Below are 144,179 nucleotides of genomic sequence, written 5' to 3' on the forward strand. Positions count from 1 at the left end.
AGAGACTTGTATATGTTATTTGACCGATGTGATTATCTTCGGAAAGACTTTCCACGAGAAGAACCAGTGGGGCAGTGGTTTTCTGCATTGCATCAAACAAGCTGAGCTGATATTTAGTGCAAAAGAGTATCACTTTTGTGAGCATAAAGTTTTTGTTCTCAGATACATCGTCGATAAAAAAGATATATACGATCAGATCTCCAGAAGATAGGTGCAGTCCACATCTTTAGGCCACCGACAGTAAAGGATCTTTCTAGCTTCGTGGCCCGTGTTCTTATTTTCTCGGGTTTATCGATAGCTTCGCCCAGCCATGCTCATCCATTTGCAGACTTGGTGTGCAAATACACCCCATACTGGTGGACTAATCAGTAAGAGGCTGCTTAGGCGCATCTAAGATTTTGCTCACCTCAGGGCCTCTTTGGCGCTCTTTTGACCTAGAGGAACCCACGGAACTACATACAAATGCTCAGTGTTGATGTTGGTGCCATCCTCGTTCCCTTTCACGATGAACAGCAACACGTCATTGTGTATGCAAGTCGTACTTCGACGAAGCATGAGAGCAATTACACATCATAGAACTGAAAAGTCCTGTGGACGTTAGTGCATCCGAAACTTCAGATCTTATTTGTACGGCCGACATTTCAAGATCGTCACAGATCACCATTCTTTGTGCTGGCTGGCTGAACTATGTGATCCCGCAGAACTTTTCTGTTGCGTAAAATAGTGGTCACCGCTACGCAGACGTCAACTGATAACCTCGTCTTCAGTCTCAGAATGCGGACGCTGAGCATGACGACTACGAGAACTACCTGGCTGCCATTTGTCCCCACTTCCCTAGTTCTGATGACTTCGGTCACGTGCAGTATTGCACCCCTTCATTGGGACCTATTATCGTTGCTTCCCGTAGCTCTCATTGCGCAGGCCCTGTTTCGCGCTTCATCCCGGTCTCTTTTATTGAACGAATTACTCTTGCAATAGTGCCCTACTGCTTCTCGTGGTCTCCAAATGCCAGCGCCTTGCAGTATTCCGCATATCATTATGATATGATGTCAGAGCACCATGAATTTGCTCGTACACTTCGCCGTATTGCAGACCGTTTCTGCTGCTCTCGACTCCGGAAAGCAACCGAGCACTTCGTTGCAACTTGTGATGCCTGCCAGTGCCACAAACAACCTACTACTACTGCGGCGGGCACACTGCAATCTGTCAAGCGACCTCCTTCACTTTTCGAAAAAGTTGGGCTGGAACTATTTCGCCCCTTCTCCAAGTCTGCCATCGGCAGCCGTGGGATTGTCGTGTGCGTAGATTACCTCACGCGATATACTGAAAGATGGCAATTGTGTCAGCCACCTCATGTGATGTGTTGTCGTTTCTACTGCACTCTATTATTTTTTGTCGAAGAGCCCCTCATGTGGTGACCAGTTACCGCGGTTGACATTTCACTACTGATGTTTAAAAGTTCCTATGGCTCTGTGGGTGTAATTATTGGTATTCCTCACCTTATCACTTCAAACCAGTGGCCTAACAGAGCGCACTAATTGTACCATCATCAACATGCTTTCAATGTATGTCTCAGTGGACCACAATAACTGGGACGCCATGGCTTTTTTTACATACGCATTCAAAACAGCAAAACATGATGCCACAGTATATGCACCCTCCTTTCCTCTGTATGCTCGTCATCCTCGAAATTTTCTCGACATCGTACTTAGGTTCTCTTCAATTGAAAACAGTAATGCAGCCCAGAATTCGTGCCATGCGCATTGACTTGCTCTGCTTAGAACTTTCTACTCCCATACTCGTGCAGAAGACTGTTACGACGAAAAACTCCTGCCAGTCACCTTCACCAAAGGGACCTCGACTAGTTGAGGATGCTTCTCCGAAGGAAATAACTTTGCGAAAGGCTCCTTTCCAAGTAGTCTTGTCGCAACACCCAACACTTGAGTGACGTCGCTTACGTAATTGCAAAAGTGACAACTGAGAACCACTGTTCGTGTAACACGCAAGTTGTGTATATCGCACGATTGATGATGATGTATGGCGTTTAACGTCCCAAAACCACCATATGATTAATAGAGACTTGTGAAGGGCTCTAGAAATTTCGAACACCTGTGGTTCTTCAATGTGCAGCAAAATCTGAGCACAGCCCCACCACGGTGGTCTAGTGGCTAAGGTACTCGGCTGCTGACCCGCAGGTCGCAGGTTCCAATCCCGGCTGCGGTGGCTGCATTTCCGATGGAGGCAGAAATGGTGTAGGCTCGTGTGCTCATATTTGGGTGCACGTTAAAGAACCCCAGGTGGTCGAAATTTCCGGAGCCCTCCACTACGTCGTCTCTCATAATCATATGGTGGTTTTGGGACATTAAACCCCACATATCAATCAATCAAAATCTGAGCACATGGTGCTACAGGATTTCCGCTCCACCTGAAATGCAGCCACTGCAGCCGGGATTTGTTTCCGCGACCTGAGGGTCAGCAGCCGAGTACCTTAACCCCTATACCACCGCGGCGGGGAGATAATTTATGATTAAAGCCCTCCAGCAACCGATCACTCTGACTCGCTCGGCGAGCTTCGTCGTATTTTAGGGAAATACAACGCGCATTTAAAGAGTGCGCAAAAAAAGAGGAAGAGAGATCGCTGCTCGGCGGTGTTGACCATTCTTTTTTTAATTTTTTGAATGCTTACCGATCATTGTATATAGGTCTATGCCACCTGTAAAAATAATTCTCAGTATTTACTGTGTCCCTAGTTTCGGTACAACCAATCCAGAGCAGATTCTCAAGTCTCTCAGCTCGAAAGATGTGCATAGATGACAAAACGGCATTTTTATGGCCCACTAATTGCCATCAATCTCCGTTAGGACCAACAAAAATAATAAAGAAAACAAAGGCAGCAGCGATGTGTCAAGATTACCCGGATAAGCTTAGTAGCGGGGCCATAGATCTTTTCTTTCAGCGGGTGCTCAACTGTATTTAAGTGTGCTCGTGCATACTTTTATGTTTGTGCATGTCTACTGCAAACGCAATATTTAGAAAGAATTTGGGGAGGGGAATAGTTGTGACTCCCCTCCTCCACCACCACCATCACTAGTGGCGCGGAGAGAAAGCGAACGTAACTGTGTCAACAGAGGCTGTGTTTTTGCCTGATAGCTGCGATTCAACGTTTTCGCCTATCATCCTCATACTATTTCTCGCAAGCGATGATAAAATTGCACATTCAGCATTTTGTTCCGGCCATGTTGGGGCCGCTACTATGAAATCTGAATACGCCATAACAGCAGATTTAAGAGTACGTTTTTTCACAAGATACAGTCGCTTTCATTACGAGGGGTGACTGCCAATCTGCTGCGGCCAGGCGCGGCTGTGCGGAGAGAACAGGGACAATTCGCCAGCAACTGCCGCAGTAGCACTGCGCGTCCACAATGAAACATCAGTGCTCAAGCCCTATACTGAAGCGCATGAATAATCAATGCACTCTACAAACAAGCATGAAACGAGCGCGGAATCACTGAAGTACTTTCACATGAGTACCTGAAAGTACATATGTTATGTCCACAATAAACGTGAGTAAGCTCAACGCCAACTTACGGGGCCCTCATGAGTACAGTTAGGTTAAAATTGACAGCTGTCGCTTGAACCCCCTAGATAAACAGAGCTTGCTGGTGAAATTTTTTTTGGCATCCTTGAAGCAAACTCAAGTGTACGGATACCCAAGATTTCTGCATACAAGTGGGTTATTTTTGTATCTGTGCGCCTTTCTAAAGGCAGGTATCTTCGAACAATACACAAGTGTGGAAGAGTCTGTTGCCGTCAGACGGATATCTTTTAATGCAGGTTTATTCGACTCGTGTCTGCTCGAAGGAGGTGTGGAAAAATATCGAATTACGTTTATGAATCATGCAAGGTCTGTTTACACAAATGGAGACATCGGCTGGACGCTGAGCTGTGCGGACAAGCCTCTGCGTCACTGTGGTCTATTGCATCTGTGTGATCTTTGATGTGCCAACTTTCATTCCGATTCTGTTTCATCGAGTGCGTTTTGTACCCCTGATATTGAGGAAGTGCGGATTGTCGTCTCTGAGAGAGTTTTCGACGTTTTTCGGCTCTTTCAACTTTGCGCCACTGAAGCCTAGTCTGACCTTGGAACGCCGGCCGCTCTGAGCGGTGTTGGCATGGCTACGTTTGCAATGGCAGGGGGTGCTTCGACGCCACTTCAATCAAAGCTGAGCGTCTGGAACCCAGTCGAAGGGGGCGAAGAAGATGGAATGGAAGCAATGGAAGGAGCTGAATGGCAAGTGGTTTAATCTAAATTGGCCAAGAAGAGGAGAGCAGCGGAGAGCAGCTTGTCTCAACCCAATGCTTCAGGACGCTTTCAAGTCAGCAGCAAGGTTAGCGACCAAAGGAGCCACCGGGTGGCTGCCTTAAAGAAGAGAGTGATCGCGGCCACGTGTATGCGAGAGCAACCTTCTACGCATTGGAAGATTATCGTCAGACTCCGAGATAATTTGTATTTACGCAAAACCAGTTGCTACGGCATCTCCACTGCGAACTTCATGGCGGCCGGGATCACCGCCATTCAAGCCTGCACCGATTCGGTCTGCCCCACCGTCATGCACAACATCGTTGTGGTGCTCACCGAAAATGAAGACAACACTCGCAAAGTTTTGGCTTTCAAGAACATTGGCGCCAACGGGAAAGAACACGAAGTAGCAGTGTACGCTGCTACCGAAGGCAACTATGTCAAGGGAGGGATCCGCAACGTCGAGCGCGACATCGGCTACACCGAGGTCGCAAAAATCCTCATACACCAGGGGAATCCCATGGTTCGCGGAGCCAACCTCATCAAAAATACCAGCTCCGTCGTCATTCTTTTTGATGGAGGAGACGTGCCAAGCTACATCGAAGTTGGCCAGGCAATAGTCCGGCGCTACCTCTACAAGAAGACCGAGGTGTGCAGCAAAGGCTCCTGCGTTAGTAATCATGTAGACATCTGACCCACTTCATTGATCAGCGTTTGCCACAACTGTTTGGCGATGGACCCGAAGCAAAGGCACTCGTGCCAAGTGAGGTGCAAAGTCTGCGGCAATCTACCGGAAGCAAAGCCTGCAAACGAAAGTACCAGACATCTTTTTTTCATTCGACAGAGGCGAAAGGAAAACAAATGGCGGCATATCCACGGAGTGAATGATGGAGAGTGGGGCGAAGCATTCGTCCTTCCATTCGTTTTTGCTTCTGTCCATCCATGCAACTGTCTGGCTGACCGTTAACGCGTTCATCCGCCCGTCCGTGCTTGCATCTGTTCGTGCGTGCGTCTCTGCTTTCGTCCATGCATCCCTCCCCTGCGTCCGTTCATGCGTCCATCCATGCATCTGTCTGCGTGTCCGCTCGCCCATCTATTCAACACTCCAAGTACCACCATCTCGCATCTTTTCATCATATATTCCCCATATAGAAGCACCGCCATTCAGCGGACATTCCAAGGACTAAACGAGAGGTGGCACACGCACACTTTTTTACGGCTTGTGCTTCGGGCCTACTTCCAACTTTAACCACTTCGAGTTTATGGTATATGCCAGTTCACTGTATTCATGGCACTGTGGCCCAACGCTCGATAAACCTTCCTAAAACCAAGGAGGTTACGCCCAGCGAGTATAACGTAGCAACCTTTTCCTGTCAGATAGTGCTCAATGTACATGCCAATGACTGCTGAAGGGAAATGAGAGACTGGAGAATTCGGCTTTTACTTTCTTATGGCTTGCGCTTCGTATCTACTTCCCACCTTTAACCACCTCGAGTTCATGGTATATACTAGTTTATTGTATTCATGGCACTGCGGCTCAGCACTCGCTAAACCTTTCTAAGGAGGTTACACCCAGCAGAGGAGGTTAACTAAGGAGGTAACACCCAGCGAGTATAACGTACGTAGCAACCCTTTTTTTTTCATATAGTGCTCAATGTACATGCCAATGGCTGCTAATGGGGATCGTGCCGTGTACGTAAACTCAAAGCCGAATGCTCTTGTCTCTCATTCCCCATTAGCAGCCATTTTCATGTACATTGAGCACTATTTTTTTATTGTTCAACAACGCACAGAAGAAATCACTCACCGGCACCACCTTGGAGGTCAAAATGTTATACTTGTTAAATACTGCAACGACTACGAGGGACGAACAAGTGCCGCTATAATGAGCTTCGCCCCTAAAAGAAATAGAACGCGCCTTCCAAGTGGACCTTCAGGATTTCTCCACTCTCGAGACCATCCTGCATGGGCCGTCTTCAAGTTGCTGGCTGCAGCTCTTCACCATACGACGTGGATTCGCGCTTCCCGTCCCCGCGACATGGGCCTCCAAAGAGAAGAGCAAAGAACCTTACAGAGCATTAGATAGATTCTCTACCCAAGTAAGCGGGGGCACCACCACCTCTAAGGAGTCGGAGGAGCTTATGAAAGCCAGAAACACGAACACGATACTCAGCTCAGAGTTAGCGGTCACAAAGAAATTAGGAATGATTAAAACTGCTATTTAAGCAGCGAGACCAGATGGGGACCAAAATGGTGCTAATAGTTAAAAGCGCTGCGCTGTAGGTGATGTTCCCGAGCTCGACGTGACTGAAAGTCTTAACCAAATCAAAGAGTCTTTGAAGAAGATTTCTTCGACGCATCAAGAAATCGCCAATGACATAGTGATTGTCAAGGAAGAGAATCGTTTTATTGATTCTCGCCTAAGTTATCTTGAACGTAGGACGGGTCTTCGAGAGTCTCTGGCACTTCCGACAGAATTATGGCAGTTATAATCCAACCCCACCATTGTGGCGGAGCTTGTACAAAAGCAGATACCCTCCCCTTTGAATGATCCAATGGCTCAGCATTCTGCTAAATCTGATTGAGAATCATGGCTGCGGTATGCAACACCAACTTTTGTGTCTAGCAGTGGAAGTGCTAGGGATTCAAAAAGAAGAAATCAGTGTTAGCTCAATACATTTTACCGTGTGCATTAAAACCACAAGTAATTTTGTTACAAGAGACGCTCACGCCTGGCACCATGTTTAGTGGTTACGTGTCCTTTGAACGCGTAAAGAACGCTGGCAGAGGCGTCGTTACACTGGTTTAAAAGGGCATCGCAGTCATTGATCACGAAAACATAGGTAAGCGCTCTAACGCCGAATCTGTCTGCACAGAAGTTTTACCGGGAAAGCACATGCGCAGAGAATTGCTTATCCTCAACGTATAGAGTTCACCAAAACGACGAGACGAGTGCTTCTGTGGCCTCATAGGTAAAACGGTAAAGATGGCTACCGACGCCAGCATACCCATCATGGTAGCCGGCCACTTTAATGCGCCTCACTCCAAGTGGGGCAACGTTAAAGACTCACCCAAAGGAGTTCAATATGGAAGGTTATACAGGACTTATATCTCACGCTACTACGGCTTCCCCACTCATTTGGGTGATTCGGTAACAAGATCCTCGACCCAAATTCTCCCTCTGGTCACTTATGGCGGCAAGTCATCATGGCAAAGCATGGGAGAAGATTTGGATTCCGACCATCTCATCATCAAAATGACACTTCATGCTGAATGCAACAGCCTCAGAATACAGTGTATAGTTGATTGCAACCTTTTCTGTTCCACCAGAATTGACAAAGCCCCTGTTATTGACTATGTTGAGTAAGAAACCCTCTTTTTTGATGTATCTGCTTCCACTAAGGAGAAAGAAATAGAAGAAAACTTCCTACATATGGACAGCCACTTAGCGCACCTTTTTGAAGCTAAAATGTCTCTCAAAAAACGCTGGCTAAAGAACAAAAGGAACAGACCACTAAGAAAACGCATTGCCAAGGTCAATGCCGAAATTGCGTCATACTCTAAATTGCTAAAACAAAAACTGGATCAAAACGTGTGACAAGTTCGATGGTCAGATGAGGGTCGGTAGCAAGTGAAACTTGCTTTAACACCGTTTGAAACCTACCAATACTCGAGTCGCTCAGAGATCGGCCGTCGAGAGACTTGCTAACCAGGCACTCACTTATTGTAGGAAAGATTTGAATGAAATATCTCGCCGAAACTCACCTCCCACTTGATACCACCTCATCCACGACACCGCCCAGTTACACTGGAAGCAATTGCGCTGAGCTAGACAGCGACATATCGGAATGGGAAGTGATGTCTGCACTTCACAAACTCAACAGCACCTCGGTGCCAGGCGCTTAACGCGTCACGAACCACATGCTCAGCAATATTGACGATAGATTGGTCACCTTCCTGACCGATTTATTCAACAAACACTGAAAAATGACTCATATGCTCACGAGTGGAAGCACGCCACGGTCATACTGATACCCAAATTCGGTAAAAATGCACAAAAGAAAATCTTAGACTGATCTCGCTTACATCATGTGTCGGCAAAGTTTTCGAAAATGTGATAAACGATAGGGTCTCTAAGTACATAGAGTGCAGTGACCTCTTCCCATCTAACATTGTTGGCTTTGGCACACATCTTTCAACCCCAGACGCCATGCTTCTCAATAAATCGCAGGTCATCGATGCCTCTACCAGAGACCCCAGAGTCATTTGGGCTCTGGATCTCAAAAAGGCGTTCGATGCCATACTACTCGAGGCATTGGGTACCATAAAACTCGAGGCATTGGGTGTTCATAACAAGCTTGACGAATTAATCGAAGCGCAGGGCACTTCCCAGATTTAAAGACTTTTGTGCACTGAAGCCGGCAAGGCGATTCTATCCAGAGCAAGTATCACCTCTCCTCTGAATAAAGAGAGAGCAGTTCTTTTTCCAGACACTGTTAGGTCGACAAAATGGTTCACCCACTACCACGAAACATGCATACGGTACATAATCACGGTAGAAGAAGGGCGAAGGCTAAAGCCCTCCTCTCCCATTTAAATACCTGAAGCCAAAACGCGCTCTTCATAGACGCACGTCGGTCAGCATCATATCATCACGCACGTCGGTCAGCAATAGCTTTTTGGCCGCGGTAGTACACATGAGCGGACGCACCGTTAGTGCAGCCTCGGTGAAGACCAAGTTCATCGTAGTAGCTGAACAGGTCGTTATCTCTCTAGTGCTGACGACTAGAGATACATCCGCTATTTTTTGTGATTCCATGACGGCCATCAGGTCCTTTGACACCAACCAAATCTCTTTGGCTGCTTACAGAAGTCTCATGAATGGCACAGTATTTCCTCACGAGTTGGCGTAGTTTCCCGCCCACATGAGTGCCTCCATCTCCGGCGTCACCAACCCGAACGTAATGGCTCACGCTCAGTCACCACTCATTTTCCGTTCCTGGCTAACGAGCTCCCCTCATACTGAGGGCGAGGATTGTAGTGTTGGCGCCAACGGGGACTCGTTGATCACCTTTCATGAGTTATGTTCGCACTACCGATTAGGTAGGAAATCCTTTGCAGATCCACACAGAGGGCTAACAAGGAGACAGCAGATAGCCCTCCGACTCCTCCAAACTAGCTTCTTTCCGCCACCGGCCTCTGTGGCGCTGTTTACGGACATTTCTCCTAACTGCTCATCATGCGATCACCTCCCCACCTTCCCTCATTTGATGTAGCGGTGCCTCCACTTGCGCATTTCAACAAAGAGGCATCAGCTAAACGAGACAAACTTTTTTGAATGTATCGTAAGTCCACAACTTGCGAAACATCTCTGGGCGGTCCAGGGAGCCTGTGAAGCGGTCGGAAACCTTTGGTTCCCGACCCCGTCGTGGAGGCAGCCCTCGGTGGGTTTTTAGGAACCTTCCCAGGACGCAATCAAAGTTCATCTGTCTGTCTGTTTATTTTCACGAAAATGACTCACCCAAATGTGTGGGCTATTTTAAACTTAAGACCTTCCTGGTGCACATATTTGCAACACCGACGAAGCGATGGCGCGCAAAAATTGGAAGTCTTGTGATTCCGTGGCGAAGCATAAAAGCTGGCGTCCAATTTATGCATGGGCGCTGATGAATACTTAGTCCCTAATGTTTTGGGGGTCAGCTGATTCTGCCATTGAACATGCCAATTGATTATGCGTCGAGATTCATTCAACGCATTGAACTATCACGTCGAAAGTTCGCTATGAGCATTCACTGGTCATTCGCACTAAGTTTACTATATTTACTGCGAAGAACATCATGAGCAAGCATATAAAACACAAGGAGCATTTTTGAGGGAAATTTAGTAGAGTTGCTTCTTTATATGCCACTATAAGGCGCGTGACCTTACTGATGTATTAATTTATTAAAATACTGCCTCTCACTTCGCACTCCTTAAAGTTTAGCTTTAATAAAGAGTTTGAGAATTGGTATCCCAAGGAACTTGAAGACCCAAGAAGCTTGCGGACCCAAGAAGCTTGCGACGCGCCAAGACGCATACGCAGAACTCAAGCCAATCTTGGGCTCGTGCTTTCATGTTCATCCAAGGTCCAAGACCTTTTGGTTCAGCCCTACCAAAGCTATGTGTTGTAAGAAAGCCATACAGTTGCGCAGAAAAACATAGTCCCAGATATATTCGGTGCCTTAAAATTGACCGGGAAGACAAAAACTGGCATTTTTTTAGTGTATGTCACGCGACATGGTTATTTGATACATTTATCGTTCGCATTTAGTTTGTACGCATGAAAGAAGTTTTGTCTCTCACTCTCGGTAAGTGCGTTTGCAAATCAACAAGGCAGCATCCATGCAGAAGCAACCGCCCGCTTCGATCCGAAATAGCCCTTGCTACACGCCCACTGCGTTGACAGCAACAAATGAATGGTGAAAACTGCCATCGATTGGTTTAATCATACTCTGAGGATAAAACATCAGGTACGTGCTGTCTTTATTAGCGAGATATGCTGCTTGCTAAGCCACGCGTGCTAAGACTAACGTGCCGGGGCAGGGCTTGGGCTGCGTCGCCATACCAAGAGCGCTGCATCTTCAAACATGGTACATGCAACATGGCACAGCGTGTCGTGCGTTTCGGGTCCTCCTTCGATTGAAACAAAAAAAGAGAGAAATGAAGCATTATAGCGGGAGAAAGAACGCGTCGATGGAGAAGCAGTTACACGAGAGCCACGATAAGCGTCGGAGAGAAAGAGGCACAAAGTGAAGTTATCTGCTGGCATGCGTGCCTACCGATCTTCAGCATACTGAGCAGCTAATCCACACTTCAGTGTCTCTGGCATGACTGTTTGTTTCACAGTTTTGCTTTATTTTTTAAAGTTAATTACCCACCTTATCTAAAATTAGTTTGTATAGACGATTTGGCAAGCAGATGTGGTGAAGACGGTGAGCAAATGACATGGCACGAACGGATACATGTGAAGAGGCTAATCCTCTTTCTATTGGCTTAGAGGCCCTGTAGCCTCCACAGTATTGATGAGTGATGTGAAGAGGCTAACCCTCTTTCTATTGGTTTAGGGGCCCTGTAGCCTCTACAGTACTGATGAGTGAGGCGCCAAGGTGCCTTGGATCGCCGGCGAGACGAAACTCTAAAGTTGTCTTAACAATTGATTGTTCAGCATTTTTGTTCCTTACAATACGGTTCTTTACAATACGGTGGTACGGAAAAGTATGCACCTACATCTCCACTTGTTTACAATTACCTACTGTGAACAATAAAGGTTTCATACACGGTAGTTTATATACCACGACTAATAATAACGTAATATCGAGCTTTTGGAGCTAGAATATTTTGTGTGTGCCGATAAAATTGCATCTTCGGCAATTGAAGTCTGTTTTTGTATAAACTCATGAAGGTGTTAGTAAGAGCTGTTGCACACCTGCAGATTTAAAACTTGCACACATTACAAACATGTATTCGATGCACCGATACATTCATAAACCTTGTCATTTCATCGTTCGTTGTTGTATTGCATAAAATAGTAGCTTTACGTCAAGCTTCTGGGGGAAGATAATTAGGCTGAATTTCCGCAGAGATTGACGTAGTGATATCCGTGTCTTTCGGTAACATATGCTTTCCACGATGTCTTTCGGTAACGTATGCTTTCCGTTCACTTTTCTTTCAATATATCGAGACGAAATCTTTAAGGATCCCGATGATGTCGTATATGGTTCGGAATGGGAACATATCGCTTTGTTAGACTTACTATAAGGACTTGTCATGCTATGTAAGACTGAATTTCTCTCAATAATCGGACCGTTGGTGACATATATCGGCTTATTGACATTCCCGTATTTTACAGTGGAGCTGCATATGCATACACGCACACCAATGCGACCACATATAGTGTATATAACTGCACGTATGAGTTTGTGTAGAGGATGGATGGATGAATGGATGAATGAAAAACTTTTATTGGGGTCCTGAAGGATTCCACTCCTGTTTTATAGGGGTAGGATTGCGGGCCGCTCCCACGTTGAGATGGGGAGGCCCAGCCTCACCGCTGCATCGTGGGCCTTCTGGACAGCCTATAGTTGTTGTATGAGAACCAGACTCGTGAGCGGTAAACGAAAGAAGTTTTCAGAAAATTCTTCATTTAGTCTTTGTAAAAAGGGGCACCTCCAGAGCATGTGGTTAAAATAACTGCGATTCGGGCAGTCCGGACAAAGATCTGAAATATCGGAGTAGTTACTATAGGTTACGAGGCTACGGTACAGGTGCTTAACAATATTTCGTGCAACTTTTATTTTCGCGTTCTGTGATTTCATCCGCAAATGACCACATTCTTGTGTGAGGAGTGCGTACGTAGCAATTCATAGTTATTTAAGAATATTCATTTTTGCCTGCCTACTACAGAACCTTACCCGGATGCGCCTCTTGACCTACTGTTCCCAACGTGGATAAATGCTCTCTCTTTATCTTCTCACTACATCTGGACCGACCAGACTACCCCGCTGTACGACGAGGCCTATCGCAACTCTTATTTTTCTTATATCCACAACAATTTCGAGATACCGACAGTTGACCTGCTTCCTCCACTTGTATATGAATTTGCGCCAGCTGCTCTCAACTATGGTGGGATCGGAACGGTACGTACACTTTCTCCTATTACGTACAAAACGCACACGCATGCTGTGCTTCAATCCGTCAGCTTGTTCATGCCGTAGTATTGAATGCCAGTTCGGCAAATAACACACATATGAATTTTATAAATTAAGAAAGAACGAACCTATCTTCAGAAGTATGCTATAGACAGAAGCATCAACATGTGATTTTGCTTCCCAAAACTACATTACTAGCACATGACATTCCACGTTTCACGTAACATACCTAACATATCTGAGTGCTCCATTTTGACAGTGCTCTTGCGATGAGCGGCAGAGATTCTTAACTGCTGCTGCAAAAGCAAACAGTGATGAAAGCACTGAAAGACATTGACAGCCATGTCAATAAGCGAATATTGCAGGTATACGCAATATTCATAGAGTATGTCAACAGTTCAGTACAATCGACTTTCATCCTAAACACTGCAGCGAATAACACCTTTCAATGATTTCTCCAAGATAAGAGCTAATTTTCTTGTAAGTATTAGACGCAATGCGCCTTTTTTCATAATCGCGGAATAATAATGAACCGTGAAGTCACCCGTATCCGTCTAGCACAACTGTTATTGAGAATGTCATCTTGCGTGATTGTGATGTCTTATTTTGAGGAACGGGAATCTAACAAGGAAGTCCTTAATGACCAATAATTGTCAACAAACTGTAATGCCTGGCGAAAGAGAGGATTGCATATTACTGTAACACTTTTCGCTGTGTAGAGCCGCTGGACATTTTTTGTCTGTTCTGAGACAAAGTATTTTCATTGCAGGTCATCACCCACGAGTTTATGCATGCATTCGATGCACAAAGTGTGCAATGTTTTAAAGATTCTCTACCACAAGGCATGAACGCGTTCTTAAAAGAATATACAAAAAGAGCGCTGTGCTTGCGGAAGTCTCATAGATCTGTCGTGAGTATAACTCGCCACTCACACACACACGCGTATATATATATATATATATATATATATATATATATATATATATATATATATATATATATATATATATATGTATATATATATATATATATGAATGACGGACGCTGCGCTGTCGTGGAAGACGACGACGATGATCGGTGGCTGTAGTTGTAGCTCGAGCACACACTCGCCGGTAGCGAGACCTGCCTAAGAGCCTTTCGCCAAGCATCGTCTGAGCAGTTCTTGACGTAGGACGTAAAATGCCCCTATTTTGTTTATATATATTGTTATGACTGACAGGAGCAGCATCGGCGCTCCAGCGCGGGCAGTTCGAGAGATGCAGAAGAAGACAGATAATAAAACAAACTTCCCACGATGAGGCGTTGTGTCTATTCGACTCATTGCAATACACACACACACATATATATATATATATATATATATATATATATATATATATATATATATATATATATATATATATATATGTGTGTGTGTGTGTGTGTGTGTTGTTGTTGTTGTTGTTGTTGTGGTTGGCGTGTATATGTGGGTCTTTTCGTACAACCCAAACACTGTGCTTGATTGCGGTGACCCCATTCTATGGTCTTCCAGCTCCGCAATGATTCGTTAGAATTCGACCTTGTACAGTATGTCAAAGTTCCTCCCCGTCGAACATATCAACCTGCCAGTGTAGTACACAGGCCACTGTGTCCATATCAATTAAAAGAACACAAAATGCAAGTGTGCTGTTTCTATTGCCATAAAGTGAAAGTTTGACATTTTAGCACGTACTGTACGATTAGACAACGGAGTCTTAGGTTCGATATGAGAGTGAACGCTTGCCCTGAACTTTCTGCTGTTCTGTTGTAATTTCGGAGTTTTTTTGTTGCTACCAGAAACGCACACGTACATGATCTGATGCAGACTGTGGTGCATTTTCAGCTGTCCCTAACTGGTGAAGAGGAGAAGTTGAACAACGAACTGGACAATGAGAACCTGGCTGATCTCGCGGGCACTAAGATTGCATATCAGGCTTTTGCTTCCCTGGTCTCAGCAGAAAAGACCCGAAGTTTAGCTGGCCTAAACATGTCAGCGGAGCAGTTGTTTTTTGTCAACCACTGTGTTAAATGGTGCGCTCAATCCAGCCGACTTGCCGCTCGCTATGCGCCGTTTCGATCTCGGTGCATAGTGCCTCTAATGAACATGCCTGAGTTCTCCAGTGCCTTTGGCTGCGCTGTAGAGACACCTATGAATCCACCTAAGAAGTGCAATTTGTGGTAGTATGTAGTATACATCTGTGTCTTATTTCCGCCGGATAAATAGCTTTGTTGACCTATTCAGCTATGGACTTTTCTAACTGTTACTCGACATAATAGATTACAAGTAGACGAAAATGCGTTTCGTGATATGAATTTTCGACTATCATAATTTAATCTGAACATGCAGGGTCCTACTTGCACATACGCAAAAGCCGAGTATAAATTTCACTTTGCATCCCTTTCGGTGTTCAAGAGCATTGTCTGTCAAAGAAGACGTTTCTCTCATCTGCATGCGCTGACGACCGGAACGCACTGCCAATCATGCCACCTTGCCAGCGATGGCAGACTGCGTCACTCTGAAAAGGAGATTCATCAAAACTTTGAAAAAACTTAGTTATAAATATGAAATACTGCGCCCAAGGCAGGCACTGATAGGGTATGTCGAGGCACGTGACGCCTAGCATTGCTTTACGATATGTCACGGCGCAGGAATGAAACTGTATTCTCGAGCGCACAAACTTGTCCTGCTTTCTTAAATTGATAAGAGTTAAGCTTAGTATACAGTAAAAAATTATTATTTTGATCTAGCCCATTTACAGAGAATAAACGTGAGGAACCGAGCTAAGAGTTGTTGCAGCCTGGGTAGTCTTTTTATTCTTCATAACAAAACAGACAAGCAATTTTTTCTTACTCACTTTTTATAGTACAATAAAAAAATAGTCTCCTACAATAGTGGTTAAAGCAGCAGTGGTGAATTTTTAAAGCGCGTGGATATTTTGCAGAAATACGTTCATCTCAGAAGCCACTAAATTGTAGAGTTTCACCCCACCGCGGAGGTCTAGTGGCTATGGTACTCGGCTGCTGACCCGCAGGGCGCGGGTTCGAATCCCGGCTGCTGCGGCTGCATTTCTGATGGAGGCGGAAATGTTGTAGGCCCGTGTGCTCAGATTTGGGTGCACGTTAAAAAACCCCAGGTGGTCTAAATTTCCGGAGCCCTCTACTACGGCGTCTCTCATAATCATATAGTGGTTTTGGGACGTTAAACCACACATATTAATCAATCAAAACGTAGAGTTTTCAGTTTCTTCAACGCTGACCATTATGCCAACAATTTTACCATCACGGCAATGACCCTGTTTAATGGTTCTAGGAAACTTTTCCGCCCCCGAAACCAGCATATGATCAGGGAGACCAGTGCTTATTTGACGAGAAGCCTGCTCAACAAAGCTGCTGTTGAACGAGTGGCCGCCAGACTAGCTGAAAGTTTTTTCGAAACAATGATTACCAATATCTTGTCGTACCTGTCTTTGACGCAACAGATTGTGAGTTGGCGCTGAGGTGTGGTGTTGTACCTTCTTAATGAGATATTGATTTTCTCTCTGTGAAGCAATAGGTTGCGTGGTTGGGCTGTGATGTGCTACTTTCTGTCACAAGTATACATTGAATGCGAAGCATTTCATTGAGAACATCGGTGACTTCCAGCGTATCTATCTATCTATCTATCTATCTATCTATCTATCTATCTATCTATCTATCTATCTATCTATCTATCTATCTATCTATCTATCTATCTATCTATCTATCTATCTATCTATCTATCTATCTATCTATCTATCTATCTATCTATCTATCTATCTATCTATCTATCTATCTATCTATCTATCTATCTATCTAACAAGCCGCTTACGACATTTAGGTCTTCTGGCCGTTTAAATATTGGTATTGATACCAAACTTGTAATTGCATAACATGACTGTGTGAAGAACACATTTGACTAGTCATAACATGAAAATCATGTGTATGTCATGAATGACATACATGACACGTTGCAAAACTGGTATGGCATAAGATGATTGCATGGCGAACACAAGCGACAGACCCTAACATGAAAATCAAGACATGCGTGTGATGTAACAACATGACTACGTTCTACGCTCATCATGCGCTCGCGGCCGTTTCACTATAGTGCCACATTTACCAAATCTGGCATTACGGTACGTGAATGGATGACCAAGGTATGATGCTGGTGCGAATATGATTAACATGAGATGTGTGTCATGTAACAACATGACTCTATGCTACGCTCATGATACGTTCATGGCCGTTTCGCCAGCTTCACATGTACCACACTCAGTATTACGCGACGCGAACGAACGACATGGGTAAATGAAACATGCAAACATGATAATCACGACATGAGTGTCTTGTATGACTACATGCCATACTCACCATGCACTCGCGGCCGTTTCACTAGCTTCGCATGTAACCAACTCGGTATTGCATGACGCGAACGGACGACATAAGTAAATGACACATACAAACAAGATAATCACGACATGCATGTCAGTAACAACATGACTACATGCCACACTGATGATGCGCACGCGGCCGTTTCGCTAGCTTCATAGAAGCCAAATTTGGTATAATGTGACGTCAACGAATGACGAAGGTGTGTGACTGGTCCAAATATGATAATCATGAGATCTTTGTAATTTAATAACATGATTACATGCACAGTCAAGGCGCCAATACTTTTCGACGTGACGCGGTGTGCGTGCTCGCCGGCGTTCATTTCGACGCGTTTCATTTCACACCGGCGTTGAGACGCCAGGCACCGGTACTGCCATATACTCGCAGGCGCGCGCCGCGCTGCGTTGCTGTGACGCATGCGCGTTTCAGCGCATCCGGCGTCCCTCCGTCATGAAAGGAAGAAGACGCAGTGTTGTCTGGGTAACGCATCGGCATGTCGCGATCCGCACCGGCTGCCATCGGTCCGTGCCGACGGACGCTGGTCTCGCCGGTCACGCCTGACGTCAGACTATAGAGTGCTCACGTTTTGCTAACGTAGTGTCACTGTGTTCAGCGCGCGCGCGTCAACGCTACTTTGGAGTATATTGGGCTCTTCATGATGCGCTCATGGCCGTTTTGGTAGCTCCACATATACCACATTCGGTGTTAAGTGACGTCAATGGGTGACAAAAGTATATGACTTGGACAAACTTGATAATCCTGGCCCGCGTGTCATGTAAGAACATGACAACATACCATGCTCATAGTGTGCTCGCGGTCGTTTTGCTAGCTCCACATACACTAAACTTTGGTATCATTTGACGTTAATAGGTGACGAAGGTAAATGACACATCCAAACATGATAATATAAACACGGAAGTAATGTACGGCATCATTTACCTCCACCTAGTAACGTTGTGCTGATTTTAAAATGACATATCAACCTTTCTCATTTATGCTTCGCATATCATCGATTCCCACTGTACGTGGGATGTGGCATTTTTTTCCAGCGTTCTCGCTAATAAAATTTATGTTGAAGTCGGCGCTATTTTCTGTCCTTGTCTCTTTTTCCGTAGTTACGCCGCAACTACTCGTAGTCTTGTGCTGTGAAAATATGTTGAGATGTGCAGTTTGTTTTGCGCGGCTTGACGCTGCGAACATCCAACGTATTTTAGTTTGCTACACTCATAGAAACATGCAAATGAGAATGACCTCTATGTATTTCATAGTCCATATAATGGCGCTTTTCGTGTTATACTGCTGGAAAGTGTTGTTTAAACGATTATTATTAAAATATTGCGAAATTCGAAGTACCATTTTTTTGCAGTTGCTTGGCACAACGGGGAGTATTATTGTAAATCCTTAAAAAGAATACTTCACTATCTTCAGCAGTACTCGAGCAAAGTAGAGCATAGGTCAATTGAGGTTTATTAAAAAGCCGCAGAGTCGCATGACCCACGTAGGAGAGTCAATGGCATGCGTCGTTTGCCCCGTCGCGGTGGTCTAGTGGCTAAGGTACTCGGCTGCTGACTCGCAGGTCACGGGATCAAATCTCGGCTGCGGCGGCTGCATTTCCGATGGAGGCGGGAACGTAGGTCTGTGTGCATAGATTCGGGTGCACGTAAAGAACCCCAGGCGGTCAAATTTACCGGAGCCCTCCACGTCGGTGTCTCTCATAATCATATTGTCACGGGGTGAGAGTAGGCAGAGGGTAGAGATATATTTACAGGTTGTGCACGGAGTACACAGAGTCCTTGAGCCAAGATGGCGGAGTGGCAACAACAACACGAGCTTTTGTTCAATCGTCGTCATCTTCGTCGCCTTTATGGTGCATTCGTTGATGGTAATGATGACTTGTATCATAAAAGGGTTTTGGGACGTTAAACCCCACATATCAATCAGTGGCATGAGTCGTCTGACTCCCCAAGAAGTGGTAGTGTAAACCTTTGCACTAGAGTCCTTTCACTATTTCTAAGAAGGTCGGAGTACTCTCCTAGAGCGTGCCGACTCTGATCCCCCAAGAGAGTCACCTTGTCTTTTTAAAAAAAAGGCGTATACGTTGCAAGTGAAAACGATACGAAAAGAGTAAGGTATACTCTCTTTTTAGAGTATATTTGACCGTTGACGGGGCATATACTTCAATCATTCCGCCCTGAACACCGATTTGTTTTCAATTTCTTGCAGTTCCTGGCTTTGCGTAATAGACAGGTAACACTTAAAGCAACCACGATTGTCTGCTGTTACCCGGAAAAGCTGCTGGCCTCTGCGATGCAGCCGATGACGATCCGATCCACCATGGCGGAACCTCTGCGCCCTCCATGAACACTTCGGGTGTCATAAGCGCCACTACTGCTGACACACCTAGGTCTATGAGTTTGTCGGCTTCAAATGAAGGAATAATCTTGGAATCAGCTTCAAAGATTGGGGGTGCAACAACTGGGAAAACAAGCACTCGTGGGCGTCTTGAACAAACTTGACCGTGGCTCACTAACGGCAACAGTGGACGAGCGCTTATGAAGAGTTGGCAATCAAGCTACAGGTGGCTTTCCTACAATGCCCAAACCAGAGAGGTGTATTGTGACATCTGCGTACGTGCTACCGGCAGAAATCTTCCACTCCCACGTACACACCGAGACAAAGACTTGCTGATTGTCTTGTTTGAAACTGGCTTCCAGAACTGCAGCTTTGCGTAGGTTTGAAAGCCACGAAAGCACGGCGTTGCATCACACAGCTTCCACAGATCTGACAGCTTTAATCTTGGGGTTAAATGTAGCATCTGCTCTCTAGAAGTATAAGCAAAACCAAATTGAGGAAAACCATAAAGCTATAATAGGTATATTGTCACCCATTTGCTTTTTGGCTTTTGAAGGTCTGGCGCTGTGAGGACACGATGATGACGACGGGAACTTGAAGCGACTGTTACTGCTGCGCGCAGCTGATGTGCCGGGACTAGCAAAATTGCTGAATAGAACAGGCTATAAATGGATCTCGGGTGACATCCAAAATTAGATGCTCGAGTCAATAACACAAAGCATGCTTTACTCCTTAATGAAAGAAGTTTACGAGGCAGGGTTTTGTGGGGTTATTGCTGATGAATCTTGTGACATAACTACGCAAGAGCAAGTATCCTTCTGCTTTCAGTGTGCTAAGAAAGGCCTGGAAGTGGAGGAGGTATTCGTTGGTTTTAGGCAGCTGTGGAAACCACAGCCTGTACTCCCTTTCGCATTTCAAAAAATGTGCTTTGTCGATTCAACCTTCAGATGGAGAACTGCTGTGGGCAGTGTTATGATGGGGCTGCAAACTTTCCTGGCAAGACAAGTGGGCTTCAGACCCTTGTTCAAGAGCTTTGTATGCGCAGTGCCTTAGCATACAATGAACCTGTCTTAGCAAGATTTGCGCACGAAAATTGACGTCTGTTGGGATTTTGTTAGCTTGTTTACGGACTTCGTCAATTTTGTTAGAGCTTCCCCAAAGTGTCTCAGCTGGTTCCAGCAGCTTCAGAAAGAGCAAATAGCTGCGCTCAAACAGTTTTCCGAAACTAGGTGGATGTCAAAAGCATGCTCTCTCTCCGATCGGTCTCCGCTAACTACTCTGAACTAACCAGATTCTTTTTTATTATTTTTTCGGCAGATAAAAATGACGCGGGTGCTAAAACGAGCGGCTTTTTTCACATTTTGGGCGAATGTGCCTGATAAAGCGCGGGAAATGATCATCGGGGCGCTAAGAGATTCGAGGGGACCGGTGGAGACACCACATCGGTATGATAAAGAATCGCGCGCAAGTGACCCTAATGCCGCTTAATATTTGTGCCGGCAAAAGTTCTATCTAGTCATAGACACGGTGCATGCATCGCTGTGCACGCGGTTTCAGCAACAAATGTGGTATCACATGAAACAAGTCGAGCAGTTGTAACAGGTGATACTGGTGGCATGTATCTATGCACGTTCTACAAAAGCGATCTGAATTCTGTGCGTCTTCAGCTTCACTGCAATATGTTACTTGGCAAAGCGAGCAGTGTGGAAGGAGTCTTGCCGTATTTCATCATGTGGTCGACTTTCTTTCGCGAGAAGCAGGTGAACGCTTTCGGGTGCTCTTTCCAGAAGTTTTAAAACTTCTACAAATCGCAATGAGAATTCCCGTGACTTCCTGTTTGTCAGAAAGATTTTGCTCGTCTATCTGGAGAGTGAAAACTATACCTGCGATCAATAATAGGTATTATTAATAAAAACGGTGTAATAATGACCGATTGAGGGAACACGCTCAAAAATTAACACAAAGAGATGACAAGTATGCGCACCTGGTTGCGCATGTCATCTTGTGTGGTTGTGACGCACGATTTTCTGAGACGAAGATTCTGGGCAGAAGCGCAAGTAAAATTGCACGTGAAGTGTTAGAAGCCTTTTTCATTGAAAAAAATAAAGATCACTGTGTAAGCGCCCCTTCAATTTCGTTGTTACCAAGCGAACTTCAGTTTATCGCTCTGAGGCTATGACATTGATTAACTGTACGTTTGATAATGTATGCTGTTGGCCTTCTATGATGTGTGTGCGCACAATGTGTCCTGTATATCTCCAAGCCTTCGAGCTATGAATAAATCAGTTGGAAGTGGGCGCTGTGTGTGTTTGATGCATGGGTGTGTGCGTGTGTGAGTGATCGTGTCAAGTTTTCGCGCTCGAATGAACTTTTCGAAATAATGGGACAGGCGTGACTTAATCACACCGGCTTGCTCCAGTGCCACCAACAGCAAGCTAGGCAAGTAGACTTGAATCTTATGTCCAATGAGTTCATTCATCGAACGGTAGATAGAGGAAATACGTTTAATGTTGAAATTTAAGACTACCGTTCTGAGGATTACGCTCTTAAATATTGTGCGTTGCAGAAGTTAGCTATTTTTTCAACAACGTGTATCTGTTTTCTTCATTTGTGTAGGATGACTGGTATTTGGATAAGCTTGACTGGTATTTGGATAAACAGTTTTCTTATGTATACAAAAAACAGGTACATCAAAGCGTACTAATTTTCTTTTCTCCGTGTTCTCAGTGTATAAAACCACTGTGAAGTCTGAAGTGTAAAATGGTCTTGGGTAGCCAGCCCTAGTTATTTTTTGTAAGCACGAATTCAACCATTTATACGTATACAAAATATAATTCACGCCTCTTTTCCGCAGCATTATTTCACATATAATACTTAGAAATTCTTTGTTGAATATCTTCGCGAAATCCTGAAATTCTCTACTGATCTTATGCACGCGTTATCATTGTTAAGCCAAGTTCATTTTTTCCTTCTAATTTTATGTGATTGATTATGTGAGTGGTCACGTTAAGAAAATATAAGAAAAACAGCAGTGTATGATAAAATAAGGGAGACGATACGACATAAGTGCTTGTATGTTCGCTCTTAGCTTTTATAAGCGTAAGCGTTTCTTAACAGTTGCATTGATAATTGCTGAACGTGTTCTTTACGTATACCCGTTCGTTATAAATGTGATATGCAAAAACAAAAATAGTTAAAATATTTTGATTAAAGTTCAGCCTTTGTCCTTACAATACTTTTAAAATGTACACTTCTTTTGCACTTGCATATACAGTCCAGATGTTTTGTAGTATATTGGTTATTTCAAAATACATTTTACTAGACAAATTGGCCCGCAAAACGTGGCTCGTTCGCGCAACAAGTAGGAATATTTCTTGGACACTACTTGCTGCTGAATGTTCTACTGGTCACATTTAGGCACCAAATTTTCACCTCTGAAATGCTCAATAAAAGAAAAACAAATCGACTCTTTTTTTTGTTTTTGTGCTTATGGTACAGTCATGCAATATTTTTAGAGAAATGCGATTAGTAAAACACGTATTCACAGAAATTTCTACTGGATGAGTCAAACATAGTGTCACGGGACATCATATTTGTGGACACCCCAGAGTTAGCCAACACAATGTGAAGCCGCCCTTCGAGTGTGAACCCCCCCCCCCCCCCCACCTCCGGAAAAATGAAAGGTCTTCGCCACTGAGCTACGATCTGGACGCACTTGGATGCCAAGTGAGTCCGCATCGCAGTTCCGATTCGATAGAACAGAACACATTTTCGTAATTGCTTGCCTAGTTGCACATAATGCCGCCAGATGACACTACTTTTCAAAGCCGATATGTTTTTGCCTGCGGTGATCGGCTAAAATGCTTACACTGTTAATGTACGTTCACAATAAGAATTGCGCCCATCGAAAGTGTGCCGAATTCGAGTCAGCGGCGGCCAGATCCTCCAAAAGGGTCTTCAATGCGCCGATCGCTCTCGGACCAATTTCTGCGGCGTCTGCCACCGAATCAGTGGCCGAGGACCAATAGAAGCGCTAGTCAAGGAATGTCAAAAAATGGCAGCCAAGCCCTACTCACTTGTCGTGTCACAGTTCGCGTAACTGAACGTTGTAATTAACGGTATTTTAAACCACTCTGCGCCAACGTCATGTCCTTATATTGTGGAAGAGGTAACCGAGCTTGTCGTTGGCGTGACTGAGGTTGTTGCGGTCTTGCTCAAGACGTACTCACCAACGCCGCTGGTGTCGGCGGTTTTTTCTGCTCTTCATGCTTTAAAAAACACATACTTGCCAGCAAAATACGCAGTACTGCTTTTTCTTTTTTACTGCGTACGATAATCATCGAAGACTGGACCACCGAAAAGCCTAGTGGCGTTTCCAAGCCACAACAAGTTCTGGGTGACAGCGCATCAATTTCGTTCGCTGTAGAAAGCGGATGCTTCAGTGTGAGCTAGGTGTTACGGTGAATATATGGTAAATTGTCTGCGACCTAAAACAGAACACCACTTGCCACCCATCATATGCCAAAATACACGGAAAAAAAAATCGCTAACACAACTAAGCCAGCGCCGGCCAAACGCACATGTTTCATATCAGACTAGCAGACGTTGTATTGGCACACCAGTTCCGACACTCCCGTCGCTCGCAAATATGAACATCGCACACAAAATGTTACTGTTTATTCTGGCAAGCGAAGTCGGTGTAGGACGTAAGCTATAAAATTCATCTGAAAAGGATCTGCAAATTTTCCAAGCCTACAAAATCACATGAATTCATGAATTCATGAATCACATGAAGCCTACAAAATCACAAGCCTACAAAGTCACATGGATGGGTGGGCTCGGTGGTTGCACCACAAAACAGTCCTGTAACCCGCTCCTGTTCGCCATGCAGGTGTATGCTACGCTCGTCATCCATCTACTCTCCTCGGCTTCACTCGGTGCCACGACTGACGGACCAGCAGCCCGCGAGCCTCTGTGGCTCGACACCAGCGCGGGTACGAGTACCCAATGCGCCTCCAACCCCAACATTCTGGCCTGTCAAGCGGCGCCCCAACCTGAGGAAATCTGGATCCTGCAGACATCACAAATTTCATCTTCATCGACATCAGCAACAGCTACAAAGCGGCAGCATGCCGGCGCGCCGCTCTGTGGGCTCGGTGGCTGCGCCACGAAACAGTCCTATAACCCGCTTCTGTTCGCCATGCAGGTTAGTAGACAAAGCTCGCTATTCTCGAAAAAATCAAGCAATTACTGTCTGGTACAGCTGCCGAGCCCACAGTGTTGTGTATGCATGGCCTTTGAATGCATTGATGTCATACATTGTTTATTGCTGTTACTGTCTGGGGACATTGAGAGCAATCCAGGGCCCCCTAACGATAGTGCTGTCATTCTCGCTGAACTAAAAAATATATCTTCTGGGCAGGCTAAGCTTCTTTCCGAGGTGCAAGACCTAAAAACACAATTGAATACTACAGAAAGAACTATCAGTGACCTAAGTAATAGAATAACGCAGCTGGAAAAACACTACCAAAGCCTCTCAACCCCTTCAAACACAAATAACAGCGCTAGAGACCAGTGCAGGCACTACAGCTCGTCACATTCAAACCTTGGAGGCCAGGTTTGACGATGCGGAAAACCGCTCGCGACGGAACAACCTAATACTCTAGGGTCTCCCAGATACTAACCACTCTGAAACTTTCTCTGAGTCCGAAGAACTAATTGTGAGCCTCTGCAGCGAACAACTAACCGTTAAAATTGACACGAAAGAAGTTGAAAGGGCACAACGGCTCGGTCGTCACAAGCCTGGCCAGCTTCGCCCGGTCAATGTAAAATTCACATCGTTTAAACTAAAGAAACGATTCTTTCTAACAGCAAAAAACTGAAAGGCACAACCTACGCAATAGGTCAGTATTTCTCTCGTTCCGTCCAAAATGCAACGAAACACCTCATTGCCTTCGCTAGGAGCAAATCCATCGCTTTTTCATGCCCCTACAAAACGTTGTTTCTTGGCTCCAAGCGGTACGTCTTCGATGAAATGTCACAATCCATCAAAGAAATGGCGTAGCAATTTCAAAAGCAACGCCAACCGTCACACCGCCCATGCAATCGATTACGACCAAATATTTCCACCTGATTGATTTGATTGAATGATATGTGGGGTTTAACGTCCCAAAACCACTATATGATTATGAGAGACGCCGTAGTAGAGGGCTCCAGAAATTTGGACCACCTGGGGTTCTTTAACGTGCACCCAAATCTGAGCACAAGGGCCTGCAACATTTCCGCTTCCATCGGAAATGCAGCCGCCGCAGCCGGGATTCGAACCCGCACCCTGCGGGTCAGCAGCCAAGTACCTTAGTCACTAGACCACCGCGGCCGGGCAAAAATATTTCCACCTCCGTAATTTACACTAACGCCCGTAGTTTCTTTCTAAGCGCAAGCAATTATCTAATCTTGTTTTGTCATCCGACAGCAATATACTCGTCCTCACCGAAACGTGACTGTCAAGTGACGTTACGGACATTGAAATCCTGGCTGATCTCCCGAATTTTGACGTTTTTTGGAACAGGCCGCAAAGGGGCTCGAGGGGGAGATCTTTTAATCGCCACTAGCAAGTCGCTATTGTGCTCAGTTGTCAAAATTACATCTGACATTGAAATATTACGGCTTCGTATTCGTTCTACCCCGGTAACGCTGCTGCTTGGAGTGTGCTATCGTCCCCCACAATGCAGTCCAGACTTTCCTGAGAAATTCAACAACATACTGAAATACCTCACTGTTAAACAACCCAACGCGCATGTCCTACTTTTTGGCGATTTTAACTATCCCGATATTCACTGGAAAGACCAAGTCGCTTTGGCAGGGAGCAGTGTTGAAACAAAAGAATTTGTAAACATCTGCTTAAACTTTAATCTCACCCAGCAGGTATCGGAGCCAACCCACGTGACAAACAACTCAGCCAATATACTAGACTTGATTCTAACAACGCACCCCGAAAGTTTATCGTCACTTACATACCTTCGTGAAATCAGCGATCACAAGGTAATACAATCAGTCTTGAATTTTGACCACTTGTCCCGCAAGCCTCATCCTAAAACTATCAGTCTGTATGATCAAGGAAACTACGAGGCAATAAATAACGAACTTCAAAATTTTTTTCCGGACTTCGAAGCAGACTTTTGGAACAGATCAGTAAAGGACAACTGGACGATTTTCTAAAACAAAATATGGGAACTGGCAACAAAGTACATACCGAAAACCACATTTTGCGCATCTTGTTGGAAACCATGGTTCACAAAAACCCCGAAAAAACTATGTAATACGAAGAAACGATTATTTCGGGCTGCCAAGATAAAACCTATAGCTCAGAACTGGGATAAATACTACGCGACCGAAAAAGCGTATTTCCTCGCCATACGCAGCGCAAAACACTCGTTTTTTCACACAGATTTACCCAAGATTCTAACCAATAATCCCAGGAAATTTTGGAAAACCAATAATCTCCAGGAATCCCGCACGGTCACATTGAAAAATGAAGCTGGCGATGATATGAGTATTACTGACGTCGTTGAACTTTTCAATGCTGCCTTTTCATCTGTTTTTACCAACGAAACCCACATACCGTTTCCTGCGTTACCGAATTGTATCTAGTCTTTTATGTCGCCTATCACATTTATTCCATCGGGTGTATTGTCTGTTATCGAAAAATTGAAACTGTCTTCCTCAGCAGGTGTGGACGAAATCAATGCTAAAATTCTTAAAAACACGAAATCTATTTCTTCAGTGATTTTGCCATTATTATTCTCACAGTCACTTCACACAGCATCTTACCAGACGACTGGAAGGTGGGGAAGGTCACTCCAGTCTTTAAATCAGGTAACAAAGACAGCCCCCTAAATTAACGCCCAATCTCTCTAACAAGCGTACCCTGTAAATCCACAGCCCAAATCATTCACTTTTTTGATGCCAATAACTTCTTCCATCCTGCCCAGCACGGGTTCCGTAAGCGTTACTCTTGCGAAACTCAATTAGCCCTTTTTGTCCAAGATCTGCACACAAGTCTAGATACTAACCTGCCGACTGACGTAATATTCCTGGATTTCTCGAAAGCGTTTGACAAGGTACCTCATAAGCGACTGCTAATGAAACTTAGATCTTTAAATATACATCCCGATGTTTTAGCTTGGATTGAGAAATTTCTAACTAACGGCTCCCAGTTTGTTTCAATTGATGACGTGCCCTCTAACCCCCTTCCAGTAACATCAGGTGTTCCCAAAGGTCCGTTCTTGGTCCCCTTCTCTTCTTAATTTATATTAATGATTTAGCTTCGCATGTCTCCTCCAGTATCTGTTTGTTTGCTGACGACTGTGTAATCTATCACTCAATCACTAACCCGAAAGATCAAACAACTATTCAAGATGACCTTAACCACGTGCAGGACTGGTGTGAAAGCTGGCTTATGAAACTTAACCCTAACAAATTTAAAACAGTCTCTTTCCACCACCGTAGCAACCCCTCTTTGTTCCCTTACTCAGTCGCTAACGTCGCCCTCGAACACTTGCAATTATATAAGTTTCTCGGTGTCACCCTGTGCAATGACTTTCACTGGCGCCTGCATGTTACCAACATTATATCATCTACAAACAAATCCCTAGGTTTTCTGAAACGTCACCTTCGGCACGCCCCGCAGGACGTCAAAATACAGGCCTACAAATTCCTTACTCGCTCTAAATTGGAATATGCCTCTGCAATCTGGAACCCACACCAAGCATATCTCATCGACTCACTTGAGGCAGTTCAATACCGTGCTACTAGTTTCATTCATTCTTCATATTCGTATAATATTAGTGTATGATACCTCAAAAAAGAATCCGCTCTTTCAAACCTTGACGTTCGCCGTCGCATTTCCAGCCTCTGCCTGTTTCAGAAAATTTTTCACAGCCCATTCCGTCATCCCTACATTGTTCCACCAGCCCGCATATCTCACCGCACTAGACATTCACTTCAAGTTGCCCGTCCACCCATTAGAACGACCACTTTTTCTATGTCCTTTTCGTACAGACTGCAAGCGGCTGGAATGATCTTCCCCACGACGTCATGGCCATTCCCTGTCCATCAACATTTTTCGACCAACTGTCTGCATGTCTTTCGCAATGAAAAGCAGTGTCAATAAAATATATATATATATATATATATATATATATATATATATATATATATATATATATATATATATATATATATATATATATATATATATAACAGAGCTTTATTTGTTAACCCACCCCTTATGTAATACCCCCTAGGAATCTTTAAGGGAATAAAGTGAAGTGAATTGAATGATGTAAATATGCAAATGAATGTACCCAATCTATTGAAAAAAATGAATGGCGGGCAAAGTGTAAATAACCACACACCATTGTAGAATAATGTAGTGGGTGAATGCTGGAAAACGATCACCATGGTGTATGGTGGAATATCGTGAATGCTGCAGTGCCGAGAATTCTTAAGCGGGAAATGGCGTCAGAATTACCGTGACGGGCATTCACAAATAAAAGTAATTGTTTAAAAACTGATGTAGAAAAGCATCCGTAAAAAACAGACCACCATGGAGATTCGAATGTGCAACCTGCACTTGCTCATTCGAAGCAACTAACTTCTGTGCCATGCCAACATAACAAAACTTGTCTAGTAAATAGTTGCTTCAGATGCGAACTGACGGTTCAATTTCAGTTTTCTTTGTCGCGTATTCTACATAAACGAGATCTGCACCTGCTGCTAAAATTTCCACATTTATTGAACACAAGCAACTGCTGCCTGCAAGGATTGCTACTGCGATAATGATACCAACGCCATGTTTTTGTTACAATTCACAACCGCAAGAAAAAAAAAAAACAAGCAGACTGGGGAGCAGGTACAATTTACCGGACGGGTCTCCCGAGTTTACTGTCTTTTCCTGGCTAGTTCGAAAGTGCAACATCTGCTCAGTTTATATCACGCCTCTAGGCTCATTTCATAGATATGCCCACATAATTTATTGAGTATTTGGGATGCTCTTCGCACAACGTAGGATGCAGTCGTGCCAGTGAACTGCAGTAACTCTATCCTTAGCAACTACTAGATAACAGCTTGGCCTAAACGAATGCAGTGCGTCGGAAACATTATGTTATCACATTGATTCAGGAAGCATGTGAATTGTCAAGGCTGTGTTCTTGCATGAGAACCACAGAAGTGCCGCCGAGTACGACCAGCGGCTGTCGGTGTGGGGAGACGTACGTTCTTTGGAAGTGCTGGAATCGCGTCCCATTGATGTTTGTTGCTTCTTGCGCGGACACCGTACACAATAAAAATGTTTCATTTAGGTTAATTGGTGCCATGGCTGTCCTGTATTGTCATTCTTACTCGTCTAAATCGTGTATCCTGAAACCCAGAAGCGCGGATAACACAAATGTACGTGCTCGTTCGGTAGGCCTAACCTTTGGTAAAAATCATGATGGTTGAACATGTAGTGTACAGATTCCAGCTTATTACACCGTATATAATGCCTGCCATTATAAGCCCACCCATCATCTGCTTAGTGCTTCCCAGCATTATCGCAAAGGTGGGCAGAGCCTCCCATGACTGCCGACTATCAAGCCACTATTTCCCACCATCGTTTCCACTTTACCCACCTTCTGTACTCCACGCCACCCATTATGTCCCGGCATATCCGTAAATTTTCACTACGTTCCGCCATCAAAGCTTTCTAACGCGGAGTCATCTCCGACCAGGCGTTACGTATCCTGCGCAATGCGGACCTAAGTGCCCTGAAGCACCACACTGTCATCTGGTTCCCCGCCCATCTCGGCCGGGTGCCGGGTGCCCTATCCAACCTCAACGAGATCGCCCATGATGCAGCGCGCGCACTTACCGACCGCACTGCCACAGGGCAACCTCATCTTGCTGGGTTAGATACAAATCGGGATGCACCAATTACGTACAATGAAATTACAAAGCACTTTTACCTGGAACGCCGCATTTTTCCACCCCCACATCCGAAACTTAACCGACCGCAGGCATTAACCCTGCGCCTATTACAGACACACACGTAACCAAACCTTGCCACGCTTCACGTTTATTATCCCGATGCCTACCCCAGCGACCCATGTCCATCATGTGGACACACAGCGACACTCGCACACATGCTCTGGGATTGTAGAACAACTCCTCCCGACTCTACCTCAAGCAAGTGGGAGAAGTCCCTCAGCAGCTCACTTCTCGCCGACCAGCAATGGGCCATCCAGCAGGCTCACGAAGCGGCCGCCAAGTACTCCCTGTCGGTCCTTACGTGGGAGACGTCCGCTACACGCTAAGCGCGTCCTACAGGACTGAAACAAAAAATTTTCATTCCATTCCGCCACATCCACCATAATTTCCACTAAACCCACTATTATTTCCACTGAACCCACTACTATTTCCACTAAACCCACTCTAATTTCCACTACACCCACAGCGTTTTTTTAAAATTCACCATGGTTGTTTTTCTGATAGGGCAGTGAATGTTATAAAGATGCACTCACCAACAAAAATTGTCGCTGAACTTTAATAAATGCAAGGAGCATTAGCCTAATCCATGGCGAAAATTGTTTCTTTTTTAAGGGCGAAGCTCATGATAACGGCACCCGTTTGTCCCTTGTAACCGTCGTAGTGTGTAAAAAGTATCACATTTTGATTTCCAAGGTGGTGCTGGCGAGAGATTCCATCTGTGCGTTGTTGAACAATAAAAAAAAATAGTGCTCAATGTTCATGCCAATGGCTACTAATGGGGAATGAGAGACAGGAGCATTTGGCTTTTAGTGAACGCGTATGCTGCGATCCCCATTAGCAGCCATTGGTATGTACATTAGGCACTATCTGACAAGAAAGGGTTGCTAAGTTATACTCGCTGGGTTTAACCTCCTTAGTTTTTGAAAGGTTTAGCGAGCGTTGAGCCGCAGTGCCATGAATACAATTAACTAGTATATACCATGAACTCGAGGTGGTTAAAGGTGGGAAGTAGATAAGAAGCGCAAGCCGTAAGAAAGTAAAAGCCGAATTCTCCTGTCTCTCATTTCCCTTAGCAGCCATTGGCATGTACATTGAGCAGTATCTGACAGGAAAAGGTTGCTACGTTATACTCGCTGGGCGTAGCCTCCTTGGTTTTAAAAAGGTTTAGCGAGGGTTGGGCTGCAGTGCCATGAATACAGTGAACTAGTATATATCATGAACTCAGGGTGGTTAAAGGTGGGAAGTAGAAGCGAAGCGGAAGCCGTAAGAAAGTGTGCGTGTGCCACCTCTCGTTTAGTTCTTGGAATGTCCGCTGGATGGCGGCGCTTCTATATGGTGTATATATGTGAAAAGATGCGAGATGGTGTACTTGGAGTGTTGTGTAGATGAACGAACGGACACACAGACAGATGCATGGAAGGACGCATGGACGGACGCAGGGACGGACGCAGGGACGAACGCACGAACAGACGCACGCACGGACGGGCGGATGGACATATGGACGGTCACACAGATGGACGCGTGGACAGACGAATGCTTTGCCCCACTCTCCATCATTCACTCCGTGGATATGCTGCCAATTTTTTTCGTAAGAGAAGTGGTGTCTGGCTAAAAACAGTGACAATTTCCGCCACCTGGATCCATGCTCAAATGTAGATGGGCGTTTTAGTTCCCAAGCGTAGGGCTAGAAAGCTTCCAGGCCAATCTCTTGTGCATTACAACAATGGCCTATACGAAAACTTTGAGCTAATAAATTATATGGTGGTAATGATGATGATGATGATGATGATGCTTGAGTGAATGGCACCTACTCACTCGTGGGGATGAGGAAAAAATCAGGCGGATCTCACAGCCTGAATCTTGGTGGTCCTGCACAGAACCACCAGAAAATACTTCATAGGGTGACCCACTAGAGCATCCGCACCACCTAATACAGCTTTTCTTTCAGATGTTTTTGGCACGGGGTGCCACTGCTGATGTGAAGAAAAAGAAAGCGCTCGTGACACGTGAACAGTGCCGTTCGAAACCTCGTACCTAGAAAAGCTGCTTCGTTTCGGACTCGGGAAGCACCTAAAGTTTCTACGCACATTTTCACTGGCTCTGTTTTTGGAAGGCACTAGCCCCCTTTGCCGGAATATGGTAATGTGATCGGTTTTCTCTCTCACCAGCCTAACCTAGCGTTTACGGATAGCAAACATGCTACGCGAAACGCCAGACTAAAACGCTTCAATGTATTGCTGAGGTTCTTCCAAGCTTGTTGTAAATGTAAGGTCTGGGACATGAATTGTAGTTTTATAGGGGCAAAGCCCCTTAAAGCAGCACCCGTTCGTCCCTCGTCGTATACGTAACATGTCTTACGCTTTGACCTGCAAGGTGGTGTCGGTGGGAGATTTCTCCTGTGCGTTGTTAAACAATGAAAAATTCGCAGTGTGCGCGATAACTAAAAGCCTGATTCTCCTGTCTCTCAATACCCATTAGCAGCCATTAGCATATATATTGAGCACTATCTGAGAAGAAAGGGTTGCTACGTTATACTCGCTGGGCGTAACCTCCTTGGTTTTAGAAAGGTTTAGCGAGCGTTGGGCCGCAGTGCCATGAATATTGTGAACTAGTATATACCATGAACTCGAGGTGGGTAAAGGTAGAAAGTAGAAACCGTGCTGTTGTGGCGCCGTCCTTGAGAAGGATGCGCATTGTTTGTCGTGTTGTTGTGTGTTCGATATTCAGATGTCATTGCAGACCGGCACCCGTGATTGTCAGTAGCCAATTACGTGTGTACGCGTCGCTTCGTGGTGTGGATTTAATAAACGCCTGCTAATCAGCCTAGTCGTTGTTGGGCTTCCGCGGAGTACTTTTGACTCGCTCGTGTCGGTGGGCCGATTGTCGGCGCGGGCCGAGTTCCGCGTCCATTCGTTGGTCCTCTTGCCGTCGTTCGGACGCAGCCCGCCGCCACAACATGGTGACGAGGATGTGGGATTTGTTCTCCGCAACCATTAGGAACCATGAGTTAGTTTTCGTACTGCCCGTTTGCGTTCTGCTTGTACTGACGCCTCTAGCGTCTGTGAACAGTATTAAGCCTCGTGCACTCTGTGTGCAAACCTTTCGGTTTAGGCCTTTGTCCTCGTCCGTTCTGCGACTCCCTTGCCTCTATTTTCAGCATAAATCTTTTCAAACGCCGTCCCGCATTTCTTGAACTGCCGGGAACAACCATGATTCCATAGACTGATCGGGAAAAAATGTTTGAGGTCCAGCTCGAGGCGGCCAGTGGCAGTGCCTGGCACGACGCGCGACGCGCGTCGGCACTAGTTAGCCTACTAGGAAGGGAGGGACAGCGAAAATTTTTTGCGGAAACAGAACAAGATGAAACCCAAAACACTTAAGGAAATGCGGCGTCGATAACGGCAACTGACGAGACGCCCGCGTTGGCGTCTGAAAGTGATTCATCGTTTACGGCTGGCTTGATATTCAAAACGCTCGTGGAACAACTCGAACGACATTTTCCCGCGTCTCTCAATCCATTGGTAGAACGTCACGAATTCACAAGACGATGGCAACTTCTCGGGGAAAATTTCTTCGAATATTAGACAGTTCCAAAAGAAACGGTCTTGAGACGTAAATTTGGCATAAGGTATGCGGAACGCGTCCGCAACCAAATCATTCACGGTACCTTCGACCTACTGCTTAGAGAGAAATTACTTGCGTAAGAGAAAGAGTTGTCATTAGAGAAAGCCGAAGAAATTGGGCACCCCTTAGAAGCATTGTCCGTGGCTAATCGAGCGTTTGTTTCGGGTCAACCTGAAGCATTCGTGTGATCGGACATGGCACGCAAGATGGCGGCGCGAAAAACAAAAATGGCAACAATGGCCGAAGAAATGGGAGAAGACGCGACGTTACCGCAACTTATCCCGAAGGACGTGACATCACAGAATTTCTGGAAAGAACAAATTACTTTCCACCACAGTCATCGTCGGAGTCCCGGACTGCAGTTCAAAACGAAAAGTCTCGTGGTGACTTACCGCATCAAGCGTGTGGCCGCGGAGGAAGCAGATATCATGGTTCGTTTTTCCGAAATATTCCAGCAAAGAATCGGCGTTGTCGCAAGTGTAACACTCTGGGACATTTCGAGAAGATGTGTCGCAAGGCAGACCAGGTCCAGAACGTGTCTTCCGGGGAAGTGTTCGGCGACGCACCAGAACGCCAGGCTCATAAAGAAGCGTCAAGTTCGGCAGTGGTATCTTCGTATCATCCTGCGACGTACGTGCTTACAGTTGGCGTTGCATCTAGAAGAGACTAAGTCGTCCACGCGGTGGTCGGTGGTGTCAATCTGCAACTGTTAGAGGATACTGGAGCGTCTGTATATTTCATGAATGTCGAAGACTTCCAGCGCCACTTCAGCAAACTTGTCCTGTCCAAGGCAGTCGTAGACCTGCAGGATTTCTCGAAACAGAGCATCAGAGTCATCGGCTCTTTTTAAGTTCCAGTGACGGTGTTACAGCCGTCCTGAATCAATTTCTTCATCAACGACAAAGACACAACGCTCTTGGGGCTTGATGCCATCCAGCGACTGAGTATCTAGATCAACGGCATGACCTTAACGCGTCGTCTAGCATCATGTTCAGTGCATGCAGTGTCCCTCCAACGTGCCTTCCGGCTTCGAGCATCTCTTCAGCAACGAGTTGGGTCTCGTCGAAGGCTTCATTCATCGAATTTAATAACGGCCAGATGTGGCTCCGGTTACATCCAAGTTGCGACGATTGCCTCTAACTCTTCGAGACCAGGTGTCTACCGAGCTACGACGATTCGAGGACTGTGATGACATCGAACGTGTTGACTCCTCAGAGTGGGTGTTGCCACTCGTCGTCGTCCGCAAGAGGAATGCGAGCATCCGGCTGTGTGTGGAAATCCGAGAACCCAATAAGGCAACTGTCATCGATGGATATCCTTTACCGCACGTTGAAGAGTTATTACAAATGTTTCATGGAGCTACTTACATTTCCAAGTTAGACTTGGCGTCTGCGTATCATCAGTTGTTGTTGGAAGATAGCAGAAGAGATTTAACGACGTTCGTAACACATGATGGTTTGTTCTGGTTTAAGCGTGTGTGCTTTGGTCTGGCGTCTACCCCTGCAGTTTTTCGAAAATTGATGTCATAGGCCCTAAAGAATTGCAAACTACATTTTGCTATTTTGATGATATTCTTGTGTGGGGGAAGACTGAGTCTTCCCCCACACAGAGCATGACGCGAGCCTCATTGAAGTTTGGACTTGTATAGCAAACAGTGGCATAGTGTGAAACGATAATTGTCTTTTTTCCGTCAAGGAGCTCAGTTTCTTGGCACACAAGATATCAGCCGAGGGCCTTTCGCCTTTAGACAGTAAAGTGAATGCTATCGTGAATGCTCCAACTCCTACAGGCATTAAGTCATTGCGCTCACTTTCGGCGCTGACAGGCTATCAAGCCAAGTTCATAGATCACTATGCATATCTAGTCGAAGAACTTCGTCTCATGCTCAGACAGGGCCAAAAATTTTGTTGGTTGGAGAGTGGTCAAGGCAGTTTCATGCTGTTGAAAACACGTCTAACTTGCTCGCCTGTGATTAAGGTGTTCAATTTGGATCTACCTGTGGTAGTTACAACCAATGCATCTGACGTTGGTATCGGAGGAGTGTTACCGCGGCGGTATTGTTGTAAGCCTGAAACCGTACCATTCGCGTCGATAACATTGTCACCAACTGAAAGGAAATACTCTGTGGTCGAACGCCAAGTGCATGCGGGCCTGTTTGCATGTGAAAAGTGGCACATTTACCTTTAGGGTAGGCGTTTCACTCTTAGAACTGACCATCAAGCTGTAGTTGCTTTGTTAGCAGCATGAGATGCCGGTCGTTGACCGTCAAGAATTTCAAGGTGGTAAGCTAGACTATTACACTACAATTTTGATGTAGAGTGTCATAAGGGCTCAGAAAACGTGGTGGTCGATTCTTTGTCTAGAATACCATTACAGAACAGTCCAGAACTTAGTCAGGAGGAAAAAATAGTATCTTTAGTGACATCAGTAGTCGATAAAGAAACTGTGCAGCTTGCAACGAGCACGGATCAGACATTACAGAAAGTGTGTGAGCATGTATTCATGAGTTGACCATTACAGAAACCAAATAATGACTTAATAGCACGTTTTCATGTTAGAAATGATCTCTCCTTTGTAGACGAGTTGCGTGGTGACCGTTTAGTCATTCCGAATGTCCTTATACCTACTTTTATGTCGCTAGCACATGTAAATCATCAAGGAATAGTACGCACTAAACAACTCCTCCGTGAAAGACATTGGTGGCTTCAAATGGATCATTCTGTAAAGGAATATGTAGAGCATTGTCATGCCTGTCAGCTGGCGTATAAGTCTGCCAAGCCTCGCGTGGCACCTTTGCAACCAGTCTAATGGCCAGACGTGTCATGGAAAAAATTGGGTATGAATAATGTCGGCCCATTGCATGTCTTTTCCATGGTATCTCATAACATTGGTGGATTACTATTCTAAGTGGCTCGAGATTTTTGGAACGAATACAATATCAGCAAAGGATATCATTAAGCTGTTGGACTGCTCATTTAGCCGCGAAGGGCTGCCAGTGGTATTAAATACCAACAATGGTCCACAGTTGGTGTCACAGCAGTTTGAGAATTACCTTAAGGAAAAAGGCGTTTGGCACGTGTTCTTGTCAAATTATTATCCCCAGTCCAACGGTCAAATAAAACGCCTGAATTGGGTTCTCAAGGAACATTTACAGGTAGCAAGACTGGAAGGGAAAGACCCAGCAGAAGCATCGCAGTTTCTGAGTCCATACAGAGTCGATCCACATGAAGTGACAGGTCTTTCACCAGCTTTTTTGCTGCATGGCCGTCAACCTAGCTATGAAATAGACAATAGCAACTTTAGGATCCGTCGTCATGTATCAGGGGGTCAAGCTGATTTGCCTCAGGTCTGTGATAGAGTCACGGCAAAACATCGAAAGAGTAAAGAATATTTTGATAGAAGGAAAGGTGCGCGAAGACACCGCATAAAGGTAGGAGTATTGGTAAAATGAGGTTCCATAGGAAATGAAATTATAAGTATAGCAAGCCACATAGGGTGCAGGCTCCGGTCGCTTCTTTCACTTTTCTGATAAGTGATTGCAAGAAGTGGAACGCTTCCAAACTGACAGTAATTTCTGAGGGTTCCTTTGAGAAGGCGGCGCGTTCTACGCCACCTAAACGATCAATTTACTCTTATTCTAACATAGACAGTTGTGATAGTCAGCCCCCTAGTTCACTTGCTCTACTTAGCTCCCCCCAAATCTTCAGACAGACTCTCGTCAGAGCTCTCGGTTAGTGAAAGGTTTGAATCAGTGGCTCCTGGAGGAACGTCGGATTGTCAAAAGGATGTTTGGCAACCCTCGATAACTGTTCAATATCATATCAATCCCGGGGAGGGGGAAAATGAAAGAGCGAAGGGGTTTTCGAAGCCGACCAAAAATGGTAGCAAACCACCAAGTTCTTCTGCAGCCTTAGCGCGTTCGCGCTGTGAGACAAAGTGCCCAGACGGGTTTAAAGACTTGGAGATTTAAGTGAAGACATCACGAAGACAGACTGGTGTTGTAGTGTGTGTTGTTTTGCATAATCGAGGAATGATCTTGTGTTTTGTGGTGCCACTTATGGATGTGCGGACAGGTCATCTCGCCGTTGGTGTGAATTTAGTTGGATATGTGGACACTCACGAGACTGTGATGACTGTTTTCATCGACATGGGAGGATGATGTGGTGTTGTGGTGCCATCCTTCAGTAGAATGCGCACTGTTTTTTCGTGTTGTTTTGTGTTTTATATATAGATTTCATTCCAGACTGGCACACGTGGTTGTCAGTAGCCAATTGCGTGTGTGCGCGTCGCTTCGTTGTGTGGTTTTAATAAACGGCTGCTGGTCAGCCGAGAGGTTGTTGGGCTTCCGTGGAGTTCGTTGACTCACTCGTGTCTGTGAGCCGATTGCCGGCGCGCGCCGAGTTTTGAGTCCAGTCATCGGGCCTCTTGCCATCGTTTGGACGCCGGCCGCCGAAACAACAGACACGAAGCTCAAGCCGTAAGAAAGTGTGCTTGTGCCACCTCTCCTTTAGTCCTTGGAATGGCCGCTGGATGGCGGTTCTTCTATATGCGGAATATGTGATGAAAAAAGCAAGATGGTGGTACTTGGAGTGTTGACTAGATGGACGAACGAACACACAGACAGATGCATGAATGGACGCACGGATGGCTGCACGAACGGATGGACGCATAGACGGACGCAGAGGTGGATGAATGGATAAACGCAGGGAAAGACGCACATATGGACGTGCAGACGCACAAACCGACGCACGCATGGACAGTTGGATGGACGCATGGACAGTCACACAGACGGACACGTGGACGGACGAAAGTTAGAACGAGTGAACAGACGGATGCTTCGCCCTACTCTCCATTATACAACCCGTGAATATCTTGCCTTTTTTGCACACCAGAGGGCAAAAGAAAGCGTACAAATTTTATGGCATCGCATCGCAGGCTTAGAGAACATAAGTTATATGCCTCGGCATAAATAACGTACGCAACACCAGCACTATTGCTATTATAGTTTTTGGAATATAGCGTTTCAGAACCAACATTTGATTATGGGAGACGCCGTAGTGAACTTCTCCAGCAGTTTCTACGACCTCGGGTGTTGCAACGTGCCGCTAGATCTAAGCACGTGGACCTCAAGAGCGAGATAGAGAAGCAACTTTAGTTGAATGAAAAAAAAAATCACAGAGGATTGGCAATCCGGCCGTGCCTGGCCGCCACCTCCTCAGCTTGCCGTATGGCTCGGAGTGGTATTTCTAGGCTCGTATCTCGGAGTAGTCTTTCCCATGTCTCAGACGAGGGAGTGGTCAGGAGATCAGGCGGGGGTCAGTCCTCGTTGCAGTCCCATATATATGAGCATTTTCACCTTTTTCGTAAATGCAGCCGCTCTGTCAGGGATTCGATCCCGTGATCTGTAGATCAGCAGCCGAGTTTCTGAGTCACTAGACTACCATGGCAATACAACCAGCACTGGTGTCGGTAACTTTTCCTTCGTTGTTGTTTATGCGTTGTCATTTGCATCAAATTCTTCAACACAATTAAGCTCAACATCAAACTCTTTTTGATTATGCCTGTCTTGGACGTGTTTTGGCGTGTTTCGTCCGGTAGGTATAAACTGGGAGCAGCCCGAAGAAGCTGGTTGCCGGTTATTCATTGACTGTTCAATAGGAGCTGTTCTTTCTTGAAAGCTAGGGCCTCAAATGTACTTGGAGATTTCACGCGATACTTCAAGTGTTTGCGTAATAAACTAACTAGAGTCAAGCAGTAAAATAAATATAGACTCTGTGGGTCTAAAATTGGCTCAAAACTATTCTGTGTCGTCTTGAGTGCGACATATAACTCCGCGATGCTCACAAATTAACAAATTTTTTATTTATTGAGCGCAATGATTAATACATGTAGCTAAGCTTCTGGTACAATATTTCTTGTACTCCATCAGACACCACGGATTACCGAAATTCTCTGATAACTAAAAACTATCAGTATCGCTAAAATACTTCTCACAGCTTCGGAACCAGTCGATGATATTTACGCTGACGACTCATGTGCCGAGAATTCTCTCTTCATGATTTGCCGACTTCACAGGTTGACAGTAAGAGGGGCCAGAAGTGTCGTTGGACCATTATTTCCTTAACTGGTCTGATCGTTCTGCTGTTAGGACTGCTGAGCTGCACACGTTTATTCGCATACCTCATCACCGAGCAGTCGGCAGTCACGGATGAAATCACGGTAAGAACAATGACGACATAAAGTTCAGTTCATATTGTAACAGAGATAATGTTACTTAATAGTGGCAACATTAGCTATGCTCGACAACCACATTTACATTAGGATTCGCGTACAGTTTTTTTTCTTTTATTCTGTGGCATTCCTTCTCGTCGTTACCCTCGACTTCGCACAAACTAAGGCACAAGCTTGACACACATGTAATGATCGACATCAGATTTGTCGTGGCTCGCACGAAGATAGATGCGCAAATGAGGGTTTTTAATAAAATCGTCAATAACGGCTAAAACAAGTGTAACGGGACGAACGTCCTGACAGGTGGACGATTTTTTAATCAAGACATATACACTTGTCTGAACACTGACTACACTGGCACCCCTCCTTCAAATATTCTGCGTCTTTTAAGCGAGCACTGTTTTAATTTCCTCTCTCACCAGAAAATCAAAGGCAATTGGGGGTGAGTGGAGAAAGGTTGGAAAAAAAAAGCCACAGCAAGAGCTGCTTTTTCCGCAAGGACTTGCCAACGCCGTCCAAGAAACTTAAATGAAGACGGCGACTTCAACAAAGGTAGTTCAGTTAATATAATTGTAGAAATGTAACGTCCCGAAACCAACATATTTGAGATTTGAGATTTATTTTTCTGTACGTGCAACAGAAAAAACGAAGCAAAAGCAAAAGGCTACATAGCCTGACGGAGGCTTTTGCTCCGAAATACAGTCTGGCAAAATAGAATAAAATTAAAACTAAAAATAACATGTCATACACAACTTAGCCGCAATTAGAAAACATCATTATATACAGATACAATTTGCAAATTCTGATCACACATGTAACCATCACAAATATAAAGAAAGAACAGGACAGTAAATAGTAATGAAATACCTAAAAAACATCGCAATATATACAATAGGTGAGGTAAGGAAAGCATCTGGAGACACATACATTCCTAAGCACCTTGAGCAAACAATAAGCAAAAAAAAACAACAACAAAAGGACACAAATAGTATGCTCTAAGCAATTGGGACACAGAAAGTAATAAATAATCCAAACTTCTGTATTAAGTGTATTCAATACAATTATAAAGGAGAAATTCCTTGAACGTATTTTTGGAAGTTTTCTTATTTAGGTCAAGTACGCCACCCAGTTTGTTGAGGAGAGTCGGTATTTGATAATCAATATGTTGTTGACCATAGGTTGTTCTAGTTTTCGGTGTTCTTATACTATGTGTACGGAGATAGTACTCAGCACATCGAGAAGAATCGTACATGGGGTATAGTTTATTATTTTGGATATACAAAAATAACTTATAATAATATATTTGGTTTGCTTGTAATATGAGATATTTAGGGAATAACGGACGTGCGCTAAGACCTTGTGGTATACCGTAATATCCCTCGAATAGTCTTAGTACCTTCCTTTGTAGTGTAAGTAATGTTTTATAGTTTGGAGCCGTTGTTGTTCCCCAACATAAGACACAATAACTTAGCCTGGAATATATCAGTGTATAATATAACGCTTTCTTTAGCCAAAGTGGTAATAATGGACATAGTTTGTACATACATCCAACGCTTCTACTTAGATCTGCTGCCAATTTATTTATATGTTCATTCCAGGAAAGGTCTTCCTAGAACCACACACCCAAGAATTTCTGTACCTTGACTTGTTCTAAAGTCTGACCCTCAAAGGAGACACTTAGACTTATATTCCGTGGCTTATTAATGGGTGCAAACAATATATATTTAGTTTTACTTGCGTTTAGCCGCAACTTGTTTAGTTTAATCTAGGAAGACAACTTATTTAGATATGTGTTTACAGACTTTTCAAGTTGAGAGATCGATGAACCAGCAAAAAATATATTGGTGTCGTCAGCATACATGATTAACTTAGGAGAATCCGGAATGCTACACAAGTTATTTACATAAACTATAAACAACAGAGGACCAAGTATTGATCTTTGTGGGACACCTTTGTTGACCCTGGCACGGGGAGATGTTTCTTGATTAATAGCGACATACTGATAGCGGTCTGTTAAGTAATTTTGAATTAACCTATTGGCAACGCCACGGACACCGTAGTTATTAAGTTTTTCTAAAAGAACACTGTGGTGCACGGTGTCGAATGCTTTGCGGAAGTCAACAAAAAGACCAAGAGTATATAGCTTTTTCTCAAAATTGGTTAGTATCTCGTTTTTAATTTTGAGTAATGCAAGCTCGGTGGATTTACATTTTTGAAAGCCAAATTGGGCATCACTTATTACATTGTACTTCGCGAAAAATTTTTGTAACCTAATATTAATAGCGCTTTCAAAAACTTTTGACAGAATCGGAAGTACCGATATCGGTCGGTAGTTTCCAATCTCTTGGTCATTACCACCCTTGAAAACCGGACATACGCGAGCTATTTTTAATTCATCGGGAAATACGCCGGTAAGAAGAGTTAAATTAATAATATGTGACAACGCAGGTGATATAACATCAGCGACGTATTTTATTGGTATAGCTTTAATATCATCGTAAAATGCTGCACAATTGTTTTTTATCTTTGTTATTAATTCTTCGGTTTCATGACATGAGATAGTGTGCAGAACTATAGAGTTAGATAAGCGACGGTCATTTACAGGCAGTTGTGTATCCTCGTCATACCCCGCATCATCGAAATCACAACTTTTTATGAAGTAGTTATTCAATGCCGTTGCCACCTCTCGGTTACCAAGGCCACTAGAGCTTTTCGAAACCCTAGGAATGTGGCTTTGTTTTATTTGACCAGAAAGATTTCTAACCTCGCTCCAAATTTTGCTCGGATTATCACTTATTCTACTAAATAAATTCTCATAATACCTGAATTTGGCGCGCCTTATTTCCCCATTTAGATGGTTTCTGTATTTTTTGAACTCACTGAGTAATTTGATATCTCGTGTCTTTATAAACGCATGGTACATGTTGTTCTTCTTTGTAATTTTTTTAAATAGCGCATTACTTATCCAAGGTTTTCTAATTTTCTGGCGTTTTGCGTTCTTCACAGACACCGGGAAAGCTTCATCATAACATTTTATGAGTTTATTAATGAATAGCTTGTATGCCAAGTTAGCATCCCTTTCTTGTAACACGTGGTTCCAGTCTGTTGCAATAACACGATACCGGAAGATTCCAAGCGTGTCAGCGTTGATCTGACGAGACCGTACTTTTTTATTGCTTTTGCAAGTACCATTGGAAGAAGGAATGGTGCAAAATATGATAGACGCCGTAGTGAAAGGTTCCGGAAATTTCGACCACCGGAGGTACTTTAACTTGCACCAAAATCTGAGTGCACGGGACGCTGCAGCGGAGCCGGGATTTAATCCCGCGACCTTCGGTTTAAGCAGTCAAATGTCATAACCACTACACCGACACGGCAGCTAAGGTTGTTTAGTTCTAGCAACGTACTGTTACATAGGCTTTAAGCTGTCCTAAATGGTAGCAAGCATCAACGTTTCTTGCTTACGAATTACGTAGGCTCTATTTAAGAGCAGAGCCAGTACATGCGTCGCACAATTAGGCCCATGTGGCGTGTTACTTTTCTGAGCATCGTTGCGCTGACACCCCAAAAAAGGAACGTAGCTCCCTTTGTAGGTTACGTCATCTGTCCCTGTAATTCCTAATCTTCAAAGCGTGTTTATGTCGGAGAATATTACTTGAGTAGAGGAAAATAGCTAAAACATGAACGTTTTCACCGATTGCCAATTGAGCATATCATTCGTTGCTTTAGAAACATTGATAAAAAAGAAGATTGAGGGTTGCGTCATAGAAATTCATGTACCTCGAAAATAACTTGTGCCATCGCACTTGTATAGTTGCAGGTTTAGTCAGTAAGGATACACGGGACCTGGGCAATGTATATTGGTGTTAGGTTGGTACAACGTAGAACACCATTTGGCAGTTAACGGCGGAAGAATGTTTTTGCCGCTTATCATGCCTCTGCGGCTGTCTGGTGGAGGCTGACATTGTGGATGCAAGTATCCTCTGTTATGATGAAACTGTACGTTAAAGAACACCAGATAATAAAAAACTCTGGAGCCTTCCACGACTGAGATACTTAAAATCATGTCATGCTTCTGGGATGTAATAGTCTACAGATTAGTGTTTACAGCGAAAGCTGTTATGAGATTACAACTTGGGTTACGCGCACTTGTCTGCTGCCGCCACCGCCGGGGTCCGTAACCACATCGCGCGAAATTAGAAAAAAAAAACCAGCACCAAGAGCACAATGGAGCTCGAACCTCGGCCCGCTGGGTGTCAGCCCAGTATTCTACCATTGAGCTACGCTGTTGCTTGTGACTTGTTGGCAAAATTGCCTTAGGCAGGCTTGATGTCGGGCAAGCAATCGCGTTAATACGACTTATAAAGCGTTTTGAAACAGCGAAACAAAACCATTTGTGAAATTATGTGAATAGCGTAACGGGCGGGACGTCCGATGCTCTGACCCATTCCAAAAAGTTTTTATTGTTGCCCTGATAACTGTGGCGCATATCCACTTCAGCCATATTTCCTCATCGTCGTGAGCCACTGCATGAACAATAGGCACGAAATTCCTTGCAAGTGTTAAGCGGATACCATGTTTCCCAGAATAATGACGAAACTTGTAGTAGCGAATGCCGGCCTACTACCCAAAATTTCATTAATAATGCCCTATTGCAGTAGTTACCCAATGAGTGTTTTGAGCATGCCCTGAAAGCCACTTTTCTAGCTTTCGCCGTGACTGTGCTGCGCCTTCTTCGCACGTCTGGCGTTTTTTATTGACCACACTAAGCAATTAAAAGCTGCAAGTTGCTTTTTATGCTAAAATGGGACCTTATAAAGAGGTGTAAAGCTGTAGTTGGCCGGCAAGTTGCCATAAGTGTAGTTTTGAGTATCCTCCGTTGTATGAATGAACGTATATTCCAAAAGTGCTCTACTGGGCTAAATATTTTTATTGCCATTTAGAGCAATGCTACACCAATCGATTCAATTGCTGTGAATAACGGCGTGCACGGCGATTTTGATGTTTTTAAGTTATTTCTCAAATTTCTTTATGCTTCGTGATCTGATGTTCTTGCCTGTTTCACCGATGTAACCTTGTAACAGTGTAAGAATGGTATGTCATAAAGAAAGCTAGAGTATATGTTGCCCTTAATAATCTTTTGCGTTAACTACGTGTTTACTCAGCTTGTTCGAGGCCATCTGCGCAACGCTAAGGTCACGCCTTGAAGTGATGACAGCTCCGTCACCCAAAAAACATGTAGGCCACCAGTGCGCATTCGAAATGACTTGAGCTGGGATGGCCAGGAATTCAGAGAACAATCTTCCACACGCCAACATGCTTGATGAAGTTCTTGGCTACTCGTTCGGCAATTGTCAGTGACATTTTGTCTGAAATTTTTTTTCCTCGCCTTGTCGTCAATCGAGCAAATCTGTGTTACCCACGTCACAACAAAATGAACCCGCAGATCGTTTTGGGGCAACCTAGGCGGTACAATTCAAAATTGAGGCAATATGTTGTGTATGCGTCACTTTTCTTATGCACAGCAAACAAACGACAAGCAAACGACCACCAACGGTTTGTCTCAATTCGGCGTGTAGAGAAATTGGTACACAAAAACTCTGCGGTAACTTTGAACTCTTCCTATTCAGTTGAGAGGGCACACTAGCCGTGAGCAAATATTCTTATTTATGTTGCAGAAGCAGTCATGCATGTAGCAAACGAATATGTTGGGTGCTGGAGAAGCATACAAGGGGCACTTCTGTTAAATCACTTCCATGACCGAATTGGCTTTAGTAACGAAGATCCAACATTACATGGCAGTTCTGTGAATTTGCTTATAAGGCTGCTCACGATAGGTGAACGACATGTTGCTTGAGGAAACTTCCAACAATTTAGATATGTCCTGTGAATGTAAAATCGGGCGCGAAACAAGTATTTTGTCCGCCAGCATGTAACCCTTGTAGGAAGCTGTGGTCAAGTCGACAGGAACAGAAGTAAACAGCTGTTGCGACGAAGGCCACATTTGCTTCATCTCTAGCTAGGCAAACGTCAAGCACAATATAGGCGTAAACAGTTGAACTGGCAACGTCTGTGGCAGTTTTCCTGGTGATCGGGTCCGACAATTTGCTTAGTTTACCCAAACGTCGGTGCACTGACGTTCTTGTAAAGTCGACCATAGACCCTAGTAGAACACCGGGCCGGTGTACTTTTGGTGAATCATAAATGGCAGGCTCAGAACAATTCGTTAATAGCAGGAGACAATAAAAGTGCTTTAGCTTCAGGCTGCCAAACCTAAATGCCTTCGAGAGCAACTCACCCAGCTTCACTTGAAGGCACTTCTTGGCATTATTCTGTAAATTGTTATATAGGTTTCCCGTGGGAAAGTAAATCGACAATCTTATCACACTTTTTAACGGCGCTTTGCTTGTCTGCAGATAGTATGGCAACGAAGGCGTTGTTCCAGAGGGTCTCAAAAGCCAATTTCTCGGCCTGGTGAATACCTAGTGGGGGGGCTATGTTTTCGCCACTTCGAAAAAACGCCGATATCGAAGAGACGACTTGAGAGCAATCTGTCCAAAGGATTCGTTTTCTGTCTAGACGACTTTCCTTTGTTTATTTTACACGGTATAGAATTGAAGCCTAACCATGCATGAAAGCATAACTTCAGATACAGTAGGTAGGTGCGAAGACAAGTTAAGAACGATGGCTTGAGTGTGCGTGGGGTCATGTGATCCAAGTGCACACAGTTTGCTTTTCTGCAACTTTCTGAGGCTGTTCTCCCACAGAGTCACCATGACATTTATGCACGTAGGAAAAGCCTTCAACAATCAGGTGTTCCAGCTTCCGAATTCTTGATGATGATGTTTGATGTTTTATGGCGCAAGGGCCATTTCACGGCCAAAGAGCGCCAGTTCATCTTACTAAAAAAAATGGACAATGATTGTGATAAGCGGCTGTATAAGGGCCATAAAATTCCTCGCGGTAAGGCGGGTAAAAACATACAAGTAATAAAATCATGACCATGCCGTGAAAGGTATGTGTGGTGTGAATAGATGACAAAAGTTGGTGATAATAAATGACGATGGTGGATATGTATGGCATTAGCACAAGTGCCTCACTCGTTCATACCCTTGCGTCCAAGGGCCGTGAGGCAAGTGCTTTCTTGTGTAACCACCGCAGCAAAAACCTCTCCGGAGAGGTCATGCTACGGGATGCCTGGGTATATGATATGAAAACTATGAATTTCTTTTAAAAACGCTAACAATGATTTGTGACTAAAAAGCGGTTCCCTACCGACGAACATTGCAGGGTGTAAAGGTATATGTTGTCGGTAGGGTAATGGAAAGTGTTGTTTTCTTACAGTGTCCAATTCTTTGCACTCAATTAAAATGTGAAGGACTGTCAATGCTTCACCACATCTGTCACACAATGGTGGGTTGCCACCGGACAAAAGGTGTGTGTGTGTCGTGTATGTGTGTCCTATCCTGAGTCTCGTTAGTATTACCTCTGTATGACGCGATTTCGATACGGGCAGCCAATGACCAAGGTGTGGCTTAATAACGTGTAGTTTGTTTTGTGTGTGTGTATCCCACTTGCTCTGCCAGTAGTCCCGGAGGTTTCGTTTGAGAGACGGCTTAAGATCAAGGGCCGGGATTGATATGGATGTAATGGCGGTGCTCTCATGGACGGATGCAGCGAGCTGATCCGCCCTCACGTTGCCTTGAATCTCACGGTGCCCTGGCACCCAGCACACTACAACATGTTGTTTGAGTGTGTAGAGTGTGCATAAAATGGAGTAAAGTGAGACAAGGACTGGGTTTTTGTGTTTTTTAAGAGTGTGCAGAGACGTTACTACACTGAGGGAGTCTGTATAAATTACTGCTTTTTGTATTTGTAATTGTTTAATGTGTTTAGCTGCCACAAGTATTGCGTAAGCTTCCGCTGTGAAGATACTTGTGCGTGGATGTAGAGGGCCAGCATCCGAAAAGGATGGGCCGACAGCAGCGTAGGACACAGAGGAGTTAGTCTTGGAGGCATCTGTGAAGAACTCAGGACGTGTGTATTTGTGTTGAAGTTCCAAAAAGTATGTTCGGATATGGGCAATAGGTGCATGTTTTGTAACTTCTAGGAAAGACACATCGCAGTCTATAGTCTGCCACTGCCACGGTGGCGGGTATGCTACAGGAGCCATTAAACTGTGCTCAAGTGACACTGCAGTTTCTTGAGCTAGACACTTCAGGCGAACTGAGAAGGGCTGCCTCATCGAAGGCCTGTTTTGAAACAGAGTTGAGCTCGACAAATCAATAATTGTAGAGTATGAGGGGTGCTCCTTGTCTGCTTTCACCTTAAGGAAGTAAACAAAGGACATGTAGGTTCTTTGCAGATGAAGCGACCACTCATTTGACTCAACGTAAAGGCTTTCTACGGGGCTGGTGCGAAAAGCACCCGTAGAAAGTCGGATGCCCAAATGGTGCACGGGGTCCAGCATCTTCAAGGCACTTTGAGTAGCAGACTGATAGACAACGGCCCCATAATCTAAGCGGGTGCGAATGAGGCTTCTATAGAGGTTCATGAGGCATTGCCTATCACTACCCCAAGTAGTACGTGACAACACTTTTAAAACATTCATGGCTTTTAAACATTTTGTTTTTAGATACTTGATGTACGGCACAAAGGTCAACTTGTTGTCCAAGATTAGGCCTAAGAATTTATGCTCGGCTTTGACGGACAGACGTTGCCCGTTCAGTCGAATGTCAGGTTCCGAGTGCATGCCTCTCTTTCGAGAGAACAAAACACACGTGCTTTTTTGTGGGTTCAGTCGGAATCCGTTTTCCTCTGCCCATTTGGAGACCTTGTTTAAACCTAACTGAACCTGTCGCTCACACATTACCAGGTTGCAAGATCTAAAGCCAAGCTGGACGTCGTCGACATATGTACAATAAAACATATTGCGGGGGATGGACAAGTGCAAGGAATTCATCTTGATGAGAAAAAGTGTGCAGCTAAGTACACCACCTTGTGGCACGCCTGTTTCCTGGACGAATGTTTGGGAAAGAGCCGTGCCCACTCGGACACGGAATGTCCGGTTTGACAGGTAACTTTCGATTATGTGGAACATTCTTCCGCGCACGCCAAGGTGGGACAGGTCTCTTAGAATTCCGAAAACGCCATGTAGTATCATAAGCTTTTTCGATATCGAGGAATACAGAGAGAAAATATTGTTTATGGACGAAGGCGTCCCTGATCTGTGCCTCGATACGAACAAGGTGGTCTGTGGTGGATCTACTTTCTCGAAACCCGCACTGAAATGAGTCGAGCAAGTTGTTTGTTTCAAGGAAATGTACAAGTCTGCAGTTTATCATTTTTTCGAAGATTTTGCACAAGCAGCTTGTGAGTGCAATAGGCCTATAACTCGAAGGTAAAGAAGGGTCCTTGCCCTCTTTCCAAATGGGAATTATAATAGCCTCTTTCCAGGAGTTAGGGATAGTGCCAGAAAACCAGATAGCATTGTACAAACAAAGTAAGGTTTTTCGTGTTTCGATCGGTAGGTTTTTTAACATTTCATAAACGACACGGTCAGAACCTGGGGCAGAAGTACTGCAGGAGTTTAGAGACATTCGCAGCTCGGCTAGACTGAACGCTTGATTATATGCCTCGTATCTAGTGCATTTGTGTTCGAGTTTCTGCTTTTCTATTCTTGTTCTGTATTTTTGGAAAGTGTCAGTATAGTGGGATGATCTGGACACCTGTTCGAAGTGTGCACCGAGGAAGTTTGCCTGATCTTCCAAGGTGTCACCCTGAGTGTTTACGAGTGGAAGTGTGTGTACTTGTTTTCCTGCTATCCTACCGACCATGTTCCAGACTTTAGCTTCCTGTGTGTATGAATTGATCCCTGACAAAAACTTCTGCCAGCTTTCTCTTCTGGCCTGCCGACGCGTTCTCCTGCCTTGAGACTTTATTTTCTTGAAGGTGTCAAGATTTTCGGCTGTCGGTGAGTTCCGAAGCAGCCTCCAAGCTCTGTTTTGCTGTTTGCGCGCGTTTCGGCATTCAGAGTTCCACCATGGCACACGCCGTTTTCCAGGGTGTCCATTTGTTTGTGGGATGCATTTTGTTGCAGCATCAATCAAAAATGCTGTGAAGTAGTCGACAGCAACATCAATGCTTAAAGTACATATGTCACTCCAATCTATACGAGCGATGGTATGGAACCGTTCCCAGTCGGCTCTGTTTATGAGCCATTTGGGAACACGGGGTGTGCACTCAGTTGCTGTAGTTGTGCTCAAAACTACGGGAAAGTGGTCACTTCCGTACAGATTACTGACGACTTTCCACTGGAGTAGAGGCACAAGAGATGGAGACACTATGCTTAGGTCTATGGAGGAGTAGGTGTTATGTGCGAGATTATAATAGGTTGGTTCTTTTCTATTTAGGAGACATGCGTTCGACGAGAGAAGGAATTGTTCAATCAGTCGACCTCGCGCGTCGCAACGAGAGTCTCCCCATAGCCTGCTATGCGCATTGAAGTCTCCAAGGAGAACATAAGGCTCCGGAAGTTCATAAATTAAAGAGTGTAAATCACGTTTTTGCAGCTGATAGCTAGGAGGGATGTAAATAGTGCAGATTGTGATTAGTTTATCAAAAAGAACCGCTCGAACAGCCACTGCCTCAAGGGATGTTTGGAGTTGTAAGTGTGTGCATGCAATTCCTTGATTCACTATAATGGCAACACCTCCGGATGATGTCATGGCATCATCACGGTCCTTTCGAAAAATAACGTATTTGCGAAGAAAATTTGTGTGTTTTGAATTAAGGTGTGTTTCTTGTACACACAGCACTTTTGGTGAGTGTTCTTGTAGGAGTTCTTGGATGTCGTAAAGGTTTCTGAGGAGGCCCCTGACGTTCCATTGTATAATTTGAGTGTTCATGGTGAATGTAAAATAATGCTGTGTGTACGAAAAGCGAGTGGCTGTTTAGATGGGGAGTTTGAGTTCACTTAACAGGGCCGTCACCAGGCCCTGTTATCGGCTTCTTTGTTTTCTTGGCGCGCTCCAAGGAGCCACGCCGCTCTTTCGGCACCAAGGGTACCGACGTATCCATTGCCTCCTCGGAGGCACTGGATGCCCGCACGTGCGGGCTGCTAGTTCGAATTTCGGGCCTCGCCTGGTGAGGTGAGGCCTTGAGACCCGAGGACTCTGGAGTCTCCGGTCTCTGTTTGGGAGTAGGCGGTGTAGCCTGGGCTACAACCGCCTTGGGGGCAGGTGCCACAACCTCCGGCTCGGTATGCGCGGGCCGAAGGAGTGGCGAGGGCTGGTGCGACACTGCCCCCTGGCGCGCCGCATCAGCATATGTGGGGCCATAAAATGGCGAGACTCTTTTTCTTGCTTCTTTAAATGTAATGTTTTCTTTTATCTTTAGAGTGATGATCTCTTTTTATTTTTTCCAAAAAGAACAGGAACGCGAGTACGCGGCATGATTACCACCACAGTTCACGCAGTGTGCAGGTGCTTCGCAGTTGTCGGAGGCATGGCCCACGACTCCACATAGAGCACAAGTTTTCCGGCCACGACAGCTTTGCGAGCCGTGGCCATATCTCTGACATTGGAAGCAACGGCGGGGGTTGGGAATATATGGCCTCACGGATGTCTTTGTATACCCAGTCTGAATGGTTTCCGGCAAATCGCTCGAAGCAAAGGTCAGTACTAAGTGTTTGGTTGGTATTTCTTTTTGATCTCTTCTTATCTTAATCCGCTGTACGTTTGTCACGTTCTGGCTCTTCCATCCTTCCAGAAGTTCAGCTTCGGTCAGGTCAAGCAAATCTGCGTCCGATACGACCCCGCGAGATGAGTTCATGGACCTGTGTGGCGTAATACTGATGGGTGTGTCTCCAAACGTTGTGAGGGTGTTCAGTTTATCGAATTGGTCTTTGTCACGTATCTCAAGAAGTAGATCTCCGCTGGCCATTTTGGTAACCTTGTACCCAGCACCGAGAGTTTCGGTTAAGCATCTAGCCACTATGAAGGGGGATACAGTTCTGGCTTGCTTGTTAGTTTTTTCACAGTGTATAACGTGGAAACGAGGAAACAATTGTCTTGGCCGGTTGAAAAAATTGATGTCTTCGGTGCGTACCCGCTTTGAGGAGGCACGATCACTAAGTGAAGGAAATGCTTTCTGCATGCTAATTGTATGTTGTTCAGCAGCGTTGGCGGCCACCCACCACGGAGCCCAACGAGGGGACGCTGCAAGTTTGCGGATGCTAAAAGCTTGCAGACGTCAGCCGTACAACCCTGCTATAACCCAATGCGCATAGGCCAAGGTAGGCTATTTGCACAGGGTTAACCCTTGCCGCCGAGAAAATTGGAAGTAAGCAGAAGAGAGAAGTAGACAGGAAAGCTAAAAAAGTAAGAAAGACGAAGATGTAGGGAGAGAGAGATAGGAAAAGGCGACTGCCGATTTCCCCTGGGTGGGTCAGCCCAGGGGTGCCGTCTACGTGAAGCCGGGGCCAAAGGGGTGTGTTGCCTCTGCCGGGGGGCCTTAAAGGTCCAATCACCCAGCGTCGGCTCAACCCCCAGGATCCCCTTTTCCCCGGACACGGCAAAGCCACGCACGGCTAGGCGTGGGAAGGAGTCAAAACTCCCCCGTTAGCTCGGGTCCGTGGTGTCGCTTCCGAATTCTTGATTGTCTGTTTGTTTTGCTCGACCTGTGTTGATGCTAATTTCTTCTAAGTTTCTTGAAATAACCGCCGGCTTCACGCTGACGCTAGATGTCTCTTAGAGCTTTTCAACTTTTGGCACAATACCTTCTACTTCACATACCTTGTTGTAGGACAAGTGCCACTCTAGGGCAAGTATTTTTGATGTAAGCAACATGAACTTTCGAGTCGTCATTACAATGTCTTGCCTGTAGTTGTGTGCAATAAGAAGTCAAGCAGTTCCAAACAAATTTGTGTGGTTCGGGAACATGGTGAACATGGAAATCATTAGCTCCGTTGACCATGTCTTTTTACGCCACATTGAATCCTACAGAAGTTAGCGCCTAGCGCAGAAGTTAGCGCTTTGCCTGTTTTGAACAATCTAATTCACTAATACCACAAGAGTTTGTTCGCGTTTGTGGCTGAACTATTTTCCCACCTTTTTACTGAAGAAGAAACGAATAGTTCACACAAACTGGTCCACCTTGAGCATGACTACAATAAATGGTTTTATTGAGCACTTAGGTCAATAGTGTGTTAATTAACATTTTCTTCAGCCACTTTCAAGTTTGCTAAGTGTCTTCAAGCTTTGCATCTCAGTACCAAGTTTCTGTAATTACATTTTCGTCTCTCAAAAGTTTTTGTTCGACGTATTAGAAATACGTAACTCTGTCCCCAGGGTAACTATACCTTTTATGCGGTATACTGTTTCACTTATAAAACAATTTCAATGGGTTTTTCTCAGTGTTTCTGAGCGATTTCAGAAAATCTGAATATTAACTCCGTTCCTACTCAATTTCGCAGTATCCGAAACCAGATGCGTTTAATACAGGTAAAAAAATGCTGATAGTGCCCAAAGATTGACGTCGCTGTAATGAGACTGAGACGCTACATGCAGTGAAATGGCAGCGTGGTCTTCTTATATTTTGTTTGGATTTTTGGAAGGTAGAGCTAATATTTTTTGCCACGTAATTTACCCTTACAGCAGAAGTTCACTTGTTGTGTTAACCAACATACTGGTAGTACTGAATACGGCTAAATTTAAAAAACGGTGAGCCGACTGAAAATATTCTCTTGTAAGAGAACATGTATAGAAACTTATCATAGATCTAGAAATGAGTTTACAATCTTACGACAGCAAAAGCGAATAACAAACGGCCAACTTCGCAAAGTTTGAGTGCTTCTTCGACCACACAAATCTGGTGCATCGTTTGATTTTCGCGGAGATGCAGGAGGATAGGTGCGTTTGCTTTCGCATGGCAGTGTTTAGTTCACATGCTTTTTAATCGTGTTGTGCACTGCAGAATCTCTCAATACAGTGATCACGTTTACATTAACTACCTTTTTCTTTCTCCAACCACAGGCAGACACATTATCTGCCCTATATGTTCCCAAAACTTCGGCGCCCAGGGTGACGCAGCCAACGGCAGCGTCTTCACCGCTTCCTAAAAATATCTCAACGACTATGCCACCTGAAGAGAGACATCTCGTTCCACCATCACACCTGCAAGGAAATGAATGTGTTGGGCCCCTTTGCCGCAACTTGGCTAATAACCTACGGAGCCAGCTCGACTCTTCCGCTGACCCGTGCTATGACTTCTACAAATATGTCTGCGGGAAATACCGAGGATATAGCACCCTCAGAGATGTACGTTGGGAAAGCAGTTCTTTGCCTATTTTATATTATTAGAGAGTGCACTGAAAAACACCAGTAAAGGATACAGCGAATAAGCAAGTCCAACGTTATGAGACGTGGATACTGTGGGACAAAGCCCCGGGGGCAAACAGCTCAGCAAATTTTTTGTAGAGGGCGTTTTGTTTTGCGGTACTACTAAGCAATAAATCATTATTCATACAATAGCACTCAAGCCACCTAATCCCGGCAGAGTTCTCATACTGTTACCCGCAATCATTTCATTGCATATGCTGAATTTTTTTCTCATAATATTTCGAGACCATTCATTTGTACGGGATAATTTTATTCAATTACAGAACAGCAATCAGTTATTTGCTATCTGCACTATATAAACATTTACAGCTACACTTCCTGTCTAGGGGTTTCCTCTTTGTTTGATTACACTGAAATAATAGTTTTCGCAAAGGGCTTTAGTAGGCGGATACTGCGGTGAAACCATCCTCGAAAAGTAATAAACACGGCTGTCACCAAATCAACGAGAACGTGCATGTCAATCGAGCTAGAAACTCGGGGAAGGTGCGAGTGAATTTTGTTGGCGAAAAATGTTTATGTGGAATCACGGAGTTGGTACTGATGAATTTTTTGTCTATATGTTTATAATACGATTAGGAAGGAACGTAACATATGAGTTAACTATAATGTTTATTGTTAGCATATTTAGTAAGCAAATTTGTTCACTTTGAGCTGATTACGTGGCAGGTAGTCATTATTGATTTATTAAGAAAAAAATACACCTCAGACAAAAAGATAGATTATATTTACATTGGTGCTCATTATTACTTAGCTATCTTTACCATCACAAAATTATTTGGTGTAAACAGACAGAACATGTCTTCTGCCTGGAATCTTTGTTCCTCCAGTAGCTGATTTGATTTCGTAACAGCAAACTTCCTCGTATTAGGCTTTCTTTTTCACCTCTCCCTTTCTCGGTGGCGTTGGTGTATCCTTTGGGGGTCATTGCCATCCCCAAATAATGGTTAGGCGGGTAAAATACTGATGGACCTATTTCGAAGATCACTTTATACTACAAGAAGCAAAATCTTAGAGCAGCATTATGAGGGTTGTGAAGCTCTTCAAGTGATAAATCTCAATAAAAAATGGATCACTTATAACAAGTATGTGAGAATTTGAGGAGTTGTCCTTACTGTATAGGGGTTTTAAATCTAGCGATCTCAAAATCAGTTGAGAGGCCCACATAACGACTAAGAATTAATTGAACCGATGTGTTAATTTGACCAAGTTGAAAGTGTGCAAAGAGACATACAACATATGCAGTTATCCATTGGAAACATGGCTGCACTATAGATAGACACCCATGTATATTATAAAGTCCTCTATATCACTAAGCTATCATAAATTCCAATGAATGTTTTGTTGAACCAGAAGAAACCTCTTTATCAGGTAGTTGGGGCGCATGAAAAGAAAGTGGCAAGCACGATGAGGAACCAAGTTTTCTTGCCCACCGCGGGTTTCCGATAATCCGGCTTTAATAGGTTGCAAAGAGTTACCTTTGATAATGTGAACATCCCGGTGAGTCACAAATAACGTGAGCAGGTGCCTTCAGTAAGCGTGAATAAGCCGTGCTACGTTTTGACAATACGTCCTTAAAAACGCGCCAGATATGAGGTGATTCTTAAGGTGCGCCAATAGCAGTTTCCCGCGATCGTGATCTACTACACCAAGTGCGTACTCTACCACTAGGTGTATACATTTTATAGTATGATGTTACGAGTTTGAATTGAGTGTTCCTAATATGAATTCAATAAAGTTGCAAGTGGATTGCGTGAGCAAACCTTTTGCATACGGCTGCGTTCTGTATAATGGGTAGCATGCTTTAAACCAACCATTATCAGCACGAAATGTTTTCGAACTTCATAGGCCCGTGCTACGTGGTTCTATGGAAACACGCGCAGTAGCAAATGTCTCTTTTGAAATCGGTTTTTACTTAATCCATGAAGTCGTTGTGATAATCGCATGTTCTGACGCCTGATGGCAACGCCCGCTTCTACCACGGAGTAACAGCAACAGATGCGCGGCTCTGCGCGCCAGTGCACCCAGCGTAGTGGCGGATGGAGGAGTGGTGCGCCACAGAACAGTGAAGAGAGACCACTCAGTGATCCCCGCTTGCTTCAGCGGAGACAGCGTATTGCCTAGCTGCGCCACCTGTTGAACAAAGTTGAAGTAGCTGCAAAAATTGCAGAGCTCGGACTTGTTCGACCGTGTCCTCCATCTTTTTCTATACTTTCTTTCTCTCCCTCCTTTTTGGCGAGTGTTCACCGGTCGTTATCTTTCTACTGTTCTTGGAATTAGCCGTGTCGCCAGATTAGGCACCAGAAATTAGCTACTTGCATGAATTACGAGTGCATTCAACTCGCGATTCGTTCAGGAGAATAAATCAGCGAGCGACTGTCTCACTTAGTAAAAACGCTGGATGTGACACCGTCCCGCGCATGCGCAAATGGCGTCACCCCTCATTAGCTGGTGTCCGCTGTGAAGCTCACCTAAATCTCTCAACAAATGGAATATTACGTGTTATATTATGAAGCTTACATACAGTACGCATGTGTTTTCTGCTACATGAAAGTTATTTTCACTGCATTTCTAAGCAGAAGACGCTATTTTGTCCGTTTTCCCACATACATGAGGGGCGGTATGGTAGAATACCTGCTTGCCACAAAAACAGTTAAGAGACACGTCCAACGCCTGTAAGTAGTATTTAGGGTAATTAGAACAGCGGGCCTTTCTCCAAACCGGAGAAGGCACCATTTAAAATGCGGAGCACTGAAACTTTTTGGCCACGTTGTAAGCCATTCCAGGATCCGCCCAGTCCTGGAGAAAACCAGCGCCATTGCGGAATTCCCCATGCCCACAAATAAGCACCATCCACACAGATTTTATAGGCTGTGGGCGTACTACAGGTGCTTTGTCAAAAACTTATCGAAGATCTCTGAACCACTTAAGTAGACTACAATAGACAATGTCCCATTTGTTTGGGGTCAAGAATAGCACATGCTTTCGACACCCTAAAAAATTATCTACATGCTCCGTCTGTACTGAGTCATCCACAATCATGCCCGCAATGTCGGGCTAGACCCTGTATTGTTTAAATGGCACAATGACGCACAGTGCGTGAATACGCATGGGACCAGAACGTTATCCATATCTGATAAAAACTATTCTGCAACAAAAAATGCGTAGTTATTGCCTAAACCATAGCAAAGTTGCCCCATCGCGGTGGTCTAGTGGCTAAGGTACTCGGCTGCTGACCCGCAGGTCGCGGGATCGAATCGCGGCTGCAGTGGTTGCATTTCTTCCGGAGACAGAAATGCTGTAGGCTGTGTGCTCAGATTTGGGTGCACGTTCTAGAACCCCAGGTGGTCGAAATTACTGGAGCCCTCCCCTACGCCGTCTCTCATAATCATATGGTGGTTTTGGGACGGTAAACCCCACATATCAATCAATCCATTGCAAAGTTTCAGTCATACTTAATAAATTGATTAGCAATCATCATTATGTTTGATAGCTCATGAATCTAATAAATCCCTCAGGTGGTCTAGCACTATAAAGCCATCGGGTAGAAATATTTGAAGTCACATTGGTACATGTGATTGGGTGAAAACATACAGGCTGACTGTCTCTGAAATGTACTAGTTGAAAACGCGAACACCTCCCTTAAAGACAGGGACACTTTCAGCCGTGAGAGCAACCAGCTTGTATGAGCAACAGAGTAGTGAATCGGAGCTCATCTCACTCATAAACTACCTGGAAAGGCGCAATATTTACCCCCCTCCCGCGATGTTTCGCATGCCACCTAGCCTCTGTGTGTTTCCATGCAATGTAAAGTGCCGTATAAGAACTTCGATGATACAGAAGCTACGCATCTACTTGCCTCGCGAAACACGCTTCGTGTTGACCTTTTACGTGCTTGTCACTACGAGTCATGGTACGGACATTTTAGCTACCCGAACCCATTGCTACGAATTCGCTACTCCTACTACTGACCACGTATTGCACAGGCTGACACACTACGTTCGCACATGTCGCCAGAAACGTCGACATCTACGTTTAAGACCAGCGGGACTGCTACAACCAACAGGCTCACCGAACGCGCCTTTTCATTAGATTGGCGTAAAACTTCTGGGATGGCTGCTCGTGTCTTCTTTAGGAAATAAGTGAATTATAGTCGCCACCAAATACTGAACACGCGGGAAGAAAAAGAAAATGGTTTTGTTGCTGTAACGAGGGGCCGACGTTAACTCCTGGCTGTCGGTTTTGCTTTGCATGCACTATTACATACAACGCTATGACACGCAGTGTTGAAGTGCATAGATAGACGAGTACTTAAAACGATTGCCTTCAAATCAAGTGCACGCGAATCGGCTCATACAGCTTCAGGATGGTGATGTTTTTTTTTATCTACGACACACGCCCAATCTCAGCCACAACATCTGTGCTATTAAAATAAAAGCTCAACGTGTACTATTCATTGAAATGCAAAACCACACTCGTGGCTTCACAGAAGTGAGCCTGCAGCGCAACAAGTTTTTCTTGTCGTCAAACGTGCTTACCAGCAGCGCGTTTTTCCCAGAAACACATGAGAGCCCTTATCGATGCTTGACAAACCGAACATGGTTTCGCGTCGGCGTCCATTTTGTTCAATACATTCGAAGCATTCTGCTTGGCAGCCAACAAAAAAAGCGGTGGTCGAGATTAATGCGACAGCGCTGTTATCCAATTGTGTTGTGTGCTGTTTTACGTTAGGGAAGCGCCCGTCGTGCTTGTGTGTCTTCAGACGGATCGTACGCGAAATACCTAATGCGTCCGCGACGAATTGTTGGCTGTTCAAATGCGCGATTAAAGGCCAGCTTCAGTCATCAGGAAAGATGATACGGAAGCTATATATACAGAGAAAATGAAGACCCACTTCCTAATTAGAACAGGCTAACGAGTAGGACACCTAGCATGCAGCGAATGGTCGAAGCAAAGAGCGGGTCTGATACTGACAGCCCTCTTGAAGACAGTCTTAAAGCCCTCTGTATAAAGAGAGGTGGTTGTCAAAGTGGCGATTTCGTACTCCGTAAGCCTGGTACCTTTCACTCAGCTCTTCATAGAGGCATGTGCTTTTCGCTGTAAGTGTTGTTGTTTTTTCAGTGCAAAGAGATTGTTTAGTTCTCATTTTTAAGACACCCGAGTAGAAGCGATTGGGTGGTGTTACAGTATATGGGTAAGCAAAGGCGTGCAAACTAACGCGGTCGGTTATAGCAGTTATCCTACCGGTGCCTCGTTCATGACTGCATCTGCGATACGCATTTGGGCGAACTCTAACTCCCTAACAATTTGCGTTGGGCATTTCGACAGAATGCCTAAGTGATTCAGTGAAATAACGGCTCATCACCATTTTATTGTATCATCGTTCTAGCATGACTTCCCTTATACGCACGTACTTTCTTTCTAGATAAATCACCATGATGGGCGGCTTGTGCACTTCGACCACCCTAGGCGAAATGCTCGCATCAAACTTATTATGGATGTATTTCAGTCGCGAGAAAGCTGCATCTTCAGCAGCTCTTTTGCGAGTCCAAACTACAAGAATATTTATTTTCATACAACCGCAAGATTGTTTAGCCCACCAAACAGAAAGACACACTACGCACTTCTGAAAAGCAGTGGTTATGGTTCAAAATAGAATATTTTGCGCAGACGCGATGCCATGCCCTTCCGTGTTTTTTACAGGTTCAAGAGGCCGTAAGTGTTGGGATACCTGCAAGCTTCAAATCACTGGTAGTGGTACCATCGAATCAAACTGCCATCCAAAAAGCAGCAGCAATGTACCAAGCCTGCATGAATTTTGCCTCATCTTACCTACCAGAGGTAAGACCGAATCTCAGCTTATCCTTGAAAAAGAGCACCTCTTTAGAAGCGCACTGTGCAGAAATTGCTAGACACTACTGAGTTCTCAATAATGTTGTGTCCAATACTGTGTAATTGAAGCGGACTTGTGAAGTAAAAATTACAACCAAAGTTTACTGACACATTCTATGCCGGTGCAAAGCGATGCATGCTTGTAACTTTTAACATAAAATAAACCTAAGCAATCTGATTGCAAAATGAGGTGTCATCGAAATTGGCCCTGTATCTGCCTGTTAGACTGCAAATGTCGTCGAGGGAGAGTGAACTGCGTCCGGAGATAGCGAACAAAACGTTTATTTGATGCTCTGCGCAAGAAAATCGGTGTACGATATTCTGGAGGCGCTGCGTCAGAGTGCCTCAAGCGTGAAGCGGAGGCGAACGACCGCATCGAGTCACGTGAAGCATGAGACAAGCGCAATCTGGCAATTATCTTGGAAAACTAAGCGCGCGGCGTGTGCGCCGGTCTTGGAGGCCTCAAGGTGCAGAACACAAGGCGACGGGTAATTGACGCCACAGTGTCGTCTCAGCATAGCGTTGGAAACACTTGCCTTTTCGTGGAAATGTTCAATTATCAGCGCATCGCTATAAACGCTACAGTCCTTAAAATTTCTTATATACGAATTTTCTAGTATAAAGGCACACATACAAAATATTGACGTGCTGCTATGACGCCTCAGTTATGCGCAATAATCCCTTTTCAAATGACAATCGCACAAGTATGAACGCTAAAACTCGAGCAATATTGGTGGGTGCTGCGGACGGGGTCCGCTGTTCGGGGTATTGTTTGGTGTCGTTTGGGGTACCGTTATGGGTGAACAAATAGACAATGGTGCAGACAGACACACCAAAATTTTTGTGTCGAAGGTCTCCATGAAAGAATATTGTCCTTAACAAATAGGCTGATGTTGTATTTCACAATAGCCTTCTGAAGTGGCTTCTCGTGGTTCTTGCGCTTAACGTGAGTAAAAAAAAAACATTTCACAGTTTTGTTAGGATGATGAAGGCATAACAATATATTGGAATTTCATACGAAGAGTGGCAAGCAGCTTGAAACTTGCAGCGCACGGCCTAAGCACAAAGATTACACAAGAATCGCACACCTTCACACTTACAGTGGCTTGCTCAAACACTACAATAGAAGTACGAAAAGAATGCACAGAAATTCGCAAGAAGAGCACGATTTAAGAACTATCGGAGAGGCTGTGCGTTTGAACACGGCGCTGGAAGTTAGGATTATGCAAAACGACTGCCCGATACTTCAGCGGTGTGTCTATATAATATATTTTATGGTTTTATAATCTATTCAGAGGTGAAAGCCTCGTTTTATTTTCCTTTTTCATTCGGACCCTACCATGCGCCGCATTGTAGCGATATATATTACAATTTTATTACCATCTTATATTTCATATTATCTTGAATAATCTTATTCACAGACAATAGAGCTGGTGAGATGGATGATCGACATGAACCTGGACTTCCAGAACACGACAAGACTTGAGACTGTAGATCCGGTTGAGATGATGGTGCGAGGTTCTCTTGAGTTGGGCGTGGAAGCCATCATCTCTATTCGATTCGACGAGCGAAATTTCGCCGGCTTTAGGAGATTAGTGACGGTGAGGCAACGAATTCTCGCTGGAAAAATGCTAACATAAGGACGATGCATACGTGTGGGCGTTATATGGCATGCAAGCATGCTGTGAAGTGATGAAGTCTCATTACGGTTCCTAACTCTTAGTATCTACAACTTTGAATGTGAAGCGCGCGCCCAATTCATCACAACGCTGTGGTAGGAACGCATCGAATGAGAATAGTTGTCCTAAATCTCTTTAAAGAGCCAGTCAACAGGTTCCGAAACGCACAGGGAAGCTGGCGCATTTTTGCCGCGTGCCACAAACCTCTTTCCACGCTCAGTGACGTCAACTCGGCAATCGGTGACGGGACGCCGCACACAACTTGTCAATCAATCTAAACCAGGCCTCAAAAAAAGTAATGAAGTCAACGTCGCCGGTTGCTGAGTTGAATTCACTGCGTGTGGAAGGAGGTTAGTCAGGCGCACAAAAGATACGCGAGCTTGTTTGGAGAGTGTAAAAAAAATGTCGTAGTCTGTTGACTGGCCCTTTAATGCTGTCATGAAACAGTTCATGCGCGCTTCTGCGATGCTTCATTGCAAATGGTGGAGTGGCCTAAGCGGAGTTTCTTAGTCACTTACAGTTTTATCAATGAAATGTTTTGTCTATCTTCACTGCTTTTACAAACCGTTAATTGAAGTTGAGCTGCCAAACAAATAAACAGAAAGCAAACATTAGTGTGTCAATGTAGACGCAGTAATCAGAACCACGCATTTTGTCGCAGCATTAGAAAACGCTTTGGCATAACTTCAAACTTTTGTTCGAGATAGCTGTACCGGCATATATAACTCACAAAACCTAGGTACGTGTAGCCTCCATTGCTAGGCTTGACTTTTCCCGTTAAACGCCAATGTGACTGTGTAAGGGCCACGATGTCACGGACATCGCCATAAAAAAGGGCGAGGGCTAGGTGCCTCCGACTGCTGCATCGTTCTGGGGCAATCTTGGCCGAAGTGAAATTTCCTGCGATTAATTTGCTTGATATGTGGAATTTAACATCCCAAAACCACCATATGATTATGAGGGACGCCGTAGTGCAGGGCTCCAGAAATTTTCACAACCTGGGTTTCTTTAACGTGCACCCAATTATGAGCACACGGGCATTTAGCATTTCGACCTCCTTCGAAAATGCAGCCGCTGCAGCCGGCATTCCATCCCACGAGCTGTGGGTGAGCAGCTGAGTACATTAGCCACTTAACCAACACTGTGCGGCGTCGCGCTAGCTGTTTGTTTACTTGATATCAGGCTGAAACAGGTATATATCTACCTATATCAGGGTTAAACAGGTATATCTACCTATTGGTAAACCTAGGTGAGATAACTGTTTTAATTGTCGCGTACCTGCTTTGCTGAGGGTTTGCATGCCCGTTCTAAATTATCTCGCGTGACTATCACGAAAAATAAATTGATTTCACTCTGTTTTCGGCGTTTGCGACTGCTCAAGCGTAGGTTGCAGCGAACAGCTCATAAGCGCGAAGTAATCACTGGCTCAACAATGGCCGCGTTGTCAAGTGTGTGTTGACAATAAACGTGCTTTGCAATCATAAAGGTGGTGGCGACTAGATAGCGTTTGCAGACAGCGTAGTATAAACGAGAAGGAAACTACTTTCTCCCCTTTGAACTTGGTGTCCTTTAGAGCTCGTTTAAGACGAACGCTGAAGACCACTGGAAGCATCAAGGGTGACGGAGTTTCTCAACTCCCCACCGAAGGATGGCAAAACGATCTAGTTGATTACACACCTTACAATTTCATTCTAATATTAGGTCCATTTCATATTTTTGGCACAGTGAAAACTGACCTTGTCGCATTCTCATCATGACATATATCTTCAGACGTACCACAAATATTTGTTCAAAATGAAAGTGTTGTATGCCGGGGTCCAGAAAAATATAAAAAGCGTATTTCTATGAGAGATATGATGTTGACAAAATCTATCATGAATTTACGCTGTTACTTCATGAAACCTCGAAAACTAACAGTGGTGACTTTCTTTCTTTTCACCATCGCAATAAATTATCAATGCATGACAAATAATTGTTTTAATCACAGATAAACTACAGCAAAGAACAAGAAACCTGGCTACTACATAGGAGTTACAAAAGCACATATGCAAACGAGGAGCACTATGGAATGCTGTTTCTCATGGCTGGAGTGCGTCGAGGCGAAGATCTCGTATTCGCTAGGAAAACATTACGCTACGAAAGACAATGTGAGTATGTTTTTTTTTCTTTACCTACGTGACTGCACAGATGCGAAACTGCGCCTGCTAGTGGAAGAAAGATTTTACATCATTAACAGATTTGCTCAAAGAAGGCGCTTTGGCACAGAGAGTGCTTTGGCAACGGGCCAGTTGACGATAATATTACTGAGACTATTATTGCGATAGCTTGAAAGAGCTCGTTTTGTGGAAAATGCGGTGGCAGTGTCGGTGCCGGCGTCGTTGGTTGAGCAAAAAAACGAGCATCTTTGCGTAACTGAAACATCGAGAATGATCGAAATAAACAAAATTAAAAAAATTTCGAGTCTGAGTGGGGATCGAAGCCTGGTCGATTCCCGTGGCAAGTGGGTGTTCTCCCACACAGCAACGCACAGCATTTAGTAGAAATAGTGCCCTCTGCTTGGAAGTGCTGTGAAAGTAACTCATGCATTAAAAGACACGCATACAATATACATGCTCCACAGTACGACAGGTAATGTCACCATAGGAACGCATGGTAAAACCATACATTGCCATCTGATCATACATTGCCAACGGCTACGAGGGACGAACGGGTGCCGCTAAAGAGAGCTTCGCCCCTAAAACGCTGGAAGAAATGCTGCATATGTTTTGACCTTTACCTCATTTTTAAGCTTTGCGCCGTGGCACCTTATGGCAGAAAGCAATCGGGTGTTTTTCTTCCTCTCGAAAAATCACTTCCTTCCCGTATCTCGCCTCACAGCGTGGACGCAAGCAACGTTTTCTAGCGAGTTTCTTACTGAAGAAACAGACTTTCTCGATCTGCACAGCCATTCACTGGTTTTCAGAATGAGGTGTTGGGACATGCCACAACATCCGTGACTGTGGCAACCTTGGGTAGCGTGGTCCTAGCTGCAGCCATCCGATTCACAGGAGAAGATGAGTTTAGAAGCCGGAGTAGAAAAAAGGAAGTGCTTAGGTACAGTACTTACAAGTGTTGAGTAACGTGGAGCGACATGAAACCGATGAAGCACAACCGAGCGTCTCTGCGCTCGCGTTTTATACCCTCCGTCTTCGCAATGTTCCCTGCGAATAAAGACAATTGAGTTCAGGTCCCTCCGACAGAATCGTCCTCCTCCACTTCGTCCCCAAACATGCAGTCAGACCTTCTTCTAGGAAAGTACAAGGGCACGCACACCTTGTTGCGCAGTGAGGAGCAATACGGTGCAACCGGCTCAATTCAATGACTTCGAACTCCTCGCGTGCCTTGCCGTGGTGGTCTAGTGGCTATGGTACTCGGCTGCTGATCCGCAGGTCACAGGATCAAATCCCGGCTGTGGCGGCTGCATTTCCGATGGAGGCGGAAATGTTGTAGGCCCGCGTATTCACATTTGGGAGCACGTTAAAGAACCTCAGGTGGTCGAAATTCCCGGAGTCTCTCGTAATCATATGGTGGTTTTGGAACGTTAAACCCCACAAATCGATCATAAATCGATCAATCAGGCCATTTATGTCACGCTACAAAGTACGTGCCTAGCGTGCTATCCAGGTTCAATTCGACGATACATGATACTACGTGGCATTCGCATTTTTTCTGGATGTGTAGCCATTTGCCCCGCCGCCGTGGTCTAGTGGCTAAGGTACTCGGCTGCTGACCCGCAGGGCGCGGGTTCGAATCCCGGCTGCGGCGGCTGCATTTCCGATGGAGGCGGAAATGTTGTAGGCCCGCGTATTCACATTTGGGAGCACGTTAAAGAACCTCAGGTGGTCGAAATTCCCGGAGTCTCTCGTAATCATATGGTGGTTTTGGAACGTTAAACCCCACAAATCGATCATAAATCGATCAATCAGGCCATTTATGTCACGCTACAAAGTACGTGCCTAGCGTGCTATCCAGGTTCAATTCGACGATACATGATACTACGTGGCATTCGCATTTTTTCTGGATGTGTAGCCATTTGCCCCGCCGCCGTGGTCTAGTGGCTAAGGTACTCGGCTGCTGACCCGCAGGGCGCGGGTTCGAATCCCGGCTGCGGCGGCTGCATTTCCGATGGAGGCGGAAGTGTTGTAGGCCCGTGTGCTCAGATTTAGGTGCACGTTAAAGAACCCCAGGTGGTCTAAATTTCCGGAGCCCTCCACTACGGCGTCTCTCATAATCATTTAGTGGTTTTGGGACGTTAAACCCCACATATCAATCAATCAATCAATCATGGATGTGTTGCCATTTATGCACACTCACACTGCCCGAAATTTTGCCTATCATTCGGGCTTCTATGTGAGCATATGAGGCGCCTGTCTTAGATTAGTCACATTAATTACGTTCTGTTATGCACTAGTGGTCATGTGTTTTGCGTAAATGGCGTTGATTCAGCTGAACAAATGTTTGGCGGATGACAGAAGCCGTTGTCCTACACTAGGCATAGTCAAGATGATGATTATAATGATCACAATGAAATATTTTGCAGTGGATAGCGTGTTGCTGTTGTGAATTGGTTGCAGCGCTTGACTGGGGACACAGAAGCCACGCGTTTTATTCTGGTCGGAGAAGTTTCATATCGACAGAGGGTACTTAGAAGTCCGTGTGCTTTCATTTATGAGCCCGATAAATAACTCTTATTGTCTTGGTTATTGCTCGTAAAAACCGCAGATAGCTATTGCTGTGAAGATCACTAATTTTTTTCTTCTTACTGTAGTGCGATGGATAGAGAGAAACACAGTCGACTGGAACAAGGGGTCTGGAATGTCAATTTGGAAATTGGGACAACACACAACACCGTACGTCACAGCAGGTATGTGGAACATTTATACTAAATTCACTGTTTTCCAAATCAGAGAAAGTTTTTTTTCGGCTACCCATTCCAACGACTTGTGAGATTGCCTTCTTTTTACACGATGGTTCACTTTATATCTTGTATGCGTCACTCATCTATAACTATAGACGACGTTGAGCATCACAGTATTTTGATGTTTATCTCTAGCACAATGTTTCTGGCGTCATTTTAGCAGTTAAACACTCCCTCGTCCTGAATAAAAAAAACTTACAGGGGGCACGCGTGCGCGCAACTGCTCGGGAAGGCTGAAGTGTAATCACTATTTTGTAGACAGGGCCTTCTTCAGTCTACATATAAGTTGACATCTCTACTGAACATACCAGCCAAATACATGTAATGGCTGTTATTCAAGGACGTTTATTGAAGTGCAGAAAGTATCACGTGGCTGCGCGAGCTGCTAATGCCTTCCTTAAAATGAGCCATTCACGTGCCGAAAACAGTTTGAAAGTGGTTACCCCGTTCTATAAAGCGCCTTGTAAAAGAGGTGCACCGTGACACATTAATTTTGAGGCGCCTTGTCAATTTAAATTGAAATACTCGTACGCCTCATGCGCAGAGGCCCCAATAAAATATTCACAAAGGACTCTAGTGTTATTTAGGTGTCTCACGGTGGCACTCTCTATAGCATATATGTTCCAAGTGTCAAACAAAAACTAACATCAGCGGCATCGCGTTTACGACGCCTGTTAACATTACGCTACAGCTTAGCGCACTGCGGCACGGTCAGCAGAGTAAATGGTGGCATACGCAGGCTATTGCAATTTTTACGGACTCTTCCCGTTTGTATTAAAGAAGAGGTGTGAAATGGCTCTGGTAAAGCGAATATTACGTGTTGAATAAAACAAACATCACTCGAAAACTAAGGAATGAAAACTCATGCAAGTAACCGCAATGAATACAAAATGCTCCTGCTTGACAATAATTGATTAAAATAATATTGATATCATGTGAAAATATATAATAATAATAATATTATTATTGTAATAGTTATAATATAGTAATGTAGATTTAGGGCCGCAGAGTTCCTCAATCGCTACATGATTGTGAGGAATGCCTTATTTGAAGGCTTTAGCAATTTAAAATATTTCTGTTCTTTCAGCCTACGCTAACATCGTGCAGTACACGAGCGTTTACGACTTAGTATCATAAACTTGAGGGAAATCATGATGCATGATGAGTCACTGCACTACACCGAAACGAGGATGATCGGAAGAAAGACCCACAAAACGGTTTTCAAGGCCTCATTCATATAATTGTCGTCTTGGTGTCGCACTTTGTTTCACCGTCTAGCATCTCGTCTGCATGAAAAACCCCTAACCTGGCCACACACACACGAGGACGATGTGCACTCTTATGTCACTGCAACGAATCTCTTGATAAATATTGCGAAGTAGTTCTTAGCGTATTGCAAAAACTTTGGACGTCCGTCCGTCCGTCCGTCCATCCATTCGTCCATCCATCCATCCATCCATTCATCCATTCGTCCGTCCGTCCGTTCGTCCATCCATCCATCCATCCATCCATCCATCCATCCATCCATCCATCCATCCATCCATCCATCCATCCATCCATCCATCCATCCATCCATCCATCCATCCATCCATCCATCCATCCATCCATCCATCCAATCTAGCCGCCTCTGCCTGGGTGCTCTCTTGATCCCCCGCTTAACTTGGTGTAAACCAAAATTGGTATGGGCGGGTAAGATGGTCCGACCAATACGACACGCTGATCATGACATGAATTTTGTCAGAATCTCTTCGCGTACATCGTCAATAGTAGTTCGCGCTGGGCCTGCCATGGTTGAGGTCTAGATAGACAGGAGGGTACGGAACCCTGCGCGGTGCTCGCACTCTCCCCACGCAGGATCGCAAAATGAAGTTCGTTTCTCTCTCTCTCTCTTCCTAAAAACAGTAGCACATACCAGGGGGCGGGTATGTGCCACTGGTATGTCGGTATATTCCAAAGGTGATAGGCATTTCATGTCTACCCAGGAACTGGGACAACACACATGGGCAATTGTAACTCTTGAAAGTTGAGAAAAAGCTGACTTAGGGAGCCTTGACCAGATGAATGCAAAGAATAAGTGTCATTGTATTGGCAGGAATAGAACCCTAGCATTCCGTGTGGCAATCGAGTATTCTATCACAGAGCCACGCCAGGTCTCGGAAATAATGTGCAAATAGACTCTAACATTTGTGAAACGTTCATTGGGGTTGCAATACTGGCTATCAAATTTTATAAACATTACATGTGCACTCCTATAAAACAGCCAATGCGTCGGGTAACGTAAAGTGTAGTTAGGTACCATGCACTGAAGTTGAGTTATGTAGCAGTGTCCAGGACTGCTATCTTCACGAGCATAAGCCCTTCAAATCAGCTTATCCCTTTTGTTGTTGCTAGTACTCATGTTCCTGCTGGCACCGTTTCGCAGTTGCAAACATCTCTTAATATACAAGTAAAACATATGAAACAGTTTAACGTATGAGTGCGCGTGTATTTGCCCATATATATTGCCACTTTATAACATCTCCTTAAATATAAAAATAAAACACATTCCCCTTGCATGTGCTTCCTTCGCAAAAAATGGATCCCCAAGGTAAGTTGAATCTTGCTAAGTATCTCAATATTCAATTATAATACCACCATCATAGGTTAAGTCAAGTACCCTCTTTTCGTAGCAGGCTAGCCCCCTGCATTGACGCATTTTTTATAGAGGCAGCAGTAAGAGATCACAAGAATAATTGCATGCGTCATAATTGTCCACTGCCGGCACCACCGGTGTCTGCAACCAATACCGCGTGAAATACAAAAAACACTATGTATATGAAAACATTATGGACACTATGGGAATCGAATACGGGTTTACTTCGTGCTAGCCCTGTATTCTAACACAGAACCACGCCGGTTCATGAAACTGGCCTTAGGCAGGCTTGATGTCGTAAAAAGTACCGTGTTCTTGTTCACCAACGTGGCACACACTCACTTCAAGCATAATTTTTCATCTTCTTTAGCCCAGCACCAAAAATAGCACTGAAATTGCTTGCAAGTATTTAGCGAGTACCACGCATCTCCAAAGAAGGACGAAAGATGGCAGAGTGAATGCCTCCTAACTACACAAACTATATGGTGACATAGGATGTAGAGGGTTCCCGGTGACTGTTCTCCGTGTTCCGTGCGGGTCTGGCGTTGTTTCCTCATAGTCTAGCCCAATACATCAAAATAACTGTCTGCACTCTAGCCCGATTTATTGCCATAACTTTCGTGACAGTCTAGCCTCATTTATTGACAATATTCGTTTCAGTCTTGCCCTATACACTTAATACTTTTTGTTAGTCTGGGCACGTTCGTTGGAAAACGCAGTCTTAGAGATTCGTGTTGTTCGGGCTGTTCTATCGTGGCCGAGGAAAGACACGGACGCCGGAACTAGACAGGAACGAATGCCGCTTTATCGAAAAAAATTATCTGCTTTTAAAGCGCTTCATCGTGACGACGGTCTTACGTCATGGCTCGTTTGATAACCGATGTCACACTCTTCCCTTCTTAGTGAAACAACAGTCATTTTTTAAACTTGCTCTTTTCGTGAAGTCTTTTGCAGCGTACCGGTCAGGAGGCTATCGCGCGTGGGTGCCTCGTCGTGGTAATGCTGACGATGACTCGTTGCCTGTAGGAATAGGCTGCTCAACTGCTGGGGAGCTAGATCCGGTCTTGTTAAGCCCTGCATTCCCTCTTTCTGTACCTGATGACGCGTCTAGAGGTGGTTCTGTTGGTAGGACCTGTGGAGTCTTGTCGTCGCTGGAATCTCCTAACTCTGATGAGGTTGCCCGAGTTGGATCTCGTCTTCTTGGCCAAGGTTCGCTTGACACGTTGCCTCTCGAAAAGACTTCTCGAAAAGACGAATCCTGCAAAAGGCTTCTTGGCACTTTTGATCCTCCTCGGCGGATTCCTCTATCATTCTGCGAACCAGTTGCGGATGCCGCATTACTAGGGACTTCGGTCCATACGCTAGTTTTCTTCTGTCGCAAGTGACCCACGTGAGTGAACTGTATTCACCCTTGAACCCTAATCATGTACGTGACTGGGCTGAGAATTTGCTTAACAGTACCTTCTTGCCATGATACCGGCTCACCACAAGTGGTATTTACGTACACTGTATCCCATGGAGAAAAAGCCAGCGGGTCCTTTGTGGCGATTACGTCACTCCGTGTCTTGTTTCAGGTGTTCCGCCATGTCTCCTGCAAAGCTTGGTTTAAGAAGAGACAATGTAATTCGGGGCAGGCGCTTAAGGAAAACTTCAGCAGGCGTCCAGGAAGTCATCGAGGGGGGGGGTGTGTCTATACGAAGAAAGAAATTTGTTAAGACGTTCTTGTACTGTGTTCTTCACTCCAGCATGTTGATCGCTCAGAACCTGCTTCAAGAGAGCTTCCTTGGTCGTTCTTACCAGTTGTTCTGCGGCTCCATCAGAAGCGGCATGACAAAGAAGGGTCCTAGTATGCTTGATACCCCTGTGCCTCAAGAACTCTCAAAAGTCATCCGAAGTAAACTGTGGACCGTTGTCGGTTACAGTTTCTTCAGGGTAGCCGTATGCGGCGAATAACGTGTCCAGTTTTTCCAAGGTTCTGGTGGTTGTATTCGATGGCATAACAAACACTTCATTCAACCCACTTAGAGTACACGTCTACAAGAACGAGTAGATTTACACCGTCTTTGACAGCGTAGTCGGCGTCAGTCATCTCACAGCCTTTTGTTGGATACCGCCAGGGTTGTAGAGGACCTGTCGACTTTGCTGGACGAGTACTTTGGTAGACTTGACAATTCCGGACGGTGTCTTCTACGTCTTTCTTCGAGTGAAGGCAACCACACGTACGACCGTGCAAGCATCGTCATACGACTCATCCCTGGATGTCCCTCATGCAGCATTGAGAGAACATGAGCTTGCGGAGTTTCTGGCACGATAACTCGATTGCTCCTAGTCAAGCACCCCTGCTGTGCAGACAGGTGATCTCTGTGTATGAAAAACGGTCGCAGTTCGTCAAGGTAATGCTGTCGCCATCCTGAAGGACGTAGCTTAAAACACGTGTTAAAACAGTGTCTCGTTCAGTTTCTTGAGCAACGTCTTTCGCTGTCAGCGGGGTTGCGTCGAAAACAGCTAAACACTCCAGTTCGTCGTTCCCAAAACTTGTAGACAGTGGTAGCCGTGATAGCGCGTGAGCGACTTGCATTTTCTTGCCGTTCTTGAACATGAGATCGTACTGATACGCTGTCAACGTCAGGGCCCATATCTGCATTCGTGCAGCTGCTAATGATGGCAGAGGCTTATCGCGCCAAGAAGCCCAAGAAGCGGCAGATGGTCGGTGTACAGGCTGAATTTGCGGCCATACAAGTAGCGATGGAATCGTCGCCACCCAAATATGAGTGCGAGAGCTTCTTTTTCCCCTTGAGCATAGTTGCGTTCACTGCTGGGTAATGTGCACGAAGCGAATGCGATCGGTCGTTTGGTTCCGTCAGGCATTTCGTGGAAAATCACAGCTCCCAAGCAGTAAGCGGAAGAATCGCAACTAAGTCCGACTGGTTTTGTGACGTCGAAGAAGGCTAATACCCCGCTGTTCAGAATTATTTCCCAAGTTTCTTCGAATGCCTTCCTGCACTGTCACGTCCATTCCCACTTGTGGTCTTTTTGAAGAAGCTCATAAAGTGGTGCTACCACACTCACAGAAGCTCATAAAGTGGTGTTGCCAAATTCCGCAAGAATTTGCCCTAAAAGTTTAGAAGACCCAAGTAGGCCCTCAGATCCGTGATGTTACTGGGCTCTGGCGCATCTCGCACTGCATTTATCTTTTCAGCGGTGGGGTAGATGCCCTCCTCCGAGACCTTGTGCCCGAAGTAAACCACAGAATCACGAAAAAAATTTGCATTTTTCTTCCTTTAGCGTTATGTTGTGGTCGCTGAGTGCTTTCAGGACATTTGTGGCGGTTGTGTAGCAGTCTTTTGCACTGTGGCCAGTGATGATGACGTCGTCTATATAGCATCTTACGTTAGGAATTCCTTCTAGGACTTTGTCTATCATAGCCTGAAATAAGGCCGGTGCGCTCGCAATTCCAAATGGAAGTCTTTGGAATTCGTATAAGCCTTGATGCGTGTTTATCGTGAGCAGTCGCTTAGACTCTTCACTGAGAGGCATTTGCTGGTACGCCGAAGATAAGTCCAGCACGCAAAAGAATTTGCCCCAGCTAGCATGGATTATAAATCCTCATGAAGCGGTAGTAGATATCAATCAGCGTTGAGTATTCAATTGATTGTTATTTTGTAGCCTCCGCAAATTCAGATTCCGCCTCCACGCTTCGGAACTGGTACGATGGGAGTCGCCCACTGGCTCGTAGTTACTTTCTTTAAGATGTCTTCACTCTGTAGTTTCCGAAGTTCTTCGCTGACTGCCTCTTTAGTAGCAAAAGGCATAGACCAGGCTTTGCAGGACACAGACGTAGCATTTGGGTCATCGGCTATTTTGGCTTCGAAGTTGCCAACTATTCCCGGGGTCGTACGGAAGACTTCTGGAAATTTTTCCCACAGAGAACGGACATCCGTGCTTTGTGTGACAGCACTGACGGTATTCCATTCAAGTTGCAACTTTTCAAGCCAATCTCGCCCTAGAAGCATAGGCATAGCCTTGCCCTGGTCCTTTATCATATGTAGCGGAAGCTCTGTTTTGCAGCCGTTATGCTCGACAATTACGGTCGCCTGTCCTCTCAGCTTTACAGGCCTTCCTGTATACGTTTTCAACACTGCCTTTTTTGGTTTGCATGCAGTTTGCGAAAATCATTGCTTGAACGTACTTGCAGGCATCAATGTGACAGCTGCACCCGTATCCAAAAGCATAGAAATAGGCTTCCCTTCAATCAGCAAAGACACTTTGTAGCCTCGTTTCCCATCTCTAGCAAACATCACGACGTGATGTCGTGATGTGTGCAGTCGACAGACGAATCGTCTGTCGCTTCAGCGTAGTTCACCGGACAGTTTTTCTTTTCTCGACACATCGTTTGCAGATGCCCTGTTTTAGCACACGCGCGGCACTTCGCGTTGCGATACCAGCACCTGTCTGCATCGTGCCCTTTCCCAGAGCGATAACAAGTGGTCTTCGTTTGACCCTGTTCGTTCTTATGTGTCGACGGCCTGGTTTTTGCTTGTGTTTTCCTACTGACCGCATTAGTATCGGTCGAGCATTCTACTTTAGAATGTAGCTCCATGGTTTGCTTGGCAGCAAGTTCTTTTTTGAGTGCAATTTTGCACGCTTTTTCAACGGTTAAGTTTTCAGTTTCGAACAATATTCTTCAAGTCTCTTGGTCCCGCAGTCCTGCCACGAGTCGATCCCTTAACGCATCGTTTAGAAATGCCTTGAACTCGCAACTGCGCGCCAAATGTTTCAATTCTGTCATGAATACTTTGACGCATTCTCCTTCCTTCTGCATGCGTTTGTTGAACTTGCAACGCTCGGCGATTACAGAATACTCAGGACTGTAGTGTTGTGCTAGAACTTCCTGTATTTCTGTGAAGGTTTTGTCAGTAGGTCTGTCAGGGACTAAAATTTTCTGGAGCTTCCCGTACACTCTTCTTCCTACTACGTTCAAGAACAGTCTCAGCTTCTTTAGCTCCGGAACCTCATTAAGTGCCACAAAGTTCTCAAACCTCTAGAAATACGACTTGATGTCGTCGCTGCTTGGGTTAAACTCTGGCATGCTTCCGAAACGTTGCGAAGCTAGCGGAATCGCCATTTTGAAACGCTTGCCTTCTGTGCTGGGGCCAGTCGTCCGTTCCGCTTCAACCGCTGTGCCGGTGCCTGCTTCAGAATCGTACTATAATCCCATCTTCGTCGCCAGTTGTTCTATCGTGGCCGAGGAAAGACACGGACGCCGGGACCAGACAGGATCTAATGCCGTTTTATTGAAGGAATGGTCTGCTTTTAAAGTGCTTTATCGTGACGACGGTCTTACGCGATGGCTCGTTTGATAACCGATATCACACGGGCTTTTCACTGGCGTTCTCAGTGCACAGTGCAACACATTCTTATTAGGCGTCTAGAAGGAAGTTGAAGAAGTTAACGTTCCGGATGAAACTGTAGTGTGGCTTGGGACTTAATTAATAGTATTGCCACGTAACATCTTGGGTAGATGTTTTGGGTACTTTTCTGATGACAGAGCTCAGAAGTGGACCTCTCCTCCTGTTTACTACTAATGCCCCACGTTAAGGCACACCTTCGCGAACCACGTCGGCAACATCACCGACAACGAGCGGCTACGTCACTATAACGCAACCCTTCGATCCCGGTGCCTTTACTGGCGAGAGCAACATCAATATGTATATGATGCTCAACATGAACGCGAGTGCGCAAGCAACCAATATGGCTGGGACTTAACTGTTATTTCGGCAAGTTTTCTGTTCTATTTGACGAAGCCCTCGTGTCTATTTGAGACCCACGAGCAAGAGGTTACGATGGGGGATATCTGCTATTGCAAAAACCAGCGCTACTGGCTACTAGCGTTCAGCGCCATACCTGATTGTGGCTCAGAATTGCGCTAATACTGGGACGCTGGAGTGGCAGCGTCCCAGTACCGGCGCCAGGTACTCGGCGCAAAATGGCTTCACATGGTTAAAACGGGGGGTGCCCATTTGTCATAAATAAATAAATAAATACAGAAGTGAAAGAAGAAATATTTCCACATTAACAACAAAAATAAAGAAATCATAAAGAAATATAATACCCCACGACCGGATTTGAACTGGTGACCTTTGAATTACAACCCTACAACTCTATTCACTAAGCCATGACAGAACATGTTGGTTGGGTTGTACATTACTTTTTACCCTAAAACACGCCTTTCGTCTTTATGTTGACAAGCCGCACAGTCAAGATTAACGCCATATTCTTTTGCAAATGACAATTGCGTCTTCATTCGACAGTGGCGAACGGGTTCGGGGAACCAAAACGACGTGCGGATATTGGGAAGGGCGCAAAGTTTTTCGAAGAATCCAATCTTAACTCTCAAAAATCTCAAATGAACTGGAAGAGGAGGCGCGGATTGTTGTTGCCGATATTTTTTTCTTCTTTGACAGTCACTTCTCGCACTTGCTACTGGTCAACATGTTTAGATTATTCCAGACGACTTGTTCGGTACATATGCGCAGACACGATTGAATACTGAGTATTTTTCTCGCGCAAGGGACAATGTAGCAGAATACACCGGGCGTGCCAGTGTACAGATTTGCAGTTATATCAATACCTGCTACTAAGAAACTGCTGAAGAAAATACTAATGCAATCCACTTGGAAAGCATGCCATTGGGTTAGTTCACTAAGGCGTGCCAAAGTACCAACTCGAAATTGCTTGTTGTTAAATACGAGTCAGAAAAGTACCGGCTACGACGTTTGGCATGAAGCTTTCGGCGACAGCCTGCTTTGCTCAAAGCACGACACATTGATCGTCGTCACTCCTCGTGCGGGCACCGCACAAGCGTAGAAATAGTTGATTTAGGCTCATGGATGTATAAACTGTATTTTACAGTTGTTCTTACACTTTCTAATTGTGCCCACCTAAAGCAAAAAGCGCCAGCAGCATGTACACCGACGCGGCCGCCACAATAAGCCTAATGCTCGCTGGGACGGTGCAAAAGGCCGCTCTCGAGGCAGCTGAGTTGCGATGCTTGAAGTTTCTGCACTTGAGCTTCACAACATTTCTAACTGTTATCTTATCTGTACCTGAAGTAAGTAGAAGGTCAGTCATTTCCATACATGCTTTTCCACAGCGGCGATCCCGAGCGATAGCTGTATTTCTGGCCACCGCTGGCAGTATACAACGGGTGTGCCAGTTTGCACATTCGTAGTTATATCAATCCCAATAACTAAATAAACGCCCAAAAATACTAATTCAATCCGCTGAAAACGTATGCCGGGCAGTCAGTTCACGAAGGCGTACCAAATTACCAACAGGAAATGTCGTGTTCTTACATATCAGTCAGAGAAGTACCACTTAAGTGCGGCCGGACGCTTTCGATGACAGCCCGCGCAGCTGAAAGCACGGCACATCGATTGTCAGCGCTCCTTGTGCAGACAGCAAGACAAGGCAAACTAGTTTATTTAGGTTCATGGATTTCTAAACTATACTTTACAGTTATTCTCACACTTTAAAATTGTGTGTACACGAAGCAATAAGTGCCGGTAACACCGACGCAGCCCGCACGACAGTCCCAATGCTCGCTGGGCCGGACACTGGGTAAGACCGCTCTCGATGCGGTGAGTTGGAATGGTTGACTTTTCTGAATTTGAGCTTCGGAACTTTTCTAACTGTTACCTGGAGTAAGTTGAAGGATACGCATGGTCAGACATCTATTTACGCGGTGTGGCGGAATCGAACGACAGATGTTTCTCTCGCCTCCACTGGGAAACCTTGCGAAGCGATCGAGAGAGCTCATTTGCGTACGTCAAACGTGTGGCATGAACAATTTTCTGTTTCTTTTGGGAGTGGCGTCCAGCTCCAGGCCTACAAACACTGCAACACGGAATGGTTCCAGCAATACACAAAACGATGCGAAGATGGCCGGTATACGCCGAGGTCATGCGGAAAAGGTGCATTAATTGCTGTGATACCTACGTGCACCGCAAATATTACGTATGCTCGGGATCTGTTGGGGTAGCATTTATACATGCCGTCGAATAAAGCGTTTTATATTCAACGACACTGAATCATACCATGGCACAAGCTACATTATTCTGCATGCTGCGCTGGTAGAAACAGTGCATGCTCCAGTAAGCACCAGCGCTTGCCAGTCAAAATTCCAGCACTTCCAGTGCTTTCCAGTGTGCACTAGCATCACAGCGATTAATCCAGCGTCCCTACCAGTGCAACACAGCTATTTCCCAGTGCACCCAGCTTAGTACCAGGTAATGCCAGTGTGTACCAGTCTCTTTAGCGTGTACCATGCAGTGCCAATAAACGTACTCGAATTACGCTTGGGATGCCGTTTTTTGCAATAAGGGCAAACTGCTATGCGACCTTTTAGGCAACCACTTTGGAGAACAGATTGCTGCCTAGAAACAATTTACTGTGCGTAATCAGACGCCAACCAAGCCCTACTAGGTATACATTCAAGAAATATCAGCCTTGTGGCAGAAGACCAACCACAGCATGCCCGAGGCTTGAGTGAGGTTTGCGACGCTGTATGTCTAGGACAGGCTACCCGGATTTTACACAACGGCGATCTGTGTTGAGCCTCTCTACTCCATTGCCTAGAGTTGATGTGGTCGATTATATAGCACACTGAGTGGGTGCCGCTCATGAACTGATTACAACTGGCGATCATCCAAGGAAGAGTTCCACAATTATCATGCAGGCTTAGGTAGCTTACCAATTGGGAAAGGAATTGTGCTGGCTTGGCTGAATGATTTGGTAAGCACCTGCAATGCAACTTCTCGGAGGACTCGGTATGGAATGGCTGTGTTTGTGAGAGGTTTCAAGCTACGTTCCGCTAAGGACCCGAAACTTCGAAGACGCTGTATTCCAGCGAATTAAGAGGCCGTGATGTGAGGTTTTGATCTCGCTGCTGCTTCGCGACTGATCCAAATCTATTGGTGATTCAGAAGTGTCGGCAAGGTTTGGGTTGTTGCGTCCCCCTGTAATCTAGTCAAGTTAGAGCCGTGGCTTTTCGATTCAGAGAACACCCTATACCACCTAAAGGTGCAGGCTGTTCTTGCGCGGGTTGGCAGTGCCTTCTACTTGTGGTGCGGAGATGTGCCCCGCAGGCCTATTGGCCAGAGTCGGCTATGCAGTGCGTTGGCTTGTTTGCTGCATTTCTGCCAGTGGTGACACTGGACGGTCCTGAGCAGTCTTGCTGCATTGCTCTTCGGAGCGAGTAAAAGGGAGAGCCCACCTGTCGGCATGAGCTCCTCTGAGCCCGAACAATCGGATCGGTCGGTTTCACCCATGTCAAACTGAACCGGCCAAGTCTTACTCGAGGTGCTTACCCTTCATCTATGCCTCCTCCCCCCCCCCCCCCCCATTATGCTATCCCATCAGGCGGGCGCATAGCGTCACACAGGTGCAAAGTGAACTCGAGAAGGGGTTGATATGTGGGGTTTAACGTCCCAAAACCACCATATGATTATGAGAGACGCCGTAGTGGAGGGCTCCGGAAATTTAGACCACCTGGGGTTCTTAAACGTGCACCCAAATCTGAGCACACGGGCCTACAACATTTCCGCCTCCATCGGAAATGCAGCCGCCGCAGCCAGGATTCGAACCCGCGTCCTGCGGGTCAGCAGCCGAGTACCTTAGCCACTAGACCACCGCGGCGGGGCTCGAGAAGGGGTGAATCAAGCATCATGATGACACTGGCTCATGATAATATGACAAAGAACACAATACCCTTTTCTTTCACCATTGTATTAGGGCAAAATTGACTCACTATCCCAGCCCTTGTGCCTTGGAAAAAATATCGCCAGAAGCGACAATTTTTTCCCATAAGGCAGCAATATTCAAAAGTATCACCCAATGACGAAGTATTGTAATATCGTTTTTGCTATCTGTTTTATATGTTTTACAACGTCATATCCGTGATTTAAGTCAGCGGAGCAGTGATGAACCCCGGCGCCAAACACTTTCGTGTATAAAAAAATGGCAGCATATCCACGGAGTGTATAATGGAGAGTGGAGCGAAGCATCCGTCTATTCATTCGTTCTAACTTTCGTCCGTCCATGCGTCCGTCTGTGTGACCGTCCATACGTCCATCCGCCCATCCGCGCGTGCGTATGTTCGTGCGTCCGCACGTTAATCTGTGCGTCCGTCCCTGCTTTCGTTCATGCATCCGCTCCTGCGTCGGTCCATGCGTCCATCCGACCATGCAGCCATCCGTGCGTCCGTGCATGCATGTGTCTGTGTGTCTGTTCGCCCACCTATTCAACACTCTAAGTACCACCATCTCGCATCTTTTCTTCATATATTCCTCACATAGAAGCACCGCCATCCAGCGGACATTCCAAAAACTGAACGAGAGAAGGCACATGCACACTTTTTCACGGCTTGCACTTCGCGTCTACTTCCCACCTTTAAACACCTGGAGTTCATGATAGTTCACTGTATTCATGACACTGCGGCCCAACGCTCACTAAACCTTTCTAAAACCTAGGAGGTTATGCCCAGCGAGTATAACATAGCAACCCTTTCTTGTCTTCTGCGCGTTGTTGAACAATAAAAAAGTCGCAGCGTGCGCGTTAACTTAAAGCCGAATTCTCCTGTCTCTCATTTCCCCTAAGCAGCCATTGGTATATACATTCAGCACTATTTTTATTGTTCAACAACGCAGAGAACAAATCTCTCACCGGCACCATCTTGGAGATCAAAATTTTATACTTGTTACACACTAACACAACGGCTACGAGGGACGAACGGGTGTCGCTATACGGAGCTTCGCCCCTAAAAACTGGCAGATTCCACGAACAGTGAGAATCAATAATATGCGAAGCACGAATGAGAAACGTTTATGTGTCAGTTTAAAATTAGCACAACGCTACGAGGTGGAGGTAAATGATGCCGTACATCACTTCCGTGTCATGATTATCACGTTCGGATGTGTCGTTTACTTTCGTCATCTAATCATGTCACGCCATAGCAAATTTATTATATGTGGAGCTAGCGACTTGCCCGCGAGCATGCTATGAGCGTGGTATGTTGTCATGTTCTTACACGACACGCTTGTTATGATTATCATTTTTGCACAAGTCAAATATTTAGTCATCCATTGACGTCATGTAACCCTGACTTTGGTATACGTAGAGCTAGCAAAACGGCCGCGAGCGCATCATGAAGGGTCCAGTATACTTCAATGTAGCGTTGATGCGCACGCACGCTGAGTACAGCGACGCTAGGTTAGCAAAATGCCAGCACTCTATAGTCTGACGCCAGGCGGGACCGGCCCAACCAGCGTCCGTCGGAGCGGCCCGACGGCAACCGGCAGAAATGCGACATCCTGCATTTCGTGCCGATGCGTTACCCAGACAACACTGCGTCTCCCTCTCTTTCGTGACAGAGGGACTCCAGACGCACTTAAACGCGCATGTGTCAAAGCAACGCAGCGTGGCGCGTGCCTGCGAGTATTCGGCAGGACCGGCGCCTGGCGTGGCAACGCCGGCGTGAGGCAAAAAAATGAACACCGGCGAACACGCGCACCGCGTGATGTCAAAATGTATTGGCGCCTTGACTGTGGAATGTAGTCATTTTCTCACATGACACGCATCTCACGATCATCATATTTGCACAAGTTACATACCTTCGTCATTCATTGACATCAGGTATTACCAAATTTCGCCTATGTGAAGCAAGTGAAACGGCCGCGAGCGCATTAAGACTGTGGTATGTAGTCATTTTGTCACATGACACGCATGTCATATTATCTAGTTCGGATGTGCCATTTACCTATGTTGACCGTTCGTGTCACGTAATATCGAGTTTGATACATGTGAAGATAGCGAAACGGCTGCGAGCACATCGCGAGCCTAGCATGTAGTCATGTTGTTACATGACATGCATCTTATGTTTATAATGTTTGCACCAGTATCATACGTTCGTCATCCATTCAGGTCCCGCAATACCGAAGTTGACACAAGTTAAGCTAGTGAAATGGCTGCCAGCTCATCATGAGCTTGGCATGTAGTCATGTTGTTACATGGCACGGCATCTTGTAATTATCTTGTTTGTACCAGTCACATACCTTCGTCATCCATTCACGTACCGTGATACCAAATTTTTTGTATGTGACGCTAGCGAAACGGCGGCGAGCGCATCATGAGCGTGGCATGTAGTCATGTTGTTACATGACACGAATGTCATGATTTTCATGTTAGGGTCTCTCGCTTGCGTTCGCCATCGAATCATGTCGTACCATACCAGTTTCGCAACATGCCATGTAAACGGAACCACCACAAGAACTGCAGGACCATGAAATCTAAATCGTGAGATTCATGACACGTGTCATGCTTTTCTTGTCATGCTAGTAAAATATGTTTTTCATGCAGTCATGTTATGACATATCAAGTTTTGCATCGATACCATCATCGAAACGGCCAGGAGAGGTAAAAGTCGTCGGCAGCTAGATAGATAGATAGATAGATAGATAGATAGATAGATAGATAGATCGATAGATAGATAGATAGATAGATAGATAGATAGATAGATAGATAGATAAATAGATAGATAGATAGGCTTAAAGTTGCCGAAGTTCGCTAAGAAAAGCTTCGCATTTATTACGTTGGCTGTTGGCATAGTAGTGCTCTTGCCGAAATACCACTTAGCCCTAGATCAGAACATGTGCAGAAAAAGTCTTACAAATAAATTAGTTGGATCAGGAACCGCCGAGTGGCCACCGAATAAGCAAGACTTGCCACTGCTCGGACTCGTTTGATGGCTCACGTGGAGAGAAAGAAAGAAACAAAAACCAAGTGCGCTCGGCTGAACTTCCCTACCTGCAACTAGTCTCCCTTTTAGGGTGGAACTACTGCCACGTTTCGAGCGTTCTGCTCAGGAGCAGGAAAGGGGAGGGGTAAGATTGATATCAGATTGAACTCGTAAGATATAGGTCTTGTCTTTTCAACAAGGAGTTCCCTCCAGAGGGCCTCAGGTCGCCTTAGTTATGTTGTAGCTTATTTTCAGGAAATTTCACCACTTTATCAGCAATAGGCTATCGTATATGTAGTGGGTGGCACCGATAAATCACTGGCCTAAATCCCAGGTAGCAATTATTTAATTGATATCTGGCATTTGACGTCCTAGAAACCACCATGTGATTATGAGAGACGCCGTAGCAGAGTGCTCCAGAATTTTCGGCCACCTGGGGTTCTTTCCATTCATCTGAGCACATCTGAGCACGCGGGCCTACTGCATTTTCATCTACATTGAAAATGCGGCCACCGCAGCATAGATTCGACCTCTCGACCTGCATGTCAGTAGTCGAGTACTTTGACTACAGCCGCTGCCGAGGTAGTATGCGTGACATTTGCAAAGGTGCTTAGCAATAACGAAGCGAGTATTATAATGACGTAACTCTACTATCTTTGACAACATTTACTTTTCCAACACCAGAGCAGTGGGGCAACTACTTTTCCAAGTACACCGAGGGCTATTACGAGGGTGATGCCATAATTTATAACTACGTACACGGTACCATGATGATCAAGAAGCTGTTCGAGGACGATGTCATTGGCGCAGCTGGACTGCAATACCTGGTCGCTTGGAGCATATATAGGCAGCTGGCCGAGTTCACTGAGCCATACTTGTTCCGCGGTGACCGGACAGCAGAAGAATCTTGTTTCGTGCACGTCAAGAATGTAATGAGACTGGCAGTTCTGAGCAACTACTTCAACACGGGTGCGTATAATATCTGTGAAACATTACGACTCCGCAAGGTTTTTAAGGAGATGTGCTTCCCGCGAACAGAACATTCGCAGCATTGCGGCACACGTTTCATACTCTCAATGTAGTTGGCGTCAGGCAACACGGTGACAACATGAATGAGATGACAGTAACGCAACAGCAACAATGTGGTGGTGTGAAGTTGTCCCGAAACTCTTTGAAAGTAATCGTCAAATGGTTTTATTATATGAAAAGGGCGTTGCATCGGGCTAGTTCGTAATTCTCAGGTAAAAGCTTTAGAGGGCAGAACTTTTGAACGCAAGGCAGAGGCTTGCTAAAAACAATATCGAACTTAACATATAAACAATTATTATCGAAGCTCGGAAGTAAATAACGTAAAATAGTAAGAAGGAACACTGCACTCAATTCAGTAATCTAAAAAAGTCAAAGCTTTGCCGAAAAGGTGAAGAAATGACGCGATAGCAACCATTTGAAAGGTCACGCACTGAATAGAAAGCAGATCTAAACGTGCCCCACGTTTCTCGCGCACAAATTACGCGAAAAACGTATTCACAGGTACTGATGCACGCGAAGAAGCATCTCATTTGTTACTTCGCGGAGTCTGAAGAGCGCGCGCTTTTCGCGAATGAAGACTGATACTATTGAAGTGACCTTTGTGCGCCCGGTAACTATATACAGCATAATCGTTCCACGTAAAGCCCGAGGCCAGCCAAGGCGTACAATCCCCCTCACCCCGCCACCGTGAGATGAGGACACGCGAGGAGCGTGGCTCCCCTTCTCTAAGCCGGGCCAACTACGCGGAGGAGATTAGAGAGGGCACCGCTGCGCGATGTGGCGACGTGCGCTTATTGCGCTATCTTTCTGGTAGGGCTGAAAACACAGCAGCGGTAAGTGGTAGCTCCGTTGTCAAAAGGGCACCCAGCACTTCTACCAAAATGTTACTTTGGAAATATCAGTAGTCAGTCCGCAGCCACAACACAGCTCACCGACAACGTCCACTTCTTCACTCTCAGTCTGAGGCACCCTTTCTTGGTATGTCCCACTATGTCTTGTTACAGTCACCCGAAATCACGTAACAATATAATAGCCCCAGTAATCAGTGGCGCTTTTCGACCATGCTCGGGAAGTGTGACAGGGCCCGTTTAATTTGTCTACTGAATCACAGAAAAGTAGCTCTTGAAGGCAACATATTCGATCGCGAATGCACCTTAGTAGCCGATGACTCAATAAATGTTGAGATCACCAAAAGGCTCGAGATAAAGGAATATATTTCAGCAGGAAATGATTTTACGGTATGGCCCTTAAGGCGAACCCTAAAATTTCTCTCGATGTATTCTAGCATTGGCAAGCATGTACCTACAAGGAGTGTCACTGACGAAAGAGGATTGATGTGGAGAGAAGGATTTGTTCAATAGGTGGAGGGAATTCGCGGAGAAATGATGCGGCGGCACAGGCTGTAAAGGTCGGAGCCGAGCATTAGCAGGTGCCGTAACCTGGACGACCGTGCCACCGGGCCTCAGTAAAATATACACGAAGGTGAGCGCAGTAGTAGTGTCGGCGCGAATAAGTTTTTTGCTTTTTTGGCCATTGGAGGTGAGGGCTCTGCGGTAGTCGTAGCTCTTTCCTGCTAATCTCACCGTGTCAGAAGTAGGTACAGAGTTGCAATCATTCGAGTGATACGGTAGGGCTGTGTAGATGACGTGGGATGGGAACAGACCACACTATACGTAATAAGGGGAGAAGTTAGTGGTGCTCTCAGTAGCGGAGTTTGGTTCCGTAACAAAAGGGAGAAGGACGTTGCAATTTTTGGGCTCGGCCGTGAGGTATACTGAAGGTATTTCGCCGAGATCGTGATTGATGTACGCACTCGCCGACATTCAGTCATGTAAGAGTGAATCATGGTGGTCGTGCAGTGAACCACGCGACACAAGTGGAGGAATAGCTTCAACGACTTCGGAAAGAAGGAGATGGTGGCTCTCATTCAGGTACTCCCGGGGAAGCTCTTGACGAAGGTAAACCGACGAAGAGAGGTGGAAGTACGCTACGTTACGTGTAGTTAGTTGCCACATGCGCATCGGTTGCATTACTCAGGCAATTTTAAATACTGTTGTTGTAGAGGGCTGCACATATCGATGATGATGAACCCACAGGGTCTACTAGGGAGAGGTAAAGCTGCAGATCAGTGGGCTATGGACAGTGTGAAAACTGCCGGCGCTGTCAATCAGATCATGTCAATCGGAACAACAGTTAATGAACTTCTTGACGTATCGGTACAGCCCCGTCCACTAGTACGACTTTTAGGATTAGTACTAATCATTTAAAATACCAAGGCTGCCACACTACGTATTAGCATGGAAAGCAGCGCTCACTTCCAAATGCAGGGTGTGAGGTACTGACGAACTCTGGTTTTCATCGAAGCTCCTATCACGCCAGCGAAGGTTGTTGTCGTAACGGGGAAAATGTTGTGCTTGTCCGAGCTATGCGGGTGTAGTTGGTTTTGTCGATGAATTACGCAGCAAGCATTTCATTGAGAGAACCTAGGGGTTTTGCATTGCTCGGAGACTAGCTTGTAGTTGTTTACGTAAGCAACAAAAGCCTGAGATGTCTAGCACCGAGCCTTCTCGTCACTCAAGGAGAAGCAAGCGAAGGCATCCGTGTCCAACAGTAGTTGCCCACCGCTCTAGAACAAAGGATATCACGGTCCTACGAGGAAATTGTCCGACATGTCAGGCAGTCGCAATGATCATTTAACGGCGACAGCCAACCTAATGCATGTTGAAGCGCAATATCAATTATGTGGCTATGTAAATATGATTGAAACTTGGTAAGAGCCGAGATTTTCGCGAGAATCGTTTTATTTCATTGTGTATTCAGTCCAGCGAGTGTTAAGCACTCCAGGTCGTGGTGTGCCCTGCGCTTCACTAAAACAGGGCCAACAAGTATAATATTATGCCATACATTAACACTGTTTCTTGCAACCCTGAAAAGACAGTATGAAAGCATCGCGTTAACCTCGTGGTTATGGAACGCCGGGAGCTTGCACGTGTTTGTGCTCTTACAAGGCAACAAGCGAAGAAAACAGTGTGTGGAAAGAAATATGCACCATTTCATCCCAGTGCTAGGGAAGAAAAAAGCTTCCATCGGCCAACCAGGCCGATGTCTCAACGATAGATTAAGGGAAAACTTGGCTACAATGAAGACTCAGATTGATGAGGCACACCTTCCTATGCATTGCACGAATTTCGGTTGCACAGCATTTTTCTAGGAGGGTAATGTCGTCGGTCTAGAAGAACCCAGATGTGAAAAAGAAATTTTAGGGGCGAACAAAATTTATTTAGCAGCATAAGGTGCATAAGTGCACTTTCGGTGCACTAGACGACGAAGAAGACAGAATTCGTTTTCACATGTTATTGTTTAAACTGATTATATAGAAACCCGTTAAAGATATTTTATATTGTTGCTAGATTTTCTAGCGATTCAGAAAAAAAATTATTTAATTGCAAGCGAGTGTCCTTTCGGTCGTGTGTTCTTTCCCAAACGAAAACCACGCTCCTATAACGAAATGCCCACCGCTAGCTCATCTAATGCACATTGAAGGGACCTCTACCGTGGGCGGCATTTACGAGCAATTCAAAGTAGGGCCACAACGAGTAGATAGTGTTGAGAAGAATACTTGGCATAGGGTTCTCATTTACTACAATATAAACAGCGGTCATCTCAAGAAACATTTGGTCTCATATATTTTTCACTGTAGTAGATAAAGCAAATGAAAGGACAACTATCTTCTACACAATGGAAATATTTTCTGTGCAGTTGTGGTGTTTTTTTACTTTGTGAGTCTTATTGTTAAATATATGAACTTCCTCTACAATTGTAAGACTATTTTCAATACGACAAGCTAACGTCATGTTCCTGCAATTTTTTTTACTCAACAGTAGCTCCACCCTACACGGTAGAGAACTTGAAGCGCATGGCATTCCGAATCAAGAGTGCCTTCCGGGAGACCCTGGAAAACTCCACCTGGCTCACCGAAGAAGCTCGTAGTTATTTGATGAATAAGTTGGTGAAAATTACTATTCAAGCAGGGAGTCCAGGGGACCGATTATACCCCGAGTTTGTGGAAAAGCTTTATGGTCAGTATCGCATTGTTTAGTGGGTGACATTTCAGACGTTTCACCACAAAAGTAAAGCTATTACTGGTAAGCCTGTAAATTTGGGACGCAAGACTTTACATTTACGTAGTGTTTAAACGCAGTTGCAAGTGCAAAACTGTGCTTTGTACTGAATGATGAAGTGGAGAGGTATTCGTGGGAAATCTGGACATAAAATTTGTACCACTGTATTTGAATAATCATTGATAAAACACGAGTACGGTATTCCAGTTCATGAAGATAATGGTAGTAAATGCCGAATGTAAAAATATACGGATTCTTCAAGCATTCTTCCAATGCATGATTTCATTGCTAATTGGCAGTTTCATGGGACACTCGCTTTTTTTTCATTCATATAAGCATGACTGGTTTCGTTTACAACGCCCGTAAAGAAGGATCTATGTCCTTGGTTGCCAGAAGTTAGCATCAGCGATAGGTCTAGACGTAAACATCCGTCGTTTTTTCAGGTTTAGGAGCAAGAGTGATTGTGTATAATGTCGAATCGCTGTAGTTCGAGATTTCATTTATTCATTACTAAACACTGTTTAGGCCGTTATGACCTTATAAGGGTGGGTACAAAATCCGCACATAAAACAGAAGCAAATCAATTATATTGTAGTATAAATAAAACCAAATTGCGGAATTGTACACAACACTAGAAACACTCAAATCTACCATTGGTATTTACCGCACTCTTTAAAGCATACAATGATCTTCAAACTCACTACAAAAACTGTGAAATGGTTCCACGTGTCTATTCGTAAAGCAAGAGTGCTTGGATACATTAAGTTTGAATTTTGGAACCAGAAACACATACGGATTACTTGACTGGTTAGCCGAGGAACAAGATAATGTTGTCTTGAAGGGCCAATTGGTACATGACACTGAGGGGAACAGCGCAAAACGGGACAAACGAAGAATGAACACACAACATATCCACTGCGAACAATTGTGTGTAAATTTATTACAACATGATATTGTTACGGGATATTGTTAATATATAGCTGAAAACGAGAAAGCTTGTCTTGTGCATTTAATCTTTCTCTGTCTCGTTTTTGCACTGTTCCCCTCGGCTGCAAGATAAGATTTACTTTAAATATTAAAAGGCCTCTTACCAATATCTGATTATAACGAGAATGAGTGGCTTACTATCTATATGCATTTGCAGTTTTTGGTGTTCAGATGGTGGTGCCACCAGTTTTTTAACGTGGCGTCAGGATGAAATGAGCTCTGAATTAGTCAATATGTGGGACATGTATGCGTCTAATAGTCTCCCATCCTGCTTTGTCTTGCAGTCGCATGCCCACTCCTCCTTGTGAGGTCCGATTGTCATGTGCGATAAACTGATTTTACTTCGTTTTTGGTGTTTGTGTATGTGTAGTGCAGACGGAATGCTGAAATCATGTCTGTTTGACTGCTTATTGTGGACATTCAACGTGTTTTAAGAAAAAATAAGTGAAGAACAGAAGGGTGAGTTTGTACAAAACGGGTAGCGAAAGCGATAAGGAAGCTGCTGTATCGCCTTCGAACTTGGTGTGATTTAGGACCCTTTAAGGTGTCCTTTCGATAACCAAAAAAATGAATATTCAAACCGACCAGCTTTTCTGTCATAAGCCAGCATAGGACGTTCAAGCTACTGAAGCATGTCAGAAGCAAAGTCAGTTCGAGAGTTAAGAAGATAAAGTTTGCAAGCAATTCAGAGCTTGTTAATGCTAATATTAGCTAATCAAAAAAAGCACCATGGCTTTTATTTCTGCAGCTGCAGATATAGTGTTTGCGTATGCTTTCCAAGGGTGCTGACTGGTAAACCCAGGTATTTAACCGAGTAACCATCCAATAAGAGGGGTAGACTTCATTTCATAATTACATTTTTAACGTGCTTGTTTCAATTGGCAACTCCTAACATGACAGATATGATTCCATCAGTTTTCATTTTTTATTGAGCAGCCGATAGCTTTTGTGTAGCAATAAAATAGCTTCGTTTACTAATGCATTGTCGATCGCACGGCGCAGCACCTCTTCCGGACGTTCCACTGAACCGCCTGTTTCCCTCATGGATAAAAGGCCGTCGTATTCACACTCGCTACTGCTGGCAAAACAAGAGAACTAGGCTGTTCGACGAGGAGGAAGTCGAAGCATATTACTCCTCGCCGACTACCGTAATAATACCAATAGGCATAGTGCATCCTCCATTAATGTATGAATACGGGCCAGCCGCAATGGACTATGGTACTCTTGGAATGGTAAGCCCACATTTGAGTATAAGGTATTGAGCATCCTGTTCTTCATGTGAGTGCATCTTACTGTACTCGAGCCCATCTGCAGCTTTCGCTAGCTTTCCCTCGCACATAGAACATACCATCCACAAGGTCATGTCATCTGTGAAACTTCATATAGAATGTGAGGGCGAAGGTATAGTTCGCAATAAGTGTTCCCCTATTTGCAGTCACAATGAAAAACAAAACAAACTATAATGCATGACACCTCTGAGCCTGCAATGCATATGTATTCATATTCTGAGTGGGTGATTAATTTTGCGTGAATCTGTCTTTGTGTTTAGAAAATAGTGTCATTAGTCTCACGCCAGAGATCGCGGTTTTAGAGCACAAATACTTCCGGCACAACAGCCTTCAGACCAACCACATCACTATAGAGAATATCTATTCCAGTGAGACCTTTAGGGAAAGTTGTACGAACTTCGGAGCGTATTAACTCGCTTGCACTGTCTTTGTGTTTCTATCTTCTGTTTTGTTCATGCGGTTAAGTAACATATTAAATTGTTTCCTGCTCTGCTTATGAAAGTTTCTGAGTTCTAAGAAATTTATAGCGTACCAACTGCCACTTTAGTGCTCCTTCAAGAAAGTGACAAAATACCAATAAAGAAGGATGCCAGACAAAAAGATTCTCAATCGTGAGTGTTGCTGCCCCAGTGCTATTCACTGCCTGCTTACAGGAGGGTTGCAGATGCCTTGATCTCAAAAAGATATAGGAGTAGAGTTATTTGGGAGCATCTTATTACCCACCACCTAATCGATGTCATTGCATTGCTGAGTAGCTCAGCGCACGTATTACAATTCATGAATACTGAATTAAGAAAGAAGAAAGGCTCTAACGATTCTTTGACATTACGAAAGAGTGGCAAGTGCAAAAGGCACCAAGGCTGCATGGAGGCTCTTGCTGCGTTCACACAATTGGCGGCAGTAAAGACAATATTGACGCGGGTTATAAAATACAGAGAGTTTCTTTAGTAACACGGACAGTAGAACTCATAGAGATGCTCTCAAAAGAAGGCCGCTAAGAGATTGTCGCTTCTTCACTTGCCGGCGCTGCGCCTCTCGAGCGAATCCGCAATCTTCGTTGTCGTCGCAATCTCGCAGCTAGACGCAGCTAAGTACGCGTTATTACCGTACCACCAGAGCGAGTGTCGTCCCGATGCTTGCCAGGTAGAGATGCGGCCAGTGGGTGTTTACATCACACAGAGTGGTAATGTTTCATGCGGACCACGTGCACTGTCTCAGGCAGATGCTGGTGATGTTTTGAGCAGGAGGAGGCGTCGGGCAAGACTTTGTACGTCACGTCGCTAAGACGGCGCAAAACCTTCCAGGGTCCTAAGTATCGGCGTAGGAGTTTCTCCGAGAGGCGTCGCTGTCGTACAGGAAACCAAATTCATTTTCTGGCTCCTGGTTGATAACCGATCAATCGATGGCGATGATTGTACCCGTGGGCGTACAGTTGCTGCTGGTTGATTATTCTGACGCGGGCAAGCTGCCTTGCTTCCTCGGCACGCTCAGTGAAGCCTGCGTCGTCTGTCTTTGAATTATTGCAATCGTAAAGCAGCAAGGCGTCAAGCATTGTAGTAACTTCTCTGCCTTGAAGTATTGCAAACGGCATCAATTTCGTCGTTTTCTGTCGCGCATTATTATAAGCGAATGTGATGTACGGCAATATTCGGTCCCGATTCTTGTGTTCCACGTCAACGTGCATGCAAAGCATGTGAGCGGTTGTCTTGTTAGGTCATTCTGTAAGCCCATTCGTTTGTGGGTGGTAAGGTGTCGTCTTCCCTTGTGTTGTGCCACTGAGCGTAAGCACAGTGCGTGAACAGCTCGGCTGTATCGCGCTACCTGTGTCTGTTATGACGACAGCTGGAGCACTATGTCTCAGAACATCGTTCTGAGTGAAGAAGTGGGCTACTTCAGCCGCAGTGTCACTCGCAATTGCCTTGGTCTCCACGTATCGGGTGAGGTAGTACCGTCGCCACTATAACCCATTTGTTACCGCTGCTGTCCGCTTTGGAAATGGGCCCTGCAGATCCATTCCCATTAGAGAAAACGGAGTTTGTGGCTCAGGCACAGGATGTAATAGCCCAGTGAGTTTGACAGGTAGTACCTTGGGCCGCTGACAGTCAATGCATGTTCGGACGTAATGTTTCACATCTGCTGCGATTCTTGGCCAGTAATATTTTTCTTTAACGCATGTCAGTGTTCTTGTGAAACCGAAGTGGCCCGCAGTGGCTTCATTATGACAGGCTTGTAAAATTTTGCTAAGGAGAGGTTCAGGAACTACCAGCAGATAACATCTACCTGTTGATGAGCCATTCTTTTTGTACAGAATTCTGTCTCATGGATAGAATGACGAGAAGTTGACGAGAAGTTCTTCAAAAACACTCTTGGTGCGTTTGCGGCTCGTCCGTTGAAGAACTCTATAAGCGAGTGAGCTACCGATCATCTTGCTGTTGCCGAGAATTGATAGCCGCATCAACAACTACTAAAAAAACCTGTGAATTCATCATACTCTGTAGCCGGTGATTCAATCGGTGACCTTGACAAACAGCCGGCGTCTAAGTGTTGCCTTCCGGAGTTGTAAACTACGACCATGTCGTACTCTTGGAGCCGTAAACTCCATCGTGCTAAACGTCCAGATGCGTTTTTTATGTTGGTCAACATACAAAGAGAGTAATGGTCGCTTACGACTTGGAAAGCGCGGCCATATAAGTACGTGCGGAACTTCGCAATTGCTCAAACGACCACCAGACAGTCCTTCTTTGTTGTTGAGTAGTTGGACTCGTTGCGTGCCAATGTTCTGCTAGCGTAGGCAACCACTCTCTCCACACCACCGTGTCATTGGACAAGAACGGCACCCAGTCTCACATTGCTGGCGTTGTATGGATGGCTGTTGGTGTATTCTCATCGAAAAGAGCGAGAACGAGTGGAGTTTGTAGACGCTATCGTAACTCGTTGGACGAAGCTTCTTGCTCTTCACCCCACACAAACTCAACGCCTTCCCTTGTAAGGCGGGTCAGTGGAGAGGTGGTGTGTGGAAAGTCTGCTATAAATTGCCGTTAGCAGGCACAGAGACCCAGAAAACGCCTGACCGCTTTCTTATCAACAGGCCTCGCGAACTTTGCAACGGCTGCAGTTTTATCTAGCTCAGGCCTCACACCTTCACGACTGGCCACGTGTTCGAGGAACTGAAGTTCTTCAAAGCCGAAGTTGCATTTTCCCAGTTTTAGTGCGACTCCAGCGGACCGCATGCCTTGAAGGACTGACAGTAGACGCTTTGGATGTTTTTGAAGCGTGGCCGAAAACACAATCACGTCGTCGAGGTACACAAGGCATGTTTTCCATTTCAGGCCAGACAGGATGGTATCCACTAGACACTGAAACGTGGCTGGGGCTTAGCATAGACTGAAAGGGAGGGCTTTCAATTCATAGAGCCCGTCTGGCGTCACGAAGGCGGTCTTTTCTTGGTCAAGTTCGTCTACTTCTGTTTGCCAGTATTCACTATTAAGGTCTATTCACGAGAAGTAGCGCGCATGCCGTAGCCTGTCCAAAGAGTAATCAATCCGTGGTAACGGCTAAACGTCTTTTTTCGTAACGTGGTTCAGCTTACGATAGTCGATGCAGAAACACAAGCTGGAATATTTATTTTTCAAGACTACCACTGGCGATGCCCAAGGACTCTTTGATGGTTGGATTACATCATCCTCTATCACCTTCTTGACTTACGGCTGGATTACCTCACGTTCGTTCTGAGCGAAGCGATATGAGTTCTGTCGAATCGGTCTTGCTGTGTCTTCGTGATGATGTGAGGGGCGTTCGACCCACTCGTGATATCGATGAGAAGCAGTCCTTGAGCTGGTTAAGCAGCTCTATAACACGGCATCTTTCTGTTGGTGTTAGACTCGGGCCGATATACTGGTGCATGCGGAGGTGATTGGGCTGTGGCTTCCCTTTGCATAAGAAGAAAGTCCTCAGAATAGACTAGTTCCTCGAGGTGCGCCACAGCCATGCCTTTAACGATGTGCCGGCGCTCTATAGTGAAGTTGGTCAGAAGAACTTCTGCGCGCCTATCCACGAAGCTGACGATGCCGCTAGGGGCAGTAATGCGTCCGGCTATGGCGTCTTCGTTACAGTACACACCACAACACACGAAAACAAGCGTCCATGACAGTGGTGGAACGCAGACGTCGTCGTCGATCACACGTAACACCCTGCGTTCTTAGTCTGGATCATGGGGCACAGGCTTGTCAGCGGCGAATTTAATCACACCATCACGTATGTTAACCACAGCACCGTACTCTCTTAAGTAGTCCATTCTCAGTATCACATGTTTGCATCACTCTGGTAGGATCAGAAATGTGGCTAGAAAAGCCACATTCTCAATTGTGAGTGTTGCTGTATATTTTTTGTGGGTGTCATTATCTGGCTTCAACCGTTTAGGATATAAGGGCCCATCCATTTCGTCCTGGCTTTCTTAAGTTCGTCTGCCAATCGTTCACTCATTCTGGAAAAGTCTGCACCCTTGTCGACTACGGCCGTCACTTCAATGCCATCTATCGTCACAGCGAGGTCGGCAGTCACAGTTTTCTCGGCGGAGTCTTTATCGCCGTCTCTCACGTGTTTCGGCAGCAGTGGGGTATTTTCAGCCATTCGACAGCTTGCAACCTTCCCCCAGAGGTCGCTGCTTTCAGTTTCCCTGACGTGGGCTGGGAGACCAACTTTTGACGGCGTAGGCGCAACTACGGTGGTTTGGGAAACCAAAACAAGCTGGGGATGGTGACCGCATCCAGAAGGTAGCAGAGCTTTCCCGCCGGCCAGCCTGGTCGTCGTCGATGGGGGCACGGCTTTCGTCGAACTGTCCGTGCGTAGCGGTAGGTGCATTCTCACGGTATTCAGCTCAGCGATGTGGGCAAAAATGGAAACAGTGCCCTGGCTGTCTACAGTTGTAGCAGAGTGGTCGGCGATCCGCATTGCGCCATATGTCGGTTTTCCGCAAATAGGGTCACCTGACAGAATCCTGCTCAGCCCTGGCTGCCACAACTTACGATTCGATGTACTGTGGCGCTGGCATGGGCGTGGGTCGACGAACAGCGTCTGCATAGCTGTATCCGTGCGGCTGGTAGGACATTTCTGGAGCCAATGGCTGACGCACAGCGTTTGCGCAGGTATACGAGTTTGGATGGTACGGCGGAGCGGAATATCCACGAGGAGAGGCAAACGCTTGTCGAAGTTCATAGCAAACGACTTCTGTGACGGAGGCTGCCGTGGACTCCTGCTGCGGGGTCGCCGGTGATTGCAATGTGTACTTTGCATTCTCCTTCACGATCTCCTCACGCACGATCTGTCGAATCAGGAGGCGTAGAGAAAACTCGTCGTTTGCGGTAAGTGCGGTGGCACCTGCAGCTGCGCCGATGGCTGGGTGGTCAGACAGTCGGTGCCGTTACTGCAGCGCACGCTCTATTGTGGTGGCCTCCTTGGTGAACTCGTCCACTGTTGTTGGCGGATTGCGCAAAAGACCAACAAATAGCTGCTCCTTGACACCCCTCATAAGATGGTTTAGCTTTTGAGCCTCGGGCATGTTGGGGTCTGCGCGGTGGCACAGACGCACCATATCCTCAACTAACATGGCGACGCTTTCATGCAGCTGTTGGGTGTGTCCTTCAAGAAGGCATTGTGTGTTTTCGCGTCGATACGCAATACCAAAGGTGTCAAGATACCTAAGACGAAACTTCTCCCATGCCGTCAACGCTGCCTAGCAGTTTATAAACCATGTCTTCGCGGTATCTTCACAGGCGAAGCATACGTGGAAAAGCTTTTCATTGAGACTCCAATAGTTCGTATCAGCTAACCGTTTAAACTGCTCAAGCCATTCTTGCGCATCTTCATTCGGCTGGCCATAAAATGGTTCAGCAATGCGCATATTTTGGAACGTCACCTGTGCAGAACTCCTTGAAAATTGCCATTTCTTGAGTGTTGGTGGCTGTCGGAAGTGTTGCTGTCGGAAGGCCAAATTCTGGTTCAAGATTTTGAAGGCGACGGCTTGAGCGGTGCACAGGCGTCTCCACGCGTGGCTGTCTCGTAGGGCTGGACTCAAGCCTTCTCACAGGTGTACCGATCATGAGGTGGTAGTACCCAGCACCTCCACCAGTGTCGTGGGTTATAAATACAGAAGGTATATTTCAAAATTTGGACAATGGAACTCGTAAAGACGCTCTTAAAAGAAGCCACTAAGATTGTCGTCTTCTTCACTTGCCAGCGCTGCGCCTCTCGAGCAAATCCGTGCTATTTGTTTTTGTCGCTATCTCGCAGCTAGACGCAGTTATTCACGCGGCAATATTGCATTTGGGATGAATGCCAGGTGGGCACGTTGGTATACCAATTTGGTGATGAAAAGGGGCAAAAAGTTTCAACACTCAGAAAGGGCTAGTCGTGTCCTTTCGTAGTGTTCGTAATGCTTGGCACTTGTTTCATGATAAAGAATTTATTTGCATGATAAAGGCATGTGATTCATTACCACATTACGATATATTACAATAGAATGGCATATAAAACGAAACAATAGCACATAGCGAAAATTGAACACATCGTGCGATTCAAGTTATTTGTGTTTAGCATCAGTTGCACTCTAGCAAAACACACTTTCAGAAGACAAGGGGAATTGAAATTAAGTTAGATAAATTCAATTTTGTTTAGAAATAACAATGATTCAAATAAACTCTTACTCAATGTTTTGAATTTGGCAAATGCTAGACGATTTGGCAAATGCCGGGATTTGATAACTAATGTGCTGTCTGCCCCGCAGGGGCGTCTGCGTGAGCTGGCGTTTCGTATATAGCGACACCGCGGAGCTAAAAAGGGGGGGGGTGCACGTCATCTTTTGTTAGTTTTGTTAGAGTTTCCACACTCTTTGAGAAGTTTTCCACAAATCGCCTATAGCAGGCACATAAACCCAGAAATCGACGCACTGACTTTTTGTCTCTGGGTGTAGGGAACCTCTGAACAGCGGCTGTCTTTTCGGGATCTGGACGAACGCCGTCACAACTAATGACATGTCCAAGAAATCGCCGCTATTCGAAGCTGAAGTGGCCTTTTTCGGGTTTGATTGTCAAGTTTCCTGACCGGATGGCTTCCAATACTGTGCGATGTCACTCTAGATGTTAGTCAAACGTTGAAAAGAATACCACCACGTCATTCAAATACACTAGTCATGACTGCCATTTTAATCCCGCGAGGACAGTGTCCATCATTTGCTGGAACGTGGCTGGTGCGAAACAGAGGCCGAATGAAGGCGCTTTGAATTCGTATAGGCGTACTGATGTTACGAATGCCGTTTTTTCCCGGTCCCGCTCGTCTACTTCTATATGCTAATATCCCCTTTTCAGATCCAAGGAGGAGAAAAACTTGGCGGATCACAGCCGATATAGTGTATCGTCGATACGTGGCAAGGGGTAGACATCCCGTTTAGTTACACTGTTCAGTTTTCGCTAGTTGACACAGAATATAAGTGTGCTGTCTTTCTTCTTAATGAGCACTACGGGGGACTTCCATGAACTATTCGAAGGGTTGATGACATCATCCGAAAGTATCTCCTCCACTTGCTTCTTGATAATTTCCTGTTCTTTTTGCGACAATCGATATGAATGCTGGCATATAGGCCTCGAGTCGCCTTGCGTTAAAATTTTGCGTTTCGTAATTGACGTGCGCTGGACCTTCGAGGAAGCCGAGAAACAATCAGTTAATGCTTTTACGAAGGCATAAATCAGTTTCTTTTCACTGGCCGGAAGGCTCTGGTTGACGGTCACGGATGTGTGATGTTGCAGGCCACTGGTCGAGTGGTTGACGTCATTAGGCTGCATAGTTCGGTCACCGTACAGAAGTCGCGTAAACAGGCAATAGCCGTGCCTTGAGCGATGTGTTGAAGCTGATTTTAGAAATTGGTCGTTTAAAAAACATTTATTTTCACAAACGCCAATAACACTCAACAGAACATTTTCTTCTTAGATATAGTCTTACGATGATGACAAAACAGACGTCATATACATGAACATGGATATGAGATGACGTTGAAAAACATGTACATTCGATGGTTCACACAAACGCAACCGTAAAAAATATTTCATGGTGAACAAAAGACACAAATAAAACTTGAGTATGTAAATTTTGCATATTTACATGTTGACATGGCATTTCTGCCGGCGTATCGACAAATCAGCCTATACCAGGCTGGCCGAAAGGCTGCCAATACCAGGCTGGCCGAAAGAGAAGTTTCACTCGTCCGTCACAGACCGACACAACAGGGCATGACTAGTGCCGAAAAAATTCCTCTTCACCGAGAATGAAGAGCTCCTTCGACAAAACAGACAGCAGCTTCGAGTACAATTGCTCTAGGATCGGGTATAGCGCGCGGCGGCTGTGGCCCGCTGCAACCGCCTCCCAGCAGTTGCGCCAGAAGCAGAAAGAGCCGGCAACAATGAGAAGAAAAGCGAAGCGGCCTCACGAACAACGCCCAGAAGAAATGAAGTGGTTTACTTTGAGGCAGCGAAATCCGGCATGTACGGCTCTCCAAAAAAATGCGAGCAATGACACGATGCCTCAGAAAATGCTGATTTGTTTCCCGAGGGGAGCAGTTCAGACATGTTGCTGACTGGACTATTCTCCATCTTTCGAGGCGGTCGAGAGTGGGAGCACACTCCATTCCAGGCGCCACATGAAGTCCAGGAGATGTCCAGGCAGAAAAGAAGCCGTAACGTGCTGCAAGACACCCGTCTAGAGCAAGCACGGTGGGCTGGCGGGACCAACAGAAGCAACAAAGCAGCAGTTGTCTTAACTCAGTTGTTGTTCAAAACATCTATGCCAAAACAGCTCGACTGGACATGCCTAAAAACGCAACAGTTGTTGCATTAAGCGCAGGAAATGTTATTGACTGCGGCCCCCTGTTAAGGTGCACATTAGGCATCGAATGCCGAAGGTGAGTACCCAGAAAGTGATATACAAGCGTTCGTGCTGGAGACTCCTCCCTTTGCACTATGCGCAAAAGGAAGCGCCGTGCTAGCAGCCGACAGCGTATGGACACTGAAGGGAAAGCAAAGCTTCCCAGAGAACGCTGCTGGCCCAGTGCCACACGAGAGACTAACTCAGTGCCGCTTGACCACAAGCGGAACACAAAGCAGACGTAAAGATGGTTGCAGGACGTGAGAAAGGTACCAAATGCGACCTCAAAATACTGTCTGCGCAAGGTACCTAAGCTCAAGAAGCGGGGAGTCGAAATCCCAGCCATCCTGAATTTTCATCCTTACTTCTTCGAGAGCGTTTAAGCAAACGGATTCGCAAATGCCGTAGTGGTTGTATAAAATACCTAAAATACAAAGGCACGCGGCCGGCTGAAAAGGAACACCGGCGCTAATCCTGGAGTTTGGAGATCCAATGAAGAAATACCGGGATTTGGAGATATTCAACGCTGAACCTGAAATGTCGCCATACTGGAAAAATACACGCAGGCTGCGTGAACGGCTATCTTCATACAAAAAATACAAGGTTATATCATCAGCGAAAGTTGTGACTTCACGACACTGCTACCAGGAAGCGAAAGACCACGGACACGTGAATCCACATCAAGAGCACGCAAATGTGGCTCAAGGCTGAGGACAAATAGCACAGGGGACAATGAACATCCCTGACGGACCCCACGTGTTGAGGAAAAGGCAGCATTTTCCCAGCCATCCTGAACTAGGGTGCTTTTCAGAATAATGTAGGTATTTCTAATTATTTGCACAAACGAATGAGAAAAGCCGAAGGCTGTGAGTACAATAAAGATATACGCGTGCTCTACTCGGTCAAATGCTTTTTCTGGTCCAAGAACACAAGGATACCCCGCGCAGATCGCAACAAAGTATAGGCTATGATATCACGTGTGGTAAATGACAAGCTCTGTATTTCTCGTCCAAGCATTGACGATGTCTTGTGATGACCTACCAGGGCGTTCAACAGACCCCTCAAACGTTGAATGGCTACCGCCACGAATATCTTATAGTCAACGTTGAGGAGCGTGATAGGTCTCTAATCTTCAGGATTAACAGAGGAAGCATCACCCTTTGGAATAAGCACAATGCGTCTATGTTTAAAACTTGATGGAAAGTCACCGTCCTCGTAGCATCGCCGGATAACCGCGGTAAAGGTAGCACCAATCTCATTCCATAAAGTCAAGTTAAACTCAGCAGGAAAACAGTCTGGCCCAGGGGTCGTTCCACGTTCCATAGATTTCAGTGCCGCTTTTACCTCTTCAGCCGATGGAGGGATGTGCAGACAATCCGCAGCTTCTTGAGGAATTCGGGTCAAACTTCTAAGCATTGGTGGTGTTTCATCACAGTTAGTTCGCATGGCCGAACATGAAATTGCTGCAAAATGCGCCAAGAAAACAGATCTATGATGCGTAGGAAGCGGCTGCGCAGGGGGTATCTGTGCTGTCATAGAGGCAGATGGCTGCGATTACCGAAAAAAATGGCAGCGTATCCACGGAGTGAATGATGGGGAGGGAGGCGAAGCATTAGTCCGTCCATTTGGTCTTGATTCCGTGCGTCCATGCGTCCGTCTGTGTGACCGTCCATGTGTCCATCCGCCCGTCCGTGCGTGCGTCTGTTCATGCGTCCGTTCCTGCGTTCGTCCATGCATCCGCCCCTGCGTCCGTTCATGCGTCAATCCATGCATCTGTCTATGTGTCCGTTCATCCATCTATTCAAAACTCCAAGTACCACTATCTCGCATCTTTTCATCATATATTCCCCATATTGAAGCACCGCCATCCAGCGGACATTCCAAGGACTACACGAGAGGTGGCACACTCACACTTTCTTACGGCTTGCACTTCGGGTCTACTTCCTACCTTTAACCACCTCGAATTCAGGGTATTGTGAAGAAGATGTGCCTGCGGTGAGCAGCATCGCCAACGCCCGGCTCTCTCGGCTCGTGCTTCGGCTCGCTGCTGTGCTGATCTCTGCTGGACGGTTCTTCACGCTGTCTTGTCGTTGTTGTTATCGACTAATAAACCTCGTCACATTTGGTGGAGAGTGCTGTTTATCCCCGTCGCTACACCCATGAACTGCGAAGCCGCATGCTACCGCCCGTCATGACTGACAACGCCAACCCATCGGCATTGTCGCCCCAGTTCAACTGACCTGGCCATGTTAGGCTACGGGACCCGAAGGTCTCCAGCGGTGCGGATGAGACCCACGTGGAAGATTGGCTTGAGCTCTACGAGCTGGTGAGCACCAATAATAAGTGCGATGAAGCCGACAAGCTCCGGCATGTCATATTTTATTTCACCGGCGTCGCGGAATTGTGGTTTAACAACCACAGACACAACATCCCCACCTGGAGCGTCTTCAAGACGTCATGTGCTGAAGCGTTTGGTCGGCGGGCTGTCCGCAAGCAGCGGGCAGAACAGCGCTTGCACGCCCGCTCTCAGCAGACTGTCGAAAATTTCACCAGCTATATTGAGGATGTCGTCGACCTTGGTCGACGCGCGAATGACACCATGCCCGTGTCGGACAAGGTCAAACACAACCTGAAGGGCATCGACGATGGCGCATTTCAAATGCTCTTGGCTAGAAATCCGAGCACAGTTTCTGAAGTCGTCAGCTTGTGTCATAGCTACGACGAGTTGAAGAAGCAACGCTCTGTGACTTGACAACCTCAGCGTGGTAGTGAGTCGCTGTCCAGTTTCGACACCATGCCTGACAATTCACCATTGCTTCAGCAAGTCCGAGCCTTCGTCCGTGAGGAAGTCGCCCGCCAACTTTCTCTAGTGCCTTTTGCTCACGAGACCACCACCCTTCTACCCGCCCCGCTTAGCACTGCTATATCGGAAGAGTTTGCACAAGCTGTTTCCCTTGCGCACTACGAGCCGCCTCTTTCTAGCCGTGTGCACTGCCCGCGTGTCGCACAGCCGGTAGGTGCCCCTGTCGCCTATCCAACAGCGATTCAGCCTGTGGCTGTGCCCCTAACATATGCAGCACAGCCTGTGGCTCCTCCTGTCGCCTGTTCGCAAGAGATGCAGCCCGTAGCCTCCCCGCTCACATATGCAGACGCTGTGCGTAGGCTTCCGCAACCGCCCTACACCACGCGCTCACAGCGCGCGCACAAGGCTGCTTATACTACACCATGGGCGGCACCACCAGTCGCCAATCCATGGAGGACGCCCGACAACCGAACGATTTGCTACGCCTGCTTCACTTACGGACACGTTGTTCGCTACTGCCACCATCGACCTCAGACGTTCGGCAACTATGCCCGGTCGTCAAAACTCGGCAGCCAACCCTTCGACCAATACGGGCCGGTGTCGTCACCACCTCGCTGTGCCCCTACTGACCACCTTGACTTCCAGCCGCAGCGCGCACCGTCTCCTCGTCAGCGATTGCCCTCCCCCATGCGTCGCCAGCCCGGACCCGCCTAACGGGAAAACTAAGCACCGCAGTTCAAGAGGCAAGAACTTCGCCGTTTTCGAACTGTCTAAGCCCTCGCTCCTCTCCTGATAACGTGGTCACAGTAACTGTTGAAGGTTATTGTACTTTCGCCATTGTAGGCACCGGCGCAGCTGTTTCTGTTATTGCCGCTAATCTCTGCCGTTTATTGCGCAAAGTCACGACGCCGCTTTCGGGACTGTCGCTCTACACCGCAAGCGCACAGGAAGTAACGCCTCTCGCAGCCTGCACTGCAAGAGTGTCCATCGAAGGCAATCTTTACATTGTGGAATTTATTGTTTTAGTTGTCTGTTCGCATGACGTCATCATCGGGTGGTACTTCCTATCCCGCCATAATGCCGTCATCGACTGCGCTCGCGCCGAAGTTGACTTTTCACCCTTGTGTGATATCCCATTACTTGACGCTCTTCATCAGCCGGCAAAGTTGCTCGTTCATGAAGATACCGATATTCCACCGGGAAATTTCGCCCTTGTTCCCGTTTCATGCAACGCCTACACTGAGGCTACATGCCTTTGTATGCCTTCCGATATCTTCAAGAGTCGTCGAGCTCTGCTGCTGCCTTTCGCAACAATTGATCTTGCCGTCGGAAGAAGCAATATGTTCGTAAGCAATCCGCTTTCCACACCTGTCACTTTGCTTGCGTGGGAATGTCTCGGCCACGTGCTGGATCTCGACCCTTCGGCTTTGGTTGATGTCCCGGATGACTACTGAAACCACCCAAAAGCACTGTCAGAACTCGGGGAGTCGTCCAATGATACGTCTTTCAGCGCCATCGCCGACACTCTCACTCCCACCGAACATGCCGACCTGCTGGGTCTTCTGCAAGAGTTCAGGAGTTCTTTCGATGTGTCGCAGCCTCAAACTGGGTCGCACGTCACAAGTCAAACGTCATGTTGACACCGGCGTACACCTGCCACTGCGTCAAAGACCATACCGTGTGTCCGCTGAAGAGCGCCGCGTCATCAACGATCAAGTCGAAGATGTACTTCATAGAGACGTCATTCGACCATCTCACAGTCTCTAGGCGTCTCCTGTCGTCTTCTTGAGTAAGAAAGACGGATCTATCTGATTTAGCGTGGACTATCGTTGTTTGACTAAGATAATCCGCAAGGACGTCTATGCTTTGCCGCGCATTGATGACGCCATCGACACCCTTCACGGAGCGGAATTTTTCTCGTCGCTAGATTTGCGGTCTGGCTACTGGCAAGTCCCAATGGCTCAAGCCGATCGCCAAATAACGGTATTTAATACAACGGACATACTATATGAGTTTAACGTCATGTTCTTTGGGCTTTGTAACGCGCCTGCCACGTTTGAATGTCTTAGGGATAATACGCTACGTGGCCTCAAGTGGAATATGTGCCTCTGTTACCTCGCTGATGTTATGGTTTTATCCCATGATTTTCCTACGCACCCCTTTCGCCTCAGCCACGTTTTGACTTGTCTGACCAACGCTGGCCTGCAGCTTAACCTGAAAAAATGCCGCTTCGCTGCACGCGAGATCGTCATACTAGGCCACATTGTGTCCAAAAACGGCGTATTACCTGACCAAGCAAAACTTCGAGCAGTCGCAGAATTTCCGAAGCCGACGATCATGAAAGAACTTCGCAGTTTTGTAGGCCTATGCTCGTATTGCCGGCGCTTTGTTCGCATTTTGCATCTATCATGTCACCATTACCCAGCTTCTTCGCGGTGACGTGAACCTCTCCTCCTGGTCACCTGCATGTGAAGTTGCCTTCACTACTTTACGCCGTCTGCTCACCTCCCCACCTATTCTTCGCCACTTGGACCCGACGGCTCCTACCGAAGTGCACACCGACGGCACCGGCGTCGGGCTAGGCGCTGTCTTCGCTCAACGAAAGCCCGGCTATTCAGAATACGTTGTAGTCTACGTCAGCCGCACTCTGACGAAAGCCGCAACTAACTACAGCATGACAGAAAAAGAGTGTTTGGCTCTGGTGTGGGCGCTTGGAAAAGTCCGGCCATACTTATACGGCCGCCCGTTCGATCTAGTAACTGATCACCACGCGCTTTGCTGGCTCTCCACTTTTAAAGGCCCTTCTGGTCGCCTGGTGCGATGGGCACTCCGCATCCAGGAGTACGACATTCGCAAACACTCTGACGCTGATGCCCTGTCCCGCTCACCTTTATCACCAGATCCGACGTGCGGAAACACTCGCCTCGAGACCTTGTAATTGCTAAATCTCGACTCGATTGCCACCGAACAACGTCGTAACCCGTGGATCGCATCTCTTATCGAATATCTATCTGGCACGTCCAACCTTCCAGTATCTCGATCCCTCCGACGTCAAGCTTTCCATTTAGCCATTCGCGATCAATTTCTTCATCGACGCAACTACGCTCCCGATAGCCGCCGGTGGCTACTGGTCATTCCACGCACTTTGCGGTCACAAGTATGTGCCTCTCTTCACAAAAATACGCAATGTGGCCACACCGGGGTGTTCAAAACGTATGAACGCATTCGCCATCGCTATTACTGGCGCGGCATGTACAATTTGTACGCAAATTCGTGCAGTGCTGTCCTGACTGCCAGCGACCCAAATCAAAAGCGCCACAAGCGACTGGCGCATTGCAGCCATTTAATCGCGTCGGCATTGACCTCTACGGCCCCCTTCCTTTGACATCAAATGGTGATCGGTGGATTATAGTGGCAGTTGACCACCTGACACGATACGCCAAAACAGCCGCTTTGCCGAGCGCTACAGCTCAGAATGTCGCCTCTTTCATTTTACGTCGCTTTATCCTTCGACATGGTTAAGTGACAGAGGCCGCGCTTTCCTCTCTGAGATCTTCGAAACTCTTCTTTCGGAATGCCACGTCATTCATCGGAAAACGACAGCATACCACCCGCAGACTAACGGGCTAACGGAACAGTTCAACCGTATGATGGGTGATATGCTCTCATTGTACGTGAAATCTGATCATAGCAACTGGGACCGTGTTCTCCCATACGTCACATTCGCATATAGCACCGCAGTTCAAACCACCACGGGATTCTCACCTTTCTTTCTTTTTTATGGACGCAAGCCTTCCCATACAATCGACACCCTACTACCCTACCGTCCTGATACTTCCGAGTGTCCACCTGTCTCCGATGCTTCTCGACAAGCCGAAGAGTGCCGCCAGCTCGCCCGTGCATTCACCTCAAAAGAGCAGCAACGCCAAAAAGAACACCGTAGCACCACCCTTTGAGATCCCAGCTATGCCCCAGGGTCTCTTGTGTGGCTCGCCATTCCACACCAAACACCGGGACTCTCCTCTAAACTTGTCCCCCGGTACGAGGGGCCTTACACCATTGCGGAGAAAACCTCTCCGGTTAATTTCCTAATTGAGCCAGTTTCCCGATCGGACGACATGCGCCGACGCGCGCGTGACATCGTCAATGTTTCCCGACTGAAACCATACCAGGAGCCTCTGCCTGAAATTTCTTAAGTCGCCAGTATGGCTCCTAAAAAGGGCGAAAAAGGGCGATTGTGAAGAAGACAATGTGCCTGCGGCGAGCAGCATCGCCAACGCCCGGCTCTCCCGGCTAGTGCTTCGGCTCGCTGTTGTGCTGATCTCTGCTGGACGGTTCTTTACGTCGTCTTGCCGTTGTCGTTTTTTTCAATTTTAAAAATTTGTTTTATTGATTTCTTGTACAAGGCACAAGAAGCAAAAGGATGTTGGGGCTGAAGGCATATAGCCTGACAGAGGACCCAACACACTTGTACACAGTTCGTACATCAAAAAAATAAACTTAAAAAACAGCTTTCGTGGCATCCAGAGCTTCATGAACAAAAAGCAACAGCAAACAATAGCTGACAAAAATATCATGTTACATTGAATCTGACTGATTATACAAGTCTTGTAACATACTTACTACATAACATACTTAAATAACAATCACTTAGGAAGGAATCAGACCAGAACATTAGAGACATGTGATACATACCATTATATTTTATAGTTAATAAAATACATGCAGTACAAGATTTCCATCGCCCGACTACTACCATTGCTAACATCAGTATTTTTTAGAATCCATCAAAAAGTATGTTTTCCTGCATTAGCACTTTTTTAACTTGTACCTTAAATGCTTTTACTGTACAGTAAAAATTAATTTTATGTTCTATTTTGTTTATTATGCAAGTTGTTTGATGGGTAAAAGTTTGTTTACCATATTTTGTTCTTGTTCGTTGTGGACGGCGTAAGATTTGGCGGATCGAATAAGTGTGTTGTCTAGCTCCTTCGTTGGACTCATACAGTTTTCTGCTGTATATGATTTGCAATATTTCCATATAATAGACTTGATCGGCACGAAGCACATAATATCTTTAAAATAAAGGTGCTGTCCTCAAGTTTGCGTAATTTTCTTGGTGTTTGCAGCATATGCGGAGAACACTTTTTTGTAGAAGTACAAGTTTCTTGTAGTTAGTTTTGGTAGTTGATCCCCGCACCAGAGCTCCATAGCACAGCTTTGAATAGAAAGACAATTGTATAGCTGTTGTTTCAGCTATAGGGGAATCAGTTTAGAAATTCTGTACATAATACCAATGCTTTTTGATAAGTCTACACATAGTTGGCTAATATGCGCGTTTCAGCTTAACTCATCATTAAATGTCACTCCATGAAACTTCTGGTATGTCACTTGCTGCAGTTTCATTCCTGCATAAGTAATAGTTATTTCCTTATCGATGGGTGTATTGAGCGACCTGAATATAATGTATTTTGATTTTCAGCGTTTATTTGCAATTTATTTGGATTCATCCAGCAAGCTAGTGATAGAAGGTAGTGATTCACACTGTATTCTAATTCATTCAGGTCCCGTGATTTAAAAAATAGATTGGTGTCGTCGGCGTACATTATTAATTCTGGGTAATCAGGTATAATACCTGTACCATTTACGAAAATTATGAATAATAACAGACCTAGCTTAAAGCCCTGAGGGATGCCTCATTGAAGCGTTAGATAACTAGACGAAACATCCTGCATACGTACGAACTGTTGACGTTTATTTAAATAGCTTTTCAGCAACCGACTTACAACACCCCTAATTCCGTACTTCTATAATTTCTGTAACAGAATTTTGTGATCTATAGAATCAAATGCCTTCTTTAGATCTAAAAATAGACCAAGCGTATAGTTTTGAGCCAGCGACTAATAAACCTCGTCACAGTATATACTAGTTCACTGTATTCATGGAACTGCGGCCCAATTCTCGCTAAACCAACAGATGCATGGATGGACTCCCGGATGGCTGCACCGACGGATGAATGCATGGACGGAGGCAAGGGCGGATGCATGGACGAATGCAGGCACAGACGCACAGATGGACGTGCGGACGCACGAACAGACGCAAGCACGGACGGGTGACTGGACGCGCGGACATTAACACAGACAGACGCATGGTCGGATGGAAGCAAGAACAAATAACCGGACGGATGCTTCGCCCCTCTCTCCATCATTCACTCCGTGGATATGCTGCCACTTTTTATTGTTCAACAAAGCACAGGAGAAATTTCCCAGGGGCACCACCTTGCAGGTCAAAATGTAACACTTCTTACACACTACCCCTACGAATACGAGGGATGAACAGGTGCCGCTTTAAGGAGCTTCGCCCCTAAAACGAATGTCTCGCGTAGCGCAGCACCTCGGGATGCGCACATGCGTTGTGTATACAGCGCCATGCTGCTGCCGCCAGGGACAAAGCAGCTGTCAAGCGCTGAAAGCGTTCACGCAGTTCACGCTGCCAAGGTCGCATCAGAAGAGAAGGTGCTTCGGCGCGCAAAGCAATCCGTAACTTCATCGCAGTACCAGCAAGCTCTTCAGAAACGCTGTTGACGAAGCGAATGCCCCTCTACTGCGCAGTGCAGGCGCCACTGCGTTTTAAGCGCATCCCAATCTTCAGGACCAGACGCCGTGAGTGACACACGTATTGCGCGTTACAAATCTGATCTTCAGCGTGCTTCCTGCCGGACGCGAACATCAAGACGCCATGGCTTTTCCGAAGAAGAAAATAGAACTTCGAGCTTCAGGACAATAGGCTGATGATTAGAAACGTACACAAAAGAAGGTGAAAAGAACGGAACGCATAAAGTGGAGACAAACGCCTCTAACGGACGTGGGATATAAGCACGGTCGAGCCTGCTGTAGGATCGTCCACGTCGCCATATCCAAACAACGGTATTTCTGTGCAGTACATTGCGCGCGTCCAGTAATGAAAACTGGTGGACAAGGCGTCACAGCTCGCGTGAATTCCAAGCAGACTGGCCCCAGCCGGGACCTTGTACATCGGTTTACGTATTTAGAACGCAGTTGAAGTCGCCAATCAGGATTACGTCACGACCGTCAAGAAAAAACACATCCAGGTCTCTGAAAAGTCATTATACCGTCCAGCTTGTGATGGCCCATACAAACACACATCACTACCCAAAAAAGTAGCTACAGTGCAAAGCCAAAACCCTGCCCACGCCGTCATAAAAAGCATGATGATCGCGTAATAGAGCCCGGTTAAAAATGAAAATACTTACTCCCGTAGAACGAGATGTAGCGAAAGAAAAATAACAATCTAGGCTGAACATTCGTTTAAAAGCAAGCACGTCGGATAGCGAGAGGAAATTTCTTGTCTGGAGGCACAAAACATCGCAGTTCGCAGCCCGGGGGACACTAATTCCTTCAACCTGCTTTGCCGAGCTGCGAAAACCTTGAACGTTCAATGAAATAATATGTAGTGTTGTAGCCATAATGAAAAGTGAAAACCAACCTGGACGCATAGTTCTAGACGATGTCCTAAAAAGTGTCCAGGGGACACTTCCTCAACCAAATCAAAACGCATTGTTCGACCCTCCAGAAGAGGGTCAAGGTTTTTCAGACCGTAGGGATTTACCACGGTCATCACCTGCATTCATCAGAGCAAGAGCTGGAAGTGTGCCTATTTTTTTCTTCTTTCGAGGGGCGGCCCCAAATGTTGCCTAAGAAAGGTTTACTATGAATAGTATGCGCCCTACAAAGCTAGGTGTGTTTTTTTTTCTGTCTTCGTTATTTTCTCACCTGCTAAGCCAATGCAGCATAACTTACCCCAACATATAGCAATCACCTCAGCATTTATAAAGGTTCAGAGGTCTGACGACTGCCCGGACTTTTTCATTGGTAGTGGATGCATTGCCCGAGCTAACATTCACTGATGAAGTAGGCAAAATGGCACACTTTAATTGCTTCTGCCTTGTTCTCATTGCAGATAATTGGTCACGAGATAATGCATGCATTCGACGTAAAACACTTGGAGTACGACTTCTTGAGAGACGAAGAAATGGCAAAGGAATACACCAAGAGGGCACTCTGTTTAAGGAGGTCGCATAGAGCGGTTGTAAGTATTATAGCTTTTTCTACACACAAACGCATAGAGGTATGCTTAGGCAAGGTGTCCCAATTGTGATGTGGCACGATTCTGAAACAGAGGAATGAAGGCTGGCGAAATAAGCCTAATGCATATAATTTCCATACACTAGGCTAGCTACCGCCATTTTAAATCAGGTTAGCTCACATAATTACCAAAATGTCAATGAGGCATACGCATGCATGTTAAAGAGAACCTAATTGTGCTATTTTCATTATGGTATACACAGATACACTCTTAAAGGGAACATTGCTGCACACGGGGATCACTCGGTGCCACCGCCGGCCTCCGGCTGTGGCAAGTTTAGCGCAGGCGCAACGCCTGCTGTGAGGGTAGCTGTTTCGTCGTCAGAAACCGTGAGCCCCTGTTTGACGAATCCAGGCGTAGCAACTGCTGCCGGTACAAAAGAGGACCACGCGTGGTCCTCACTGCGCCTGCACAGAGCTCGTTTCATTCCCGTGTAGGGGCGGTTTTGCCAAGAGGCAGCCAAGTGCTGTAATGTTTAGCAAAGGACCCCTGTCTACATTTTGCGTGCCGATTCTTCCAGATTGAGTAAAAAAAGTCTCGAATTGTGAGAAATGCAGTATTATTTCAGTGAACCGAACTCAAAAAGGACTATAAAGGGTTCTAATTTGGTCGGAGCTTTAGTTACTGTGTGGCCACTAGAATGATCTTATATCACGCCACTCTGCGCAAGCAGAAACCAAAGCTCTAGATTCATTATCAGAAACTAGGTACTAATACGCGTTTCTGGCAGTTTATTTCGAAAAGTGAGCACAGGAGCCGTAAGGGCGATTTCATTATATTATTAGGTTACACATGAGACACAAACACCGATATACGTTATTGTGAGATGTCAGCACGATTTGATGTAATTGATGATAATTATACCCCTAAACGCATTCATTCATATAAGAAAGTTAGTGCAATCAAACCCTAAAATAACTAGGACTTTGAATATGCCTGCTTTCTCCAATCTTGACATAATGACGAGCGTTTGCGACTAGCATAAAAGCTCGAGCGCATCGCCCCGATTCAAATTCCCCCCCAAATTTTGATCCTTCATTGTCTTGCGTAGCAAATAAGTTTAGTTTTTTTTTGGTTTCAGGACACAGTAAGATTAGTTTGGCCCGAGTTCTCAAAAAAGCAATGAAAAGAAGGGGTTTTTGAGTCGAATTAGTGTGTTTGGATCCCGACGCTTTCGAATCATTCGAAGTTCTTGTTCATTGAGTGTATACACGCGGAGGCACTGGAACCAGAGCGTCAGTTCGAATCAACAAGAAGTTCAAAATAACTGAGTGCACATTAACGAGCTTTTACTGCACCAATTGACCACGCCTTCTTGAGGGAGAGAGCAGCGCACTCATATGACCTCACCACAAAATCCAACGCTTTTCATGAGGCCAATTGCTGAAGGCAGCGTTGCACACTATGATAAAAGTACACGAGGAGCACCACCAGAACGAGCCACAATTTTCATTGGAGTCGTCCATATGATTTCTGGGCCATGATCATTTGGAAATTTCACAGCACCCTGCATTGACAATCCCCTTCTTTGTTTCCGGCGGCATTGATAATGCAGTAGAATCCATGTTCTTGTTATTGCAACTGTGCAGCACCACGCCAAAGAGTTTTTTCGGCTGTGCGGTGTCAGTCAGATACGTGAATTAAAACTTTCTGCCTTTTTTGGATACTGATAGCATGTTCGAGAGCGCTGCTTATTGACGCGTGCTTTAGTTTAGTAGTGTGTCATTTATTTGAGAACTAGCTCCTTTTACTCGCGGTCTGCCGTAAGACTCCTGCCGCTGTGTACAAAACTGTTGCCACATTGTGTACAGCTTTGTGGTTACAGCTCAAAAAAGGCTTTTGGGTGATTCTAGCAATGGTCACTAAATGACGCGCTGCCACCCAGGGCATCGGTTTCCGACTGCCTGCGCCCTCGCCCCTGCAAGTGGCTTTGAAGCAAATAAATTTGAAGATAAAATTGTGGCGTAGTAACTGTCTCTCTTCCAGCAGGTCACCTCAACTACGCTACACAGATTATGAGTAGTGAGAGGGAGAATTAAAGGAATGTCACCAAGAGGGTGTCATTCATGGTGTTAGTGGTGTTTGGTCCGGCCGCGTGTCAACGCGAGCCATGAGCGAGACAGGAAAGAAAAGTGTCAGGCAGGCCGGCAGGGCGAGGGGGATCATCGCGACTACGTCCTTTTTTTTCTCAGTGCTTCGCAAGCAGTGCAGCACATGGCAAGTGCTGAGTGTCCCGCCACTGCCGATATTCTCCCAAACCCCTTTACCTGCCTGCTGTCAACACCATAGAAGCACGCTTGATAGCTTTACGTCTGCGACCAGTATGGCATAAAGATACAGGTGGTGAACGGTCCAAGCGACGTGGCCAACACAGCAGTGCCGGCTGCGGTACGTCCCCAGAAATGCTTCCCTCGACGTACACATCGTGCGCCGGCTCATTAACGAACATTCTTACAGAAATAGTCAGGCAAAAAAAAGCACCATGCATCTCTAAGCAAGCTTCTCTAACAACACTCACTTTGTCGATGAGGCGGTGATTTTTTTTATTTCATGGGCTTCCTCTATCATCCAAAAAATTGATAATTCACTTAGTAACTTGTTCACAGTATTATGGTTAGCTGTTAATCTCGTTAACATTTTGATGAATAGGTGAGTACTCGTCGTGTTGCATGTATATTCATAAATACTTAATCTTAGTGAACAAAATGTTAGCAGTCGCTACTCCAGCGACCTGGTGTGTTGCTTCACTTTTTCTCCAGTTATATATTGCGAGCACTATTTATGTACTTCATCTATTTATTTTAAACTACCTTAGGTAGTCTAAATTTCTGGAGTCTTCTACTACGGCGCCTCTCATAATCATATGACAGTTTTGGGACGTCAAACGCAACATATCAATCAATCAGTCCATCTACTCATTTGTACATATATATATACTCATCACCATCACGCTGGCGTGGGTTATAGGGTTCAGTCTCGGCGAAAAAAAAGAATTGTCTTGCGGCCTCAATGTTGCCTTACAAGAGATAATGAGTGCTTTCAAGTCCTCTAGTCCTCTCCGTGCTGCGAATACTTATCAGCTGCCACTACAAAACACCCCTGAATCTGCGTTCAGGTCGACGTTTTTACAACCAGCCATCTGCCATGTCATGCGACGAGCACAACACCTCGACTCTATCCGCCTAACTTGTGTGAGGGGGAGGGGAAGGCTTGTTATACCGTCAGCTACCCTCAAAACGATCGACCTGGCCTTCGCGGTGAAGATGTTGAGGAATAGTTGGAGCAGTACTACGACGTAAGTTTGCTCGGCCACTGGGATGAGCCTACAAAACTCCCCCGCGTCCCGTTCTTTCTAACCGGGGTTGTCAAGACTTGGTTTTTGAACCATGAGCTCGATCTCACCTGCTGGGCCACCTTTTGGCAGCTCCTCCATTAGATCTTCGCAAACCTTTCTGTCCGCTCCGACATCGTCAAACGGAAGCTTGCCGAGTGGGTCCAGCACTCAGGCGAGTCCTATATGTCGTATATAGAAGACGTCCTCGCTCTTTGCCGCCGCGTTGACAGCTCGATGGTGAAAAATGACCGCATTCGACATCTGCTCAAAGGTACGGAATCAGTGGCCTTTAACGCTTTGGGAGCAAATAATGCTATCACGGTAACAAATATCATCAGTACATGTCACCGCCTCAATTATCTCCATCTTATCTGCTCGCAACCTGACTTATCTACCCCCAGGGCGACGAACGACAAGGAGCTACGTAAGTTTATCCGTTTTATAAATCGTCAAGAACTACAACTACAAGCTGTGTCGTGCTCACTTCTGTGCACACGACGATTCCTGGTGGTAGCCGTCGCACCACCATGAGGAAAGAGTTGGCATCCATGGCATGCCCGCAAGTCCCAAGCCCGCATCTCGCACCACCTTCCACCAATGCTCAAGGTGCTGCTCTCGCACCACCTTCCCAGCAATCACCGCAGCCTGGGTCGGCAGTGCTCGCTTCGCTTAATGCTCTTTCCACAAGAGCGCCACCGGAGTTTTCCAATACTTGATGTTCAACTCGACCAGCCTGCTGCTACTTTAGAATTCATGTCCACATCTCAAGGTTGTCGACGGCGTCAACAAGACAAGAGGCATGGCTATGATGATTTTGAAAGGAATGAGTTTGCTCCTGTTTCCTAAAATCACCACTCATACCCGTTTTGTCCTCGTCATTCACCATCTCTGCCGACCATTGATGCAGCGGGTTCGTACCAGTCCACGCGTCGTTACTCTCCATCGCCTACGCGGCGCTCTGCTTCTCTCCTTCGCCCCGCTACCACGGCATCTGTTCATCGTCAGAAAAACTAAACAATGCAGATTCAGGTGTGAAAGCTGCACCTTATGAACTGCATAAAACTCCTGAGGAATTCGCCTCAAAATATGTTGAGTGTGTGTCGAAGGTGTGTGGACTGACCCCTTCGTGGACACGGGTGTGTCGCTTTTTGTTAATGGTGTCGAACTGTGTTCTCTCTTACAAAAACTCAGGACTCCATATGACAGGCCTCTTTGCTGCGCTAATGAAGTTTTCGTTAATGCTTCCGGTGTTTGCACAGTACGAGTTTTTATTTAGGACATTCTACATCACATTAAATTCCTCGTTTGGTCCTCTTGTACTAACGCGTTATATTTTGGTTGGGACATTCTCTCCTTAGCTTCAGCGGTGACATCTTGTCGACAGAGTCATTCACACCACATACGCTCCACTTTTTTTTTGGTATCGATGGCCATCGCTTGTGCTTTGCCACTATGGCTGATTGCTCCATTCCTACAGGTCTTGGGCATATTCTGAGCTGTTGAACAAAACAGGTCACTGACCAATGTCAAACAAAACAAGACGTTTCGGGACCCGTACGGGTTCCTTGTTCACAGTGGAATGACGGCTGAGCACCAGGTTCTTATGTAACGTTGAGCGCATGACGCAAAGTCCGGGAGTACACGTCATTTAGTGTGCCAGATGATCTATTGATTGTGTTACTTGTCGTCTGAATGATTAGTGATTCGAGGTTCAGTCTGGTTGTAAAATTCTTCTCCTTGGCCAAGATGCGTGCGTTGTCCCAGCTTATCTCGTGGCCCGTCTTCTCGGCATGCTCTGCGAGTGCACTTGTTACTGTGTGGCCCTTGGCGACGTCATTCTTGTGTTGAATCAGACGTCTGCAGTAATTTCCACTCGTGCCAATGTACACTGATTCGCAATCGGCGCATGGTATCTTGTAGATCACACCAGGAAAGTGTTGCAGAGAGAGAGGATCCTTCACCTTTAGCAACTCAGCCTTAAGCTTGCTTGCTGGAACATGCGCGATCTGTACACCACGTTTTCTGAATAGACGGGCTAGGGCTTCGCTTACATTTTGAATATAAGGAATCGATGCACGCTTTTGCGTAGACGATGTGTTATGCATGGCTTGCCTAGTTGACTGCAGTTTATGCATGACGGATTTAGTTGTTTTCCTAATAAAAATCTTGGGGTATCCATTCCTGATCAGGTCATCTTCAACGGTCCGGAGCTCCTCCTGCAGGCTTCCTTCATCGGAACAAGTGCGAATCGCTCGTTGAACTAAAGACCGAATCACTGAGCGTTTGTGGGCTACCGAGTGGACTGACTCATAGTCGAGGTATCTACCGGAGTGTGTTGGCTTCCGGTACAAAGCGAAGGCGAGGCCTGTGGGAGTACGTTTTACAACTGTATCCAAGAAAGGGAGGCAACCGTCTTTTTCTTCTTCCACAGTAAACTTCATGGAAGTCTCGACGCCATTTAGGCAGTCAAGGAAAGCTTGGACGTCTTTCTTCTTTATCACGCAGAAGCAGTCGTCGACGTATCTCAGAAAAACCTAGGGTCTCGGCTGAAATGTTCCCAATGCTTTCTGCTCAATTGCTTTCATTGTAATATTCGCAGTTGTGACCGAAATCGACGCTCCCATTGCGGTACCGAAAACTTGCCTGTAGAATTCACCCTTGTACGAGAAGTAAGTGTTGGATAGGCAAAACCGTAACAAGGTGCACAGCTCGGTGACGTCAAACGGTGTGCGATCGGCCAATGTCGTGTCCTTGTGAAGCAATTGTCTGGAAGTGTTTACAGCAAGGTCGATGGGAACACTTGTGAAGAGGGAGCAGACATCAAATGAAACCAGTATTTCGTCGACATCCACAGTGATACTCTTCATTTTGCTTATGAAGTCATTGTTGTTCCGGAGGTTAGTTTCAGTCTTGCCTGCAAGGGGAGCGAGGATGCCGTGAAGATACTTTGAGAGGCTGTACAGGGGTGACCTAGTGAAATCTACTATGGGTCTTAGAGGCGTTCCGCTTTTGTGAATTTTCGGTAAACCGTATATCGCTGGAGCAGAACCATTGGTGCACAGCAGCTGGAAGTATAACCTTTTTGCTGATGCAGGAAGCGTCTGAAAAATACTAGAGAGCGTCTTTTGCAGGCCAGTTTGGACTTTCGAGGTAGGATCCTTGTTAATCTTGGCGTACGTTGTACAGTCCCCCGCTATCTCCGTTATCTTCGCCTCATACGTCGACCGGTCGAGCACAACCGTCACGTTGCCTTTGTCCGCAAGAAGTACGGCAATCTTCTTGTTTTTGTGCAATGCCTTAATCGCTTTTTCCTCGTCTTCCGAGAGGACTTGCTGGCAGCCAGACTTGCGAATTCTCGATAGGATACCTACTGCTCTCGTACGGACTTCGTCTCGTTCACTTTCTCCAAGTAGACCAATGGCGTTTTCGACAGCACACACGACCTTGCGTGTGTCCGGCTGCTTTGCTTGATTGAAGTTGAGACCACGGCTCAAAACTTGGCATTCCGCAGGAGTTAGCTCGTATGACGACAAGTTCCTGACCCCGAACATGGGTGCTCTGGTTTTCGTGCCTTTTTTTATCAAAGCGCTCAGTTTGCGTTCTTGTGACGTTTCCTGCTTTTCTGTTCGTCGTCGCGATGCTTGTTTCGCAACAAGATGTATTTGAGAGAGTAATTCAGGCGTGATGAATTCCAGCTGGCGTGTTGTGAAGAAAATGTCAGTCTCAAGGCGCTTCACAGTCTGCTTGCAGTCTTCTATCCGTGCTTGAAGAAGCTGCCTTTCAGCTTTCGAAATGACTTGATGACCGAATGCCGATTTCACGGGGTGCTTTAACTGCAAAGATTTTGGGATGAGTTGCTTGGACTTACAGGTTACGTTTAAGTGCAGGTGATTGATTGTGTTACTTGTCGTCTGAATGATTAGTGATTCGAGGTTCAGTCTGGTTGTAAAATTCTTCTCCGTGGCCAAGATGCGTGCGTTGTCCCAGTTTATCTCGTGGCCCGTCTTCTCGGCATGCTCTGCGAGTGCATTTGTTACTGTGTGGCCCTTGGCGACGTCATTCTTGTGTTGCATCAGATGTCTGCAGTAATTTCCACTTGTGCCGATGTGAACTGATTCGCAATCGGCGCATGGTATCTTGAATATCACACCAGGAAAGTGTTGCCGAGGAAGAGGATCCTTCACATTTAGCAACTCAGCCTTAAGCTTGCTTGCTGGAACATGCGCGATCTGTACACCATGTTTTCTGAATAGACGGGCTAGGGTTCGCTTACATTTCGAATATAAGGAATCGATGCACGCTTTTGCGTAGACGATGTGTTATGCATGGCTTGACTAGTTGACTGCAGTTTATGCATGCCGGATTTAGTTGTTTTCCTAAAAAAAATCTTGGGGTATCCATTTCTGATCAGGTCATCTTCAATGACGCTCTCTAGACGCTCTCTAGTATTTTTCAGACGCTTCCTGCATCAGCAAAAAGGTTGTACTTCCAGCTGCTGTGCACCAATGGTTCGGCTCCAGCGATATACGGTTTACTGAAGATTCACAAAAGCGGAACGCCTCTAAGACCCATAGTGGATTTCACTAGGTCACCCCTGTACAGCCTCTCAAAGTATCTTCACGGCATCCTGGCTCCCCTTGCAGGCAAGACTGAAACTAACCTCCGCAACACCAATGACTTCATAAGCAAAATGAAGAGTATCACTGTGGATGTCGACGAAATACTGGTTTCATTTGATGTCTGCTCCCTCTTCACAAGTGTTCCCGTCGACCTTGCTGTGAACACTTCCAGACAATTGCTTCACAAGGACACGACATTGGCCGATCACACACCGTTCGACGTCACCGAGCTGTGCACCTTGTTACGGTTTTGCCTATCCAACACTTACTTCTCGTACAAGGGTGAATTCTACAGGCAAGTTTTCGGTACCGCAATGGGAGCGTCGATTTCGGTCACAACTGCGAATATTACAATGAAAGCAATTGAGCAGAAAGCATTGGGAACATTTCAGCCGAGACCCTAGGTTTTTCTGAGATACGTCGACGACTGCTTCTGCGTGATAAAGAAGAAAGACGTCCAAGCTTTCCTTGACTGCCTAAATGGCGTCGAGACTTCCATGAAGTTTACTGTGGAAGAAGAAAAAGACGGTTGCCTCCCTTTCTTGGATACAGTTGTAAAACGTACTCCCACAGGCCTCGCCTTCGCTTTGTACCGGAAGCCAACACACTCCGGTAGATACCTCGACTATGAGTCAGTCCACTCGGTAGCCCACAAACGCTCAGTGATTCGGTCTTTAGTTCAACGAGCGATTCGCACTTGTTCCGATGAAGGAAGCCTGCAGGAGGAGCTCCGGACCGTTGAAGATGACCTGATCAGGAATGGATACCCCAAGATTTTTATTAGGAAAACAACTAAATCCGTCATGCATAAACTGCAGTCAACTAGGCAAGCCATGCATAACACATCGTCTACGCAAAAGCGTGCATCGATTCCCTATATTCGAAATGTAAGCGAAGCCCTAGCCCGCCTATTCAGAAAACGTGGTGTACAGATCGCGCATGTTCCAGCAAGCAAGCTTAAGGCTGAGTTGCTAAATGTGAAGGATCGTCTTCCTCGGCAACACTTTCCTGGTGTAATCTACAAAATACCATGCGCCGATATCGAATCAGTGTACATTTGCACGAGTGGAAATTAGTGCAGACGTCTGATGTAACACAAGAATGACGTCGCCAAGGGCCACACAATAACAAATGCACTCGCAGAGCATGCCGAGAAGACGGGCCACGAGATAAGCTGGGACAACGCACGCATCTTGGCTACGCAGAAGAATTTTACAACCAGACTGAACCTCGAATCACTAATCATTCAGACGACAAGTAACACAATCAATAGATCATCTGGCACACTAAACCACGTGTACTCCCGGACTTTGCGTCATGCGCTCAACGTTACATAAGAACCTGGTGCTCAGTCGTCATTCCATTGTGAACAAGGGACCCGTACGGGTCCCGAAACGTCTTGTTTTGTTTGACATTGGTCAGTGACCTGTTTTATTCAACAATGCCTTTACCTGACCAGACGGCATTCCGTCGAACTCTGGACTATATTCTGAGCTGACATCATGTACCATCATTATTGAGAATGTGCTCCTGGCACCGTTTGGACGTTATGTCTGCGGAGACCTTACCATTGCTTAATGCCAGTTGTAGTTTCACTAGGTTAGATCATTTGCCACAGCTGTCAATTCTACTGCTCCTGTTGTGCTTCAGCAGGGCATCACTGTGACTTGCTTTACGGACACCGAACTCCTTTATTTAGGGCCTCTCCATGCTCCACCACCGTTTTTAGCTATCAGTGCCGGTAACCATGCTACAATAATTTATTTAACGTCCACCATAAATCCCAACCTCACGATAGCACAAAAACAAGAGCTTTTAGCTCTACTGCAAAAGCACACCTCTTCATTTACTGACAATTCCAAGATCCTTGGCCGCATTGCCGTCACTGTGCATTGTATTGAACCTAAAAGCAATTCAATTGTGCAGCGCCGCCCCTCCTATGCGTATTTCGCTAAGCGGAAAATCACCACACACAAAATCACCGACATGCTCAAACGAAACGTCATCCGGCCATCGTCCACTTCTTGGTCGTCATCTGTAGTTTTGGTCGACAATAAAGACAGTTTCCTGCGATTCTGCGTCGATTATCGAGCGCCTAACAAGATTGCGCGCGAAGACGTTTACCCGACGCCCCGCATAGACGACGCACTTCACTCTTTGCAGGGGGTGAATTTTTTTCCAGCCGGGACCTCCAATGCGGGTATTGGCAAATACCTATGCATGAAGCGGAAAAGAATAAAAAGGAATTTTGCAGCACCAGACGGGCAGTATGCTCTTGCCACATTCCAACGCATGATAGACACAATTCTTCATGGCCTCAAGTGGAAGACGTCTTTGCTATCTAGAGGACATTGTAATAGTTTCCTCTACTCTAGTCAACATCTTGAGCGACTGGACGCAGTTTTAACGTGCCTTTCCAACAGCGGAGTTCACCTTAACACAAAAAATTGTCATTGCACCAAGAAAAATGTTAAGGTTTTAGGCCCCCTTCTCAGCGAAAGATGGCTTTCGCCAAATCCTGACAATATCTGTCATGATGGGCTTCCTTCGCCCGCTAACTCGGAAACACCTATGCAGCTTCTCGGGTCTGGCGTCCTATTTCCGTCCCTTCATCAGCCATTTTGCTACAATCGCCTCGCCACTGGACAATCTCATCACGTCAGGTCCTGCCTTCACGTGGAGCGACCACTGAGAGCGTGCTCTTCAAGCCCCCAAACGTGCCATAACATCCGACCCCATCTTATGTCATTTCGACGAAACTCACCTACTTTTTTAAACACCGACAATAGCGGCCATGGAATTGGAGCAGTTCTTTTACAGTGGGACACCACTCCTCTAGCAAGAGTTGTTGCGTATGCCAGGCGTGCTTCAATGGTCACTGATCAGAACTACTGTATCACTGAGCAGAAATGCTTTACTGTAGTTTAGGCCGTACAAAAATTTAGACCGCATCTTTTGTTGCCTACAGATCATCACGCCTCAAGTTGGCAAGAGTTTGCTCTCCTTTATCACTGAAGACCTACTAAGGACAGCCAGCACAGTGCACAAGACGACGTCCGCCTACTTGTCTGATCGACTGGGTCGTTGGGTACTCCAGCTGCAACAGTACAATTTCCACGTTCCTGGAAAAACTACCAAGGTGCAGACGCTTTCATTTGTTGCCTTCTGCCACTATCGCCGTCAAGACCATTTGGTCCATTCTCGTCACATGAACCCGACGCTGCGTCACCCCAAACATTATCCCAACTGTCGGTTGTTGACACGTAGGTTTCAAATCACTATGCCCAGTTCGCTTCGAGCCAGCGTCATGATGCATACTGTAAGTGCATTACCGAACTCTTAAGTGGCAGATCACCTCATTTAATGCCAGATCACGACGACAACTACGACAGTTTAAGATTGACTGCAATGTGCTACACTGTTACGTCTACACTACTGAAAGAGACCGATGGGTTTCTGTTCTCCCTTCCTTACGTCAACAAGTACTCGAAGTCTTTCACGACGACTCATGTGCAGACCACTTGGTATTCAAGAACAGTCACAGCTCGGCCAAGGAACGTTTCTTCTGGCCTCATCTATCCAAATTCGTGGACAAGTACGTTGCATCTTGTCCTTCACGTCACATTGACGGAAGTGACAAACTTCGTCTCCGGCTGGCCTGATGCAACCCATTCCGTGTCTCGAGGCACCCTTCACCACCGTTGGAATAGACCTAGTTAGACCTCTTCTCATTGCACCAGTAAGTCATCGCTGGATTGTGACAGCCGTTGATCACCTGACACGATACGAAGAGATGGCTCCCCCAACTACAAGCTCTGCATCAGTCGTCACCGATTTCTTTCTCAAAGCCATTGCGCTGCGTCATGGTGCACCTCGCGTTCAGTTGAGTGATTGCGGCAAGCGTTTGCTCTCCTCTATCACTGAAGACCTACTGAGGACTTCCAGCACAGTGCACAAGACGACGTCAGTCTACCACCCTCAAACAAACGAGAGATTTTTCACATGTTAACAGACATATCATTGATGTATATCGTACCGCACCACGACAAGAGGGATACGATTTTGCTTTTGTAACATTTGCACACAACACCGCTGTCCAAAAACTACTGGTTATTCTCCTTTATATCTCGTGAGCGGCCGTTTGCTGACGTTCACCATCGACGTCTCTTTCCTGAATACTCTCGCAGATGCCTCAGTCATCTTATCCGAGCACTTCCTTTCCAGACTTGACCAATGCCGGCCGTGCTCGCCTCAACCAAGAAGCTAGTCAGAAAGATGGAAGGCAACGCCACGACAGCTCTCATCACGATGTTTTCTTGAGTCCTGGGGATGAAATGCTGCTTTGGACACGCGCTAGCATTGCGGGACTGTGCGAGAAATACAATCACGCTTTATAGGGCCATACATTGCCCGTAGGTAGGCGAACCACGAGTTCAACTAAGACAAGCTTTCAGGTTTATAGAACTCTAGAAGGCGAGAGTTCCTCGCGTTGATCGCATCAGTTCATGCGTTGACGTTGAGCAAACGTTGCCTTGCGTCAAGGTGTCGCTGATTCACTGTTTCTGAATTATCAGCACAGTGACTCCTCGGCACAGTGAGCTCAGATTTCTAAGGAATTGAAGTTCTCCCACGCACAAGAGAAATTACAGTCACGCTTGTCGTTTTTTTTGGGGGGGGGAAAGGGGGGGGACGTTCTAATGATAGAGCTGTGCGCCACCACCCGTTTTTGCTCACGCCGTTCACTCCACCACCCAAGTTCTCAGAGAGAACCCGCCGCCGCCACGCAACAACTGCAGCGCGCTGCCGTTTGTATTATTTCAACCCGAGCGAAAAATCTGGGCATAAAATGCATCACATCCTGGTTTTCTTTTCAGCTTTATGATTTTCTAGTGTCGCGTTTGTGGTGTCTTGACTGCTCTGTTGTGTCCGTGTTTGTATACCCCATCTATATGAGGGCTGCAAAGCAGTTTTTGGTGGTAAACAATTAACATTTATTTTCTTGATCGTTTCTTGTTCTTTTGGTACTCTTCGTGGAATCAGATTAGAGATTAACATGACATGATTAGAGCACATACTGTTGAGTTGTTCGTTTATTTTCTACCCTGCTTTGCCTTGCGTTCGCCCCCCCCCCCCCTCATTCTTCCTCGAAATTCACGAGATCATCACGTGCGAAAAACTTGTGATTTTACTGTACTTTGGGAGTTACCGACGGCACAATGAGAAATAAAAAATGTAGCCCACAAGCTCAAGATCCTGATAAAATCTAGGCTTAGAGCTCACACTGCACTCGTGCTTTATGAAGAGATAAATGTCGCAGAGACATAGCCTGCAAGAATTGTAGGGAAGGGAGTGTAGTGCAGTTTACTAGAGAACAAAACCAAAGGAAGGGGCCCCGAATGATTTCAGTTTCCTAACTGATGAGTTATTTACAATGAATAGGACGAAACACTCCATAGAAAAGCTGACCTGCTTCGAAGATTTTTGTATACTTTTTGATTGAGAGAAAAATTATTTAGACACATTCTACAGGCTTTCATCATCGCTGTCATATTCTGCATAAAGTCCAAATCGATAATGTTTATACGCATACTGTATGCTCTTTCCACAAATAACATATCACGAGCACTAGCGAGGAACAGTGCTGAAGCAAATGTGAAGAAGCTCCATATATTCATCACCTGGAAGGTGCATGTGATAACATCACTCCGCGTGCGATTCCTACTATGAATTGCTCCTCAAACGGAATGATCTATTTATCGTCCCAGGCAAGGCGCTCGTCCAATTGCCTGGCTGCTTTTGATCTTTTGTATTTATGTTGTCAAAGGAAATGTAATCTTCAAGGATTGCTGTTTTGCGCTGCTGCCAGGCACCACCGCTCAAGCCCAATGTGGCTTTGACAGGCCTAATATCTGTACCTCTTTCTAGTGCAAGGAGCAATAAAGATTCTTATATTACTAGTATCAATTAAACGTTAATAGTAATATAATAATATTGTTACGAGAAGGAGACCAACTCGGAGGGGTATTCAGAGATGTATTTACAGCCGGTAAAGCGAGCAGCGCCAGCCACTAAGATTAGCTCGCGCCTGTCTTCTTCGTCTCCATGCACTGGCACGCAGCATGACCCCCAGTGGCGGAGGCACCGTCCCGGTGCTTTAAAGGTCGTTATCTGACACATTCTTATAGCGCTTGATCCGCGATACGTGTACAGTGTTAATATTTCCAATACAATGACACCAAGAAATTATGCTCACACGATCATAAAAATCAGCCTAAGAATTCAATGTTGTAGACGTCACTTCTTTGCGCCAATGTAAATTGCCATTAGCTACCATATCCGTGCCTACACGAAATATTTTTGGAAGGACCATCTGCGGAGCAGTGCATTACTTTCCAGTTTGTGCGATCGCCGGTGGGACGCACCCCTATGCTACTGGCGCAATGTGCGAAGGGAGGAGTGGGCTTGCGCCAATAACTGCAAGAGTGTACCTGCACTCATGTCTCAACAAAAAATGTGGGCTTGCATTTGTGTAGTACATACATAGGGTAGTATGTATCTAGAGTATTCACAGCTGACATTGTGGTAGAGTAGACGGATATATGTAGAGTGGATCTTCTTAGCGTGCGCCTGAAAATCATGCTATTGAGAAGGTACTCGGCTTGCACTCGCGTTTCATCTTATCAATAACTGTCTGAAAGCATCTACCCTATCGTGTTGAGGAGCTTTCTTGTGACGTCATGTTGAGGCGTTCTCACTGGCTAACAAGACAGGTGTTCTAAACTCCAATAAAAAGCAACGAACTCTTCTGTTTTATCACATTAGGCTGTTGTAACGCAGCTTTTGGGTGCCTGTTAGGAGTATGTTTATTCTCTGTCATCGCTTTACGCGTGGTATGAAATGGTGGCACGAAAATAATGCGGCGAGCAACAACGACGTGCAATATTGTGATCGTTTCGTCTTCGATGTGTTTCTTCTTGCTTGGCGTGATTTGGGCTATCAAAGCTGCGATGCTCATGACTATGAGGTTGACGTTTTCGGTCACTCATTTGATGACATAATTCTCATGGATATGCATGCCCTGAATACGTGCTTTCGAAAATTTTTATTAGTGAACCTGTGATTTCAAGCTAATTCGAAAGCGCGCAATCTATATGAATTTGCATGTACCCAAAGTCGGGTACATATAATGCCGGCTGATGTGCTTTGCATGATGCGTTCTGTGACAGGCGGCTACGCCAGTGTATTCATTGTATTTAATTACCAGACAGATTTTTCAACTTCGCGTTAAGGCACGGCTAAAGTAAGAAACGAATATAGGGAAGTATTTACATTTAACACTAGAATCAAGCTTACGAAGCCAAGTTGCGATTCTTAGTTTGTGTATTCCCATTAATACTCTATTAAGTAACCTTATCTATAATGCGACTCTTTTTGCAGCGGTATTGGTTGCGTTTTTTGAAGAGCGATGTTTTGAATGATGACTTGGACTCGGAGAACCTGGGTGACTTGGTCGGCACCAGACTTGCTTATGAGGCCTTTGCCTCGTTGCCCGAAGACATCAGGAAGGTAAAACTAGCCGGCTTTGACAAGTCACCGGAGCAACTCTTCTTCATCAGCCAGTGTAACATTTGGTGTGCCTGGTATGACGCAGACAAACAACATGCGCGCTATGCCCCACACCGCTCACGGTGTCTTGTTCCTTTGAGGAACATGGCTGAATTCTCTCGAGCATTTGGCTGTGCGCCAGAGAGGGTGATGAATCCAAGTAAAAAGTGCTCATTATGGTAATGCACTATGCCCTCGTATTTATGTTTTTAGCCATAATAAAGTTATTCGTTTTCCGCATTTTTTGATGAAATAAAAAAACAATTCCTGAGCACACAGCGAAAGGTCTTAACCTTGACGCATTCTACTTTACATAGAGTGACGAGGTGTACAACGCACTCTATCTGGTAAGAGCTTTATAGTCGAGCATAACCTAAATAGTATGCGCTCCGGCTATAGAACCGCAAGACGAGTTCTATAAACAATTTTGCTGATGGTTTCTTGTGCTGGTATTCATACGGGGAAGTAAAATATTCGTAAGTATAGGATGGAACATTTTCGCAAATATGCCATTGAACGATTAGGACCTACTCTGAGGGAAGCTGATTTTTTTTTCAATGCTGTGACCAACTGTATCTTCCTATTTTGTAGTTTATAAGATACAAGAGGTCAGTGAACAGCTCTATACTACCTAACACGAGCGAAAGCAGTTTGCCGTGCGAACTACCGCATTATAAAGAGGTAGTACACAAAGACATAACACACATTATTACTCTTTTTTTAACAGTACTAGGAAATGTCTTTGAAAGCGGAACGCCACGACGTGACGCAAAATGTCCCAGGTTTTGAGAAAGTTGTGATCCCAACAAGCGTTGACAGAGCGTAAAAAGGATAAAAATACTGCTATCAAGACACACTATATGTCCAAATAAATGCTTGTAGTTCCATCGGAATAACGAAATTAATTGCTGATACATGGAAGGGGCACAGGATAAGCTCTTGCTTTGAATATTTGGTGTCATCTTTTGTTGGCATATCATTCTATCGAGTGATTTATCTAGGCAAAGGCAGTACGTGTTTGTTGCTACCGTCAAATTTCTGCATCAAAATTTCATAACCCACTCTAGAATAGTTTATGAGCTTTTCAGAGCGTTTGAGATAAGTACCAATTGAGTTTTAAGAGTGTTTGTAAGTATTTATTTTCATAAAACATTGTGGTAATCTAGCAGCCCTGTCATCACCTGGCTGAATTTGTGGTTAGATTAGCAAAAAAAAATCAACGGTGGCTACAAAGCAACATCGAAGTCAACATATCTTGTTTTAGCCTGGATGGTACCATCGTTTCATCGTTAACGCCAATCTCAAGCATTGCAACAACTGCGGGCGTTTCTGGGAATCAATTTTCGAGTATTTATATTTCAGATGTAACGTCATGATATGAAAATATTTTATTGAAAGTTTGAGGCTCCTTGCAGCTACTTCCGAGAATGCGAGTTTGTTGGGGACTGCAAACTCTATTGGTTTTTGCAAATGTTGTGAGCATTCAAAAGGAATGTTGCTTAGGCAGGTGTGATGTGAGTCTAGTGCTCATAAGCAACTATGTGTTTGTTCTTTCGAGCGCAAGTGCAGTAGTCCATGCTGCCTTTGTTCATCTTCATAAATTATCGTTTGAGTTGAACGGCACACCTTATGGTAGTTGGCTTTTTTAATTTACTACGCTTGTTGAAAGCGAATACAGATGTTTAGCAGTACAAATAAATAAGCGTGTTCTTCATTATTTTTTGTATCTATGTCATCTTCCTGACAATAATATTGACCACATTAGTTCGCTACAGTATAACACGTTATTCTTGGCTTCTAACTCACGAAACAGGCCTAAGTGCTCAAACAGGACTTTACAGATTTTCCGAAAAGAAAAGCGCCCCGAGCGCATTGAAATACAAATGGTGTTATAAGATGTACTGATTTCTTTAGCTACTGTTGTGAACATGGGATCTAGCGACGCGTCCCCACTGATAGGGTTCCCGGAATGTCAGGCATACGTCGGACCCGGGCTCTATTTGGTAGAACTGAGACTCTACAGTCAAGGGAACGATGCTGGAAAGTTGAGAAAACAAATATGAACACAACTACTGGCACGGTAAAACTATTTACAACATGTAAAGAATAGAGTTCAGGGATCCAAGAGCATGGAGGATAGACCTTAACCTACTTTTCAGAACAATATTTTGCACTTTGCATCATCGTTTTAAGCTCTCAGTCAGACTTCTTCTTCTCGATTGAAAAGCCACCACACAAGTCACCAGACAATAACACACGGTCATGGATGAGTCGTTGCACTCGCTGAAACGAATGTTCCTTAGGTCATTTTCACTCAAGAAAGAAGGCATCTACCGTGAGTCAAGCTGGCGGACGTGTACTTAACTGCCATCTCTTTCTAAAATGTTAGCGAAAGATTGGTGGCTTAATTTCTTTCTCATGACCCACAAGGTCAGGCGGCCAGGCGGCCTCATCAAACAAGACCTTGTGAAGGAAACGACTGTTTGGGCGCTGGCTCGCTGTCGGTACAAATCTCCCAAATACTTATCCCTTTGTGGCGTATCCTGCTGCTGGACGCTCGTTTCAGAGAAAGGCGCAGAGATTTCAAGTGTTGAGAACCCACCCGGCTATGCTTCTCATAGGCAGCATATCGTGAACGACCGAGTGTCACAACAGCCTCCCCTACGCCACATGAGTCACGTAGGGAAACAGTCACGGTTGCTGCCTGAAAGTACGACGAAACGCTCCGCATTTGAATGCCAGAAACTCGACTTCGCTTGTCGCATTGTCTGAACAACTGCTGAAAACTTTGCAGTGTCTCTGTAACTCCACCACATGTACAATCAAGCATTCGGCGCCCGGCAAGCAAACACACCTAAAAAAGCGATGGTAAACAAACTTTCATGATTCAGTTTATACGAAAACTCTGGTATTCAATGCCATAACGACTAACTTATGCTGACAAACAAAACATACTGCATTACACATTCCCACCATGTGGTGCACAAAAACACTCAAAAAACGTATTCGAGACACTGCGAAGGGCCCGCATGAATTGCTTAGAAGGCGTGGCTGTGCGCCCAAGCTTTTCTAGTGAAGCTTATTTTCTAATACTTAATGTCGAAATGACATTATAGAATCAAGCTTCACTACGAAAGGTGACTGTTCTGCCATGTTGTCGTTTCCAGCCATGTAAACGGACAATGGTATGCCTCTACTGTAAAATTGGCACCTCCAAGATAACACTGCTTCTTTGAATAGCCGACACAATGAATGACACTCTTTTTGAATTGCAGACTGCTATCGCGCGAAAGATCAACTTCCGGCTCAAGTATAACATGGGATGTTCATTACCATCATTTTCCTTCATACGGAATGGCACCTAGGTCTCGATTACTCACGTCGCCCTGGTTTCTGAATTCTAGGTCGTAATCATGAGTTTTATTCAAGACTAAAAGGCTGATCACTACGGCCTTCAAGCTTCAGAAGGCAGCTTTATTCTTTAGATCCTAGATCGATTTCGTCATTTATGTAACGCGGATATCATCGGTAAAGCCGCTTGCGATCAATGAACAAGCTTGCATTCAGTGAGTGCCAAATTCTCCTACAGTTTGTTTTTGTCTTAGGCTGCCAATAATCCTCCATTGCTAAGATATTACGCTCACTAGATTTCCCGAAACCTTGGCTTATGCTGTAACCTAAATAGATATTGACTATGGTGGCTCCTACCCCAATGTCAGGGAAACCCTAATGATCCGTTCATATGATCACTCACTCAATATTTCTTCAAAGAAAGACAACACAACATAGGAAACAAACACCAGCCTATCACATGTTCGTTTGGTTAAAAATACCTGCCTACGCTAACGCCTCTGAAAAAACCGCTGGGTTCTCCTGAGCACTTCAATTACTCTTATTCCAACTGCGTAGCAAAAGAAACGAAACACTAGCCATCAAGCGCATAATCACTCACAGTTCGTCTAAACGCTCATCCTTACTTCGCGTTATCACAAACAGTGTACAACCAATCTTAACCCGAGGTACAATACACATCAAAAGCACCTCGACACATTTGCATCAATTTTACAAAAAAAAAAAAACACAAGTGCTAATATCATCCTTCAAATGTTCATTCAAGCAACATCGATGTGACAAAGATTGTTAGCGATATTTCACTGAAACCTCGAAAATACTAAAAATAAATCTTTCTCGTTTTTATCTTCGAGGCCATGTGTCTCACGCAAAAGACGGCTCCTCGCACTTCTGTTCAAACAAAATCCAAGCTGATGTCGCTGATTCTGTAAATGGTTGCATGTATCTAGGCATCCAGAGCTACACTTTTATGTTGAAATGAGGTACCACTTGCTGTGTACAACTGTCCGACATTTTTTTTTTTCAACTCATCTTCTCGTTTGCACGTCTCTTGCTTCAGTCTTAAGCTCATCTTCTACAAGCGGCATTTCTTTTGTTCATATTTCTTCCACTTTGTAACAGCAAAAGCGGACGTGGAAGGGGGTGAAAAAAAGGATAAATAGGAAGAAAGAGAAAGGAATAGCTTGAGGCAAAGCAGAAGCTTGTATACTGATTGAAGTGGAGAGGAATAAACTTCAAAATTTCTGGTATATTGAACTCTTTCCGTGGGATTCGCCGGGTAGCGCAGGGTCTGCCTTGTGTAATTTCTGGAACTGATATTGTTACGGAAAAGAAGAGACGCCGTATCGACGAGGCTGTGGATTAGATGCCTTTGAAACCAGCGGCGATGGCGTGACCAGTTGACTAGCGATCGAGCATAGACAACCTTGTCTGGACCACACGCGCGTCACTCCCTAGAATATCAATATGTCGTCTCGGAAGGTCATGAAGTTTATGCAGAACTTCCAAGCAGAGGTGTTACGTAATGACAAGCAGCAGGGCCGGTACATCCGGCGATATAATACATCATCGTGGAGCACGAATGAGCGATGGGACTGATTGGAAGATGTTGATTCGAGGCGCTCAACGATTGCACGCAAGGACGATTCACGGCGCTGCTCGTCAGCCAAGTTCTCGTCGTCCAACGTTGTGTTCAGCACTTCTTGCTCGGCAGTTAAAGAGAGCTGCAAACAAAGGCAGTGCTATCAAAGACAATTATTGCACAAATACATGTCCTAAGGCTTTAAAATTGGTGGGAATGCAATCGGCTTGTCAGCCACACATTAACACGTACCGAGACTCAACTAAATTGCACTTTAATCAGTTTTGTCTGGAGAATAGGTCGAGATGCTCCATCTGCAAACCTATACAGCAGCTAGCAGCCTAAAAAGCACAGCGTCTGTTTAATTTACAAGGACACATCGGGCTTCACCTGCACATCAAAGAAGCTAATGTACTGTATTTAGTAATCCTCATGCATCAAACAATATATAGACGAAATTGGGCGGCCAATTCATGTAATACTGCGTGCTCTTCAGAACACCCGCATTGTCACTTGCCGTCGAAATCTTGGCATTCAAAACTACGCCACCTGCTTCTCCCCACTTTAACGTGACAGCGTTAAACAGCGCGTGTCGCGGAAAACCCGCCGCCAGCGTCGGCCCCATTGGTTGTACGCAAAATATCGTCTATGCGTCTGTGACCGAACAATGAAATCACCGATTTAGCCGCGGGAGGCTGCTACTTGTTCACGCATGCACGCGCGATCACACTGAAAGCCGCGCATTCGAAGAAAAAAAATGCTCAAAGACACGAGGCGTGGTAGTTTCTTTGCCCTGCCACCCATCCCTGCTTAGCTTCTAGTGCTTTCGCCGGGACGAGGGAAGATATAATGCAATTGCAGCATGCGACAAACCTTTGTAACTCCACTCGCACTGGACGGATTCCTAAAGTTTTGCTGTGTTGAATTTGGGAGGCAATAAGCTCTTCTAGTGAAGACATTCTATGGTTACTTGAATAAATGCTTCAGGGCCCTTTTAACGCATTTTTTTTCGACAGGTGTCATGACCAAAACGAGCCAATTTGTCGATGATAGCGCGCACTGCTCCCATCTACTGCGTGTGCGTGTGTGTGTGTGTGTGTGTGTGTGTGTGTGTGTGTGTGTGTGAGAGAAAGAGAGAGAGAGAGAGACAGAATATATATGAATAAGTATTTCCTTCAAACGCACATAGTGCACCTAGTGCACCGACCCTAGTGGCACCAAACGCCCCTAGTGCACCATTCAAACGCAGCGTTTGAAGGGTGCGCTAGGGGCCGGATTTCGCTGTCGCGTTCAACTTTTAAAGGCGAAGCCTAAGGGTCCCCCAATTTTTCGTAACTGCTTTCTAGTTGTGCTTCTGCTTCACAAGCGTATGTCGCTCTCATAGGCAACTCTTTGCGGTGGCTGGAGCAGCATCCGACAGCCGGTTTCTAAGTTTCATGCCCTTTCTTTGGTTTGTGACTGCGGCAACTACCACTTTGTAGCACGACGCTCCTACTTTGCGCTTTGTTGCCTTCCCCCCACCTCCGAGAAGAGGGCACTTGGTATCTTTCAACCTAACTATAAAGGGAAAAAGGACTGCACTCCTCCGCTTTATAAAGTTGTTTTCTTTTGAAGACGACGATTACCAACAGAGACATGTGCCACCACCAGGAGATGACGTCACTACTAACCCCCTTAAAACTAACACACCAAAGATGACAAAGCGCCTTGGACAAAGACAGTTTCCCCCAACGAAACGCCAACCAACTTGTCTGAGTCAACTCCACAGTTCACCCAGATTATCCCACAACGTCTTTTTATCTGTCGCGTTCCACCTTGATTTCGTTGTCGGATGTAGTAAGCTTAAAAATGCTATGTAGATATTTAGGAGAACAGTATAAAACAACATATATGAACTAGCTTATTTTATGGCAATTTACCAAAACAACTTTCAGGCTGTCCTTGATCGCACTGAAAATGGGGGCACAGTTATTTTTCAAAATGCCTGTGCCATGTCAGTCGACTACGTTTTACTTTTTGTCTGTCATCCAACACCAACAGTTTTACATTGGGCACTTCATCTCTTTCGGCGTGATTTTTCATTGAGGCCCAATGTATGGTTGGAAGCGAGTTGCATACACGTTCTCGTCACCGTCTGTGCTCTATATGTGTCTCCTATATCTGGGTCTTTATATTTTTACCCTTCCGAAACGATGCCCACCCATACAAAAAATAAGCCTGCTTGTTAGGTAAGCTCACTCATGAGGCCTTTACCGTAACAACACTGCCTCATGCCATTCTGCTCTCTGATTTCTTCGGGAGCCTCCTAAACACACTTAATGTGGAAGGAGAATATCCAATGTGCAGACGTCCGCGAATTCAAAGACGCCATTATAATGAGACCCATCCAAAAATAACACAGTTGCCCTCTCACACTCAGTGACTTGGCATAATCAATGCAGCAAATGTCCACAATCTTAAGAGTCAAGTGAGTTAGAGTGCTGTGTGTCAAAGCTTTTCTGCTCACTCTTGTGCTATTCTGGCAGGCTCAACCACAGTTGCTTCATCTGGTGCTCGCAGCAACATTTCATTCCTTTCATCCTGGCTTCACAGTGCTGCCCTCTTGATCAGAGATGTTGCATTGAATTGTGAGACATGCATTGCACAACACATATAAGTAAAGATAAATATGTGGGGTTTAACGTCCCAAAACCACCATATGATTATGAGAGATGCCGTAGTGGAGGGCTCCGGAAATTTCGACCACCTGGGGTTCTTTAACGTACACCCAAATCTGAGCACACGTGCCTACAACATTTCGCCTACATCGGAAATGCAGCCGCCGCAGCCGGGATTCGAACCCGTGACCTGCGGGTCAGCAGCCCAGTACGTACCTTAGCCACTGGACCACCGTGGCGGGGCACATATAAGTAAAGCTAAGGCCACACATGTGCCTGATGACCACTTCATTTTTATAAATAAAGCATTGCACGTTAACGCTTCCAACTGCCAATTGAAAAGCATTACGCCGTATTTGATCAAGTACTCCGTTATGACAATTGTATTCACATCACCTGAAAAACATACCCGGAACTATGGCACTTGCATGCATAAAAAACATATGGTATGTAGATATACGGAAACTCCCCTTTTTATGATGAAAAAAAAACTCAAGTACTTCACGTTCAAGAAGCCTTTTCTTCCTTTCAAAATTTCTCAGCCGCCTGAGTTGTGCTCCACTCTTACATCGAAGCACGCACATTTATTGCAACTCATTTTCCTTATTGTTAATACTGAGCGTTTATTTTGTTGCACCTACCAGAGCCAAGAACCTTGCGAACCTCTGAAAATACGAAGGTCTTCAAATAGTTCGGTAAGACATGGAACATCATGGAATAACAATGGTGCAAGTCAACAACAGCTTCGTGCAAAGAATGCGGATTTTGTTCCTCTGCGCACGTTATTTTATGTAATTGTGAATCACCACTCAGCCAGTTGCAAATATCAGATGGTAGAGAAGGTACTGCCACAGGAAGCATTTTTTATACAACGGATGTTTTTCAACAAATGGGCCTTGAGAGACATTGCACATCGTTGTGTTGCTATGCAACTGACGCCACATTCTAGAAATGTTATCGTGTGGCGTGTGATTAAATTCACTGGGGCATATTTTAATTAGGCAGATGGCATGGCTAGTTGGTTGAGCTTACTTAAGGTTATTAGCGTGAAATTTACAGCCCGAAAGCAACTCAAACAAGAAAAATATGAATTGCGTTGTGAGAGAGCTCTGCTCCTTGGGATGCGAGGTCGGCGCAGCAGGCAAAAAGGAATGATGAAACTTTTATTATTTTTTGTTCATAGTTTTCTACTCTTAACCCGATTATATAAAAAATTGTTAATAAAATTTCAGTTGGAAATGATCGCTTGTGCCGTCTGTTCCCTGTCCATGGTCGTGCGTTATTCACGCGCTCTTAACCTTCATTTTGGCATAGTGCGCCTGTGTGGTCAAAATAACGGTCATACTTCTTATGCGTGTTTTTCGTAACAAAACACACAAAATGGCAGATCCCAAAAACAGTGGGAATTGATGATATGAGAAGCACGAATGAATGTGACTTTGAAATCAGAGAACGTTACGAGGTGAAGGTAAATAATGCTGTACATGACTTCCTTGTCATGATTATCATGTTTGGATGTGTCGTTGATCTTTGTCATTTATTCTCGTCACGCGATACCAGATTTAGTATATGCGGAGCTAACGTAACGGCTGCGAGCACGCTATAACCATGGTACGTTGTCATGTTCTTCTATGACACGCGTGTCACAATTGTCGTGTTTGCATCAGTCATATATTTTTGTCATCCATTGAATTCACGTAACATCAAATTTTGTAGAAATGGAGCTAGCAAAACGGCAGCGAGTGCATCATGAAGGGCCCAATATTCTCCAATGTAGCGTGGACGCGCGCGCACGCTAGGCACAGCGACGCTACGCTAGCAAAACGCGAGCACTCTTTAGCCTGACGCCCGGCGCGAGGGGCGCGACCAGCGTCCGTCCACGCGGCCCGACGGCAACCAGCGCGAAATGCGACATGCTGCATTCAGCGCCGATGCGTTACTCATACAACACTGCATCTGCCTTTTTTCGTGGCGGAGGTGCGCCAGACGCACTGAAACGCGCATGTGCCAAAGCAACGCAGAGCGGTGCGCGCCTGCGAGTATATATGACACGACCGGTGCTAGGCGTGGCAACGCCAGCGTGACGCGACGAAATGAACGCCGGCAAGCACGCGCACCGCATCACGTCGAATTGTATTGGTGCCTTCACTGTGGCATGCAGTCATTTTTCTCACATGACACGCATCTTATGATTATCATGTTTACACCAGTCTCATACCTTCGTCATTTCCTGACGTCACGTAATGCCATTATTGGGATATGTGAAGCAAGCGAAATGGCTGCGAGCTCATCATGAGCGTGGCATGTAGTCATGTTGTTACATGACACACATGTCATATTTTCATGTCAGGATCTGTCACTTGTGTTCGCCTTGCAATCATTTCATACCACACCAGTTTTGCGACACGTCATGTGAACGGAACTACCGCAAGACCTGCAGAATCATGAAATGTAAATCATGCAATAGCCATCATAATTTTCATGTTATTACTAGGCAAATATGTTCTTAATACAGTCATGTTTTTGATACCAAGTTTGGTATCGATACTATTAGAGAAATGGGTAGGATAGCTAAATGTCATAGGTGGATAGATAGATAGATCGAAAGATAGATAGATAGATAGATAGATAGATAGATAGATAGATAGATAGATAGATAGATAGATAGATAGATAGATAGATAGATAGATAGATAGATAGATAGATAGATAGATAGATAGATAGATACATACGCTCAAGGTTTCCGAAGTTCACTAAACTATGCGAAGTTCGCTAAGAAAGTTCGCTAAGGAGTGCTAAGAAATTAAAATTAGTCTTTAAAGAACACTCGTCTGTTACTTTTACTTCTGTGTGCCGGCAAGCTCGGATAGTGCCTCTTCCGCTAAAAAGAATGAATTTTACGAAAAAATAATTGTCACTTGTTAGTAATGCTTATAAATTATGTCATGCTTTGCTTACTTAGGATTTAGATGTTCTGACACTAAACGATTGTAGCCCCGCCGCGGTGGTCTCGTGGGTAAGGTACTCGGGTGATGACCCGCAGGTCGCGCGATAAAATCCCGGCTGCGGCAGCTGCATTTCCGATGGAGGCAGAGATGTTGTAGGCCTTTGTGCTCAGATTTGAATGCACGTTAAAGAACCCCAGGTGGGTGAAAGTTCCGAAGCCCTCCACTACGGCGTCTTTCATAATCTTATGATGGTTTTGGGACATTAAACCCTACATATCAATAAACGATTGTAAACGCGTGCGGGTGTTATGTGTGTAATAACGCGAAACTGTTCCGGAGTGTCGCAGTACGCCTTCCTTGCAAGACAACACATGTGACTCACTCATGGCGCTAGAAGGCTTGTTAGGGAGAACAGTAGAATGCACTACGGCAGTGCACATTTTTTTATGTTTAGGTAATTTCCATTACACAGAATTTTTTGGTATGCAGTGAAGTTGTGCGATTGTTAGTCGACGTCAAAAAGGTTTGCAGGCTTGCTGTCCTAAAATGGCATGAATACGCAAACAACCTAACATTCACTTTCACGGAAGGGCTGGGTAGTGGCCGCTTTCGAACAGATTGGCAGATAACTGCGTGCTGAAGAGTTGGGAGGGATTTGTTAGTTATTGGCGAAAATAGATTTATTGAGGTAAGCTTTGTAAACTTCACCGTTTGTACATAACCGCTCAGTAGCTATTGCTTGCTCTTCTTGGGGAATATTCTTTGTTCAGCTCCTTGCTCTAAGTGTCCGCGATTATTTCAATCACCGCGTGGTACGCTGTAAGACTAGCAATCAGCCCTACAAAAATGAAGCTGAATTTTTATTTGGTTCTTTGAGACTCAGTACGCAGGCCCCTTGAGGATATGTCACCTTGTCTGCTCAAGTAAGCCCGTATATAATACATCATTTCGACAAAGTCATTATTATCAGTCAAAAAAGTGAATTCCTAAATGCGGAAGGCAACAAAAAACAGTGAATTTGATGGGAAAGCAACAAGCGTATGTGCGTAACCACTTGGGCCCATTGCGCTTTTTCTGTCATTTATTGCACCCTTGCTATGCCATGTACATCAACCTCACTAATTACTTACAATTATCTTCCTATTTTATAATACCAATGTGCTCAAAACTGCTGCAGGGATAGTGCTGAACAACTAAATAAGAAAAAACATCCTGACGGAAATTTTTCGAGTAAAATTATCTAAATAGAGCTATTGACGACACTTGAAGTCTGATACTTTTTTGTTTAACCTTGAACTATTGTCAAATATTATGGAGCCAACCCTTCGAAGTGACTGTATGCTGAGACTTCGTTTTGTGGCACAGGCGTAGATGGTATACACTGAAGAGCCCCTTGATTGAACCCGCCGCACTGCAAAAAGTAAAAAGTCTACCCAGAGGCATCAATACGTTATAATGAAGGAAGAATATGAGACCAACTCACAACAGATTTGTGAGATTTCCGTAGGCACAGCGCTCTGTTCGTGTATTCTTTTATCACATAGTCGTTATTCTGAGCTTCATATCCTTCGAGCTCTTGTATGCCTTTCACACCAAATCCGTGCATAATCTCGGGGCCAATCATCTGCAACAAAAAAGCTGCTTTGACAGCCACATGAAATACTAGAGAATAATGCCAGGGAAAGTAAATAGCGAATGTTATTATAATTTTATAGCGAAAATCACTTTCCCGGTTCGCTACCAATGACTCCCTGCGATTTGTTTCCTACATAATTTGTCTTCACAAGTGAATCATTTTTGAAGTTGTGTAGGAATATCGCTGTGATAATTAAGCACTAAATTTTCAGTTTACTATATGGTTCGAATCTATAAACGCATAAATGTGGGAATGCCACCCTGTAATATGCTCACGTGATGCAGAAAACAGTGTGAATTATCTTCTCGTAACGCGTGTTCTTTAGCTGTCTGCATCTATTTATTGTAAGTAGGTTCCACTACTTTAAACCCACAGAACTGAGCAGATAGAATGACCGAGTAGAATGAGTACGCCATGCCCGATCCGTAATGAAGAAATCTTGACGTACCGTTCCGAGGCCACCAAAGTTCAGTGCGATTGGCCCGTCCGGATACATGAATGGACGCAGCATGTTGGCTGTCGCTACTGTAAATCATTAAAGTAGTGCGTATAATACGGGCTATAACGAGCCTCAACGTACAGCGGTGTCGTCTGATCGGTCCAAATATAGTGAGTAGAGAGTGACAAAGCCTTGATCCATGTCGGGAATAATAGGTCTAGGGGTGCATCCGGGTAAGGTTCTGCATCAAAAGATGAATAAAAACGCACAGCTACTTCAGTCAACGCTAAGAGAGATATTTTTGTAATGAGCGAACTACTTAGACGCTCTCCTTCTATTGCATGTCTTTTTCAGAAGTTATCTGGATATTTAAAGGAAAACAGTGCGACAGAAGATGAAGACTAGGAAGGGCGATGAACATGCAGCGATGCTTTGTTTCACTTCACTCATACCTCACATTTCCACAGACCACTTAGGGCAGTGATTCATGCACATTTGTAATTGGGCAGGGCAAAATATGATGTCAAGGCGTGATGAAGTAACATCACTTCAATACATCACTCTAGACGTGCTATTCGCGGCGCTAGTTCTCGTTTTTCAGTATATTTGTGCTGGTGGCGACAACATCAATATTTAGACCGGTGCGTCCTAAAACGAATTCCCAATGACGTATGTTAAGCCATTATCGCTACCGGCCATGGTGGTGTAGTAAGCATGGAGCTCGACCACTGCGCCGAAAGTTCCTGAATGTGAAAGGTAGGCACTGTAAGATCCATCTATTAAATTCAGTTCAAATTAGGTAAGAAACACACGGCAAAAGTTATCCATTTGTAGTTCAAATTGAGTAAGTAATATATTTCGAGTTACATGAACTTTCAAAACGTCTATCTGAAGTTTTGTGCCACGCGATCTTACGCGTATTCGCTATAGAATTGGAACATAACAAAAAACGTGCAACTGTGGATGCCACATCGAATATCAAATCATTATTTCAAATATTATTTTCAAAACTGCGTTCATGGCAGCCAGAGATCTTCATAATTTCTTTCAATCTTCTGGGAATAATTGCTTCTACACCGCAAATAAATAATGGTGTCAAGCCTCTATTTCATTAGAAAATGGTAAATAAACTTGATTAAACCACAGGGTAGCTTTCGTAGCATGAATACTAAAAAGCCTTCTCACACTGTTACATTCGTACTATGAGTGGTAAGTACGTATTGTGTAATACTGACTGTAAATCCATTCGACGAACTCAGGGTCTAATCGGCGCCCGGGGCTTCCGACGTACGACTTCATACTCTCCAACTTGCGTATGGCAGCTACTCGAAAGTTGATGCTGGGCCAGCTTGAATATTGGAGAGTTTTCAAGAAGGTGCTGCGTATTTCAGACACCATGCGCTTCGCCTTTTCAACCATGTGCACCTGAACCTCTGTTAAGTAAGGAACAACAAGAGCGCACTGTTTTATAGCTAGCTATATTCAGTAGACTATGATACATATCGTGCATTATTATTTACGTATTTTGTCTGAGTAAGAGAATGACGGCAGTTATGAGAAACCTATCGAAGGTGTATATTGAAGTAAGCTTACCCGACTGTAGGTAGGGACTGAGGACAGCCAGATTCATGACTTTCTTGACGTGCTCATAACACGCATCACTCGCACTCCTACCCTGAAGAAACATGTAAGGTTCAGTGAACTTAACCAGCTGCCTATAGATGTTCCAGGCAACCAGGTATCTTAAGCCTTTTTCACCCACAAGGAGGTTTTGGAAGAGTTTCACTAGGATATTGGTTGCATGTGGCCGGTAGATGATATAGTCTGACGCCGTATAGGTACCGTTCGTGTATTTCGAAATGATGTTTCCCCATTTACCTGGAAACAATGCAGAACCAGATGTAACATTGACAAAATAAATTTTTCAGATCAAAGTATGCCTGTGATACACAGCGCGTATGAACAGACGGCTTCCTTGGTGCCAAATAATAATCTGGGGCCGAATTCACAAAGCTTTCTCTTTGGCTACGCATTTTCTTACCCAAAAGTTCTCTTATCTGGAGGGATTACTATAGCGCGGGTATGAATTTAACTTATTCGGCACTTAAGAGGGCAAGGAGGACACACGATAGCCGATGAAACGACAAGAAAAGAAAAAAGTGTGTGCCGATAACATCAAGGTAGCACGCAAAGCGTCTAGCATCGAGAGTATACGATGATAGCCAATGATTTGCTGCATCTAAGTTTCAGTTCCGCGAGCGTCTGCAACAGCGCTTACGGGATGCCGCGTACGTTGTAATAGACGTTTTGGTGGGCTGTGCAAAGCCAAGCACTCGCCTTTAATTAACGACTGTAGCTAAAGAAAATAACTACTCGATGGCCTTAAGCCATCGAGCAATCCATGCACTATCTCGCCAAGTACAAGTAAACAACACTACAGATGTACCACATAAATGAAACCACACATAAATCGATGCATGCAATGTTTGAAAATGTGCCTCGAATGTCTTCTCCTATTTAACGCGACCAGTTACCTTACATTTCATTGAAGCTGCGCTGCTACTTAACTGATTCGGTGCAATCTAGCACGGTATAGTGGTGAACGTAAGGGTGTTTTGTACCTATAGTCAAAGGTAGCCTTTGTTACAATATTCTTATTACAAGACACATGAGCGACTTTGGTGCCTGCAGACTAATTGTGCGGAAATAGATAACAGCAGTAATCAAATGAAATTCTGAGCGCAATTTCGCTGGTTCCATGCACCGCAGCATTTTTATAAAGCCGGAATGCGAGAACGTGCATACGCTTACGCTTAGGTATATGTCTACGTAAAATGAGGGAGACTCGTCGGGAGGTGTCTCAGTGCTAATGCTTTTCACAAAACACGGTGCAAATATTTCGCCCAGCGTTGTTTGAGTGCGCAAACGAAGCAACGGACGTGTATACGAGTTTTGAGGTCGAGAGACGTTATCACACGTGCGAGAAGGATGAAAAGAGAGAGAGAGAGACTCTCGTTTCGGCTTCGCGAAACCTTGAAATTGATAGATAATAAAGACAATTTTCTGGCCCAGCAGACGTCAGGGAAAGTCTCCGCAAAGTAGGATCAGATGCTCGGAGAGCATAAAAAAAGTGGAGTACGCGTTATATGGGAGTGACAGCAACTCAGAAAGCGAGATGAAGTGCGACTGTCCTTAGGAGTGAGAATCAATACTAATTAAGAGAGTTGAGTTAATGAGCCAAATCTTTCCTAAATAACGATAATGAAAGGAAACTGAGCACTCATCTAGTGAAAGTGACAGTAGTGACAGTGAACTCATAATAGTTGATTAACGTTGTCACAGGCCGATATATATTTTTATTTTCTTATCTATATTTGGCAAACTATGAGAAGGTAGCGTACGTTAGAGCCGGCTATCCCAACGTCATGACAGTAATGTACAAGAGAAAATAGCGCACGGTTATACAGTCACACGTGGCGGTTTCTATCTTCTAGTAACCTTGGGAAAACGCATTCTAACTATTTATTCTATTTTTGACAAAGTTTCACGGGACGTTTTTTCATTTGGCTTCATTCGAAGGAATGACGATATATCAGCAATAGAGCGAATACAAGCACTGCTGCAGTGGAGGAGCGATTACAGCGCTCCAGTACAATCTAGGAGGTACTTGGTTCGATTCACAGAATCACTGAGCACTTTTTTTCAAGAGGTTGCCCGGCCTGACATTATGCGTGGTGGCGGGTACTAGTTTTTTTAAGAAGTAGGCTTTCGCACTTGCTTCTTTCACTCCCCTTTTGACCCAAAAGCGCTGTACTGTGCTCCTTCAAAAATTAAACAATTCAGGGTTCCTAATTTTCTCCTCCATCCTCTCTTATCGCAAAAGTCTGAAATACCAATATCATACCTGCTATATTACTTTTAACGTGTTTGGATATTCGACCAGCAATCAGTCTTCACGGTGTTTTGAAGAAAATCTACACATGCAGTGAGCTAACTGCTTGCAGCCAGTTGACTGCCTTTGTAGGGACACGCTTTCGTGCTAATTTGGTGGGCATCATCACATGCAGCAAGACCAAAGAGCACGGACAGTTAGAGCTGACACAAACAAAGTGATTAGTTTGTGTCTTCTCTCCCGCTATTTGTCATGCTGCACGCTTCAGTGTAATATCGCTGTCAATGGTTAAAATGAACTATAGCAGTTAATCGAGTTCTGCTGAGAGGGTCCCCTATTGTCCAGAATGGAAGAGAACAATGGCAATTTGATTTGTGTGAAAAAGAGATACCCTGTTTTTGGTTACTAGAATAAATTTCTAAACAGAAGTTTATTTTTTATTAACAACAGTTCCAGTGCAGATGAAAGGTGCATGGACAAAATTCGTGTATTCAGCTTGACTAGGTTTGTGACCTTAATTGTAATTGCGAACCGGTATCACAGTATGCATAAATATCACACACATATACAACCACGGGTGATAGCTTGCTTATTCTGATTAAAATTGAAAGGTTGAAATCGACATATTCAACCAACGCAATGGGTACGAGATATGCCATGTAGAGTAGCTATGCTCGAAACTAATCTTCGCAGGTTCATTCCATTTTACCCAATTTCTTGCCCATAACTGTAGGTTGGTAAATGAAACTTCTTCAAACACACATATCCTGTGTAAGGTTACATTTGTTTTTATGCAGTACAAAACAAATTGAAATGTATAATGGCTCAAAAGAGAAATAACTAGAAACAAATTCAGCCAAATCATTACCAAACTTACTCACCAATGATAAACGGATTCTCATTTAAAAGATACATACATACATACATACATACATACATACATACATACATACATACATACATACATACATACATACATACATACATACATACATACATGCATACATACATACATACATACATACATACATACATACATACATACATACATATACGCACACACACATATACATATGTACACCCATACATACATACATACACACACTCAGGTGTAAATATTAAAATGAATGGCTATAAAACAACATTTCTAATACACTCATTTTGAATATACTACAGAAAGTAAATTACGAGAGAAATCCGCCGGCACTGTTATGTCTGAACACGGTGTTTCTCGAACCATCTCGCAAAAGCTTGATGCATAGTTTTCCACTGCTGCCCAGTGACAAGCAGTTTTTTTAAAAACACAAGAATAAAGCCCTTGACAATGTCTTGCTAAAGAAAAGGGCTGTGCATCAATATTTTGTACATGTCTGCATTATCACTCTGTTTATTTACATAGCTTGGCTCATTCACAACCCTCTAACAAAGCATGTTAGGACACTTGGGCTGAAAGTTGGCACAGCGCGAGTAAATTCTAGACAATACATGAATAATACAATTATAAGCTACTAAGCTCCTTGGTGCAAACAGTGTTTATATTGACAGCTATAAGTGCCATTTTGTTTCCCCAAAACACTTCTCAAAAGTAGAATCAACTTTATTTAGCTAAAAGTTTCTATTCTTGCGTGTCGTGGTGGCTCAACGGTGGAAGTGACTTTTTCGGCCAAGAAAACAAAGACCATATATTTTTCCAGTTCGTGAATTCACCCCATAATAACATTGAGGCAGCTGGTAGGAGTGCTTTTGGAGACAGAAAACCACCACATTCCCACCAGTTGTGGCCTTGGGTAGCTACTTCACTTGGACAAAAATGAT

The 144,179-nt window shown here is 45.3% G+C and overlaps 1 protein-coding gene across 1 annotated transcript; it reads left to right on the forward strand.

The window, feature by feature from the left end:
• The first annotated feature begins 24,652 nt into the window (after positions 1–24,652).
• On the forward strand, positions 24,653–85,144 carry LOC142802916 (uncharacterized). Its single transcript, XM_075888000.1, has 7 exons — positions 24,653–24,973; positions 60,747–60,884; positions 62,357–62,536; positions 64,602–64,761; positions 67,422–67,517; positions 83,681–83,965; positions 85,137–85,144. Exons 1-7 carry the CDS (start codon positions 24,653–24,655, stop codon positions 85,142–85,144), a joined length of 1,188 nt encoding a protein of 395 aa, XP_075744115.1.
• Positions 85,145–144,179: the final 59,035 nt, after the last annotated feature.

This window comes from Rhipicephalus microplus, chromosome 3, assembly GCF_043290135.1.
Source record: "Rhipicephalus microplus isolate Deutch F79 chromosome 3, USDA_Rmic, whole genome shotgun sequence".
NCBI classification, from domain to species: Eukaryota; Metazoa; Arthropoda; class Arachnida; order Ixodida; family Ixodidae; genus Rhipicephalus; species Rhipicephalus microplus.

What these genes read in the sequence shown, in the direction of transcription:
- LOC142802916 (XM_075888000.1), top strand. Translation starts at nt 24,653, where the DNA reads ATGCAGGTGTATGCTACGCTCGTCATCCATCTACTCTCCTCGGCTTCA. An exon ending in GCTTTAGGAGATTAGTGACG is followed by an intron (nt 62,537 to 64,601) that starts GTGAGGCAACGA and finishes TTTTAATCACAG; the next exon opens with ATAAACTACAGCAAAGAACA. An exon ending in ATTACGCTACGAAAGACAAT is followed by an intron (nt 64,762 to 67,421) that starts GTGAGTATGTTT and finishes TTCTTACTGTAG; the next exon opens with TGCGATGGATAGAGAGAAAC.